Consider the following 144,179-nt stretch of genomic DNA (forward strand, 5'->3'; position numbering starts at 1 on the left):
TTCTTTTTGTTCTGTCTTTGTGTGTTTGTCTTTCATTCCACGCAGTCACCGCCAAAACCGTACTGTTTTAGCGTAGGCAACGAGTCACGCGTTTCGACTGCAACAACAAAACTATCCATGTCTTGAGGAAGACTGCAAAGAAGAATAATTGAGAGCAAATCATCCGACAATTGTATGTCTATTTAGTTGAGCTCTTCAATTACACAGGCCGACAAAATTTAACCAACATTCAGACCCAGAAACCAGACTATATATTTCCGAAGGTTTATGATGCACTGAATCCAAATCTGGCCTCAGAATTGTTCTATTAGTTTGAGTTTTCGCGATATCCTAACCTAAAAGTGCAAAAAACCCCATTTTTGCCCATATTTGAGGTTATGTAGCCTTGCAGATGTTTTCTTTCACCAAAATTAAAGGATGGCATCTTTAAATACAATCCTTCTTTTTTCAAATGGCGTTTTGTTTGCTCAAATATCATTTTTTTCGCAGAGATATCGCATTTTGAAATTTTCATGTTTCGAAATTTTCCTACACCTGAAAATCGATTAAGATAACATAGACATGATATATTCGATTACTAATTTTCTTGAATTGAGTCTTATTTTTCTTAAAATTTTGTCTCACACCATAAGTGTGCTGACTCACCACATCCCTACACTATCTAACCTTTGGGTACCGAGTCACACACAGCCCTAACCCCTAGAAACCACCCCTATCATACCGCGAGCAGGCTAACCCACATAACCGCAAGCAGGCTTTCCCACAAACTCCAAATTTACATACTATTAATCCATATATTTCAGGCCCTCAAACCCAAGAAAATTAGTAAGCGACTATATCATGTCTATGTTATCTTAATCGATTTTCAGGTGTAGGAAAATTTCGAAACATGAAAATTTCAAAATGCGATATCTCTGCGAAAAAAAATGATATTTGAGCAAACAAAACGCCATTTGAAAGAAGAAGGATTGTATTTAAAGATGCCATCCTTTAATTTTGGTGAAAGAAAACATCTGCAAGGCTACATAACCTCAAATATGGGCAAAAATGGGGTTTTTTGCACTTTTAGGTTAGGATATCTCGAAAACTCAAACTAATAAATTAATTTTAGTTATCAATCCGAATTTTGCATGGACAGAGAAGCAGATATTAGTTTAAATTATTTCGGATACTTTTCCTTGTAGACTAGTGTTATTTCACAAAAGTGAGTTGGCTTGAGAACTTTTCGTTTTTGTCGAATTTGAACCGCATCAAACTTTTAAAAAGCATCACTTTTTTCTCAGGACCATGAGTTTTATATAGTGTCTGTAGTATGTCCCAAGCGCCTTTTGCAGTCACACAGTTTTTTATATGCACCAGTTCGGACGGTTTAACACTGAGCAAGAGTGTGGCTAATGCTTTTTGGTCAGCCGCCTGCCACAGCACCTTTTTGCTCTCTTGATCCGGACACGATTCTGAAATTGCACTCCACTGGTCTAACGTTACGAGTAGACTTTTTAATTGAATTGCCCAAATGGCGTAATTTTTGCCGTTCAATTTTTCAATTTGACCAACGTTGACCGACATTTCGAATCACTTTTTTTTTATTTTTATTTAAAAATAAATTTATTTTTCTTTAAAACGAACACACGTGTGCGACGAAAGGCCCATAACCTTTGTTAGAACTCTCTGTGGAATAACGCAATGAAATATATAATCACGACCTTTTCGTACAAAGAACTTTATTGGAGTGCTTTGAGTCACAGTAAGCGTTAATACAAGAAGAAGAAGTAAAGAAGTTAAAAGCAAGGTTGATATTTTTTCGTACTTTTACAAACTATACATGGTTGAATTACAACTTGGCTCCAACAAAACTTTATTTAATTTTAACATTATGATAATTGATTTAATATTAACTTCTGCCTATTGAAAGTTTGGAGACGAATTTATGACTAAAAGTCGACTCTTACTAACTTATGAGTAAGATCAATTAAACTTTTAAATATAATGTGTTTTAACTGATTTCGAACCGACGATTTAACTTAGTCATAGTCAAGCTAAATGGTACGCCAATATCTTTACCTGTAGAAGTCTTATATTCATAAAAATGGATACGCTTGGCAGTCAAGTAGTCATATATCTAATCTAGATAAATAGCAACATCAAATCTTACGTTGCTCACTTTTTTAAAGTGCACCTTTCATCGGAGTGTAGGAGCAATTGAACAATTTGTTGGAGAATTTCGCATCGATGTGGGTTGTGGCGACATGCTTATCCTCCACATTAAGTTCCGCGCAAGTATTTGGAGGGGAAGTCTCTCTCCTACCACAAATCAATCACTGCATTTGCGCTTCTTTACATGTGGGTTGTAGCAGGCGTCGGAAGGTGCGATAATCTTCTTGTTTTCCCCTGTCTATCGCTCGCTGTGAATAGCATATGATGATATAAACCAGGTAGGCAGGTGCGTTCAAATCAAATTTATGTGGTTACCTTGTAGCCGCTGAGCGGGAAGAATACTGCGTTAGCTTCGTTACTCGCGTGAGTTATTAAGTCACGATATCACAGTAGACAGGTGAACAACAAGCATTCGCAGTCGAAGCCTATTTTAAGGTCAATAATTCGTGTATAATTACTCGTCGTTGATTTTGTTCACGTTACAATATTCCCCGGTACAAGTTTGCACGATAATCCGCGTTACTCGGTGAACAAGAGAACAGGTGCCCTGAGACTTCGAAAAACTATTATCCATGAAATATTTAGTAAGGAATTGCCTTGTCTGAAGTCCCACTTCGTTTCAAATGGCTCAGAAAGAACTTTGCGAGAATGTCAATCAGTCAATCAGTTTGTTGACGATAGGTTTCAGCCTTTTACAAAGTACACTTGATAGGGCTCTGTATGCGATACTGAGAAGGTTTATTACACGGTAGTTGACGCAGCTCGTGCGGTCACCTTTCTTGTGGATTGTACAGAGCACGCTGAGATGGCAGTCGCAACATCACCGTCATCAGAAATTTCACTACTCGAATCACTTATACATTCGTATGGTGTTCACGTCATCACCATTTAGTAGTTTTGAGAAGTGACTCATCCACATCATCAGCATGCTTTGGACGTCCGTTACAAAGTTTCCGTTTTCGTCTCTGCAGGAAGAGGCCCCGGGATTCGAACCATTCGTGAGGCTTATTATTATTTCGAAGAACTTTCTGGGCTCATGGCAGAAGGAGCCATTCATTTTGACCTTTTCGCACTCGCGATTTTCTGCTTCGTGCTTCTTGTGCTTGAAAAGCCGCTTCTCCTCCCTTCTCTTTTCTTTATACCGCTCCGTAACAACTGACTACAGGGTAACTCTGTATGCAACTTCTTTCGCTGCAGTAGCGTCACGACACTCATGGTCGTACCACTGGTTCCTTTGATGGTGCTGCTAGCTAAACACCTCTTCGTCGGCAGTCCGTATAGAGTGGCAGATGTTGTTCCACTACGCGCGTATGTCATAGGATTGAGGGGAGCTTTGTGAAAGCAGGATTGAGAGGCGAGTACCGAAGGTTTCGACTGTCCGTTTCGATTGCGGCTTTCGACGTCAGGCTCTCTCGGTACTGTGTTGAACACAAGGTCCTAGTCCATGTTAGTACCTCGGATAGTACGTACGTCCAGAATACTGGAAGCGTGCTTCCGTATATTAAAACGTGATCGATTTGGTTGCGCGTTCCTTTATCAGGGGGCATATGAGTGACCTTATGTATATCGAGATGCTTAAATCTGGAGCTACTAACTACCAGGTTTCTCGCTGCCGCGAAGTCGATCAGTCTCATTCCGTTGTCGGAGGATTGTTCGTGCAGACTGAATTTTCCTATCGTTAGGCTAAAATTGCTCTCTCTTCCCATCTTGGCATTGGAATTACGTAGCGCAATTTTTACACCGTGGCGGGGCATTGCTCATATTTTTGTTCGAGGAGTGCATAGAAGGCGTCCTTAACCGCGTCATCCTTTTCTTCCGTCAGAAGCAAACCCGGCACCCACCTTAGCACTAAAAGAAAATTTCGTTCGCGAGGCTAATGGCATCACTTTCTCCAGGCAGTACGGAAGCCAGATTCCAAGAATATATCCGAGGTAACGGTCAACATTTAGAGGAAGTAATTGAAAAAAAAAATAAAGTTGGCACTAGTCTTCTTGTAATAGCTATTGAAATAAATTTGGTCATTAGTAACTATTTTTTAAATTAGCTCCTAGTTCATAATTCTGCCACCGGACATCCTGTATAATAGGTCACTTAAAATATTCTGACCATTTTTTTGCTTCATTTCGACGATTTGAATGAAACTTGCGCCGTTTTTCTAGATAACGTTTGTTCCTCCTGCAGATAACGTTTGTTCCTCCTGCATTCCCATAAATCAACTATTGAGTTCCTATTTGTAAAATAATTTACTAGCTCAACTTGTACCTGACATCCGTACTCTTGGAATAAGTACTCATATGCCGACCCAACTCCATGACTTAATCTAGATTCTTCACAAATTGGCCTACCATAGTACGCTTAGTTTTTGACGTCCATATTACCAGAATGGAATCAATGGGATCACTGCTTAGCTGTTGCATTCGGTACTGTATTAGGTGCACAAACAAATTTGGTACCTGATCTGACTTTTCCTTTGGTCGTAGTATGAATGAATCGAACCTTCTCTTGTTTTACTCCACTTTGGAAAGGTGTAACACAAAGCTAGCTTCACAAAAAACAATACTGTCACATATATTGTTATGAGTGTAATGTCTTATTTAAATCGCCAAAGACATCGACGGGAACTTCTTACTTCGCCGAATGCAAGTTAATAGATCAGGTACTTTTCCATCACCGTGAGAGCGCTCATCAGGACAATATGTTTAAAGATGCTTTTAGACTTCTAGCTGCTTGATGGGGTGTTGCAATCACTAGAAACTACTTCAGAGTACCTGGTCTATTAAATATGGTTTTTAAAGCAGTAGGGAAAATCCATGCCTTATCTTAGAAAGAAGTAAACCTTTGTAAATAAGGACAATTCAATGCTTTAAATAACTTCCAATGCCTTATTTTGCCAACAATGATATTGCTGGCAATGCAGATTCGTCAATCCAGGAGAAAAATTATCAGAAGGAATTCAAGGAAAATACCGTTGCACTTAGTGAAACTACAATATCAACTACTCAAAACGCATCTATAAATCACGTACCACTTCGTTTGTTAATGAACCCACGTGGTAAGATTCGTGACATTACATCAGTTGGTGACGCATTTAATACTCAAACGGGTCTTTTGTCACCTGATAAATGTGCAGAGCTCATCACGGCGCTACAAACTCAAAAAGGCAAAGGTAAATGCATTTTAATATTTTCGTATATATATATTATCTAATGTTCCAAAAAAATTTTTAAATATTATAAGTAAGGTATCAGAGCTCAACATATTTGGAATTTATTGTTTACGATAGATAGATAGATGATTTTACATATTGCATAAAGAGAATGCCGTACTGAATTGTTTGGCAAACAAAGTCTAACTGTTTTTTGATTCCCGTGCATAGGTTCAGAAAAGGGAGAAGCTTTTTCATGGCATAAATACACTTAGCAATTTTTGGGTTTGCTTTCCATTCGCTTCGCCTTTATCCAGGATAAAAAGGCAAAGCTAATAGCACGGCTGTTAAGATTGATGATATTAATATCACCGGCATACGTCAACAATTGCACGCTTTTTTTTAACTAGTACCATTTTTATGGTACCAGATAAGTCAAACGATATGTAGTCGCTCTGCCTAGAAACTGGTTTGGAATCAAAAGGCTTGAATGGGCCGCTGTTTCGCTAACCGTCATTTTGCATAGCCGTATTAGATTTGCAGGCATATAAAATTCAGACATTATGCTATGATCAAATGTGATATTCGAATCCATTTCATGGTGCCGAAATTTTAAAATCGACAAAGAGATAGTGCCAGCAAGACGAGCATCGTAATCGAGAGTCTTGCTGTATTATCATTCTTTTGTCAATAGTTGAGCTGCAATCTGTCACATAATATGCTCGCTGAAGCCGTATTGATTATGTTCAGAAGACTAATTCTGCGATAGTTGGCTCAGATTTCAAGATAACTTTTTTATTAATGAGGCAGAGCACACCTAAATTTCTAAACACAGACATGTACATTCATCCGACCATATTTTGAACAGGGGCTTAAACATGAATATCTCATCCAGCAGCAAGTCGGATCCCGTGTTTTGTTGTTCTTTAGCTGCGATATCAACATTCGTACTTCGATATGATCAAATAACGAAACGAGATCCCCATCATACCCGTTTAGGGGATTGGTTTCTTCATTTTATATCTGAGTTCCACTGCTGTCACCATTCAGAAGATAAGCGTTTCTGAACGTTTATTCCCAAGTCGGTTTTAAAGGTCGTGGCCGATTCGATTTCACATTTTCTTTGGACTAAGATAAGTCTAAGCCGAAAACTTGCTGAATACTAATGTACTCAAGGTGAGACTTAACTGAAATGTTGATTCTTTAAGATTTGCTGTTTTCGTGTTCTTCTTAAACTTCATTCAATTTGTCCAATGCGCACATCAAATCATACAGCAAATTGTGTTTTCATGTATACCGATTCAGGCATTTCCAGTTCCAGTTCAATGAAACCAGATACCTAATTAGAATTAGAATGAGAGTTTGGCCACTATAAGATTAGCTCAATCGCCCAAACGTTCTCTTTGAACTTGCAAGTATATAAAGTTTGTAAGATAACGGTTGGTATAACTATATGGATGGACCATCTAACGTTTGAAACTTGAAATAGCTTTAAGTAAGAAACGAATAAGTTTTGTTCAATGTGAATGAGGTGATTTTCATGACATAGACATAAGCATAATTCCGCCAAATAACACAAATCATATTTTCTTATCCACAACCACAAGTAAACAAGATGCGCAACAATTTAAAATAGGACTAAAAAAGTAGTAAAGGGCATTTTTAAATATCTTGAAATGCATGACCTTATAGCTTGAAATGATTACACTTACTGAAAGAGTAAGATTAAGTGAATTTCATCACTTCGTTACAATTAAAACATGGGTACGACATTCTCTTTTTTAAGCAAATCATGGTTATTCTGTTAAAAAAACTTTTTCCATGGACAATGAACTCCATCGACGGTATCGCCGAATTAATAACCAAAAATTGTCCCCTTGCCTGTATTGTATTATACAATAGAGAAGATTTCTGATTTGAAAAAAAAAAAAAAAAAAAAATTTTTTGATTTTGCAATATATGTATAATATATGTACAATTTGATGCAAATAGAAACAATATCTATAAATATTTTGTTATCCGCTATCGACCAGCGAGGCAAAAAAAAAAAAAAATTATCGTAACAGCGTAATAAAACTATGAAAAACTTCATCGCTGTCACTATTTACGAGTCAATAATAAATGAATGCATACGGGTAAAATATATTAATCTTTTTCTCAAATGATTTTGGGTACTAGCTGTTGTCAAATTATATGGGTCCCAATGAGAACAAATTCCCTTCGCTACTTAACAATCATGCAGTATTTTCTTTATGCTGATAGAACTAATACCCTAGATCTCACAATACATCCCATGACAATTGCACAATATCAATGTTTTCTACCCTTTTCTAGCTTCCTAAAATAAGTTCTTTACCCCAATGCAATGATATTCATAATCACGCTTTATTTTTAATGCGTGTTCCCAAACTTTATAACCACGCTTGATATCGTATCTAACGAATCCTCTAATGCGACCGACTACTGGCAGTACTACCAACCTTATGAAATGTCGCGGTAAAGGAGTAGATTCATACATAGTACCAGTACTTGTGCATTCACAATGTAGAATTTTTGAAATATGGCTGTGCAATATAAAAACAAAAACAATAATATTGCACTTGAGAATCTAAATTTTCAAACGAAATTTTTCCTCGATTAATACTTTCCAATATATTTTTGTATCGGGGCATAGAACCCCTAGCCGATGTGCCCCTAGGCAGTTATCTACTATTGCTTATGGACAATTTGGCCCTGTCTGTTAGTGAGGTTATCGATACAGTCTTGTACTGATAACGCACATTGAAAAATTTAGGTTATCCAATTCCTACTATATAAATAATGACCCTCGTATAAATAAACTAAACGAATTTTGTAATTTCTAATGGGAGAACGGTTGTCCTTGTTATCTGAGAATTTTCCATCCGACTATACACATATTTTCGTTCAACAAAAAATAAAAACCATTAATATCTGTATTAAATCCAATTCTTTGTCTACTTATGTATGTCCGAGTATATATTTTTATTATGAGAGGACCTGACCTGAAAGGTCTATTGTGTTCTACTTATGTATATTTAAATAAATGCAACATATATACCTTAGAACCTTTAATAAAAACCATTTCCAATTTCTATATAAAAAACAACGTGTTTACATCATCATTCGTCAACGCTTCCTAACGCCGCTTCATGCTTCATGCGCCCGCTTAAATGCATATTTTTGTATTGTACTGTGCTGCACTACACTGAATCGAATGAAATTATCGTGGTAAACAAATGCATACAAACTATTGCACACCGTCAAAGGTGCTGAGCTTTTTGCCAAACGCCGCAGGAAATCTGAAAAATGGGTAGTTGATGCATCTAATACAAGAACTCAAAGTCCATCCGGTCTTCCAGATTATCATCAGCAACAAGTGAAGTCGCCAACTTCACCGAGTATTTTGCCTGCTTACTCCGATGCAGGCAAACATCGCGTACAATTGAATTTACACCAGGAGCAGGTGCTAGAAAAATACGTTAAACCTGGTCTTAAAGTGGTTAAAACACCTTGGGAAGCAGCACTTGAGACCGGCTCGGCTAGTTCGGCTTTTGTTGAAGATAAAAAGCAAACGTTACATCATATACTTTCGTCAGCAGTATCCTCCGAACCGGTGTCGCAATATCAGCATGTTAGCAGTACCGTTCCCGATTCAGCATCATATAATGACGGCTACACAACTGATTACAACACAGCACCGTCTCATGTTTGTATATATGTATTTATCAATTTTTTTAAAATTATGTACATATATTAATCACATACTAACATCTACATACGAGGTGTGTTCAAAAAGTATAGCGAATTTTGTGTTTTTTCAAAAATTATTTATTTATTAATTAATATCTATTTTGTCCCCTTCAAAGTAATTCCCATGAGATATTATGCACTTGTGCCAACGTTTTCTCCAATCCTCGAAGTACTTCAAAAAATAATTTTTTTATCTTGTTCAGCTCCTCCTTCGATGCAGTTTTTATTTCGGCAATCGTAGCGTAGTATCATCTTTTCATGGGCCTCTTCAGTTTCGGGAACAAGAAAACGTCACCGGGGGTCAGATCTGGGGAATATGGTGGTTGTGGCATCATTAGTGTGTTGTTTTTGGCCAATAAGTAGCGCACAAGCAACGATGTGTGAACAGGGGCGTTATCGTGATGCAAGAGCCAATTTTTGTTCTGCCACAAATCCGGGCGTTTCTGGCAGATTACTTCGCGGAAATTGCTCATAATTTGCAGGTAACATTCCTTATTGACCCTTTTACCCTGTGGCAAGAACTCATGATGCACAACGCCCCTGCAATCGAAGAAAACGATAAGCAAAACCTTTTCATTCGGTCTTGGTTCGTGCGGCAGCTTCCATTGAGACGATTGAGCTTTGGTTTCCACGTCATAACCATAAACCCACTATTCATCACCAGTTATGACGCTCTGGAGGAAATTTGGGTCGTCGCGGACAGAGTCCAACATCTCATTAGCAATGTTCATGCGATTTTGCTTTTGGCCGAAATTGAGCAGTTTTGGTGCGAATTTTGCGGCGACCCGTCTCATGCCCAAATCATTGACAAACATCGAATCGCACGAGCCAATCGATATGTCTAGGTCCTCAGCAACTTCTCTAACGGAGATTCGACCATTGGCCAATACCATTTTCTTCACTTCATACATTTTTTCGTCTGTTGTTGAAGTGCTCGGGCGTCCGTCACGCTTTTCGTCGTTCACATCTTCTCGGCCTTCTGAGAACATTTTGTACCACCGATAAACGTTGCTTTGGTCCAAAGTAGCTTCTCCGTATTACACAGTCAACATTCCGAATGCATCCGCGCACTTAATTTCGTTTTTCTAACAAAATTTGATACAGATTCTTTCATCCATCATTTTGAATTGGTAAAAATCGAAGACAAGCCGAGACACGTGCAAGCAAAGCAGCTGTCAACAATTAACTGAACATTCAAATTGGCCGAACTCGTCGGCATGAGTGAGAGACATGAGTACCAACATATCGCCACAAAAAAATCGAAATTCGAATATACGTAACCAGCGAAAATTCAAAATTCGCGATACTTTTTGAACATACCACGTATGTGCATTTCCAGAAAAATTATAATCGTTTGTTTTTACGCTTTGGTCAGTAATACATAGTAAGACCTGAGGCTAAGTTAGGTTAAATAGATAAACGTAGAAATACTATATACTCACATAGGCCTAGTATAAGCATGCTCATGGTGTTACCAGAAGACATATACAATCTTCAAAAATACAGAAAAAGTATTGGGTAATATGCCGCATCGATCAGTCCGCGGGAGTTAGCAGAACGCGATGAGTGAAGTTCAGACCCGTCGCCTGCCGATATCACCTGAACATCACCTTCACAGTAAAGTTTCTGCTAGAAATTGAGGCGTTCTCTAGATACATCGGTAACAGTAAGCAGTAGTGGAGTTTAAAAACTTTGCCCAGCTTTACCTATGTCAAATTTGAGTAGGACTTTAAAGGATATTCAATTCATCGCATGCCTTGTAATACCTACGTAATACTTGTCCAATTGTGTGTAATTTAGTTTTTTTGAATTTTAATAAATTTTAAATTAAGGAACTTGTACTTAAATATTTAAATGGTCGTGTATGCTAAATGTTAATAATAATTTCCCTCATTAATTTACTACTAAATAAGAAACGTTTTTATAATGATATTAAGTTATCAGCACTAATTATTACTTAGTTAGTTAGGTTGGTGGCTGTGACAAAAAAAAATATATAAAGTACTAATAATTAATCACCATCATATTGACATTACAGTCCGGTGTGGATCATTGCCTCCTCACTAATAATAAATATCTCACATTTTTCATTAACTCATATTTTCCTTAATTTTTTTAATTACTGTTCTTTTTAGAAACTGCCTCAAGCTCGCTTCCCAACATGTAAGACAAATTTCAGCAGTAATACTCAACGGGACTTAGCCTACAAGCCCAGCTTGCCGCAAGGTTGGAAATCGCCATGTGTCACATTACCTAAAGGTAACACAAGTAAAATATAAGTCTTTTAAAGGTTTTCTTCAACGGTAGTATTAAAATAAGTATGTAAAGGGTGATTTTTTAAGAGCTATAGGAAAGTTTTTCAAAGTAAAATTCAGAAAAGTGCATGAAATTTTAATATTTGAAGATTATTTCATGCAAATGTTGACCGCGACTGCGCTTCAAATGGTCCATCCGCTTAGTCCAATTTTGGCATACTCTTTCCAATGTTTCGGCCGGTATCTCACATATAAATGCTCTAATGTTGTCTTCCAATGCGTTAATTGAAGCAGGCTTGTCTGAATAGACATGAGCTTTAACATAACCCCACAAAAAATAATCTAAAGGCGTTATATCGCACGATCTGGGTGGCTAATTGACGGGTCCCGAACGTGAAATAAAATGTTCCCCGAACTCGCCTCTCAACAAGTCCATTGTTACGCGTGCTGTGTGGCATGTGACACCGTCTTGCTGAAACCACATGTCATGTACTATAAGTCAAGCTCTTGCATTTTGGTCAAAAAAAAGTTGGATATCATTTCACGGTAGCGCTCACCATTCACAGTTATGTTACGATTCGCAGCTTCTTTGAAGAAGTACGGTCCAATGATACCTCCAGCCCATAAACCGCACCAAACAGTGACCTTTTCTGGATACATTGGTAGCTCTTGCAATTCTTCTGGCTTATATTCACTCCAAAATCGACAATTCTGCTTATTTACGTACCCATTGATCCAAAAATGAGCTTCGTCGCTGAACACAATTTTTCGATAAAAAAGTTGATCTTCGGCCAACTTTCCAAGAGCCTATTCACCAAAAATTCTGCGTTGCGGTAGGTCGTTCGGCTTCAAGCTGTATTTTGAAAGACTTCACACCTAAATCCTTTCGCAAAATTTTCCACGTTGTTGAGTAACAGATTGCTGCGAACGGCGATGAATCGATAATTGATGGTGTTCATTAACACTGGCCTATACAGCTGCGATATTCTCTTCAGTTCGCACTCTACGTAAGCGTGTTGGTGGTTTGATGTCCAATAATGTAAATTTGGTTCTTAATTTAGTCACAATAGCTCTAATAAACGTTTCAGTGGGTCGTTTAAACTGACCATAAAATGGAAGAAGCGCGCGATAAACTTTCAACAGAACACGCATTTTTATAATAAAATTCAATGATTTGCAAGCGTTGTTCGTTTGTAAGACGATTCATGGTTAAATTATAGACCAAACTGAAGATGCTTGATAGTGAAACAAAACACGAAACATGCGTCAGCTGTTTAAACCAACTGTTTAAAAAGATAATAGGTAAAAAATCATCCGTTACTAATGGTAGATACCGCGAAAACTACGTGAACTACGACCACGATTGAATTCACCATACCATCGATAAACACTGGTTCTTGATGGAGCTTCATCGCCAAAAAATGAATTAAGTTCATCCATGCAATGTTGCTGAGTTAATCCACGTCGAAAATTGTAAAAAATAATCGCACGAAAATGTTCACGATTTAATTCCATTTTTGGACCGAGATGAATCTTTTAAGTTACTGTAAACAACACAAATAGCGCTGGTATTTCAAAACGTTCTGAGTACGTAAAAGCCAAAAAGTGTCAAACTTTGCGATACAGCTGTCAGTTGCCAGATTGCAACACCAAGGTTGCCAAATCCCGAAATATAAAAGGCACCCCTCGTACATGTATATAAAGCGGTGCATTTTTCGATTGCATCGGTCGCCTAAGATACGTTATTTATGTAAGGGGTACTCAAGGTACCCCTCAAGTCATATCATGAATTTTCACAGGTTCCGATATTTCAAGAAACAATGTATGAGAACGAAAAACAAGTTGAAGATAAACTCTCATTAATTTATGCGATTAAAGCTGATTGGGTCCCGATTTCTTTAAACTACCTTAAATCACTTATGACTATATTTACAAATGCATTTTTGAAGTAATTTTAAAGAGAGGGGGTTTTATATTTCACTAAGTAAAATACAGGGTCCGGCACTCGAAGTGCAACCAATTAGAAAAGCCATAAATTAGCTTTGCAAAATTACTTTTATTCAATTCAAAGTAAAAAATGATCATCTTTTCCCTTAACTATGGCCTTTAGACGGTCCAGAAACGAGTCGCAAGCTGCCCGAATGTGGCTTGCAGGTATTTTGGCCCACTCGCGGACAATGGCTTATTTCAGCGCCTCGAGACTGGTGAATCTTTTAGTTCGGACCTTGCTCTCCAAAATGGCCCAAAGAGAATAATCCATCGGATTCGCGTCTGGTGTATTTGTGAGCCATTGTGTGGATGTTATGAAGCTTGGAACGTTGTTCTTTAGCCATTCTTAGTTCACTCGAGCTTTGTGAGACGGTAACGAGTACTGTTGAACGTCCACGGTCTGCCACCGAAATGTTTGTCTGCCCACGGATTCAAAGCCACCTAGATAATACGTTCCTGACCACATTTCGCATTTACCTTGATGCCAGTCTCGATAAAAACGATTGGAGAGAGCCCATTTGCGTTTATAGCGGCCCAAACCATTACCTGTGGCGGGTGTTGCCTCTTGGTGGTCAATCGTCGATTCGAATTCTCTTATGAACGTCTCGAAAATGGTTTGAAAAATGGTCAGATAACACAATGTACGGAAATTAACCGCTTTCGGCCAAGCGAAGCAACTCTTTAACGCTCTCAAGTCTAACGTTGCTGCTTTGGTATGAGATCATGCGCCTTTTAGATCTTGTAAGGCTTGATTTTGAGATCATTTTTCAGTATGCGGCGGATGCTACGCTCAGATATTTTCAGTTCTTTCGCCATTTGATAGGCACTTCGTGGGGAATTTCGCTCAAGGCGCTTCTTCACTTCTTGAACCATTTCACGTGACGTTTCAGTCTTCTAATGACCACCTCCATGACGTTTCGCCATGCTACCAGTATCACTGTTATGAGTATTGGTGCGATAAACAAAAACTTTATTTAATTGAAGGCTTAAGCTCACGAACAATCGCTGGTTGTGATTTTCCAGCCAAATATAATGCAATCACACTATTACGTTTGAAATCCATTACTGATTGTCTTTTTTCGCGTTCACTCTCGACAAAATGCTTCCGCGCGCTTGTTAACAATACTCTGGACGGCCATTTAGCCAACTAACAGACAGCTGCGCGAGCAGTCTGAAGTTGGTAACACGTCGAGTGCCGGACCCTGTAAATAGCTGTTCCTTTTATCTTAACATTTTCCTCTGCGGCCATAACCAAGTGAATAAAAAAAATCACTCGTTTAAGCAAAGTAGGTTTCAATTTTCACCGAGAATCGAGAGAAGATTTTTAACAATCACATTTGTCAGAACATAACTAAATGGTTAGCAAGAACAAGTATATTTGATAAGTAGGATCCCATAAGGGGAACTGAATGGGGCACTACATTTTTATTTGTAGTTGGACTCAAAATCCCACGGCGGAAAAATTTTTGAAAACTACGAGGAGTCGGAATCAAATTATAGTTTTGGTTTTTGTTTTCGTGCCTGAAATGTCCCAATAGAACTAATAATTGGGATTTGTTTTGTTTTAATTCAAAAATGTTCTGTTTTGATTTATTATAAAGTTTTTTTAGGACATTGAGAGGATTTCATACAAGGGGGTAGTATAGACTTCGATTTCTAATTCATCTTTCATCATAAATTTCATTGAAATGGAATTTACCGATGGTTCGTTATCGATTACTATTACGGAACATCGAAGAAAAATATTATAGCTCTTAAGGGTCTCCTAACATCTAACATATTTTTACCTGCATTTATAGTTACTAAAGTGCTATGGATAAACGTTTTCTAATATACCCATTATCCTTTCATCGGTGTGGATGGATTTAGGTATCTGCTTGGTTGAACACGTTAATCGGTACCTCCGCGCAGGGTATTAGATTATGTCCTGAACTCTCGTCGCTATGTGTAGTGGATGTAAGCGAATTTATTTGAACGGGTATTCTTGATAGCGCATCTGCGACTACATTCGATTTTCCAGGCTTGTAAATAAGCTCGTAGATATGTTCTTCCACGATGGCTTTCCATCTTTTCATTTTACTGCTCGTATTTTTGTGGCTCAGGGCATATGTAAGAGGTTGGTGGTCAGTGACTATCTTTATTTTCTCAGAGCCATACAGATAACTGCGTAAATGATTAAGATACCAGATTATAGAAAGCATTTCTTTTTCGTTAACGGCATAATGCTCGTCTGCTTTGCTTAGAGTTCTTGTCCGGTGAAAGGACAGCTCCCATAGCAAAATCGGAGGCATTAGTGGTCAATTCGAAATCTTTCTCGAAGTTCTGGTAAGGAGGGACAATATCTTTTGATATTAATGAATTTTTAATATTATTAAATGCGTTTAAAGCTTCTTAATCGAATTTTATTTCGATCTTCCTATACTGATTTTTTGAAACATTCCCTGCTTCTCCACGAAGGAGTAGGGTTAAAGGCTTGGCTAATTTAGAGTAGTCCCTAATAAAACAACGGTAATGTCCTGACATACCTAGAAATGATCTTAGTTCCTTTACATTCTTTGGCATTGGAAATTTTGCTGCGGCTTCCACTTTCTTGGGATTGGTTTTTATACCATCGGGAGTAACGACGTATCAACTTCCTGTTTCGCAAACTCGCATTAATCAACCTGTATTTTCATATTAGCTCTTCTTTGGTTTTACTGAATATTATTACATCGTCGATATAAACGTAGCATCTAACTTCAATGTGCTGGCGAAGGATGTCATCTAATGCCCTTTGAAACGTAGAAAGTGCATTTTTAAGCCCGAAGGGCAGTCGGAGAAATTCCTATTTTCCGTTATTCACAGAAAATGCTATTTTCTCTATGTCAGATTCGCGACGGGGTATTTGATGGAACCCACTCTTAAGATCAATAAAAGTAAATATTGTAGTTTATTGTTTCCTAGGTTGGCAAGGGCCTCATTGATTTCGGGTATGGGGTATTTGTAAGGGCGTTAAGTTTCCGGTAATCAATAACCATTCGATATTTAATTTCGCCTGAAGCGTCAGCTTTTTTATTAACTATCCAGACCAGGTATTTGTAAGCAGATTAAGGTCTCCTTATTATTCCATTAGCGTCCATCTTCCACTCCATCTTTGACTTGGCGTTCAATCTCTTCTTTTAAGGCCATTGGTACGCTTTAGAGTAGACCGAGGTATCTGTCGTTGTTCTAATCTCCCCTTTGACGAGCGTAGTATAGGTCAGTTTTTCGTCTGGGTCCAAAAATAAATTTAGGCATTTTGCTATTATGCCATTGATTTTAAGTTTTTGTTCTTCAGAAAGATAGGGGATCCTTACAGTCTGTTAAAAAGATCTTCATTTCGGATTGGGTTCCTAATTCTAGTTGATTGAATATAATTTCTGTTGGGCCCAGTATCTATTAAAAAGTCTAGTACGTCTCCACTTATGGATATAAATTCGTAGTAAGGAAGTGAGTTAGTCTAAAATATGAATGGTATCGAGGTTGTAGCATTCCTGTCCATAATTTTTGGTTTCAATTTTTTGTCATTGAATTATTATCTGAATTTGGTAATTGGCTTGGCCGTTCCATAGTTATTGGGATTTTTATTTTTCCCGTATATGTTGTCAGGATCTTCATATGTTTGTTGCTCATTTGGATTTACTGATCCCGTATCGGTATAAAAGTTCATTTGCATCTTATTAGGTTGATGTATATGTTGATAGACTTTTTGATAAAACCTCAGGATGTCGTCGTTTCTTTGAGTCAAAGTTGTCATTTGGTACTCGAGGTACTATATACGTCAAATGACGTACTATATGACTCGAGAATAGTATCTAGACTGGCTTTCGCAATGTCCATAAATAAAGCTCAACGACAATCATTAGCTGTAGCAGGAGTCAATCTAACCAACTCATGTTTTACCCATGGCCAATTATATGTAGCCTGCTCCAGAGTTGGCGCACCGAAAAACCTTTTTATTTATACTCAAAATAATATAACAAAAAATGTTGTATATCCGATCGTTTTAAATAATACCTAAACTGACTTAAAAAAGTTAAAGTTGTTTTATTTACATTGCATACTTTTTGATAGAAATGTGGGGTGAAACCCACGGGTATGAGCTAGTATTATATAAACTTTGGTGTCCGACTTTTTGTTATTTTATATTATGTAAATATGTGTCATGCTAATATGCATTGTCTACTCATAAATTATACTCAATTTCGTAGAAATTTTCGCTTGTCAGCAATGGAGTGGGAACTAAGGTTGTGGTAAAAGTGCAAGTGAGATTTACGAATTGCTGAATGTTTGTTAGACGCACGATCAATCGTTTTTCCCAAACGTCTGAAGGGCAGACAGAAAAAGAGGGGATCGACCTCGTGCGGTTCGAGAAAGAATTCGCAGAAGTCCCATTATATTTATACAATACCTATATATCTATAATATTAAAATAAGTCGGGTTTTCCTTCCTGACGCTATTACTCCAGAACGCACGAACCGATTTCCACGGTTTTGCGTTCGTTGGAAAGGTCTCGTGCTCCGTGAGGTTTATTGCATGTACTCTGCTCAGTTAATTTCATGTGACATTTATTATGCGCACGTTCTTTCAAACGTTAACTTAAAACCGGTATTGTGTTCACTGTGAAATTGTGAAATTGAGGTTAAAGCTATTCATTTCCTAACAGTTCAATTGGATACCATCAAATCAATCACGCGTATTGTGCAAATTTTTATTCAACTTCAACAGCAGCAGTTGTGATTAAGGTGGTAAGTTGAACTGTGTAAAATATATGTATCGTGCGTTTGAGGTTAAATTCACCAGTCTGTCCATAGTCCAAAATGCCGAGAGGGGGAGACGTGCGAACATCGGCCGCCGCACAAGACGTGCAAGCTAGCAACAAGTGTATTCACAGCACTTAAGCGAAGAAAGACAAAATATAATAAGAGAAAATGCCCGATTGAGACAACGCGCGAGCACACGAAGATCATTGGCATCATACAATCGCTTGCCATTCCAATATGATCCCACTGCGAACTACAGTGATGATGACAATTTAGATATTATACCAATAACGACTGTATGCCAATATTGCAATGCGTTAAAGTTCAAAAGAGAAACGGCTGGATTGTGCTGCGCGAGTGGAAAAGTCAAACTGGATCCATTACTTACACCATCACAGCCACTGAAACCATTGTTCGATGGAACTGATTCCGATTCCAACCATTTTCTTTAACGCATCCTTGAATACAATAACTGCTTTCGCATGACTTCCTTTGGAGCTAATATCAATCGAGAAGGCGGCTTCATGCCGACTTGCAAGGTAAAAGATACAACACACACAACCAATCACTCACACCAATTTTTTACTTAGAGAAGTTCAACTAAATTACACTTCATTCTTGTAATCGAAATGAATTCGTTACTGTTGTGAAATGAAATAAAATTTTTCCTTTTCAAATATAAAACAAAATAATTGTTCTTCATCTTTTAATCTGTAAAGGAGTTACATCTCTTCATTTCTGCGAAAAAGGGGTTAAGACCGCGGCAAAGTGTACCAGGGGGATGTCTTAGAAGGCACGGAGAATCAGTTGATCAGAATTCTCTTCAATGGAGAGTGTCGGATCTTACAGCAAGATTCAGCTGCAGCCCATAAGGTAACCAAGCAATATATCTTATTCTTAGTTCATAGCCGCAGAAAATTAGCCATTGTATCCATTGTACTACATTGTGGTCAGTTTTGAGGAACATTGCCTGTCTAAGACCTCGCAGAAATTTGGAGAGTCCCAAACAATCTTTGGTTCGAGCAGCGACGTTAATATATGTATAGGGTCCGCCATATAACTTTACGGAATAAAAAATGCCATAAAAAAGAAACTACTCAATATTTTTCCAAACTGTTTGTTTTATTTTAAGGTACAATCCTTCCGGTTAATGATGGAATACAACTTCATTCAAATGGCTGCCTCGGCTACCATACCAAGGTCTTTACGCAAAATTCGTCTCAATGATGTCTCCGAAATGTCCAATTGTTTAGAACGACGGTGAACTGATGTTCCTGGTGATTCACGAACACTCTCGGCCACAGCAGCAATATTTTCGGGTGTACGCACGGTTTTTGGTCGGTCACGCGTTGGTTTGTCAATAAGCAACCCAGTTTCTCTTACTTTTTTCGCAAAGTAACGCACATACGCTTCATTCGGTGCTTTTCTTCTTCCCATTGCCGTACGTAATTTTCGTACACATTCTGCAACATTACCATGATTTTCTAAGTAATGTCGAAATATTTCCCAGCGTTCTTTGAGCGTATACACAACCATTTTCGTTCAGCGGAAGAATAAAACTAATTTTCTGTCAAATCAGATGACAGCTCAGTGTTACCATTCTTCAAATGATACCTAGTTCAAATCCGTAACGATAGATTGCGGGCCCTGTATATGGAAACCGTGCGTGCTGCAATAGCTGAATGACCTAATCGTTTCAAGGCTTGTGTAAAAGCAAATGGTGACTATTTCGTATGAAAATTAAAATTTGTTTAATACTTACTTGATTAAATAAAACTAACTTAATTAAAAATGTAATTATAGTCTCATATCCATAACGGATTTAACTTGTAACAGAACTTTTGGCAGGACTAAGTACAATATATAATATGTATATGAAATGTAAATAATCTCTCTCGTAAACTGTACAGCAACTTAATATCACTTTTTTCGATTCCTTGTTCATAACTAATTTGCATTCGATGGTACGAAAATTTGTAGAGAATATTTATTGTTTTGTAGCTATTGTGAATGATCCAAATTGGGAAATAAAAATTACTGTATGCGACCAGATTAATAGTGTTTTAAAGAAAATAATTAGACTATTGTATGTGGGCCGCCGGCCGCTAAACGCTAAGTGGCTGAGTATACAAATAAAATCAAGGCGCATCAGTAGAATAGCTCATTTATTTGCGATTTGTTGGTTTCAATGTCAAAGTGGCACAAATGGAGGAACCTGCAGTTTTAAGCCGACTAAAAACGGCAAATAGTTTTTTATGAAGAGTTTTTTCATGGTAGAAATACATTCCGAGGTTTGCCATTGCCTGCGACCACTGTTAAATAAAATTTCTTCTGTAAATTAGAGTTTCATGCACGTATATTCGAACCTGTGCACTTCCGAATGGTAGTCCCGCAAAAATCATTCGGTTACGGCGACCGTTCAACTGCTTGATATACAAATAAATCGAAACAAAATGGACAAACTCTAAGTAAATGTCAAATGCAATTTTTTCTTGTGCTCTTTTGCAAGTCGAATACAAAAGAATACAGCATATGCAAATATATATAAAAATATACATCCCATAGTTAGTTGTCACCTCTATACTTCCGGCATGGACTTCTATGGACTAAGCCACTGGTCTTATATGGTTCTGGATCTTCAGACCTCCTCGAATATTATCAAAAAAAAAAATAAGGTTAAACTGATTTTACAATTTTAATCAAACGATTAACGACATTTAACAAACGCAGCCGATGGCACATAGCTAACACAAGTTATTCTAAAATACTCGTTCTGTGCTATGGTTTCATAACCCCTTAATAGCAGGAAGAACACCCTCAGATAGTACATTTGACTTTTTCTAAATTCATTTTACCCCAAACATCAAGCGAATATTTAGTGGTAGGAATTATGCTAGAATTTTAAAACTTTTTATACAATCGTTTCAAGACCAATCATCCCTTTTCCGAAATTGCTTCTTGTTTATTCATCGGAATGTTAAAAATACTTTTTTTGGCAAGTCTGAGCTGAACCTTTTCAAAAAACATTGATCCCAATCGTTGGGCATTTTTTAAAATGAGACGTGCTTATAAATAATTATCAGATAAAACCGCAATCAAACACGTGTGTACGAGTAGTAGTTAGGACATAATTTGATTGAATGCAGTATACTTATATGTATACCTATACATACATATGTGGTGGCACCCACATTAATCAATTTATATAATATATTGATTTATATAATAAAAATAATAATAATAGTTTATACAATAGTTTTATATACCAAACTTTTCACTTAAAAGTTAATATTAAGTTCAGTTATATGCATTCAACTATGGTTTAAGCTATCCTTCATTCTACTTTATATTGTATTATTATTCTAACATTACTACGCTACTCCTACTAATTAAGCTATTTTAACAATGCACTTTAATATTGCGGAGATCCTGATAATCTTCTCAAACCTATGATATAAAAGCATGTTCTGAGATGTAACGGTTAAGTTGGATTTTAGTAGTCATGTCGTGCCGACGTGTTAAATAAAGCACCGCGAGTCCTACATATGCATACGTATTGTATTATAATTAATGTTTTTTAATTTAATAACTTATAAAGATACTTAAAATTTCGGTAGGTTTAAATGTCACTTTAAAAAAATAGTTAAATAATTATTTTTGTATTTTTTGATAAATCACCGCCTATCATTTTCTAGACGTTTGTGAAGAAAAATTAAAAGAGGAGATTAAATAATATCGATCTGTTACCATTTTATACCAAATTTACGGAAATAAATTCAAATTCAATTGCAGTTTTCAAAGCTTTGGTGGCATTGATACATATTATTGTAAAAAAAAGAAATATATATAAATATAAATAGCATTTATAAAATTTTTTTTTTTTTTGGGCCAACCTCTTACTTGACAAAAGTAATAAAAGTAAATATTTCCTCAATATTGCTGAGATTGCAGCTGGAATATCCGATTTAAAATAATAGACCGACTTACTCGTTTAGTATTATTGATCAATGGATTACAAAAAAAGAGAAAAAGTATAATAGAATATTGACACTTGAACAGAGATGCCATACTGACATGCATATTGTATAAGAGAAGTAGTGAAATCTTTCCAACACGCCCCCTCAATAAGCAGGTCAACTTAAGTGGAAAATCCAAGTCCATCCAAGCATCTCTCGCGACTAACTTTTGGGAGTGACTTCGTCATAACATCTGCAACCATATTTTGCGTTGATATGTGTTGTAGGTTCAAATGGCTAGCGGCGACTGTTTCATGAATGAAGTGATGCTTAATGTCGATGTGCTTCGTACGAGCATGAAAAACAGGGTCACCAGCCAAACATTGAGCTCCTTTATTATCAACAAAAATTGTTATGTCGATAAACTCTCGTAAACCAAGCTCAGTTAACAAACTTCGTAAATAGATTGCTTCTTTCGTTGCTTCTGCCAAGCTAATATACTCTGCTTCCGTCGATGATAGTGCAACCGTGCGCTGCTTTTGCGACTTCCAAGTAATCGCAGCGCCGCTAATCAAAAATACGTAGCCGGTATATGAACGACGGTCTACAGTACAACCTCCCAAATTAGCATCCGCGTAGCCTATCAGTGGATCATTCGTCTAATGAAACACTAGTCCCCTATGTGCCGAGCAAGATATCTCAGAACTCTCTTCGCAGCCAATCAATGGCACATAGATGGGTTAGTTACATACTGTGCTACACGCGATACAGTATAAGCTATGCCAGTTCTCGTTGCCACTGATAAATACATTACACTTCCAATTAATTCTCTATAATGAATTACTTCGGACACCTTTTTCCAATCTGGAAACTTAACACTCACTTCGGGTGGCGTCATTACAGGATTGCAGTCTTCCATACCATATTGCTTCAACAAATTCATTATATAACCTGTTTGTCGCAAAGCGATATATTCTTCAGATTGACCTATTTTAAGTCCCAAACAATATTTCGCTAGAACCAAATCTTTGATCTCAAATTCTTGCAAGAGCTGCTTCTTTACGTATTCAATGCATTTCAAACTTTTTGCTGAAATTAATAAATCGTCGACATACACCAATAACAAGCAAAACTCATCACAGATTATACCAGAAAACAAAGAGGGTTCACTTTTCAATGGCTCCAATCCCATTTCAGATAGCTTTGTTCGAAGTTTAATATACCATTGGCGACCAGATTGCTTTAGGCCATATAAAGCCTTATTAACACGTTCACGCCGGCGCTGTTATTCATGGTCTTCGCCCACAGACGGCAATGTTTACATCTTTTCGCTCAATCGGGAGCGATTGCAGGTCATAAAACGACATTTTTTCGTAAGGGTAGTCGTTTATGGCATCTCATCTCATAGGTACCGTCTAATAAAGTACCATTGGTGGTACGCGTTGCCAGATGACGCAATCTTGTGCGGGGCACCGGTGGTACACGCCGGCGTGAACGTGTTAAGCTTACACGCGTTACCAAAATTATGTAAATTTGTGATCATATTTCCATCACATATACTAATAGGACAATTATCGCTCCGTTTTGGCACAATACGCTTCAGTATCTCAGGTAACATGTCTGGAACCTTCATGAATACGTCTTTATCTAAAGGGCCGTTGAGATAAGCTATAACGACATCAAATTGCCAAATTTTGAAGTTAAAATCAATGGCCAATGCCAACATTAGTCGGACTGTCTCCAACCATGCAACAGGAGCAAACGTCTTATTGTAATTCACGCGGTACTTTTGACTATAACCCTTAGCTACACGTCGTGCTTTACGCCGCCCAATTTTTCCTTCGTTTCCATACTTGTTAGTAAGCACAAACCGACAGCCAATAATGTTTTTGTTGCCGTCGGTCTTCACGATCTTAAAGGTGTCATTTTTAAGAACACTAATAACTTCACTTTCAATAGCATCTTTCCATTCATCACGATCGGGACCTCTCAAAGCACTTCGAGTTTCAATTTCAGCTATTTCAGTAAATACGTCATCACTAAGTTCGTTAGCCTGAACATCTAGAGGATCGGAATCTTCTGATGTTTCTTCTGAATTTCGAGAGTGGAATAACTTTCGCTGACGCCCGCGGAGGAGTCGTGGTCTTCCAGGTGCCATATTTCCAACCTATTTAGTATCATTCACAGGGGCAACATCCTTCACAGGATCACCTTCAGTACTTGCTGAATTATCTCCCTGCAACTTCGGAGGAGAACATTCAACCACAATCCGCTCATCATTATCGATGTTTTCTTCTTTGTCAGACAACAACTCATCAACAAGCACCGTATGTGATTCATTCATCTCTCAAAATTTAACATCTCGAGCATAGACTATTTGATGAGTATTGGGGACCCATGTTCGATAACCCTTTCTGTCCCGTCGGTATCCTACAAATATACCTTCTATGGCTCTAGGAGCAGGTTTCTTTTACCTGGATCCTTATCGAGCACCATTACCTTTGATCCAAATACTTGCATATGATTGAGCAGGGGTTGGTCGCCATTTAACTTTTCGTAGGGTGTTTTCCAATCTACATATACTACTCGATGGGCACCTGTTACGAATGTATGCCGAGGTTGCTACAGCTGCCCCCCAAAATGATTTCCCTAAGTCAGATTGTGATAAAAGACACCTAGACATGTCCCACATTGTCCGATTCATCTTTCGGCGAACCGATTCTGCTCAGGAGTATTGGGAGTACTTAACCTTTTCAAAATACCGTTATCTGAAAGATTGTGATCAAAAATGTTATTACAGTATCACGACCATTGTCTGACCCTTTATTTTCGAGAAAAGAGGTGCAAACCCTATATTAACACATTGGATAAGCCAAATGCTAAATCAAAGGATTATCAAAGCCTCATTAGGCCAAACTGAACTTAATGTAACAACAGTAAAGGGATGTCCCCAAGGAGGAGTTCTTTCTCCACTGCTATGATCCCTACTAGTTGATGACTTGGTGCAGCACCTAAACAATAAGGGATTTATAACCATTGGCTATGCAGATGACATATCTGTTATAATAAAAGGCAACCGTGAAAGGACACTAACAGACTTAATGCAAAATGCCTTGAACGCAACATGGGAATGGTGTAAAAAGGAGGGGATGTCGATCAACCCTAACAAAACCACAATAATCCCCTTCACAAGAAAAAGAAAGCTAGAGTTTCCTGCATTGAAAATAAATGAAACCCAGATAGAACTAAAGGAAGAGGTCAAATATCTAGGTTTAACCTTAGATAAAAAACTCACTTGGGAATCACATATAAATAATATAACAAAAAAAGCCACGAAATCCTTGTGGACAACCAAGCAACTACTAGGGAGGTCCTGGGGCCTCAGCCCTAGTATGGCCCTCTGGATATACACCCAAATGGTTAGACCAATCATACTGTATGGGGCACTAGTATGGTGGAGCAAATCTATCCGACAAACAGCGATAACCAAACTGGGAAAAGTACAAAGGCTTGCTTGCCTATGCATCACAGGGGCTATGAGAACTACCCCAACAGCTGGCATGGAAGCACTCCTTAATCTCCCACCACTTCATATAGCAATCCAAGAGGAAGCAGCTACGCAAGCACGCATGCTACACATGAAAGAAAATTTCACATTAGGCAACCTCACCGGTCACCTAAGTATCCTAAATAAAATCAAAAACACCATAAGCATGGCTCAAGCCTCAGACCACATTGACCCAACCCTTTGTTTCATAAAAGGATACACAGTTACCTTTCCTGAGAGGATCGGGTGGAAAACAAACCCAAAATGGATGAATGATGATTCACAAAAATGGTACTCTGATGGATCGAAAATGGTGTAGGAGCAGAAGTAGTGGGGCCCAGAATCCACAAATCATTCACACTCACCAGGGACACCACCATCTTCCAAGCGGAATTAAACGCAATAATGGACGCAGCAAACATCATGCAACGTAGAAACCACAAGAGAGTAAAGGTTAGAATACTCTCGGACAGCCAATCAGTTCTAAAAGCTTTAGATAGCTATAACTACAACTCAAAACCCTCTTAGAATGCCACAAGGCAATCAATAACCTGGCATCCAAAAACAATGTCTCATTAATTTGGGTACCAGGACATGACGAAGCAATGAAAAGGCAGACTTTCAAGCCAAAAAAGGGGCAGATGTAAACTTCATCGGACCTAGTCCCATGTTTGGATTCAACAAAAACAACCTAAAACAAAAAATAAAATACTGGGTCAAAACTCTATTAAATTAGCATTGGAACAACGTAGAGGGTCTTAGACACTCCAAAAAGTTCCTAAGTTTCAACGCTAAAAGAGCTAACATGGCCCTCACGTTAAACAAAAAGAGTATTCGCACTCTCACAGGCGCCCTCACGGGTCATTTAACCTGCAACAAACACCTACATAAATTAGGCATAACTAACACCAGCACCTGCAGATTTTGCTGCGAAGATGAGGAGTCTATAGAACATCTCATCATCGAATGTCCGGGGTTAACGCATAGAAGGAAAAGGTTTTTAAACAAGTTCATGCTTACAGATGAAGACCTTCAATCACTCCCTCAGAAGGAGCTGGTACAATTCATTAGCATACTTAACAGTCTATAGACAGCATAGGATGCACAATAGATCAATATGGTCGCAGTGCTAAAGACCCATACCTTAACCCTTTACTACCATTAACCAAAACCATTCTGTCCTGTCTGCCTCTCGCTACAAATCACCTTTACGATCAGCGACTAAAATTGTTTTGCCATTATCGTTGTTATGCTCCATTCTTGACAAATGTTTCTCTATGCCCTTTGTCGGTGATCTTTGCAACAGATATCAAGTTTGTGCGCAAGTCCGGCACAAATAATGTACTGTTGAACTCAATGAGTTGTTTGCCACCATAACCAGCAACTGCCAGCTTAACTTTATCCTTGCCTTTGACTTCCGCACAAGCTTAACTAGCGAGATTCAGTTTTACCTTTGTTGATTTGTCAATCGACGAAAAATTTGAAATATCGCCACATAAATGCGCCGTGCATCCACTGTCAAGAACCCAATCATGTTTCGACCTGAAACTATGCCCACTTCTCCAAGTGTGCTCAGCAGCAGCATAACAAGCTGCATACGATTCGTTTACTTCTTGATGTTGTTGTTTTCCGCGATTCGCACTATCGCCTTTTTGTGCTTTACAAGCACTTGCCTTGTGCCCAAATGCACCACACTTAAAACATTTAAAGTTGTGCTTCGGAGTGAACTTCTTTTTACTCTTTGTAAATTTCTTATGAGCTGAGCATGTATACGCTCCCCAGCGGCCATTGCAATAACCGCACTTCCCGAAGCTTGTTTACGTGCCTCGCTCTCCTCAATTATCTTGATCTTCAATATATGAGCTTTAGGCAGTTCGTCTCTTGACTCAGTAGCACCAGAGAATGTTAATGCAATGAGAAGGTGCAAATGTTACTGTGAGCTTTTTTTAGTACAATTGAGATTTGAAAGATTTGAAGTAAGGGCAATTAGCACACCGAGTTTATAGACACCTCACTGACTTTTGCCCACACAAAAATTAGAAACACCACACATCTTTCACCTCAACACACAACACATTTCTCACCTCGACATTAAACCAACTAAATTTTTACTACAATATTTTCGTATTTTTGAAATAATAAACGAATACGTAAAATTTATTACATAATTTTTTTTTTTCAATTACATTAAAAAAAACGATTTAAAAAAAAAATATGTATAAAAAAAAGTTTGCGCCGGGAATTGAACTCGAGTCTAACATGTGGCGAGGAAAAATAGGCGGTGCGTTTATTTCTTCGACTGCTTATTTTTTTACCATTTTGTTACTTTTGAAATGATAAGCGGATACATAAAATTTATTACAAATATTTTTACGATTACATTAAAAAAAAAATTTTAAAACGAAAAAAAAAAAAAAAATTTCCACCGAGAATTGATGGCGAGTCACGTGGGGAGGATAAATACGCAGAGGGTTTATTTCTGCGCCTGCGTTGGGAACAAAAGGTTTTGTGCATGCGCGCGACGCGAACAAATTTTAATAAAGTTCTGAAAGTAATTCATGAAGTTTTTCATTACACACATATGTACATAAATGAACGTATACTTTATATGTATGTAAATAAATGATGGTATTTGATAATATACATAAGTACATAATATGTATGTACATGTCAATAGGAGGTATTTGCATTCAGAAAAAAAGAACGGTTTAAGATAAATCAACACTTATTTTATATTGTATGTCAATTTATAGTTTATGTATTCGACAGCATTTACATATATATGTATGTATGTACATTTGTATATGAAAAACAATAATGCACAAGCGCAAGAACATCATATCACATATGCAAGTATGCCCAAATAACCTTGACTTATGTATGTACACATGTCACAGCACATCACATTCTTACAATAAATCAAATACACATACGCACTAGTGAACGAGTTTCTTCCTAACAAGTGCAAAAACAATTCTGCTCTATGTATGTATATATACCCACTTTTTGTCCTAGCATATATACATACATATACGAGTATACCTACTTGCCTTCTAAACTTCCTACAAAATAATTGCATTCATATGTTACTACATCCATGCACGTTCATACATTCATGCATATATGCGCGAGCACAGCGCTCCCTTCTTGCTTCCGTGTACTTTTGTCTTTCACCAGTCGATATTCCTAATATTGTACTTACAAAAACACAATACTTTGATAGACGCAAAAGCAACAGCAAGCGCAACGCGATGGCCGCTTTGCCACCACACATTCTAAAATGTTCTAGAACACAACAAAAACACATACATACCTCACATGCGCATGTCGCCCAAAGCTAAAATCTAAGCCTAGCGACTACAAAAACAAAATACATTCATAGACGCAGTCGCAGCGGCCATGATTCTATCAGCGTCGGCGCTGAACAATTTAGAACAAAAACAAAAAGTTCATTCATAAGTTAGAGCTCATATTTCAATTTCATTCATAAAACGAGCCGCCCATATGCCAATTTTCGCGACCATTCGAAAATAGTCAATATTGGAATATTTCGCGTGGAATTATTTGCCAATATTTGATAAATCTTAAATTTTTGTCATGTCGAGTGGCCGCGGTTCCGTATGTATGTATGCACCCTTATATGTATGTAAATATGTCTTCTAACTGTGCGACAGTCGCGAGTTAATGCGACTTCCAGCGAATCACACATTGCTGTCCGCAAAGCCGCATATATGTACCTTATGATCAGAAAGTACCGGGAATGTTTAAATTAAACAAAACAGAGTTAAATTTAAGGCAAATTTATATTATCTCCTTCAAAATATGACCCGTCTGAAGCAACACACATGGGCCAACGTTTAACCCAGTCCTCCAAACAGCCCCGGTAGGCCGACATGGCCTTCAGCTCCTTCGTCGTATTCTCTTTGATCTCTTTGATCAGTGCGATGGCGCGTCATTATCACGCAAAACAGAGAACGTTAAATATAGAGAATTCTCACGGGCTACGAATAGTGTGAATTGTCAAAAATGAAGTCTAACCGCCGCCGGGGTGTGGTGAAACTTTTAACAGAGATGTTTTACAGCGATTTCTCCTTTAGCATATTGGCCCTGCACAGTTTTTGGCCTCTGTAAGAAACCAAATATTCACAATACGCCAAATCTTGGAAAAGACCCATGAAAGGAGAATCGACACACACCATCTTTTCGTCGACTTCAAAGCTGCATTCGACAGTACGGAAAGGAGTTACCTGTATGCCGCTATGTCTGAATTTGGTATCCCCGCAAAACTAATACGGCTATGTAAGATGACGTTGCTCAACACCAGCAGCGCCGTCAGAATTGGGAAGGACCTCTCCGAGCCGTTTGATACCAAACGAGGTTTCAGACAGGGTGACTCGCTGTCGTGTGACTTCTTTAACCTGATGTTGGAGAGCATCGTACGAGCCGCAGAACTTAATCGCTCAGGCACAATATTTTATAAGAGCGTACAATTGTTGGCGTATGCCGATGATATTGATATCATCGGCCTTAACAACCGCGCTGTTAGTTCTGCCTTCTCCAAACTGGATAAAGAGGCAAAGCGAATGGGTTTGGTGGTGAACGAGGACAAAACGAAGTACCTCCTGTCTTCAAACAAACAGTCGGCGCACTCGCGTATCGGCACTCACGTCACTGTAGACAGTTATAATTTCGAGGTTGTAAAAGACTTCGTTTATTTAGGAACCAGCATTAACACCGATAACAATGTCAGCCTTGAAATCCAACGTAGAATCTCTCTTGCCAACAAGTGCTACTTTGGACTAAGTAGGCAACTGAGCAGTAAAGTCCTCTCTCGACGAACAAAACTAACACTCTACAAGACTCTCATCATGCCCGTCCTAACGTATGGCGCAGAAGCGTGGACGATGACAACATCCGATGAAGCGACGCTTGGAGTGTTCGAGAGAAAGATTCTGCGTAAGATTTTTGGACCTTTGCACGTTGGCAACGGCGAATATCGCAGGCGATGGAACGATGAGCTGTATGAGCTTTACGGCGACATAGACATAGCGCAGCGAATAAAGATCCAGCGGCTTCGTTGGCTGGGTCATGTCGTCCGAATGGATACAAACGCTCCGGCTTTGAAAGTATTCGATGCGGTACCAGCTGGTGGTAGCAGAGGAAGAGGAAGGCCTCCTCTGCGTTGGAAAGATCAGGTGGAGAAGGACTTGGCTTCACTTGGTGTGTCCAACTGGCGCCGGTTAGCACGAGAAAGAAACGACTGGCGCGCTTTGTTAAGCTCGGCCAAAATCGCGTAAGCGGTTATCGCGCCAATTAAGAAGAAGAAGAAGGAAATCAAATTGACGAATAGCATTTTGCAAAGTATTTGCTTGTGCATTTTTATGTTCCCTTGATAAACGAAAATTTATTCAACTTGTATTTTCAGACAAAGGTGACGAAGAAAAAATGATTGAATATTTATTATATGCGCCAACATTTCAAATCAAAGTAACTTTAATATTATGATTTAATTAAAAAAAAAAAAAACATAAAACGACCTCTCACATTTTGGTATGTGCGTTTTAGTAAATTTAAAACTAAACAAATTTGATGAAAATTTTTACTAATTTTTTGAGTCGAAATTAATTCATAGCATACAAGTGTTTTGGTATATCGACATATGTATTTACATTTGAATATGCATTTATTTGTTCCTTTGCCAAACCAAATTTTTTTCAATTTACATTTTTTTACAGGGAATAATAATATACGTACATTTGTATGTATGCATTTTGTAGATAGTATGAAACTTTAAAATAAATAAAGGAAAACTTCAATGAAACGTATTTGCATATATGGGGCAACTAAGTTCAATTGCATCTTTATTAAATATAGTGTTGCACGCATATGTGTGCACTGAAGCAACATGACCTACCTCACGAGCATCGCTTTATATTTCATGTAAATAACGTAATGATCAAATTCCTGCCTCACAAATGCTAAAACAAATTTCTTTTGAATATTCATGTATATATTTGTATGTGCGTATGTACACTTGGTGCCCATATCCCTTCAAACAAATCAAAAAATTCTGTATACAAAACGCTTCATTACCAGGCACACAGGAAGATGGCATATGCAAATATAAATATGTGAATTGAATTCAAGCAAAACAATGTTTATTAATATACACATATGCATGTGCATACAACCGCACACACAGGGCACTCACTTTATTCCTCAAAATGCGTATGTCGTTCAAAGCTAAAATTCTATGCCTAGCGACTACAAGAACAAAATGCAGTCATAGACGCAGGCGTAGCGGCCATCATTCTAGTTGCCATAGCGCTGAATAGTCGCGGCGGCGCCGAACAGCTTCAACTATTGTACTGTGCAACAAAAACTCATCATCAAAAAATTCATTGATAAATTCGAGCTCATAGTTCTAAGAGCAAGTACTTTCCATAAAACGAGCCGCCCATATGCCAATTTTCTCGACAATTCGAAAATAGTCAATATTGGAATATTTCGCGTAGAATTATTTGCCAATATTTGATAAATCTTCAATTTTTGTCAAGTCGAGTGCCCGCGGCATCGTACATATGTATGCATCAATATATGTATGTAAATATGTCTTTCTAAATGCTCGACAGCCGCAGCTGCTGTGCGTCAAGTGCGCGCATGAGCATACAGTAAGTTGCAGAAGAAAACAAGCAGCTTAGAAAAAAGGTCTGATTCGAACATTTTAATGCTAAGAGAAAATTTGGAAACAATTATTTTATGTTAACTGATAGTAGGCAAATAGTTAATTAGTAGATTACTTTACGTATGTGGTTCTTGAATTGATAAAAAGTGCACAAAACCTATGCATATATCTGCAAAGTTAGAAACTTCCTCTGAAATCAGAGCATTTGAAGGTGCCTGTAAACATGTCAAGGTTACTGTACATACAATGCTGTGCCTATGAATGTGCGCTGCGCCTTTGAATGCGCGCTGGATTTCTTGAGAAGTTGTACCGTTTTATTTTGAGCTGTGGCTGGTGAGCATACATACACACAGCATATACATATGCGCAAATGTATATAAATTTACATTTGCATATGCCATCTTCCTGTGCGCCTGGTAATGAAGCGTTTTCTATAGAGGATTTTGATTCAGTTGAAGGGATTCAACAAAGTTTTACAGACACCAGACAGACAGACATAACATATGTATATAATTTTGGATGATTTGGAAAATTCAAATATATAGGTCATATCAAAAAGCTACCTAACATTCTATGCTTCTAATCACCAACAAATTCTTATCGACTGCTGCTAAATTTACAGAATTCAGCCCCTTACTGTTAACTTTGGTGAAAAATGTGGCTGTGGTGTATCTCGTGCGCAAAATGAGTACCCCTGAAAATTCCATACGTTCCTGTCATTGAGACTTCTCTATATTTAACGTTCTCTGCGCAAAATCCAAGAATTGTTTGCTCACATTTCCGGCCGTTTGCAATATACAGCATCTCTCAAAGGCTTCAAAACGGATAAATAATATTCTTTATTGACTGTCTGGCCCGATGGAAGGTACTCATGGTGCACTACGCCTTGGCAATCGAAGAAAACAGTCAACATCACCTTCCCGATTCTTTTTGCTCATAGGGTATACATATCCCATCTTTTCACTGACGGACAAGAAGACGGTCGCAGTTGTTATTTTTTATATGCATACATTTTGCGTTCGTTGAAGGTTTGTATATATTTGTAAACATATGCGTGTATGCGCGTTTGGCTTTCTGGATGCATCCATGGATATTAGAATATTTTCTCATCAATATGTGTATGTAAGTAGTTCAGATTTGACTGAAGAGATTAAATATAGGAATGCATATTCATATGATTGCCTTTATGGCTGTTTTACATATAAATTAATTCAAAAGAGGTATGAATAATTTTATATAGAAAATAAATTTCTAAATAACAGGTATTAGAAAAACCTGAATACACTATTTTAAATCAATTTTAATAAGAATACAAAATATTAAAATACAAAAAATTAAATAAAAATATCGAACAAAGAAAAGTGTGTACAAGAATTGAACCTGACTCAAAAATGAGACTATGTACCCCATACAGAACACGTCTTTCACGATTGCGCTAAACTACAATTACCAATGAGCTGCTCTAAATAACTCATTTATTCGATTCGCAGTTTTATATATACATATTTTGCGTTAGTTGAAAGTTTGCCCTACAAGACAGAGCTGAGCACTTTTGACAAAAATTCCAACACATTTCCAAGTATTTTATTAGTCTCTAATACATGCTCATTATCAGAGTAGCATATACAACATTTTTTAATGGGGAAATCAAATATTTCATTTGATATTGTTTTCCCCTGTTCGGTGTGACTTCTATCTCTCTTTTACCAATAGCAATTTTATATAAGTGAAAACTTATCTACTGTACTTTAAACGCCAAGGCATCAGAGTTGATTAATTGTAACGAAATAATGTGGCTGCTCTGAAAACAGTTCTAGTGTGAGATTTAGCTGCTTTTTTCATACTTGTTATAGCCGAGCGAGTAGATGCTTGGTTAAGACTTGAAAATTTGTGAGTTCGAATCTCAGTGGATGGAACACCGGATTGGAGTGGAAATTTTTTTTTTAATGATAACAAAAAAATATTGAAAATTCGTGAGTTCGAATCTTAATGAAAACACAATAGTATAAATTTTATAATTTCTAAATAAAACATTTTATGTAAACTCCTCAGTCTAATTACTTTTTAACGAATATGAGGAGCTTTTGTCATCAGTGTTGATTAATTTTAAGGAAATAATGTGGTGCTCTGAAAAGTTCTAGTGTGAAATTTAGCTGTAATTGTTGTATAGTTGTTATAGCCGAGCGAGTAGATGCTTGGTTAAGACTTCAAAATTTGTGAGTTCGAATCTCAGTGGATGAAACACCGAATTGGTGTGTACAAGTTTTTTAATGTAAACAAAAAAATATTCACAACTCGTGAGTTCGAATCTCAATGAAAAATATAAAATAATTTCTAAATAAAACAATTTAACGAAACTCATCAGCCTGATTACTTTTTAATGAGGAGTTATTGAGGAGTTTGTGCTGATTACTTTTTGATGACGAAAATGAGTAGTTTTAGAGCAGAGTAGATATATTTTTCAGTTATAAGAAATTGCTATTGGTAAAAGAGAGATAGAATATCACACCGACAAGGGGAAACTATCAGAACTTTCCCATGGCTAGAACAAAATTGTGTAGTTGGATGATGATAGCGATGATGATAATATGAGTGCTAATATGATTGTCAGCTGTCTTGTAGGGTGTATGCGTAATTATATGCATATGTATGTGTGTATGCGCGTTTGGCTTTCTGGACGGATATTAGAATGATATTTTCTCATCAATATAATTTGGATTTGATGAAATAGATTATAGACATATGTACAAATTTTCTGTTTTGATTGATTTATATAAAAATCAGGTCATATCCAGTATGAACTATTTTATACCGAAAAGAAATTTCCATTTATGAAATACAAAAAAAAACAGTATTTTAAAGAAATTTTAATTAAAATAAACTTAAAAATTTTACTAAACTTTCCTGGTTTGAATTGTAAAAAAAAATGTGCAAGAAAAAAAGTATGACTTCAGGACTTGAACCTGAATTAAATACGGGCCAAAAAACAAAACGAATAATTCCGCCAACTTTAGCTTCTCCACCAGAAATTAACTGCCGCGCGGCCTTCTTAATCGCAAATTTATTCGCTTCGCTGTGGGCATTAAATAAGTCGATTTCCTTAGTAGTGTGCCGAAAAATCTTATGAACTTCCTCAGTAGTTTGGTAAACGCAGAAAAAATCTGAATTCCTGCCCTAGCGTGGTAAGTAAATATAGAAACCCTCCACTCGCGTCACTCGCGTGGTAAATATCTGTAATTCCCCACTCGTGAGGAAAGTTGAATTTGAAATTACCTTATTATGAATCTACAAATTAGAACTCGAAAAAAGCTCATTTAACATTTGCTCCTTCTCATTGCATTAACATTCTCTGGTAGCACAACGAAAGTTTTCGTACGACGATGGCAAGCTATACAGTAGCGTAATTGGCAATAAATCACCATTTATCTGTACACTCGTGCTTTCCAACGTATCAACTACATCGAAAAACGTAGCAATATGCTATTTAACATTACCACCCTCATCTAATGTTTGTAGCATTAGCTGTTTCAAAAGAGTTGCTTTGCGCGCCAGCCCTTTTGAAGCATAAATTGACTCCAATTTGAGCCACACCTTCCGCGAAGTGTCGCAGCCAGGAACTTGCTTCAATTCTGATGATTGAATTGAAAGAATTAAATCTGCCTTAGCCTTTTTTTAATTTTTTAACCAAAAGTCTTTAGCAGCAGCATCACCCTCTGTTGGCATGGTACACGTACCATTGACGTAATCCCACAAGTCATTTTTAATAAGCAACGCCTCGCCTGCATACTCCAAGTGTCAAAGTTCTCCTTGGACAAAAGCTCAATTCTGGATGAGCTAGACACTGAATTCACAGCCATCTCAGATGCACTTAAAAGAATCGATCCACGCGTCTGTTGGATAATTTCTGAATCTTTTTTTGGAATCACCTCTTCGTCGGTTTTAATTATTACGCGCAATCAAAATTATTTCAGAAGGGTTTTTTTGGGTAACTGGGCTCATAACCTATTGAGATTGCAGCTGAAATATCCGATTTAAGACAAAAGCCCGACTTACTCGTTTAGTTTTATAACTTTTAATATGTACAGAGAACGTTAAATATAGAGAATTCTCACGAGCTACGAATAGTGTGAATTGTCAAAAATGAAGTGAAACCGCGAACACTATTTCACCTCGCTTAACTCGACAGCGGGGAAGTTCTTAACAGAGCTGATTACAGTGAATTATATACAAGTACATTGGCTCTGCTCAGTTTTTGGTTTCTGTATGAAATCAAATTGACGAATGCCGACGGCATTTTGCAAGGTATTTGCTTGTGTATTTTTATGTTCGCTTGATAAACGAAATTTATTCAATCTACATATATTTTCAAACAAATACAACCAAATGAAGATTTAAAATCAAAGTAACTTTAATGTTTGTTGCTTTAATTTTAAAAGAAGAATTTAAACAAAATACATTATAAAACGACCTCACATTTTGTTGTGTGCGTTTTAGTGTAAATTTGATGAAAATTTTTACTAATTTTTCGAGTCGAAATTAATTTTAGACAAGAGTTCAAAGAGCATATTGGTATATTGATGAATATATATGTATATCAATATATGTTTATATACATATATTTTGTTAGTTATATTTGTGCAAAAGTTCAATTGCATCTTCAATTCTTATAGTGTTACAAATGTATGTATGTGCACACGCACTGCAGCAACAATGACCTATCTCACGACGCATGCCTTTCATATTTATGTACATTTGAATATGCATTTTTTGTTCCTTTGCCAAACGAAATTTTTTTCAATTTACATACATATATTACAGGGAATAATTCATATATGTATGCATTTTATAGATAGTACAAAACTTTGAAATTTAAAATAAATAAAAGAAAACTTCAAAGAAACGTATTTTCATACATACATATATGGGACAACTAAGTTGTATTGCATCTTTAATAAATATAGTTGGTGTTGCACGCATATGTATGCGCTGAAGCAACATGACCTACCTCACGAGCATCGTCTTATCATATTTCATGCAATAATTAGGGAGTAAATATTCGAATGATCGAATTCCTGCAAATGCTAAAAGAACTTCTTCTGCATATGCATCGACATGTGCATGTGCGTATATGCACACTTGATGCCCTAACTATATATACATATATGTACGTTCAATTATCAAATCAAAAAATTCTGTATGCAAAATGCTTCATTACCAGGCACACAGGAAGATGGCATATGCAAATATAAATATGTGAATTGAATTCAAGCAAATCAATGCTTATTAATATACACATATGCATGTACATATGTACAACCACACACACAGGGCACTCACTTTATTCCTCAAAATGCGTATGTCGATCAAAGCTAAAATTCTATGCCTCGCGACTGCAGGAACAAAATGCAGTCTTGGGCGCAGGCGTAGCGGCCATCATTCTAGTTGACATAGCGCTGAACAGTCGCGGCAACGCCGAACAGTTTCAACTATTGTACTGTGCAACAAAAACTCATCATCAAAAAATTCATTGATAAATTCGAGCTCATATTTCTAAGAGCAAGTACTTTCATTCATAAAACGAGCCGCCCATATGCCAATTTTCTCGACAATTCGAAAATAGTCAATATTGGAATATTTCGCGTAGAATTATTTGCCAATATTTGATAAATCTTCAATTTTTGTCAAGTCGAGTGCCCGCGGCATCGTACATACATATGTATGCATCAATATATGTATGTAAATATGTCTCTCTAAATGCTCGATAGCCGCAGCTGCTGTGCGTCAAGTGCGCGCATGAGCATACAGTAAGTTGCAGAAGAAAACAAGCAGCTTAGAAAAAAGGTCTGATTCGAACATTTTAATACTAAGAGAAAATTTGGAAACAATTATTTTATGTTAACTGATAGTAGGCAAATAGTTAATTAGTAGATTACTTTACGTATGTGGTTCTTGAATTGATAAAAAGTGCACAAAACCTATGCATATATCTGCAAAGTTAGAAACTTACTCTGAAATCAGAGCATTTGAAGGTGCCTGTAAACATGTCAAGGTTACTGTACATACAATGCTGTGCCTATGAATGTGCGCTGCGCCTTTGAATGCGCGCTGGATTTCTTGAGAAGTTTTACCGTTTTATTTTGAGCTGTGGCTGGTGAGCATACATACACACAGCATATACATATGCGCAAATGTATATAAATTCACAAATTTACATTTGCATATGCCATCTTCCTGTGCCCCTGGTAATGAAGCGTTTTCTATTAAACTCCTGCATAAGCGAATTCGTATTTTTTTAACACATTGTGATTCGTTGTCATTGCCGAAGTGAGGTTTGAGTTAGTTTAGCCAGCGATCTGTATTCACTCAGCAACAAGTGTTAGCAAGAGTTGCTATGCAATGTAGCGCGCTCTTCTCTTTTAAATGTGAGCATTTAGTCTTATACTGAATTTCATTGCCTTTCGAGTTACGACAGAGGTAGCATCTGCAACAGAAGAGAATATCATAAACTTCGCGAATTATTCGATTGCACAGTTGCTATTGTTATGCCTTTGGCGTTTGCTTTTCAAACAAAAAGTATAACGACGCTACAATGGAAGAAGATGTAAGTATATACATATATTTTATTGATGAAAAAACAAATTTTGGTAAAATATTAGTATTAAGTATTTAAAATTATGTGTTATAGTTACCGTCTAATAGCCTCACATTATCAAGCAATGTGGAAAACAGTGAAGAAGTAAATTTTTCGGAAATAAAATTGAAAATTTTAAATAAAGAGTACGAAATATGCAATAAAAAAGGGCGTAGCACTGTTTGGCATATTTTTGGCAAGGTGAAGACTAGCACTGGTGACGAACTAAATAATATATATTAGTTGCGTGCAGAACCTGTTGGAACGTATATAAGTTCAATCAAAATAGCACTTCTAATTTAGTAAGACATAAGTGCTATAAAAATTTTAAAGACAGTGTTTCTGTATCGAAGATAGAAGTTAGTGCTGATTTGAAGCATGTCGGAATAAATATTTTAACAGAATGGGTAATTGCAAATTGCCGTCCCTTTCAAATAGTAAAGGATTCGGGTTTACTGAAATTCTCAGAGTTTCTTGTATCAATCGGCGCAAAATACGGACTCCACGTCAATGTTGAAGCCTTACTACCTCACCCAACAACAATATCAAGAAATGTATCTACTTTATATGACAAAACTCTGGCAAAAGTTAAAAATGACTTACAGTTTGTAACTGGAAATAAGATAGGTTTTGGCTTAACATCCGATATTTGGACAGATAACTATATTAGAACATCGTATGTTTCCCTGACTATACATTATACAAAGGATGGTGAACTTATAAATCGGCTATTAGGATTGTCCGCCTTTGAAGGACAAAGATGTACAGGTAAAGTTTATTTTAATAGTCAGTCGGTTATGTTATGATTTTGTCTTTAGGGGAAAATATCCAACGAAAGGTGTTGAACATTTTGAAATTTCATGACCTACTTATTGATAAATCCGTTTTTGTGACTGATAGAGGTAGCAATATGAAGAAGGCTTTTGAGCCTTTTAAAAGAATTTCATGCATAAACCATTTAATGAATAACGTGTTGGAACAAGCAATAACAAGTATTCCTGAGCTCAATGAGCTATGTGATGCAGCTACCAAGCTTGTTAAATTTTTTAAGAAATCTGGAGAGAATTCCGGTTTACAAACGACCTTAAAAAGCTTTTCATCCTCCAGGTGGAACTCAATATTTTATTTGCTGAGCTCAGTAAAAAAAAACTGGGCAGAAATTACTGATATTTTACAAGCCAAACAACAACTGTCTAAGTTGAATAGTATTAGCTTAAGCTATATAGAGGAAATATTAAAAGTATTAGAGATTTTCGAAGAAGCATCAAAGGAACTAGAAGGCGAAAAGTATCCAACGCTGCATTTGGTACTACCCCACATAAACAGACTAAAAAGTACTTGTTCAGTTCGTGAAAGTGACTTAGCTTTCATAAATCACTTTAAAGAAAAGTTAAATAATTTGTTGGACACCATTGTTTTTGAAAATCTTACAGTATATCACAAACTTGCCGTATTTCTGTTCCCGCCAACAAACAAGTTAATATTTTTCAACGAAAATGATAAGACTCTCATAAGAGATGAATGCAAGACTCTAATGTGTAGCTACTTTAACGATACGACCATCCAAGACCATCAAACTACACCTGAAAACCCGCCCACCACTCGGAAAACGCAGCTTTTCACAGCATTTTTACAACCAGCTGAAAGTTCTAATGAAGAAGATAATATAAATAATGAGATTATCAGATACGAATCAACTAGCGTCATATATTATGACGAATTCGACGTCCTTCAATGGTGGCGCTTACACCAAGTACAATTCCCTTTGCTTTTCAAAGTAGCCAATAGTCTGCTGGCGATTCCAGCCAGTAGTGCCGCTTCGGAAAGGCTTTTCTCAAAAGCAAGGAACTTAATATCAGAGAAGCGAAGTGCAATCGGTTCCAATTCATTTTCTGTGCATCAAATAATGTTTTTACATTATAATATGGATATGAATATATTAAATTAGTGTACGCTAATATTTTCTGTTATTTATTAAACTTATTCATGAATTAAATTTACTTTTGTTATATGAAATAAAAAACTTTTAGATACATATGTATGTACATAAAATTCCACCTCTTTCTAATACATACCTAATTACATTTATGTTCGTATACATATATTCTAAGTACTCAACAGTAAAATCAATTACATGTTTACATATTTTTAAACTAATTTACAAACGGTAATTTGTTGAAGTCGACCATATTGCCAATCGATTCATTTGCCACTCAAATCAATTGCTTTTCGAATTATGAACACAATGGACAATAATAATAAATGAAACATCTATCGTTATTGCAGTGTAGTGAGATCACTCTCTCTCTTCGTAAACATGCTCTTTAGTTCAGATGTTGAGTTAGCGTTATGTAGATCAAGTAGCAGAGTTTTATGCGAGTGACTTAGAACGCCAAATGAGTGAACCGTTGCAGGTGTTTATTTTCTATAGAGGATTTTGATTCAGTTGGAAGGGATTCAACAAAGTTTTACAGACACCAGACAGACAGGCATTACATATTTATATAATTTTGGATGATTTGGAAAAATTCAAATATATAGGTCATATGAAAAAGCTACCTAACATTCTTTGCTTCTAATCACCAACAAATTCTTATCGACTGCTGCTAAATTTACATAATTCAGCCCCTCACTGTTAATTTTTGTTGAAAAATGTGTCTATGGTGAAATTGTCTTCGTGAGACGAGTACCCCTCGAAATTCCATACGTTCCTGTCATTGAGACTTCTCTATACATTAACGTTCTCTGCAGATGCCATACTGACATGCATATTTTATTATAGAAGTAGTGAAATATTTCCAACAAATATTTTTTGTTTGATGAGACTAAGAATTGAAGACGAAATAAGGTTCAGAAGTTCAACTGTATGGTATACACAACAGAGAATGTTAAATATAGAGAAGTCTCAATGACTGGAAAGTATTCATTTTCGAGGGGTACTCGTCTCGCGAAGACAATTTCACCACAGCCACATTTTTCACCAAAAGTTAACAGTAAGGGGCTGAATTATGTAAATTTAGCAGCAGTCGATAACAATTTGTTGGTGATTAGAAGCAAAGAATGTTAGGTAGCTTTTTGATATGACCTATATATTTGAATTTTCCAAATCATCCAAAATTATATACATATGTTATGTCTGTCTGTCTGGTGTCTGTAAAACTTTGTTGAATCCCTTCAACTGAATCAAAATCCTCTATAGAAAACGCTTCATTACCAGGCGCACAGGAAGATGGCATATGCAAATGTAAATTTATATACATTTGCGCATATGTATATGCTGTGTGTATGTATGCTCACCAGCCACAGCTCAAAATAAAACGGTACAACTTCTCAAGAAATCCAGCGCGCATTCAAAGGCGCAGCGCACATTCATAGGCACAGCATTGTATGTACAGTAACCTTGACATGTTTACAGGCACCTTCAAATGCTCTGATTTCAGAGGAAGTTTCTAACTTTGCAGATATATGCATAGGTTTTGTGCACTTTTTATCAATTCAAGAACCACATACGTAAAGTAATCTACTAATTAACTATTTGTCTTCTATCAGTTAACATAAAATAATTGTTTCCAAATTTTCTCTTAGTATTAAAATGTTCGAATCAGACCTTTTTTTTAAGCTACTTGTTTTCTTCTGCAACTTACTGTATGCTCATGCGAGCACTTGACGCACAGCAGCTGCGGCTGTCGAGCATTTAGAAAGACATATTTACATACATATATTGATGCATACATATGTACGATGCCGCGGGCACTCGACTTGACAAAAATTGAAGATTTATCAAATATTGGCAAATAATTCTACGCGAAATATTCCAATATTGACTATTTTCGAATTGTCGAGAAAATTGACATGTTGGCGGCTCGTTTTATGAATGAAAGTACTTGCTCTTAGAAATATGAGCTCGAATTTATCAATGAATTTTTTGATGATGAGTTTTTGTTGTACAGTACAATAGTTGAAACTGTTCGGCGTCGCCGCGACTATTCAGCGCTATGGCAATTAGAATGATGGCCGCTACGCCTGTGTCTATGACTGCATTTTGTTCTTGTAGTCGCTGGGCATAGAATTTTAGCTTTGAACGACACACACATTTTGAGGAATAAAGTGAGTGCCCTGTGTGTGCGGTTGTATGCACAAGCAACTTAAATTTTCATTTATTAATTTTTGTTTTTAAAAAATATTGCGGAGCGAACTCCGTCTTTTTTATTCGAGCCTTTAACTAGAACTAAAGCTTATAATATTTTCTTAATTCTAAGCATACCCAAAAAGCATAGCCAAATTGACGATGTCACCTGCTTTGCCGCGTGATATTGTTCCTGGAATTTCGTTTTGAAATAGTTCGCACGGTAAATAAGCAAACATAGTAGCGTCAGCATAATTGCAATAAAAGCGGATGCGCGTGCAACGGGTCGCTTACAGCGTATGCAGCGTTAACTCCTCCCCACTTAAATTCGATTGTCCTCAATCGCCTTTAAAAATATGGCAGGTCGTTTACACTCATCGTGGATGCGCGAATCGAGGTCGGGGGTTCAATGTTGGTTAGAATTATTGGTGTTACCGGGAGGTTCTTTGATTCGGTGATTTTCGTTGCTTTATTTGTTAAATTTGATGAAAATTTGCATAGACGTATCAGGAGGGCTGTGATGGCTATTATGACAATAAATGCTGTCATCGAGACTTCACCTACTATGGTTCCAAATCGTAGTGTTTTGATTTCATTCGTGTTATTCATATGTAATTCCTTTAGGCTTTCAAGAGTCAAAATATTTTCCCATTTTTCCTCTATTGGTGTTATTTGTAATGTCGCTGGAATTACCTTTAGTGGGGGAGCTTCAATGTTCCGAAATACTTTGTCCTTAATAATTATTGTGGTATTGCTGAACTTTATCAAATATGTTCCGGTAAGTTGTCTTTCTTTATTTTCCTGGCGGATGGTTCCATTAAAATCTTGTAGGAAAATTAGTCCGGAGTGGATTTCCTCGATTTCTTGTATGTGTTGGCTGTTACTGTAGGTACATGTTGATGCTAAGCTTTTGATTATGTTTGGTATGCATGTATTATTACTTAAGTCTACTACTTGTTCTTTATTACAAATATTAATTTTATAATGCTTGATACATTGGTTTCTTAAACCGTACATTTTATTTTCTTGTCTTATAATTTCGTAAAAAGGTAATTTCATAATTTTTCCTGCTTTCTTTACAGGTTTCAATATATAATTATCAAAAGTAACATTTGTTGTTAATGGTATTTTCACCATATAGAGAATTATTGAATTCTTATAGATAACATTGACTTTAGCGTATTCCACCGCTTCTTCTGCTGATGCAAATGGCATCTTTTCTTGTGCTAACTTCTCGATAGCTAATTTAATTTCTAGTTTGTTTAATAAAATAGAATTAATTATTCCATTTTTCGCCCATTGCATGGCGTACTTAATATTTATAACTTCTTCTTTGATTAGTCGTATCTTATTTTGAAAATGTATAGCGATTTCACTACTTAGATAACTATCTTTTTTAATTACATTATTTATATCATTAAATCTTTTAGTTAATTCATTCATTCGTTCATTTAGTTCTTGATTTATTAAAATTTGCTTATTGTTATTAATATTTAATTCATTCATATTTTTACCTAATATTTCGAAGTCATCGTGGTCTGGGGTACCAGCGATGTACTTCCATGCTGTTCCAATTATATTAATTGATCTTTTAGATTTATTGGTATTAAGAGGCTTTAGACTTTGTAGGATTTCGTTTGTTTGGCTTAATTCTTGTGATAGGATGCGATAGAATAGATTCGTAATTGGGATATTTTTGTCAACGTACGTCTGCACTTGTTGTAGAAATTTTTCGTAGATGGTCAAGTCAATGATATGTTCTATTTTAAAGGTTCCGTCCGCTATTTTTGTCTGTCCACTGTTTATGGTTACCAAATGTGACGACGTGTAGTCCAGTATTTGTAAGTCTGCTGCGACTTCGCAAAAGAATAGAATTCTGAAAAATTCGAAGCAATTGGTTTCTTAATTTCTTTTTTTTTTAATTTATGTCATTCATGTTTTGATATGGCTTTTATGAATGGTTTTTCCAGATTGTGTTAAAACTGTGGTGTTTTTGTATTGGGCAACTTTTCTATATCTTGGGGTTAATTTATTGCCAAGTCTCTTGTTTATCCTGACATATATGGTTTCTCCTACAGCATATGCCTTGGGTGGTTCTTTATTTTTATTGTGGTAGTTCAGGTCTGCCTCTTGTTTGTCCTGTAATTTTTTTATCGTTTCCTGTCGGTCTTTTTCAAGTAAATTTGGATCACTACTAACCCTTCTGCCAAAGAATATTTCTACCGGTTTCTTTCCTGTTGTTGAGTGTACTGAAAAATTGTATTCTTTAACTGATTTTTCCAGGAGTTCATTAAATGTTCGGTGTGTCTTCTCTGTTTTGAGGCATCGTATAATTTCTTGGAGGGTAGAATGGAAGCGTTCAATTTGGCCATTTACACAGCTTGTGTACGGTGGTGTCCGGAAGATTTCAATGCCGAATTCATTTTCGATCATGAAATTTATGGAGGATGAATTGAACGATTTTTCATTGTCTATTATCAGTTTCTCGGGTACTATGGAGAAAAGAATATCCCTCAAGGGTTGTCTAATGTCCTCAGTTGCTCTGGATTTAACTATTTTCGCAATTGCATACTTAGAAAACTTGTCTATGGCAGTTAAAATTATTTTTTTGTCAGTTAGAAAAATGTCTATGTGGACTAATTGACCTGGATATTGTGGAATAGGGGTGGCCTGAATTTCCTGTTTCCTAGGGTGGCGGTCATATTTGTTTTCTATGCATACTGTGCACTTTTTTATAATGTTATTTATTTTTTTAGTCATGGAGGGGAAATAGTATTTTTCTATTACTTGGATTTTGTTTTCTCTACAGTTTCTATGTGCTCGTCTGTGTGTTCGGATTATAATATCTTCTTGCAATTGTTTATCTGTAATATCTTCTACTTGTTTTTGTGTAAATCTGACTTTGCAATTGTTGAAATATTGTGGGTAAATGTCTTGTATTAGTCCCATTGTTCGTTCGTCTGTCTTTATACCGTTAATTACTGATGGGTTCAGATAGCGTTTGAGAAGTTGTATTATTTTGTTTGAATCGTAATATGGTTCGGTGATTATGTGCCTGTGGAAAGTGGGGAAAACAATTTTAAATTGGTACGTCGAAATATTGTTTGTTGTAAGAAAGACTTGATTTTTAAATACGTTGATTGGTGCATCAACGCTGTGGATTAAGTTGTGGGAAGAGCTCTCATCACTGTGTTGCGTTACCGTTAAGGAACTTAATTGTTCCGTTTGCGGAATTCTCGATAGAGCATCTGCGACGACGTTAGCCTTTCCTGGCTTATAATGCAGTTCGAAATTATACTCTTCGAGAATCGCCTTCCACCGTTTCATCTTACTTTTATTATTTTTGTTGCTCAGAGCATAGGTGAGCGGTTGATGATCGGTGTAAATTTTTACCTTTGATCTACCGTATAAGAAATTTCTCAACGTGTTCAGAGACCAAATAATTGCCAGCATTTCCTTTTCGTTTGCGGCGTAGTTTTCCTCAGTTTTGCTTAACGTTCTGGATATAAACGTAATCGGTTTGTCATCTTGTGACAGTACCGCACCTATTGCGAAATTAGACGCATCAGTTGTTAGCGTGAATTCCTTTTCGAAATTCGGATAGGCTAATATCAAGTCCTCGGAGGTGAGGGCTGTTTTCAACTTATGAAATGCTTCGATTGCATCGGCGTTTAAGTTAATTTTAACTTTTGAGGATTGATTTTTGGACATTCGTCCTTCCTCCCCTCTTAAAAGGGATGTCAGGGGTTTAGCGAGCCTTGCATAATCACGTACAAAGCGACGGTAATACCCTGATAGACCTAAGAATGAGCGTAATTCTTTTAAAGTTTAAGGATACGGTATCCTTTTAATTGCATCAACCTTTGCCGGATTTGTTTTAACTCCTTCTGAAGAGATTATGAATCCTAAGAATCCGACGGATTTTTTGAAAAAATTACACTTATCAAGTTGCACTTTCATGTTCGCTTCTTGAAGCGTGTTGAAGATTGATTCTAGATGACGGATATGGTCGCTTTCAGTCTTGCTGAAAATGATTATATCGTCGATATAAACAAAACATATTTTGACTATATGATCGCGCAGTATATCATCAAGTGCCCTCTGAAAAATTGAAGGGGCATTTTTTAAGCCAAAAGGTAACCGAGTGAATTCGTATTTACCATTACTTATTGAAAAAGTTGTTTTTTCAATGTCTGATCCTTTAAGAGGGATCTGATGAAACCCACTCTTTAAGTCCAGCACGGAAAAGAACTGGTTTTCCCCAAGTTGCGTAAGGACATCGTTGATCTCTGGGATCGGGTATCTATCTGCGATAGTTTGCTCATTCAGCTTTCGGTAGTCAACAACAACTCTGTATTGCTTATTTCCTGCGGAATCGGGTTTTTTTGGCACAATCCATACGGGGGAATTGTACGGAGATCTAGACGGTCTTATTATACCATCTTTTAACATTTCTTGAATTTGAGTTTCTACTTCCGATTTTAGGGAAGTTGGGTAAGAATAATAGCGGGTATATACTGGTGTATCGGTCTTAGTTCGAATTTCGCCTATTACTTTGGTTGTATAAGTGAGTTTTGTATCTGGCTCTACGAAAAGATTTGGGCATTTATTTGCTAAATTTCTTAGCGAGTATTTCTGTTCTTGTGTCATATGGTCATCTTTAATGCTGATTGTGTTGACGGTTTTTGAAATTAATTGTTTCATTTTAATTTTAATGGTGTTTCCTATAGTTATGAGGCTGTTTCTCGTATGAATAACTGCATTTAGTGCTCTAAGGCTATCGTTGCCGAGTATACCATGGAACGATTTCAAAGTTGGGAGTATAAAAAATTTAAGGTTAATGTCCCTGAGATTAAAAAGATTGACGTATGTATGTTGGGTGACCTCTACGTCTCCTCCTATTGACTTTGCATAGAAAACTTGTTCGTTAGGCATTGCCTTTTTTACAAAGTTCGGTTGAATGTAATTTTTTGTAGAGCCGGTGTATATTAATAGTTTGAGAATGTCTCCACTCTCCGTCTTGCACTGAATGTACGGTAGTGAAGAGTGCGTCAGCCTAAAAAATGTATGTCACTAGTGTCCAAATAGTCTTTGTCGTCATTGTCGGTGTTATATTGGAAATCGTCGGAATTGTTTTGGAAATCTTCGGGATCGTTTTGGTCAATGTAGTATTGCTCAGGTGGAGTTACCTGTTCTTCGTTATAGGTTTCTGAATCTATGTGAAAGTTTCTTTGCATTTTTTGTGGCGGTAGTGGATTGCCAGTTGTGGGTCTTTTTCCCACAAACTCATTTGGTTTTGGTTTGTTCATATAGTTTATGTTATGCGTACGCATGGATGTATCAACATCCATAGGCTCTGGCCTCGGCTGTGGCTTGAGGAATGGTCGCGGCGGCGGATTGTTCATTTGTCTGAACTGCGGCAGGTTGTTCATTTGCCTGAACTGCGGCGGATTATAAAATATGTTGGGTCTGTATGGACCGGAAAGGTTTGCGCGAGGCTGTGGTAAATATGCCAATTCGGGGTAGAATTCTCTATTTTGTCGCGGCGGCGGCATATCAAACTTCCTTGGTGGAAGTGGAGGACGAGGATCATGCATCCTTCTACTTTGGTCGTTCATAGCATAATGAGACCGATAGTTCTGGTTTTCCAATTTCAGGCAGAGATGGAGTGCCTGAGGAAGGTCTGCCGGTTCTCTTATACCGAGCAGTCTCGGCAAATCGCCTTTTAAGCCTCGAATGAAAGTATCGAGAGCTTTGTCTCGGTACGTTCGAGTTAAGAGATGCATTGATTCTGGACCGGCGTCGATGCATCCAATTTTATTTAATATGAGCGACAGGTGAGAATATACCTGTTGGTAGAACTCTTGAATGGTGAGGTTACCCTGCACCAAAGAGGTCATCTGGTGCTCAAGGGTACCTAAATCGCGTTTGTCCGCGTAGTGAAGGGTGAGGCATTTTGAAATGGCCTTCCACTCCAAAGGGGTATTGTACGACTCGAGGGCAATGTCTGCATTACCCACGATCTTGTTTCGTACTACATTAAGTATGCCATAATATTTGGGGCTCGTAGATCTGAAGAACGCGATCTACGCTTTTCTTCCAGGAGTTAAACTCTCCTGGTTGCCCTGAGAATTCTCTAATGCATCGGACAACGTCCGGGATTATGTCTAGATCCGAGACATTATTCGAATGTCTTGGATCTATGGTAACGTCAGAGATGTCGGAAAAGTTAGAATTTGGATTCAGCGCGGCCTGTACGATGTTTCTTCCCTCTCGTTGAAAGATATTACTAACCACTCTGGTCACTACATCCGTCAACTGTGCCATATTTATTTCTGGGGTGTTAGGGATGTTAGGGACAGGAGGTGGTGTTGTATTTGTGTTTAAAACTGGGGGCCTGATTAAATTGTTAGGGTTAGACATTTTCCACTTTTACTAATTTTCACTTATTAATATTACTTTCCAATTATTAGTATTAATTTTTAATTATTAATATTTTATTAATATTCAATTTTCCTTCTAAATTTCTTTTGATAATATGAAATATTCTTTCCTTTCCTAAATTTTCTTTTGTATATATTTATTTAACTTTCTTAATATTCAAATCTTTTAGTGGATTTTAATATATTTGACTTTCTTTACTATACGACTCCCTTTTGGGTAGATTTAATATTTTATTTCAATTTCGGTCTTTTAGTTTCCTTGAATAAATTTAATAATATATATTTTTTTTTTTTATTTAATTCTCTTTAATTTTATTTTGATAAACTTAACTTTATTGCTTACAATATGCGTCGTATCATTTTCTCGGATCCAGTCGGCTAGTATTTGGATACTTCCTTTTTGCAGTCGCTGTTTTAGTTGCTACTGCTACTGGGGGGCCTCATTTACTGTTCCGTTTTCCTTGACCGGATTTTCGCGTTATTCCACGTTGGCACTTCAGCTTTTTGTATTTTATTCTAAGGTATCTGGCCACGATCACTAGTTAATCCAGTTAAACGTCACTGTTTAAAGTTTTTTTTCCTTTATTGTTTAGAAACTTTTCTTTAGCGCGTACTAACTTTCGATTGAACTTCGAACGAACGCGAACTTTTAAACCTGCCCCTGCTCGGGCGCCAGTTAAATTTTCATTTATTAATTTTTGTTTTTAAAAAATATTGCGGAGCGAACTCCGTCTTTTTTATTCGAGCCTTTAACTAGAACTAAAGCTTATAATATTTTCTTAATTCTAAGCATACCCAAAAAGCATAGCCAAATTGACGATGTCACCTGCTTTGCCGCGTGATATTGTTCCTGGAATTTCGTTTTGAAATAGTTCGCACGGTAAATAAGCAAACATAGTAGCGTCAGCATAATTGCAATAAAAGCGGATGCGCGTGCAACGGGTCGCTTACAGCGTATGCAGCGTTAACTTGCATATGTGTATATTAATAAGCATTGTTTTGCTTGAATTCAATTCACATATTTATATTTGCAAATGCCCTCTTATTGTGTGCCTGCCTGGTAATGAAGCGTTTTGTATACAGAATTTATTGAATTGTTTGAAGGGATAAGGGCACCAAGTGTACATACGCACATGCAAATATGTACATGAATATTCAACGAAATATGTTTTAGCATTTGTGAGGCAGGAATTTGATCATTAGGTTATTTACATGAAATATACGGCGATGCTCGTGAGGTAAGTCATGTTACTTAAGTACATATTATACAACACTATATTTAATAAAGATGCAATTGAACTTAGTTGTCCCATATATGCAAATACGTTTCTTTGACGCTTTCCTTTATTTATTTTAAAGTTTTATACTATCTAGAAAATGCATATGTACATACAAATGTATGTATATTATTATTCCCTGTAATAAAATGTAAATTGAAAAAAATTTGGTTTGCCAAAGGAACAAATAAATGCATATTCAAATGTAAACATATATGTCGATATACCAAACCACGTGTATGCTATGAATTAATTTCGACTCAAAAAATTAGTAAAAATTTTCATCAAATTTGTTTAGTTTTAAATTTACTAAAACGCACATACCAAAATGTGAGAGGTCGTTTTATAATGTATTTTTTTAAATTAAATCAAAATATTAAAGTTACTTTGATTTGAAATGTTGGCGCATATAATATGAATCATTTTTTCTTCATCACCTTTGTTTGAAAATACAAATTGAATAAATTTTCGTCTATCAAGGGAACATAAAAATGCACAAGGAAATACTTTGCAAAATGCCGTCGGCTATTCGTCAATTTGATTTCCTACAGAAGCCAAAAACTGTGCAGGGCCAATAGCTAAAGGAGAAATCGCTGTAAACAGCTCTGTTAAAAGTTTCACCATACCCCGGCGGTGGTTACACTTCATTTTTGACAATTCACGCTATTCGTAGCTCGTGAGAATTTTCTATATTTAACATTCTCTGTACACAATAATAATTTTATTTTATTCCTTCCAAAAAGTTATTACGACTTATATATATGACAATAAGTAATTTGTTTTACAAATATTTGGAAAGTTAAGTAAGACTGTAAGGCCGTTGCTCTTCATTATCATTTAGGAAAATTAAAATATTTACTATGATAAATGATAATTTAGATAAGTACATAAATATATTTATAATTATTACATTACAAAAGGTCAGTTGGTATTTTTCGCTTAAGTCTCTTCTTATTAAATTTTTCCTCAGCAGGAAGCTTCCTAATTGTCAGATTTGTGTGTGTCACAAGTCTGCTTATGTGCCTTCTCCTCGCAGTTTATATTGCTCCGTCAACTGTTTCGATATTTAAGTGCATTTGCCATTGTTTTAAGCATCTTTGAGAAGCTGTGCCCAAACTTCTATACCATACTTCCAAGTTGGGGCAACTGTCGTTTTGTCTATTAAGGTTTGTTTGTGTTTTCAGCGAAAGCTTTGGCTGAGGTCCTAGCAGCCAGAGTTACCGAATTTTTAATTTCATTTCTTTTTTTTATTTTATGGTCCTTCCAGTTTAGTTGAATGATTTTGTATCAGTATTCGTGTCAGAGTTTCCACTCTTTAATGGGTCTGTGGTTACCATTCTATTCGTGTAATTGACTTAAATTGTTTTCTTAATTCATTGTTTCATTAATTTTTATATTCCATTTTTTGAACCAATCTAGTGTTTTCCACCTGTTGGATTGTTGAATATTTTCGTCTAAATGCGAACCAATGTTTAGGTTCGGCTACGGCGACCGTCGTTCATTAAAAAAGCTATTGCAGTTTCAATATTGTTGGTAGGTTTTCAGGCTTGTTCCATTATTTCCATGAAAGCCTCGCAGTCTTAACGCAAGTTGGCCAGTAAATCGGTTCTCTTGTGCTTATAAATTCACAGTTTGATTCTCTCATGACGTTAAGTAGAGCTTTTTCTTTAGTATTGATCAGCTTCGGACCCCATGCCATGTTGTTTGCGTTGAAATAATAAGCCATGAGTGTCATTAGTTTGAATTGTTATTGCTTATAAATGGTCTATTTTGAATTCCTCCATTCCATTACACATCATATTTTGTCTCAATATAACAGCTGTACCTCCATGTGCTTTATTGTCAGGATGATTGGTAAAATAAATGTTGTAACCTGAAATTCTTACAAAGGATTTATTACTAAAATGTGCTTCCAGTATATGTCCGTTTGCATTCCATAAGGGTATTATCAAGTTGTTTTCTTTGATCTTTTATTTTGGTCACGAGAAGTGTTACGATGTCCATCATGCTCGACATTTGATTGATTAGCTGAATTTCTATTCTTGTGTATCATTTTTTTGAGGCATAGTATTTGTTTTATTTGTTGTCTGTGTTACAACTTGTGTATAAGTTCCTGAGATTTCTCTGGTGGGTTCTCTTGTGACGCTTTGTTGTCTTGGGCTTGTTTGTCGAGCGGGCATTTTCTTTTTCTGCAGTGCTGCGAAACCTTGCACTCTTAGGGATTCGTATTCCATCCAGCCTTTGTAATTTGTGGTGTGTTTCTCTTTACATAGGTCATATTTATTGTTATCGTCTTTTATAAGTTAACGACACAAAAATTTCTAGCGAAATAAATATTTTTCGCTGCGCATAGCATTTTCACACGCGCACCATAAGCCCAATATTTCGTTACCTGATAGTTCGCACTAATTTGCTGACGCTATGTCTGCACCTCAAGTTAACGGAAGGCTACTGGTCACGTTGCAGCGACATGTGCAATTATTTGTGTAGATTCTTTTTAAATATTTTTAAAGTTCACTTCAAAATTTAGTCATGAAGTACCACTCATTAAAAGCAGATGTATCCGCTTTTAAATAATAAAATTATAATAAAAAATGTATCTGCTTTTAAATTAAAATTATAACAAATAATAAATTTAACTAATAAAATTTTAATAAAAAAATAAACAAACTATAGTTTTATTTAAATTAAATATAGTTTTATTTAACTGGCGCCCAACGTAATAAGAAAAAAGGGGCTTTCGCGAACAGTGATTCGAATAAAATATCGTGTACGCGTATGTCTTATTGTGCCAGATCGGAAAACATTTTCCGCAGTATTAAAGGCTTCCCGAGTCATCGGTAAGGAAAAAAGAGGGAGAAGCGTTAACATCTACCGGTTAGAGTTAAAAAAATAATACTAAAAAACAGTGATAATGAATAAAACCAACGGAAAATCTGCAAACAACTTTGAGCGGCAGCAAACTTAAAATTTTCTACAACACAGTGCCAACAACTTCCAACAGCAGCAAACTTAAAATTTTCTACAACACACTGGACATCAGGAACAGTGCCCTCAACTGCAGAACAGGCACAAAAGTTAACAGCAATGACGTTTATGCTTTATTATTGTGAGTGTATCGAGTATTATTATTAGTTAAGATTGATAAACTTAAGAAAAGTGAGAGTAAAATTCTAGAAATACCCGGTAGGAAAATTTTCTTTTAAATTTGATAAATATTTTTTTTGCATCCGATTGAATTATAAAAAAGTTTTGGTTTTTTTAAACATCATGAATCCAAATACGTTGTCCAGTCATAAACAATAACCAGCCTCCCAACCCAAACCATAGTCCAAAGCACAAGCTTTAAGTCCAGAGATGGAAATTGCTATTAGTTAGGCGGTTCCCAGGCTCTGCATTTCACAATGTGCGTCTACAGTACCAACATTAATAAATCCAAGGGCAAACCTTTTTGTAGATCAGGGCATCGATGATACCCATAGAGCAAATCTACGTGATGTGGATAAGGTTCCAGATGTTGTCAGATGTCTTAGAGAGTGTGCAGGCGATCCCATAGAGTTTGCATCATGGAAAAAAAGTGTCAAGCGCATATTAACACTATACGACTGTCTCAAAGGAGCCCGCAAATACTTCGGAATCCTTAACCCTCTAGTGCATAGAAAAGATTTTTTATAAGAAAACTATGTTTTGTACTAATTAGAGGCCATAAAACACAAATATAATACTATTCTTATTTGTACGACCCGAATTCGCTCTGTGGCCCTGGAAATTAGCACCCCGCCTCTGGACGGTCTTATGTAGGTAGCTCAAAAAAAATACAATACCACTTAAACAAGTAAACAGAAAACGTTTATTTATAAAAATTTAAGTAATATATAAAATAGTATACAAATTGTTAAGTTTGGTTCAAAGTCTAAGAAGAACGAATATATGTACATATACATTTACTTAGAAATAACTTCCCACCATATTTTCAAAAATGTCCTTTATTCAGCTTGAAATTCCTTAAAACATGATTTTTTGACAGACATGCAAAGTGGTATGTTGCATTTTTCGCGATAAACTTGAGTCTCCGATTTACATGGCTTGTTACGACATTGACGTTTACTACTTTTATCGCAGAAATTTGGCCAATGATTGAGACAATCATACCTTATATTGGGTGGTGGTAGGTACAGTAACTAGCTTCCCTTTGGTACTTCTTTGGCTTGTTTTTCTGCAGTAGTGGGGCGACCTAATTTTTTCGTTTCCGATATGAGCAGGAGAGTTTCGGCGATTTCTTCCCGAAATCGTGGAGGCTCGACACGCTGATGTTTTTCACGATTGATGCGATGGTATAAAACGTAAGCATTCACTATTGCCAAGTCGATAACATGGTGAAATATACGAGACGGCCATTTACCAGTCTTCATGCGAATTTTGTAGCGACCAATTAGACTGTCCATCAAGTCCACTCCGCCCATGTGCCGGTTGTATTCTTTGACAATGTTTGGACAGCTCACATATTCATACTGTTTTCTATTGCGGTTATAGCGACGGGACAATGTGTTTCGGTCGCTCGGATTATTCGAGTTAAAAGGCTGCACACCTGCATACGTTGACGCTAAACGAACTGGTTTGCTGTCCTTCCAAACAACAGTAGAAATATCTACTCCAAATGCGGTGGCAACGAATTCCTCCGAATATCCACGAGGAGCTTTTTTCACCACTAGCTGTTCATCGGTAGATAGTTTACAGTTTTTCACACGGTTGGCTCGAAAAGTTCCAAGCGAATAAATTCCACGACTTCAAAGGTAAACCAATAGTCCAAGGACGTAAAGTAATTATCGAAATACACTATGTGGTTTGAAAAGTCTGGTATGTTTCTTGACAAACGGACAACAATATTTGAAGCGGCTCCCAAATCAGGCATTCCTTCTTCACGGACGTTATCGGCAGCGTCTGTAAACAATTCAAAACTATAAGAAAAACCTTTAGTGTCACAAATGGAGAATATTTTGAAACCCCATTTATGAGGCTTTTTCTGCATATACTGCTTGATATTTGTTTTAGACATTTTCGTGCCGCACATTTGTTCGTCGACGCTCAAACGCTGGGACATTGGCACAGAGGAAAATCGAACATTCATATGTTTGATAATAGGTCGAAAAAGGTACAAGATATCATAGTCAGCGTGGTCTCTAGATGGTCGTTTCGATCCATCAGCGAAATGTATGTAGCTCCGAATTTCTTCGAATCGCATGCCAGCATTTTTTATTGGTTGAAAAGAATGTCTGCCCCAATATGATCGCACATTCGGAAAACGATATATAGACATACAGTATGCCAATATATTTTCGTATTTCTTGCACTGTGCAGACGAAAGTTGAATTTATTTTCTTCTGACGAGCATAGAGATTGGTTTCGTCACAAATCAGTTCCAATAGCTCTGTATTAAAAAAGTATGCGAAGCAGTCATAGGGTGTTTTTAAGTGAAAAAACTCTTCAAGATTCGAGTTATGAAACGTCAACTCTTCAACAATTATTTGAAGATGATTTTTACGCCACAGTAAGTTTTGAAACTCTTTCATATTGTTTCGAAGATTAGCAACATCGCATTCAAAGTGCGCTGAAGAAGTTGGTATACCCCTTCCCGAAAATTCGTCTGTTCCTGTAATTTCAATTTCTCCTTGTGAAACCGGTACAGACATGCTTTTTAGATTTTCTTGTGGACCCGTTGGTACAGCAAGGGAAAGAGAAAGATCAGATACAGAAATGTTGTTTGCTGTTTCTTGTAGAAAGGAATCATTTTGATTGGGGACCACAAAATCTGGGTCATTCACGTCACTGTCACTATCGAAATCATCGCCTCCAATTTCCTCATCACTGTTTTCGCAAAAGTCCATAAAGTCGTTGAACTCCTCATCTGACATCTTCAACAAGTCGTATTTGCGTTTGCGTCCCCACCGCGACATTTTTCTAGTGATAAAAAATATAAATCAGCATAATATGTGACCTTGAAGTTCAAAATAACTGAACATTTTTTTTGAACGCACTGCATACGGCCTCCTGTAGACGGTTGCAGCGTGAAGCACACAGTGGCACACTGTACATAAAAAAAAACTTGGAGAGCACTTTCTCTCACTCTACACTTCTCAATCTACTTACCAAATATTTTTCTAACTCAATATTCCAATTGGGCACTTCTTAGGAAGTCTCAAAAAAACACCTTCTCAGAAAAATACTTTTTTCGGTTATTTGATCACTTCTTTTAAGGGGTTATACGCAGTTATGACTTTCAAAAAAATCGATTTTTTTTATTGCATTTTTGTAATATACATATATTCAAAAGTATACGCACGAAATTTGAAGTAGATCTAAGCAATACTTTCGGACTTGTACCTAAATATGTAGAGATGCCTCGGCACGTTTTAAGGTAGGTATTGAAACTTTAAACGTGTTTTTTTCAAAACGGCATTTTTCAAGTCGGTGTACACGATATCTCGAAAACGGCTTGTTTGATCGGTCAACCGTTTTAACTCAATCTTTAAAGATACATTTTCTAGTAATTAGTCGTTCCTTTTGTAAATCTGATACTTATTTTCCATTTTATAATCAATTTACGGCCAAATTTTAACGTAAAAATCGAAATCATTTCTTTTAAAAGCTGCCATTTTGTGAAAATTCACTATTTTGATTAGCCGAACGATTAATTACTAGATAATCTAATATATTAACAAAATTTGTTTGGTTTTTTGATTTCAGATAATCCAATCCTGAGTTACGATGTACACCGTAAATCGTCTTTTTTTAAAGGAGGTTCCAGAAATCGCCTGTATCGCGCTCTATAATCAACATTTTCATAAATAAAAAATTTTGTTACATTCTTGCAGGATGCTTTTATAACCGCCAAAAATTTTCAAATTAAAATATTCTGAAGTTTCTTCAGGATAAATCCTTGACAACCCGTCTTTTATTTGCTTCATAACTGCGTATAACACCTTAATTCCACTTGCAAAATTTTTGTAATATGTGCAAATGCAGCTTTCACAATCAAGGATAAACTGAAGAATATGAATCGTGTAAGCTGCATGACAAACAAAAAAGCACTTCGTGTTTTTAGTTTATTTTTTTTTTTGCTTTTAAGTGTTGCCCGCCTGTAGGCGGTTATATGCACTAGAGGGTTAACGTGGTGCGTAACAAGTTTGTAGGAACGCGGACAACGCGTTTGAGTCCTATAATACACCTCTAAATTGGGAAGCCATCTCGGCATGCTTAACAACTCGCTATGCCGATAAAAGGGATTTAGGAACATTAGAGTACTAGATGGCTACTCTTATCCAAGGAAGCAACATGGTGGTACAACAATTCTATCAAGTGGTCTATTCACACCTTACGCTTATCCTTAACAAAATAAGTGGTATGAATGCGGGTGCAGAAGCTATTCAGCTCCTGACAAAAACATATCGCGACAAGGCGTTAGACACGTTTGTCAGAGGACTGTGAGGAGATCTTCCTCGGCTATTGGGAGTTCGCGAACCAAGTGATCTTCCACAAGCGCTTCATCTATGCCACAAGATGGAAAATAAAAATTTTCGGACAAATCAAGCACATAGTTCTAATAAAATGGTACCACCACCTCCACCTAGGAGAAATTCGAATAACCCCCAACGACAATTTCACCCACAGTTAGCTTACTTTCCACAAGACTACAGAAAGCCTCAATTCCAATCAAATTATAGATCTGGGAACCAACAATTTCCCTTGCCACCACAAAGGCAATATAATTTTAACCCACCACAACAGCAATCGTTTAGGCAGCAATACAATACGCCAACCCAACAACAATATTCGGCTCCACCACCAAGACCTTTTCAGCCAAAGCCACCAATTCCCATGGACGAGGACAAATCCTTACAGACTAGAGCAATTAATTACACAAATAGACCACAGGATACGAGACAACCAATTAGAAGACAGGTTCCAATTTCAAATCAGTTTCATCAACCAACACCAAAACTACAAAGAATAAACCAAATTGATAGTCCAGAAATTGCTGAAGAACAGCAATATGTTAATGAACATTATTTTGAAGGGAATACTCAGGACCAGGAACAACAATCTCTTGAAGAGTATGTGCAAGAATACTCTAACGCAGATAAAGAAGGATATAAGGAAATGGCATTTTCTGACATCAATTTTTTAGATTAACGCATTCCTCTTTACCCTAATTTGAATGTAGGACAAAATTAAAATTTCTCATAGATACCGGTTCGAACAAGAACTATATTCAACCATCTTTAGTACTAAATCAATTGCCCAATGAAAGCATTTTTTATGCAGATTTAGTTGGTGGTAAAATCCCTATAACACACCACACAAAGCTTAACCTTCTCGGAACTAAAATCGATCTTAAATTTTACATTTTGCTTGAATTGAAATCTTTTCATGACATGCTCGGTAACGACAGTTTAAAATCATTAAACGGAGATATTTACACCGCAAACGATTAAATGTTGATAAAAACTCTGTTAAAATCAAAATTCTACAGCAAATTTCTCAATCTGTCAATACACTTGATATCCGAACCAGCCATTTATCACATTCACAGGAAGGAAAACTTCGCACATTATGTGAAAAGTACCCAAACTAATTCATGGAACCCGACGAAAAATTAACGTATACTTTTACAATAAAAGCGGGCATAAGGACAACAACTGACACTCCTATTTATTCAAGATATTACCCATACCCCATAGCAATGAAAGATGAGGTGGAAAAACAAATACAAGAGTTATCGAATCAAGGAAATATTAGACAATCAGAGTCACCGTATAATTCACCGGTATGGATAGTACCGAAGAAGCTTGACGCTTCAAATGAAAAAAAATTTCGCATGATCGTAGACTATAGAAAACTTAATTCGGTGACAATTCCGCATAGATATCCGTCTCTGGAAATAAATGAAGTCTTAGCACAAATGAAAAATCAAAAATTCTTCACGGTCTTAGACCTTAAAAGCGGATTCCACCAAATTCCACTTAACGAAAATGACATTCCAAAAACAGCATTTTCGGTAAACAATGGAAAATACGAGTTTACTCGACTGCCGTTCGGGTTAAAAAATGCTTTTTGAGGAGACGAGGAAAAACATTTGCGAAACATAGAAAAAATTTTCAGGATACTAGAAAATGCGAACATGAAAGTCCAAATTGATAAGTGTGAATTAAATTAAAACTAATCCCAAAAAAGTTGAAGTAATAAAAAATGTTCCTTGTCCTAAAACTTTGAAGGACTTAAGGTTATTCCTTGGAATGTCCGGCTTCTATAGACGTTTCATCAAGGATTATGCGAAACTCGCAAAACCGCGCATTGTTCTTTTGAGAGGGGAAGAGGGACGAATGTCCAAAAACCTGTCAAAAAAAATTCCGATTACATTTAACTCTGAAGCTACTGAACCATTTGATAAAATAAAAAACACACTCGCATCTACCGAAGTTGTGCTACAATATCCGGACTATAAAAAAGAATTCCATCTCACTACCGCCGCTTCCAATTACGCCATAGGTGCCGTTTTAGAACAGGGCAAAGCACCCATAATCTTTATATCAAGAACATTGAGCAAAGATGAAGAGCACTATGCTACTAACGAGAAAGAGATGCTCGCTATAGTATGGGCTCTCAAATCGTTAAGAAACTATCTTTACGGATCAGCTTCTATAAAAATTCACACTGACCACCAGCCATTAATATACGCTCTTAGTAACAAAAACACAAATAGCGAACTCAAGAGATGGAAGGCAATACTTGAGGAGCACAATTATGAAATGAAGTATAAACCAGGTAGTTCTAACGTAGTTGCAGACGCTCTATCAAGACAGACACAAGACATTCAGGTTAATTCCATGACCGCCACACGACACAGCGATAAAAGTTCTTCTCAAAATTTGATACCCTTTTTGATTTTTTTTAATGCAGACGCCCCAATAAATGCTTTTAGAAATTAAATAATCATTACGAATCTTATCATTTCGATATAATTTTTCCTACATATCATCGTCATACAGTAACAAAAAACGAGTATAACAACGACAACCTAGTAAGCATTTTAAAAAATCCTTAATCCTTCAGTCTCAAATGCCATAAAGAGAGAGGACAGCATTCTTGGAAAATTTCAAGAATTGTATCCCATTCATTTTTCCCAATATAAAGTAAAATATTGCCGTAAAATGACCACGGACCTAACTGACGAAACCGACCAAGAAAACGAAATCCTTAGAAAACACAATCGTGCCCATAGAAACGCACGAGAAAATAAAACCCAGTTATTAGAAAAATTTTACTTTCCACGGATGAGTGCGAAAATTAGCAGGATAGTAAAACAGTGCAAGATATGCAAATTAAACAAATACGAAAGGCATCCGGATAAAACTATACTAAAAGCTACACCAATTCCAATGTATCCAAATCATATTGTTCATATAGATATATATCACACGGACAAAAAAGTAATATTAACTGCAATAGACAAGTGTTCCAAATTTGCAATGGCACGAATAATAAAATCAAGATATTAAAGAACGATTAAGAGATATACTCATGGTCTTTGGCATCCCTGAAAAAGTTGTGATAGATAATAAGAAATCTCTAAATTCAGCCCCAATAACCCACATGCTACATAATCAATACAACATCGAAATATTTAGAGCTCCACCTTACATGAGCACAGTAAACAGACAGGTAGAGTGCTTTCACTTGACTTTATCAGAAATTATTCGCTGCGTTAAGGCAGAAAAAATTCATGATTCATTTGATGATTTGCTTAATAGATCTATCTTTAAATACAATTATTCCATTCATTCAACAATAAGAAGAAAACTTCTACAGGTTAGTTTTCTTTGGAAGGACAGTAACGACTGACCCTACACAATTAAAACAGGATAGGTTAGAAAACATAAAAACCTTAACAGACAAATAAGAGAAAGATTTAAAATATCATAATCAAAAAAGGAAAGAATTCAAAACATTTTTCGAAGGACAGATAATTTATTCAAGTATTAACAAAAGGCAAGGAAATAAACTTTCTCCTCGTTATAAGGAGGAAACTGTCAAGGAAGACCAGGGAGACACAAATTTAACTAAATCCGGAAAAATAATTTATAAAAGTCATATAAAGTATTAACTCCTTTCAGATATTTTATCATCCTCTGTTATGGAGAGGTTCAGATACTCGACTACACTAACACGCCAATAATGACAATAAAAACGGAGACGGTAAAATTACAAACATCGACCTTTAAACTAATTCACGTAATAAACCTAAACAGTACGAGCCAATACTTAATGAAATAAGAAGCACCTTGACAGAAGACGTAACAAAAAGTGATGAAAGTTACTCCTACCTAATGCACGAAATTCAAATTATTGAAAGCGTATTACGTAGATTAAAACCTGCGAGAAATAAAAGGGCAATAAATGAACTCGGTACGGTGTGGAAATGGGTTGCTGGGACACCGGATCATGATGATTTCCAAATTATTTCAGATAAAATTAATGATGTTTTAAGAAACAATAATCAAAAGGTAGTTATAAATAGATTAGTGCAAGAAAGACTAAATGAGTTGATAAAAAGAACTAGCTTAACACTTTATCGACCGGGGAGTTTTGCTATGAATATGTGACCTGTTACCGGGAGCATTTTTATAAAATGGTGAAAAAACATTGATCTTTTCTTGAAATTCTTGTGTATTTTGAAATAATTTAGATATTGAAATAAAACTTCAAGGATTTTTTATCTAGATCAAATGGTCGTCCTGGGTTACCTTCAAATAGCAGATTATTTTGGGGTGGGTCATCATCATTCAGTCCGACTGGGACTCAACATCGTGTTCCTCTTCAGAATCGCTATAAACAACACGTAAAACACGCGGACGACGCCTTGTAGAAAAATTATTATCAGAGCCACTCTCGCTTGCACTATCACCAGTGTCACTATGGTCATAACCGTCAGGAATATCTGACAAAACATCTGCACAATTTTCTTCTTCTAAAAATATATTTTCGTAATCGTTTTCCATTGTTATCAGGATTTAAATTCAACGGATGAAGCAGACAGTCAAATAGTATAATAATAATTTTGTTTTTCTTATAGCTATAATTTTATTTTTCTTGTGTGACAGCTACACACAAGTAAGCGTATTTTATTGCAGTTCACGCAACGGTTTATCATGAACTGAGCTAAATGGCTTTAATTTTTACAAAATACGAAATTATGTGAAGATAACGGTATTAAATGCGACGCTCCCTTAGACATCGTATTTGAAGTTTTTAGCTAGTTTTAGTCAAATTTACACGATTACATATCGCAATATGATTATTTCATATACGAGTTAACATCGAATTAATGGGTCATTCGCCGTATAGTCCTGACTTGGCACCGAATGACTTCTTTTTATTCCCGTACGTAAAAAACAAACTGAGAGGTCAACGTTTTTCGACACCTGAAGAAGCGGTTGCGGCATTCACAATGCATGTTTCGGAGGTACCTCATTCAGAGTGGCAAAAGTGCTTCGACAATTGGTTCAAACGCATGCAAAAGTGTATAGATCTTCATGGAGAATATTTTGAAAAACAATAAAGTGATTTTCGATGATTAAAATAAATTTGTGTTTGTTCTATAATCCCGAAATATAAAAGGCACCCCTCGTATGACGCCAATTGGTCGATAACGTTAGTTTTGGCTAGGACGCCAATTGGCATGCCCGGTCGTTAAAGTGTTAATGACAAATGTTAAATCAAATGATCAAATTCGAAATGACTTATCGGAGTCGTTAGAGAGAAAACTCAATATATTAAAAGAAGAAATAATAAACGTAGATTATGCAATTCAATGGTCAAAAGCAGGTATTATCAATATATTTATTCTATTAGACCCTTTATTCAAGCGGAAATAAACGCTATTCATGAAGCCTTAAAATGGTTAAAGATAAACAGAATATCATCAACGGATATCTGCATTCTATCAGACAGCCAAGCTGCCCTACGAGCCCTGGATGCATTCCAAACAACATCAAGGAGTGTCTTACGTTGTCGCCAATCTCTAAATGAGATGGCCAAACAATATCGTATAATCTTATGCTGGGTTCCAGGCCACAGAGATATACCAGGGAACTGTAGGGCAGACCAACTTGCAAGAGAAGGTACCTGTATGCCAGACATAAGTAATTTTATGGAGATACCTCTCGCAACTTGTAAGCTTCTCATTAAGGACGCACTAATCAATTCTGCTAATCAGAGATGGATTAGCGCTAACACCTGCGATATTACTAGGCAAACGTGGCCAAGGCTAAATTTACGTCTGCCCAAGAGTATTATAAAACTGAGTAGACTTCAAATCAGGACCTTAGTAGGGGCCCTCACAGGACCTTGTCTCATAGGAAATGATGCAAGGAGATTAGGCATATACACGCATGATTTCTGTCGTAGCTGCAGAAATGAGGAGGAATTGGAAACAATTCAACAACCTTTTTGCACATGCCCCATTCATTTGAGCGATTGATATATTTTTATACATCTTATTATGAAGAAAACCAAAATATAAAAAATGAAACTGAGAATCATTTTATAATAAAAATAACAAGAATAAATAAAATTAAAAGCACTGTTGCAATTCATTTGTATAAAAATATATACTATAGAATATATTAATTTATCATTAGGTATTAAATCTTGGAATACAAAAGTTATAGAAAAAATATTTAAAATAAAATATCACAATTCAATTGTGTTTATAACTGTTCAGAGATCAGATTCTTAATCATCTAGTAGCCAATTGTTTCGACTCAATTATTTTATCTGCTGTGGAAGCTTTAAGTGAAGCCCTCTTGTGACTTATAACAATTCCAGCTTTGCTGAAAATGCGTTCGCTTTCCTCTGAGGTTGCCGGAATGCATAAAAACTTTTTGCAGCAAGCCTTCACAGCGTCATTTCCATTCATTTCTACAAACAAACATAGTTATATTATTTATCTAAAATAGTATCATAAACAAAAAATTACCTTCCAGTAATAAAGAGGGTTAGAATCTTCATCCAAATTTGGACTTTCGTAAAAGGTCCGAAGGCTTAATATGGCGTCAACTCGTTCAGTCCTCGGTTTTTTGGCAATGTTCCTTTTCAAAAATCCAAACAATTGCTGATTTGGCGCTGCAGTTTCAGTTGGTGTTGGTGGCTCGGATTTGTAGAGAGCAAGATTTTTGTTGTGCTCGGTTAATTCAGTTTCCAACGCTTTTACGGATTCTGAAACGTTGTTAGAAAAAAGGAAGCCCTCCTTTTTGAATCGAGGATCAAGCAACGTGGATAATCTGGTTACAGTGCGTTTTTAATATCCCAACAGTCTGCGTTTACTGCTATCAATTAATTATATTTGTTGATGACGAAACTTTTTCAGTAGCGGTGTCTAAAGGTTCAAGCAATTCTACGATGCCCACTAAAATAGCAACTTCTTCCGCAGTCAGAGGTGCAGGTGCTTTTGGTATGCTTAATAGAACTTTGTAAATTGCGTCTTTGGTGAGGATTATTCGTTTAATCATAGCAAGTGCGCTGTTCCATCTAGTGGGTACCTCTTGCTTTAAGCTATAAACTTTTCCTGGCTGCTGCGCATTTCTAAGCTTTGCATATAGTATATATAGTATATAGTTTGAACTTCAACACCAGCGAATGTATCGCATCCATCTTAAGAGCTTCTTGTACTATTAAGTTTAGTGTATGTGCGAAGCAAGGCAGATTTCTTTTCTGAATATTCTCGCACATTTTAGTCATTGTTTTATCGTTGTCGGTTACAATTGCGTTGACCTTGTGAGAAATTTGCCAACTATCTAAAACCAAGCGCACTGTTTCGCCAATATTTTGTGCTGAACGGTTTGTTTCGTTTAGCAAAATATAGTCCTCATCGATAAAATGACATGTGACGGTGATAAATGATTTACTTGCTCGTGAAGTCCACAGATCAGTCGTAATAGCAAGATGGTCAACTTTATCCAAAGTGGTAGACAACTTAGCTTTCATTTCAATAAGCAAATTTTCCATCTGCACATGTTTCAATGTCTTTCTAGAAGGTAGGGCATAGCGGGGATCCAATACTTTCAATAATTTACGGAAACTGGTCTCTTCAACAAGGGTGAACGGTTGAATGCTACAGGCAACGAACTCGGAAATCGCATTGTCAATTACTATTTTACGATCAGAACTCTTATCGTATTTTCTTTCTATAAAAGGCAAAATACTGCCAGAAGACTTATGTAGATCATTTAGGTCTGATAATTTTATATCCGGATGCAATCGCAGAAGATGATCTCTGAGGTTTGACGTATTCCCGCAAGTTTTATAAACCCTACCACAGGCTTTGCACTTAGCATTTGAACAATTCATTTTGATAAAAAATTTCCACACTTCCGTTTCTCCAAACGTACTTGTTTTGTTGCTGCTCTCCTCGTTAGAGCCGTTTGCACATGCAGCGCTCGCATTGTTGTTTTTTATATATACATATGTACATACACATACACAACAATTAATTTGCATTTTCTAATGGTAGAAATTGTAAGTTATAATTACCCTTTGTTTTGTTCCCAACGAACTTATCCATCATTGCGATCTTCCGAGCACCAACACCAATTAAAATTCAACTAATGAATTAAAGAATATTAGTAAAATTATTTCATTGTTTCTTATTTTACTTACTCCAAGTCAGTCACGCGCAAAATATATAGAGATGGAAAATTTCATCGATAGTATCGATAGTGCTCCGATGTTTTCCCAGCACTACCGCCAGGCTGGTTGGTTGGTTAAAGTGGTGATTCTTTCAGAATGCAACTAGCGCTTCCGCACCATTTTGTTGGCACATCCTCATTACCAACTTGTTTAACTGTTATTTACAGAATAACTATATCCAGTCTGTGCGGTTTAAGAACCTTATTAGGTTGTTGACCTCTAAGCCAGACAGTGGTTCGAGATTCTCGAACAACGGTTGGCCCAGGGTTAACATTCTGTCCTTCCATAGGGCAGGGCATTCACAGAGGAAATGGAAAGTTGTCTCATTTTTCTCCGGGTGTTTACAACTATGACAGTATGTATTGTTAGGGATACCCATTTTAGCTGCTTGTTCTCCACTATATTTTTCAGAGTAGCCTAGAAATAGCTAATAGGGGGGAAGAACCAACATATGTTGGACCAACCTCGAAGAGTGTACTTGATTTAACACTCTACACAAGCAAGCATGTTATGGTACAGGAATGGGAAGTGTTGAGTAGGCCCTCATTCTCAGATCACAGATACATAAGCTTTCAGGTTATATTCCGCTCAAAAAACAAACTTATATCCTTTAGAAATCCTAAGAATACGAACTGGGATATACTATCAAAAACACCAATGATACCCTGGAAATACAGGTCACACGTAGCACTTGAGAAAGGGGTTGAATTTGTTGGAACTACTCTTGTCAAAGCCTTCAAAAGATCCTGCCCCCCAACACGTAATAGACGCAAGGTGAAGCCTCCTTGGTGGAACAAGGAATTAGGAGCACAAAGGCGTAGGGTACATGAACTCTATAGGTTAGCCAAAAATGCTGACAATAAGTTCTGCTGGAAGGAGTACAAGGATCTACTAAAAGTACACAGGAAAGAGATACGCAAAGCCAAGAGAGAATCTTAGAAAGACTTCAGTAGCAGTATGGAAGACACTAACGAAGTGGCTAGACTTAGGCAACTGTTATCCAAGAATCCGTCTATGCCAAGAACAATACGAAAAATTAACGGGGAGTGGGCTGACTGCAGTGAGGACTCTCTTGAAGACCTAGTCAGCACACATTTTCCAGGGTGTGCGGACACTACAGATCTCGAGCCTAGAAGAGATGTTATGCAGGACATCCCAACGAACGTAATTACGACCAGCAAGATAGAATGAACTATACAGAGTTTCGACCCATATAAATCGCTAGGACTGGATGGAATCTTCCCAGCCATGCTCCAGGAGGTAAGCCATCTTGTGGTACTATGGTTAAAAACGGTATTCAAGGGATGCTTGAGGTTCGGCTATCTTCCTGTATTGTGGAGAGAGGCGAGAGTTGTCTTTATTCCAAAAGCTGGAAAAAGCAACCCTCTCTACTCGAAGGAATACGGGCCCATTAGTCTGACCTCATTTCTACTGAAAACGTTAGAGAAGATTCTAGACACATACATTAGAGATACAATTGCGCCGGACGTATTATAAAAGGCTCAGCACGCTTACACTAAAGGCAGAGCTACTGAAACTGCACTTCACTCACTTGTACAAAACATAGAAAAGGCGTTAGAATATAAGGAGTATGCTCTAGGAGTATTTTTAGTTATATAAGGGACCTTTAACAACGTAAGGAAAGATGCTATTTTAAATAGCATAGAGTCACTTAATGTGCAACCCGCGATTCATCTATGGATAGGGCAGCTATTAGCTAACACGAAGATAAGAGCGGAATGGAACGATACGAGCGTCACCAAATATGCATGCAGAGGCACTCCACAAGGTGGGGTACTATCGCCGCTATTATGGTTACTTGTAGCAAACGAACTGCTCAAGAAATTTGACGGAGGAGCACCAAAACTAGTGGCATATGCAGATGACATAGCTATAGTAGTTACGGGAAAGTACCTGCACAACATCGGTAATGTGATGAATTAGACACTTGACACGGTACACCATCGGACATCTCGAGCAGGGCTGGGGATAAACGCCGAAAAAACGGACATGGTACTTTTTACCAGGAAGTACAAGGTCCCGACGTGGAACCTCCCGAAGCTAGGCAACAACGAACTACTTCTCAAAGATCATGCAAGGTACGTCGGAGTAATACTACACTATCACCTGCAGAACCTTCGGTCACAGCTCAATAGGAAAGTGGAGCTCAGGTTGCACAGACTACATCACTCCGTACTTTAATTGGGAGAGAAGGTTTCGCACTACAATTGAAGAGGAGGGATGGCACAAGGCATGAAGCCTGGCCATAGAACTTTTCACATCTATACAGACGGCTCTAAAACTTTATACGGAGTGGGAGCGGGTATTTACTGCTCAAAACTAGGGATAAGGCAGCCTATCAAGCTGCCAGACCACAGCAGTATTTTCCACGCGAAAGTTTTTGCTGTGGGGAAAGCCGCAGAGCTAGCCTACGCTAGAACAAGAAAGAACTCAACAATTAATATACACGTGGACAGTCAAGCAGCAATAAAAGCGAAAATCTCATATTGTATTAAGTTCAAAATTGTTCGACGGAGCAGGGAGGCCATAGAAAGGCTAGCCGCAAACAATAGGCTGCATATCTATTGGGTACCTGGTAACAAAGGCATTATGGGGAACGAAATAGTTGTGAGATAGCAAAAAGTGCTTTTAGACTACCATTTGAAAAAGAGAACGACATACCAAAACCGCTAAACACAATACACAATGAAATGGACAACTACATGAAAAGGCGAGTGGAAGCTAGGTGGACTAATCTGACCACATGCAAAACAGCAAAAGTCATGGTTAGAACTAACGACAAAAAACTGACCCAATTCGTACTTAAGCTCTCGCGAAATGACTGCAGAACTATCATAGGTATGCTAACAGGTCATTGGCTGCACATGCGTACAATATAGGGATTGCTAACAGGGTAAAATGCTGAAAATTCAGAGAGGATGTTGAGAAAACTTTAGAACACCTTCTGTGCGTTTGTCCGGCATTATTAAAAACGCGTTTAAAATGCCTGGGAGCCCCATTGTTTGAGGGTCTGGAGGACGTCTCAAAAGCGGACCTCCCAGCTCTGCTTAGATTCACCAAAAGCGCTGCCATCCTACATGATGTCTACTTTCGGTATTCATAGAGTTCGATCTCCATCTGGTATCGCTAGGGACCAAAAGGTCTATGCGTGGCTTACTGCCAACCAAGCTAACCTAACCTAGCCTAATGCCGACGATTACTTCTGGTTGTAGGTGAGCCATAACGTCTTGCTAACTTTGCATTTCGTCAGGTCTTTCCCCCTTCAATCCGCCATTCGGAGGTATTTTTGGGGAATTGTACTTGACTGCACCTAGTGGTGTAAATACCGATTCTGCAAGAGCGTTATTCATAGCAGATTCCCGCCTTGCCAGTCCGATAGCAAAAGAATAGCGATATTGCCCTTAAAAGAGAAATCTGTAATTAGTAGGCTACAGGCTTCCCCAATTGCCAGTATTTTCGCCTGGAAGACACTGCTGGTATTAGGGAGACGCACAGATTTCTGAATTTGAAGTCTATGGGAATATATATCAGCTCCAACACCGCAGCCCATTTTACTGCCATCCATATAGACTGTAGTGTCGAAATTGTTTAGACAGAACAACTTATTGCATTCTTCCTTAGATTGAAAGAGAGTGGCAAATTCCCATTGAATGTTGCCGTCGGGACGATGTAGTTAGTTTCGAGATTAACTGAGTTTGTCGCAATAATAGAATAGCATGACCATACGTTTTTTCTCTCCAGCGACCCGCTTTATTTAACCTAAAAGCACTCATGGTTGCCGTCTTCTTATATGTAGGTCTATTGGAATAATGTATGTCAGTGCATTCAGAGACTCTTTAGGACATGATCTGATTGCACCGATCGTTATGCACAGGCTGATCTTTGTATTCTGCCGAGTAATTTGGTATTGTACTCTCTCACTAGAGCTTTCCACCAAACTACCGAGCCATACGAAAAAATAGGTCGTATAACCGTCTTATACAGCAATAATGTATGCTTAGGTTGGAGACCCCATCTTCTTCCAAGCATACGTTTACAGGCATATAAAGCAGTTTCTGCCTTCCTTACCCGTTCTTCAACATTTAATTTCCAGCTTAGTTTGGAGTCCAAAATTACCCCTAAATACTTTGCGCTGGGTGATAGTGAGAGAGTTTGTACGTTGATAATTGGTAGGTTAAAAGTTGGTACCTTGTATCTGGTGGTGAAAAGCATAAGTTCTGTTTCACGGGGGTTTAATCCTAGGCCACATCCTGTGGCCAAAGTGTTAAACTCGCCTAACGCCCTTTGGATGATCTCACTGATCGCATTAGGGTACAGTCCTGACGCCATTAACACCACATCATCGTCGTACGTCACTGCTTTTACCCCAACTTTATTAAGTTTTGTTAAGACTTTCCTAATAACGCATAACCAGAGAAGTGGAGACAATACTTCCTCCTGTGGAGTGCCCCTGTGGAGTGCCCCTGTGGACCTTCTTAGTTATGCTGATATTACCCATATTAGCTTTGATTATACTAGTTTCTAGCATAGAGGTGACCAAATTACTGATGCAATTGTCCACCTCTAAGTCTTTTAACGCCCGTTGAATGGCATCTGTACTAACATTGCTAAAGGCGCCTTCTATATCCAAGAATGCCGCCATGGTATAATGTTTGTTCTCTAGAGAGCCCTCTATCTGCCCGGATATCCGAGAATATATTTATAGTCGTTTTTGTTACGGCATGCAGCCACTTCCTTTATAGCTAAAACCTCTGCCTGATAGACGCTGCAGTATTCTGGTAGTCGAACCGATAGTTCCAGTCCTAATTCCTTCCAAATACTCCATACCCAATCTTACCGTCTAACTTGGAACCATCTGTACAACAATTTATTTCCCCCCTTCTCCATAGCCTTCGAGTCTGTCACTCCCTTCTTGACGGTATACTCGTCTTAAAAAGCATTTCGAAGGTGAGTCTAGGACTAGAGTAGTCTATTTCTTGTTTGTAACTATTCAGGGAGTTCAAAATAGAAGCGGGGCCAAGCCACCGGTCTTTCCATAGCGCCATACTTTTGAGTCTGAGCAACGTGTTTCCCTACCAAATTTAGTACAGGTAAACTGACTAGCACTTCCTGCGCTTTCTTTGGGATAGTCCTTAAAGCGCCTGAGATGCATAAAGACGCTGTACATGCAAGTTAAGATTGGCCTAACTACAGAAGGCCGCCGTAGCCGAATGGCTTGGTGTGTGACTACCATTCGGAATTCACAAAATTGAGAAAAACATTTTTCTTATAGCGACCCCCTTTCCGCAGGCAAAGGCAAATCTCCGAGCGTATTTTTGCCATGAAAAAGCTCCTCATAAAAATATTTGCCGTTCTGAATAGGTCCCTCCATTTGTGGAACAACAACAAGACGCACTCCACAAATAGGAGGAGGAGCTCAGCCAAATACCCAAAAAGGGTGTACGCGCCAGTTATATATATATATAACTACGGAAGTATAGAACCAATGTGTAACACGAGGTGTTAGTCTCCATTTATTACCGTTACTTCTAATGTCGAAGAAATAAATAGAACCGTAGATAAATAAAAATAAAATTAAACTGGATTCCTGATGCATATTTTTATTGAATCTGGAATTAATATTGTAGGTGGAAGTTATGTCGCTTATAACTTGGTGAATGTATCATATTTTACTTTTGCGACTATGTGTAAAATGGAACAAATCTGACGTCAGTGACGTTTCTGTTTGTATCCTGTTTAAGGTTATTTTGGTTTTATTTTAAACACATGGATTTATTTACTGAATCCTTTATAAATATATTCATTTGGATATCTGTTGACGCAACCACGGATGCAGAGCAACGACTTGTCAATTTCAATTTTGGAGTACTGGAAAGTAACTAAGAAGATCAGCGTCATAAAGATTTCATATTATAGTCACCACAGTAGCTATAATGGATTCACATCGTCGAGTCATACTTGGTGTTAATTTCTGCGCAAGTTTTGGAGCTAATCGGCTGCAAATCAGCCGAGTTTTCCTTAATAACTGTTTGGGGGTCCATATTTGTTTACCTCTGAGTTCTTGGTTAACTATTGCTCAAAACTTTTCAATAGGTTGGCATCAGGCGTCTGTGAAGGACGTTTTATTTCAATTCCATTTTGGTGTTTCCACTCTACACACCTTCGGCTTTGATGTCTGAGACCATTGCCTTCTTGTGAAATACAAGGTTGGTTAGTTCTTCCAAACATCTTCGCAGCTGAATGTAATAATGTTTTTTTTTTTAATTTTATTCATCAGAACTACACTCAAGTAGGCGGTAAACACAAATAAACGGCCAAATTCTTTTTCGTAGAAGCGGCCCCAAACTGAACTTTAACTGGTTGCTTAACAGTTCAGTAGAACACCAAGACCGACGTATGCAATTACTCAACGAAAAGGAAGATTCACCCGTGAATATTACGTTTGTCCAATTCCCTTCTGAGTTTGCCTAATTTGCAGATATTTTTTCTATATGTGATAACGAAAGCAGCGGTTTTTGCAATGTGGGCTCTCATCATGCCCGTCCTATCGTATTGCGCAGAAGCCTGGACGATAACAACATCCGATGAGGCGTCCCTTCGAGTGTTTGAGAAAAAAGATTCTGCGGAATATTTTTGGACCTTTGCACGTTAGAGGCGGCGAATATCGTAGGCTATGGTGAGCTGAATGACTTTTACGACGACATAGACATAGTGCAGCGAATAAAGATCCAACAGTTGGCTTCGTCATGTCGTCCGAAATGATATAAACGCTCTGGCTCTGAAATATTCGGAAAAATCAGGTAGATAAGGTCTTGATTCACTTGGTGTTTCCAAACGACGCCAGTTAGGAAGGGAAAAAAGCGATTGAGGCGCTCTTTATACTCAGCCAAAATCACGGAAGCGGTTATCGCGCCAACCAAGAAGAAGAAGAGAAGAAGTTTCAACCTAAAACTCAATTGTTTTAACTACAGTGAAGACTAATTAGTTTGCCTTGCTAACAGATAACTCCAGAGTCAAAAAATAGGTAAAAGCTTAAACAAAAACCGAAAAAAATTAATATATCTGACCTCTGTGACTTCCCCAATTTACCTTCAATTAAACGAAACACAAGTGACCGCAAACATATTGTATTACCATCGAGTCGGCGGACCAAAACAAACTCATCTTACAACTTCCATACTTTGCTATACACAAGGCCATATGTGCGGTAAATACTGAAATTATCACAGTGAGTGAGCTTCGCGATGGTAAGATCTTATTACTACTTGTTGCAAGTAGTGAAGAATAAGAAAATTACTGAACGGCTCAATGCCTTAAAACAACTCCCTGGTATTTGAAATATTGAAGCAAATACTGTGAAACCCACATACCCTCGCAGTATATACATTTCAAAGAAAAAATGACAAAAAAAATACCAGTCTAACGGTTAGACGCGATAGAAGTGAAACCTTCCGTAAAACAAACTGAGAGAGAATAAGACGAAAGCAGCATTACGAGCGGGATAATTATAGGTTCATTATAATATTGCTATAAAGTTCATATTTTGTTTTCTTCATTTTATTATTATTCATCCTCAATGCTTTCAATTTCAACAAATGATACGAGTGGCTTATGATAGCTAAAATATGATACAAATGCTTTGGTTTCGATGTTGTCAGCATATCTTTGAAATACCGCGTCAATTGTTGTTTTTGATCGTGTTGTCCATTCAGTGCGATTGTTACACATTTTTAAATTGAATGTTGTATTGACAAAGTCAATTAAAGGAACTGCTGTGTCCAATGCAAAATTAACGTTAAAATCGCCACTTAAAATCATTGGAACTTTATCGTAATCTTTTCTAAGTATCCGCGATACTTCTGGTGTATACTTTATTAAATTTTCGTGAATGAATTCCGTGTTGCTATTTATTGATTGATTCGGTGAAATATAAATTGCCACAATTAAAACTGTTTTTCAACAGACAGTGATTCTAGTTGCTGTGCATTCAGATCTATCTGTGGAGTTACAATACGAGCACCGTCATTTTGATTGTGGTATATTGCAACACCGTCTGCAATTGCGGTAAATATTTAAAAATGAGAATATTTACGAATATAAAAATACGGACGGAATACAGCACACGCGGTTGCTATTATGAGCGTCGTAACGCGTATATTACACAGACGTACTAACATACACACAAACATTCGTAGGACGCTTGGTCTAAGCAAGTATTAGGTAGTGTAGTATAGGTATACATAATGCCTTCTCGCTCACCGTGGCTCCGTAATACGCAGGCGCGCACACATACGTACTAGCATACATACAAACATACATACGTATGACGCTTGAACTAAACCCCAAAACAAGTATTTAATAGGCAATGTAGTATACATACTACAATACTCACTATACTAGCGTGGCTCAGCAGTACGCAGCCACACACATATACGTATATCAACATATAACGCTTCGTAGTGTCGCTTTTTCGTTTCATCGAGTCTCAAATCACTCCCAACGATTCTAAAGAAGTTTTTACTTCAAAAACTAAATTACCTAAACTGGAGTCGTGTTGCTAACTAAAAGGTTTTCCAATAACAGGTGTTATTTTGAATAGCCCGCTACTACACGCGTGACTAATCTCAAACTAAATACATAATTTTTTCCGTATTCTTTAACATTGCATTACGGAAAATTTACGACTCAACAACAATTACAAATTGGTACAATTGTATTAGGAAAATCGAGGCTCTGTAAAAAGTGTTCATCGCGGGCTCAGGCCAACTTATGGTGTTCAAGGATGACGCCCATTTTTCAATAAGCCAAATTGCCGTATTTGACAAAAACCGTTTTGTGGGCCTATACATATATGGTATTATATATATATATTGTATATAATTGTGGCGTCTGCCTGATAGCCGCTGCAGTAGTCTGGCAATCGAACCGATAGTTCCAGTCCTAATGCCTTCGATAATACTCCATACCCAATCTTACCGTCTAACTTCGAACCATCTGTCCAAAAATTTAATTTCCCCCTTCTCCATGGCCTTGGTGTCTGTCACTCCCTTCTTGACGGTATACTCGTCTTGAAAAGCCTTTCGAAGGTGAGTCTAGGAATAGAGTAGTCTATTTCTTGTTTGTAACTATTCAGGGAGTGCAAAATAGAAGCGGGGCCAAACCACCGGTCTTTCCATAGCGCCATACTTTTGAGTCTGAGCAACGTGTTTCCCTACCAAATTTAGTACAGGTAAACTGACTAGCACTTCCAGCGCTTTCTTTGGGATAGTCCTTGAAGCGCCAGAGATGCATAAAAACGCTGTACATGCAAGTTAAGATTGGCCTAACTACAGAAGGCCGCCGTAGCCGAATGGGTTGGTGTGTGTCTACCATTCGGAATTCACAAAGAGAATACAGGTTCGAATCTCGGTGAAACACCAAAATTGAGAAAAACATTTTTCTAATAGCGACCGCCCCTCCGCAGGCAAAGGCAAATCTCCGAGTGTATTTTTGCCATGAAAAAGCTCCTCATAAAAATATTTGCCGTTCTGAATAGGTCCCTCCATTTGTGGAACAACAACAAGACGCACTCCACAAATAGGAGGAGGAGCTCAGCCAAATACCCAAAAAGGGTGTACGCGCCAGTTATATATATATATAACTACGGAAGTATAGAACCAATGTGTAACACGAGGTGTTAGTCTCCATTTATTACCGTTACTTCTAATGTCGAAGAAATAAATAGAACCGTAGATAAATAAAAATAAAATTAAACTGGATTCCTGATGCATATTTTTATTGAATCTGGAATTAATATTGTAGGTGGAAGTTATGTCGCTTATAACTTGGTGAATGTATCATATTTTACTTTTGCGACTATGTGTAAAATGGAACAAATCTGACGTCAGTGACGTTTCTGTTTGTATCCTGTTTAAGGTTCTTTTGGTTTTATTTTAAACACATGGATTTATTTACTGAATCCTTTATAAATATATTCATTTGGATATCTGTTGACGCAACCACGGATGCAGAGCAACGACTTGTCAATTTCAATTTTGGAGTACTGGAAAGTAACTAAGAAGATCAGCGTCATAAAGATTTCATATTATAGTCACCACAGTAGCTATAATGGATTCACATCGTCGAGTCATACTTGGTGTTAATTTCTGCGCAAGTTTTGGAGCTAATCGGCTGCAAATCAGCCGAGTTTTCCTTAATAACTGTTTGGGGGTCCATATTTGTTTACCTCTGAGTTCTTGGTTAACTATTGCTCAAAACTTTTCAATAGGTTGGCATCAGGCGTCTGTGAAGGACGTTTTATTTCAATTGCATTTTGGTGTTTCCACTCTACACACCTTCGGCTTTGATGTCTGAGACCATTGCCTTCTTGTGAAATACAAGGTTGGTTAGTTCTTCCAAACATCTTCGCAGCTGACTGTAATAATGTTTTATTTGAATTTTATTCATCAGAACTACACTCAAGTAGGCGGTAAACACAAATAAACGGCCAAATTCTTTTTCGTAGAAGCGGCCCCAAACTGAACTTTAACTGGTTGCTTAACAGTTCAGTAGAACACCAAGACCGACGTATGCAATTACTCAACGAAAAGGAAGATTCACCCGTGAATATTACGTTTGTCCAATTCCCTTCTGAGTTTGCCTAATTTGCAGATATTTTTTCTATATGTGATAACGAAAGCAGCGGTTTTTGCAATGTGGGCTCTCATCATGCCCGTCCTATCGTATTGCGCAGAAGCCTGGACGATAACAACATCCGATGAGGCGTCCCTTCGAGTGTTTGAGAAAAAAGATTCTGCGGAATATTTTTGGACCTTTGCACGTTAGAGGCGGCGAATATCGTAGGCTATGGTGAGCTGAATGACTTTTACGACGACATAGACATAGTGCAGCGAATAAAGATCCAACAGTTGGCTTCGTCATGTCGTCCGAAATGATATAAACGCTCTGGCTCTGAAATATTCGGAAAAATCAGGTAGATAAGGTCTTGATTCACTTGGTGTTTCCAAACGACGCCAGTTAGGAAGGGAAAAAAGCGATTGAGGCGCTCTTTATACTCAGCCAAAATCACGGAAGCGGTTATCGCGCCAACCAAGAAGAAGAAGAGAAGAAGTTTCAACCTAAAACTCAATTGTTTTAACTACAGTGAAGACTAATTAGTTTGCCTTGCTAACAGATAACTTCAGAGTCAAAAAATAGGTAAAAGCTTAAACAAAAACCGAAAAAAATTAATATATCTGACCTCTGTGACTTCCCCAATTTACCTTCAATTAAACGAAACACAAGTGACCGCAAACATATTGTATTACCATCGAGTCGGCGGACCAAAACAAACTCATCTTACAACTTCCATACTTTGCTATACACAAGGCCATATGTGCGGTAAATACTGAAATTATCACAGTGAGTGAGCTTCGCGATGGTAAGATCTTATTACTACTTGTTGCAAGTAGTGAAGAATAAGAAAATTACTGAACGGCTCAATGCCTTAAAACAACTCCCTGGGATTTGAAATATTGAAGCAAATACTGTGAAACCCACATACCCTCGCAGTATATACATTTCAAAGAAAAAATGACAAAAAAAATACCAGTCTAACGGTTAGACGCGATAGAAGTGAAACCTTCCGTAAAACAAACTGAGAGAGAATAAGACGAAAGCAGCATTACGAGCGGGATAATTATAGGTTCATTATAATATTGCTATAAAGTTCATATTTTGTTTTCTTCATTTTATTATTATTCATCCTCAATGCTTTCAATTTCAACAAATGATACGAGTGGCTTATGATAGCTAAAATATGATACAAATGCTTTGGTTTCGATGTTGTCAGCATATCTTTGAAATACCGCGTCAATTGTTGTTTTTGATCGTGTTGTCCATTCAGTGCGATTGTTACACATTTTTAAATTGAATGTTGTATTGACAAAGTCAATTAAAGGAACTGCTGTGTCCAATGCAAAATTAACGTTAAAATCGCCACTTAAAATCATTGGAACTTTATCGTAATCTTTTCTAAGTATCCGCGATACTTCTGGTGTATACTTTATTAAATTTTCGTGAATGAATTCCGTGTTGCTATTTATTGATTGATTCGGTGAAATATAAATTGCCACAATTAAAACTGTTTTTCCATTGCTCAATCTGGTTTCGCATGCACATATTTCTTCCACTTTAGAGAGCTCAACAGACAGTGATTCTAGTTGCTGTGCATTCAGATCTATCTGTGGAGTTACAATACGAGCACCGTCATTTTGATTGTGGTATATTGCAACACCGTCTGCAATTGCGGTAAATATTTAAAAATGAGAATATTTACGAATATAAAAATACGGACGGAATACAGCACACGCGGTTGCTATTATGAGCGTCGTAACGCGTATATTACACAGACGTACTAACATACACACAAACATTCGTAGGACGCTTGGTCTAAGCAAGTATTAGGTAGTGTAGTATAGGTATACATAATGCCTTCTCGCTCACCGTGGCTCCGTAATACGCAGGCGCGCACACATACGTACTAGCATACATACAAACATACATACGTATGACGCTTGAACTAAACCCCAAAACAAGTATTTAATAGGCAATGTAGTATACATACTACAATACTCACTATACTAGCGTGGCTCAGCAGTACGCAGCCACACACATATACGTATATCAACATATAACGCTTCGTAGTGTCGCTTTTTCGTTTCATCGAGTCTCAAATCACTCCCAACGATTCTAAAGAAGTTTTTACTTCAAAAACTAAATTACCTAAACTGGAGTCGTGTTGCTAACTAAAAGGTTTTCCAATAACAGGTGTTATTTTGAATAGCCCGCTACTACACGCGTGACTAATCTCAAACTAAATACATAATTTTTTCCGTATTCTTTAACATTGCATTACGGAAAATTTACGACTCAACAACAATTACAAATTGGTACAATTGTATTAGGAAAATCGAGGCTCTGTAAAAAGTGTTCATCGCGGGCTCAGGCCAACTTATGGTGTTCAAGGATGACGCCCATTTTTCAATAAGCCAAATTGCCGTATTTGACAAAAACCGTTTTGTGGGCCTATACATATATGGTATTATATATATATATTGTATATAATTGTGGCGTCTGCCTGATAGCCGCTGCAGTAGTCTGGCAATCGAACCGATAGTTCCAGTCCTAATGCCTTCGATAATACTCCATACCCAATCTTACCGTCTAACTTCGAACCATCTGTCCAAAAATTTAATTTCCCCCTTCTCCATGGCCTTGGTGTCTGTCACTCCCTTCTTGACGGTATACTCGTCTTGAAAAGCCTTTCGAAGGTGAGTCTAGGAATAGAGTAGTCTATTTCTTGTTTGTAACTATTCAGGGAGTGCAAAATAGAAGCGGGGCCAAACCACCGGTCTTTCCATAGCGCCATACTTTTGAGTCTGAGCAACGTGTTTCCCTACCAAATTTAGTACAGGTAAACTGACTAGCACTTCCAGCGCTTTCTTTGGGATAGTCCTTGAAGCGCCAGAGATGCATAAAAACGCTGTACATGCAAGTTAAGATTGGCCTAACTACAGAAGGCCGCCGTAGCCGAATGGGTTGGTGTGTGTCTACCATTCGGAATTCACAAAGAGAATACAGGTTCGAATCTCGGTGAAACACCAAAATTGAGAAAAACATTTTTCTAATAGCGACCGCCCCTCCGCAGGCAAAGGCAAATCTCCGAGTGTATTTTTGCCATGAAAAAGCTCCTCATAAAAATATTTGCCGTTCTGAGTAGGTCCCTCCATTTGTGGAACAACAACAAGACGCACACCACAAATAGGAGGAGGAGCTCAGCCAAATACCCAAAAAGGGTATACGCGCCAGTTATTTATATATATATAACTACAGAAGTATAGAACTAAAGTGTAACACGAGGTGTTAGTCTCCATTTATTACCGACCGCTTTTTTTCAAGATGGCTTTCTTTACTCTTTCCTCAATATTAGGTTTCCACGTGAGTTTCCTGCCTAATATGAGTCCTAGATACTTGACATTCTCTTTCAAAGGAGTCCCCACACCCTTAAAAACTATCGTGGAGCCTGTTTCTTTGTAAAGGGAATTATTTCAGTTTTTGTGGGGCTTATACCGAGTCCCCTGCTCTCAGCCCAGCTTCTAAGTGCGGCCATGTTTGAGCGCGGAATATCCATAAAGGCGCCTTCTATATCTACGAAAGCAACCCATGCAAACTCTTTGTCTAGCAAACCGACGAGTGAGTGTAAGACAGTTTCTGTAGACTTCCCTTTAGTATAGGTATAGAAATTTTAGACTACCTAGAAATTATCCCTAAAGAAAGAAGACTGAAGACGGTCATTTAACTTCATTGTTTCGTGATATAATGCGTCCTGGGAGCTTCGTTCGCAATAGGACCATGATTTCATGACCTGTGTAGCAAGTGTCACTGTTTTTTTCAGTACACCATGCGGCAGTTTTGCTTGTTAACGTTGGTTTGGTCTAAAATAATTTTTCGAGCTCCAGATGCCTTATTAAAACCGCCAAACTGCGATAATTGGAAAACTTAGGATAAAACTAAAACGTTTTCTATCGAAAAACATCCAATACCTTTTTAACGGCTTTAAATCATTTGATCTTGGTAGCAACTTCACATCGCCGCTGCTCGATATTCAGAAAAAACTTTCACTATTTCTATAGTGGATTTTCACAAATTCTAGGCATTGTGCGTTTCTTGTAATTGGTTATGACTAAAGCAAAATATTTACTCATGCCATAAAAAAGTGCCTCTAAATTTAATAAACGATCTTAATGGGACATTCAATACATAGATTTTTACATTTCAATAATTACAAATGCATATATATATAGCACTTGGTATTGAGTCGCTAAAGAAACGTCTTTCCTCTATGAGGTCCAAAAGTCAAAAGGGCGGAACCAAATTTTATTTTTATTAGGTTGAGCGAATACAATGAAAAGTGAATGTCAAAAACTAGTGCATGGTTGCATCTGCGTATGTATGAGAAATGTAAGAGCTTGTGGTGCTGCCACAGTACTCCCCTTCTAGAGAGACGGTACGGCGATGAATGCTGGCTTTAAGCGGTCGACCGAGATATTCACGGCTTCATGATTGACATCGACGACAAAATACTTCGAGTAGCGATGTAATACTTTGAACGGTCCTTTGTATGGAGCTGGTAATGATGGTTTTACTGATAGATCTCGTACAAACACCTGCTCGCATTTGCTAAGGTCTGAATGTACGAAAGACTTCTGCCTGTTGTGCCAAGTAGTATCGACAGCACATAATTCGCGCATGACTCGGCGCAGCTGCGTTACGGTCTCTATTTCGGGTTGGTTGGTTTGCTATTATCCACGAAGAACTCATAAGGCAAACGTAAAGTGGTCCCGTAAACGAGTTCGGCGGGGGAGGCATCTATATCGGGCTTGAAAGAGCTGCGAAGTCCCAGTAGGATTAATGGAAGAGAAGACGTCCATTGGTTTACATTGTGGCACAAAATAGCTGTCTTAAACGTTCGGTGCCATCGTTCAATTATGTCATTCGTCTGCGGATGGTAGGCTGTTGTTCGTAAGTGCGTAACGTCTAGAATCTGCAGCAGTTGTCGAAATAAGTTGCTCTCAAACTGTCGACCGAGGTCCGACGTTATGTCCACAGGAACACCAAAACGCGATACCCAGCCACTTATTAATGCTTTTGCTACAGATGCCTTATTTGGATGAAATGGAGTTGGAGTATAAGGCCTTGATAGCTGCTTTTACTGTCTGCAAAATAGCTACTCTTGCACTAATTTCTTAGTAGTAATTTAGTGAATCGCATGCTTCTCTGATGGCTAATAGTTCTGCCTGGAAGACGCTCTCTTAGGCAGGAAGTCGAATTGCTGAGATAGGTTGAGAGGTCTCCGAATGGAAGCCAACTCCCATACCACAGTTCATCTTAGCACCATCCGTGTATATTTCGACATCAAATCTACCAATCACTTTCCCTACCTTCCATTCGGCTCTCGGTGGAAAACGTACCATAAAGTCTTTCTTGAAATTGAGGTCGGGTATTGTGATTGTCTGATTTGTTTTTGAGCAGTGAGGGTCCCTGTAGGAGCATCTTGCTGTGACCGTACAATCTTGTTGTCCAGCTTCCTATATCTCTGAGTCTCATAGCGCTGCATGTGGCGATTGTTATTATGTATAAGCCTAATGGTAACAGATGTGTTAGCAGATGTGTTAAGTGCTTCAGCAGAACTGATACTAAGCGCTCCTGTAGTTAAGACACCTGCTGATCTTTGTTTCTTGTTTAGCTTGGTTTGGTTGTATTTCTTTTCCATAGCAGGCCACCAGACTACAGGGTAGCCAATATTCGACGGACGCATCAGGCAACCCTGTACCTTTTGACAAAGACGTTAGATCGGTTAATGACCGCGTTGGAAGCGTCAGTTCAAGCAGATATTTACCATCAGTCTCTGCTGTGATGTCTGGAATTGCGAAAGCATCCGGCCATCGTGTGAATCGATCGAGTACGGTGAGACAATAACGGTTACCATCGGAAAGCAGGAAAGGTCCCACTATGTCGATATGCAGGTGCGAAAACCGTTGGCCGGGGCAAGCGCGGCGTTGAAACGATGATGAGTTGTGGCGGATTACTTTGTTTCGTTGGCAATGCATCCATTGCTTGGCAAACTGGCGGCTAACTTTCTGTATTCCGGGCCAGACAAAACGTTCAGTCATCAGTTTGGTTGTTACTCGTGTACCGTTCTGTTACGAACGGACGTATTCGACCAGTCGAGGTATCGCAATATATTTTCTTGGTACTGAAAGGGTGAACAAAACTGGTTAGTTGAAGTGAGTGTCTAACTTTACCTTCTAAGTACGATTTCAGCTCGTCGTTGTTAGCTTGATCATCTGCGAGGTCATCAAAATTTATTGGATCTGCAGCTATGGCTTGAATTCGTGACAGTAGATCAGCTGCTATATTTTTTCCCCCTGATATGTGCCGAATATCTATGGTGATTTGGGCAATGAAGTCTAGTTGGCGTGCTTGCCGATCGGATGCTTTTTCTGGTCGCTGTTTAAAGGTGTAAATGAGCGGCTTGTGATCCGTATACACATGGCAATTTCTTCCTTCGAGCAGAAACCGGAAGTGGCGAATAGCGAGAAACATCGCTGTCAACTCTCTATCATACGTACTATATCGCTGTTCGGATTTCGTAAAAAACCGCTGGAAAAATCCTAAAGGTTGAGGGACTCCATTTACGATCTGATGTAGTGCGGCACCTGCAGCATAGTCGGATGCGTCGACCCATAATGAAAGCGGAGCGTCTGGGCTTGGATGCGCCAAGAGTGCACAGTTCGCGAGATCTTCCTTGCATGCCTCAAAATGTCTGACGTTGTCATCCGTCCATGTTAGCGGTGTTTTATCATTGCGCCTATTTCCTGAACACATTCTGAAAAGCGGAGCTTGGTGCAAGAGTGGGTTTGGTAACAGCGGTCTGTAGAAATTAGTCATAGCTAGGAAACGTTTGAGCTCCTTTGCAACAGTGGGGAGTTTGTACAATCGAATCGTTTCGACGCGGCTGGGTAGTGGCTTAATTCCATCTTTTGTTATAACATGACCTAAGAACTGCAGCTCTGATACCCCAAACACTGATTTTGATACATGAACGGTTAACTTATGTTGACGTAGTCGTTGAAAAACAGTATGCAGGTGTGTGCGATGCTCTTCTGGTGAGCTTGACGCGACGCATATATCATCCAAGTAGACGAAAACATTATTTACACCTCGAAAAACTTCGTTGATGACTCTCTGAAAGGTTTGCGCTGCATTGCGCAACCCAAAAGTCATGTGTGTAAACTCGTACAACACAAAGGGGGTCGTTATCGCCGTTTTGCATATGTCCTCGGGATCGATTGGGATCTGGTGGAAGGCCCTCTGCAGATCGATTTTTGAAAAAATTTTCTTGCCGGACAGAATATGACTAAAATCGTGAAGAAATGGCGAAGGATATATGTCGGGATCGGTAACAGCGTTAAGTGCGCGATAATCGCCGCATGGTCTCCACGATCCATCCGCCTTGCGCACCATATGTAACGGACTTGCCCAGTTACTGCTGGACGGCCGACATATGCCAAGTTTCATTAGAAGTTCAAATTCGGCGCGCGCTGCGCTGAGCTTTTCAGCCGAGAGCCGTCTAGGCCGAGCGAAAACAGGCTGACCGGTCGTGATAATACGGTGAACCACTGTAGACTTCGTTGTATAGCCTGGAGGCGGTGGTCGAGTACTGTCATTAAATTGTCGCAACAAGTTTGAAAAATCAGAAGCAAAAGTTATGGTTGATATGATTGATGCTTCAATACGTGCCACTGTGCAAACTGACTTAATTGCTGTTTTGCGTTCGAGCAAACATCTTCCGTTGAGGTTAGGAAGGAGATCATAGTGTGGTAAAAAATCAGTTCCGATAATAGCCTGTGATACATCTGCAATCACAAAGCTCCATACAAAATCCCTGCGCAAATTTAGGTTAAGGCGAGGCATGACTGCCCCAAAAACTTGTATTGGTGAACTGTTTGCGGCAAATAAATAAGAAAAGTTATTTTAGTTGATGTGTCGAATATTCGTAAGCGACAGAGAGCGTTTGGCGATCTCTGAAATGCCGTTGGCGGAGCACCCCTATTGTTTGTTGTTTTGCGATGATTGTTGAGTGAATTTACACGGTTGGCGACATTTCTTAGCTTCTGTCCCGAATTTGGCATGATACCAGCACAGGTCAGCTGCATTTGTGTTATAAGGTCGCGCCGGTGTTCTTGATCTGGAGCGCGCTTGGGACTTCTCGGTGTTCATTACGTTCTCGAAGCGTTGTTTGAGTTCAGCTATTTCGGCTCTCAGGTCGTTGTCTGTAGTATGAATTGGTGCGACTACTTCGTGTAACCGCCCCTCACGCAACTGCATTGATTCTGATATGGAATCAGCGATTTTTAATTTGTCTAGGATAGGTACGTTCGTTGCGATGATGGCTGATTGTGCATATGGGGGTAAACGGTTGACCCACAAATCATGTAAAATACTTTCACTTAATGTGGATCCAGCAGCGCGCTTCATTTCGTTGAACAGGTCGCTCGGCCGGCGGTCACCTAATGGCATATCGCGTAATACGCGTTGCAGGCGGCGTTGTTGACTCTCGGTAAAATTTTCCGTCAATTTTGTCTGGATGTATTTGTATCGCCCTGTAGCGGGAGCAGCATCAATGATGGAACGCAATTCCATAAGCTTGGCCTGTGGTATGCTGGCGGCAACTATGTTGAACTTTGCCGCGTCAGTTGTGACACCCGATGCCTCGAACCAAAAGTTGAGGGAGTAAAAATAAGCCTCGATATTATCCCCTGACATCGATGGCAGCGGGATTAGTGGAAATGTTGTAGAACTTTTATTGAACTCCTCATGGTGTGTGCCACCAGATACTGCCAAGATATCGTTAAGCGCCATTTCACTTACCGTGTGGGGTCACCATTTATAGCACTTGGTATTGAGTCGCTAAGGAAACGTCTTTCCTCTATGAGGTCCAAACGTCAAAAGGGCGGAACCAAATTTTATTTTTATTAGGTTGAGCGAATACAATGAAAAGTGAATGTCAAAAACTAGCGCATGGTTGCATCTGCGCATGTATGAGAAATGTAAGAGCATGAGAAATGTAAGAGCTTGTGGTGCTGCCAAATATATATACATATACAATATATATATGTATATACTCGGATACGAATGCATGCCCCTGTTAAACTTGTCAATAAAAGCAACTAATATATATAATAATTTTCAACTTTTTTGTATTGTTAATAGAGTTATATCTGCCGAAAGCAATTTCATTGGAAAGCTATGCTCCGCCACCCGTGGTTAACATCAAAGAACCCGAAACTCACAATTCGAGCTGGAAACCTACATTAACATCATCGCCACGCAGCTTCCCCTTAAGCAAACCCACTATCGGTGGTTTCCTTAGTTCCGGTTTTACTCCGCTAGCTAAGCACCAATATTTTAAACCTGACAGCTACAGCATGGGCCAACAAGAGATAAATCCAAACGTGCCTCAAATAAGCTATAATCCATCGCCACTACCCTACGAAAAGATTGCTAAATTTGAGAATACTTCCGAGGAGCAGGCCCAAGACAATGACTACATCCCGCAAAATCGTCGATTGCCTATACAGAACCATTGCGTCAAAGCATTAAATGCATCCCCCGTTCTGTTTGGTGAAATTGCAGGTACTGTTGGGCGATCTTCATCACCTTACCCGTACAACACTGCTAAAAGCGAAATATATGATCGAGCGACCACAACCTTTTATTCAAAACGTCATAACATCAATGAGTTATTGCACGGCCAAAACTATAACAATACAGCACGTGGTTGGCGGTCGAGAGGAAATTGTGACTATCCATTGGCAAGCGACGGCACCCACGCTGAGTTGAATGGTGCAAATTATAGAGGATATCGGCAAAAACCTCGGGCATCTGCGGACAATTTACCTTATACCGATTTTTAGTAAACGATTTATAAAATCGGGAAATGATAAACAAGACAAGTACCTATTCAACAGCTAACCAACAATTATCTTAAAAATATTATACATTCATGTTAATATGCAATATAATCAGGTAATCCTTAACATCTATATTGAAGTTCACTCAAATTTCGATCTATCATTATTCACGCATCCATAAATAAGGTAAACATCCGTATACTTATACGTACATACACCTTCATCCATTCATATTTATTAACCTTCACTGAATCAAAATGAATTTTGTTCTAGTTTTTCTGTTGTGTAAGCTTATATTATATTATTCCTGCTAAAGTTGACTATGAAAGGAATGACACATTTTCATAAATTTTATTAAGATTGGTTACTTCTAATGTCGAAGAAATAAATAGAACCGTAGATAAATAAAAATAAAATTAAACCGGATTCCTGATGCATATTTTTATTGAACTTGGAATTAATATTGTAAGTAGAAGTTATGTCGCTTATAACTCATATTTATTAACCTTCACTGAACCAAAATGAATTTTGTTCTTGTTTTTCTGTTGTGTAAGCTTAAATTATATTATTCCTGCTAAAGTTGACTACGAAAGGAATGACACATTTTCATAAATTTTGTTAAGATTGGTTACTTCTACAATAAGTCGAAGAAATAAATAGAACCGTAGATAAATAAAAATAAAATTAAACCGGAATCCTGACGCATATTTTTATTGAACCTGGAATTAATATTGTAGGTAGAAGTAATGTCGCTTATAACTTGGTGAATGTATCATATTTTACTTTGTGACTATGTGTAAAATAGAACAAATCTGACGTCAGTGACGTTTCTGTTTGTGTCCTGTTTAAGGTTCTTTTGGTTTTATTTTAGACATGGATTTATTTACTGAATCCTTTAAAAATATATTCATTTGGGTATCTGTTGACTCAACCACGGATGCAGAGCAACGACTTGTTGTTAATTTCAATTTTGGAGTACTGGAAAGTAATTAAGAAGATCATTGTCATAAGGATTTCATATTATAGTCACCACAGTAGCTATAATGGATTCACATCGTCGAGTCATACTTGGTGTTAATTTCTGCGCAAGTTTTGGAGCTAATCGGCTGCAAATCAGCCGAGTTTTCCTTGATAACTGTTTGGGGGTCCATATTTGTTTACCTCTGAGTTCTTGGTTAACTATTGTTCAAAACTTTTCAATAGGTTGGCATCAGGCGTCTGTGAAGGACATTTTATTTCAATTGCATTTTGGTGTTTCCACTTTACACACCTTCGGCTTTGATGTCTGAGATCATTGCCTTCTTGTGAAATACAAGGTTGGGTAGTTCTTCCAAACATCTTCGCAGCTGAATGTAATAATGTTTTTTTTTTTAATTTTATTCATCAGAACTACACTCAAGTAGGCGGTAAACACAAATAAACGGCCAAATTCTTTTCCGTAGAAGCGGCCCCAAACTGAACTTTAACTGGTTGCTTAACAGTTCAGCAGAACACCAAGCCCGACGTATGCAATTACTCACCGAAAGGGAAGATTCACCCGTGAATATTACGTTTGTACAATTCCCTTCTGACTTTGCCTAATTTGAAGATATTTTTTCTATATGTGATGACGAAAGCAGCAATTTTTGCAATGTGGGCTCTCATCATGCCCGTCCTATCGTATTGCGCAGAAGCCTGGACGATAACAACATCCGATGAGGCGTCCCTTCGAGTGTTTGAGAAAAAAGATTCTGCGGAATATTTTTGGACCTTTGCACGTTAGAGGCGGCGAATATCGTAGGCTATGGTGAGCTGAATGACTTTTACGACGACATAGACATAGTGCAGCGAATAAAGATCCAACAGTTGGCTTCGTCATGTCGTCCGAAATGATATAAACGCTCTGGCTCTGAAATATTCGGAAAAATCAGGTAGATAAGGTCTTGATTCACTTGGTGTTTCCAAACGACGCCAGTTAGGAAGGGGAAAAAGCGATTGGGGCGCTCTGTTATACTCAGCCAAAATCGCGTAAGCGGTTATCGCGCCAACCAAGAAGAAGAAGAGAAGAAGTTTCAACCTAAAACTCAATTGTTTTAACTACAGTGAAGACTAATTAGTTTGCCTTGCTAACAGATAACTCCAGAGTCAAAAAATAGGTAAAAGCTTAAACAAAAACCGAAAAAAATTAACATATCTGACCTCTGTGACTTCCCCAATTTACCTTCAATTAAACGAAACACAAGTGACCGCAAACATATTGTATTACCATCGAGTCGGCGGACCAAAACAAACTCATCTTACAACTTCCATACTTTGCTATACACAAGGCCATATGTGCGGTAAATACTGAAATTATCACAGTGAGTGGGCTTCGCGATGGTAAGATCTTATTACTACTTGTTGCAAGTAGTGAAGAATAAGAAAATTACTGAACGGCTCAATGCCTTAAAATAACTCCCTGGGATTTAAAATATTGAAGCAAATACTATGAAACCCACATACCCTCGCAGTATATACATTTCAAAGAATGACAAATGACAAAAAAATACCAGTCTAACGGTTAGACGCGATAGAAGTGAAACCTTCCGTAAAACAAACTGAGAGAGAATAAGACGAAAGCAGCATTAGGAACGGGATAATTATAGGTTCATTATAATATTGCTATAAAGTTCATATTTTGTTTTCTTCATTTTATTATTATTCATCCTCAATGCTTTCAATTTCAACAAATGATACGAGTGGCTTATGATAGCTAAAATATGATACAAATGCTTTGGTTTCGATGTTGTCAGCATATCTTTGAAATACCGCGTCAATTGTTGTTTTTGATCGTGTTGTCCATTCAGTGCGATTGTTACACATTTTTAAATTGAATGTTGTATTGACAAAGTCAATTAAAGGAACTGCTGTGTCCAATGCAAAATTAACGTTAAAATCGCCACTTAAAATCATTGGAACTTTATCGTAATCTTTTCTAAGTATCCGCGATACTTCTGGTGTATACTTTATTAAATTTTCGTGAATGAATTCCGTGTTGCTATTTATTGATTGATTCGGTGAAATATAAATTGCCACAATTAAAACTGTTTTCCCATTGCTCAATCTGGTTTCGCATGCACATATTTCTTCCACTTTAGAGAGCTCAACAGACAGTGATTCTAGTTGCTGTGCATTCAGATCTATCTGTGGAGTTACAATACGAGCACCGTCATTTTGATTGTGGTATATTGCAACACCGTCTGCAATTGCGGTAAATATTTAAAAATGAGAATATTTACGAATATAAAAATACGGACGGAATACAGCACACGCGGTTGCTATTATGAGCGTCGTAACGCGTATATTACACAGACGTACTAACATACACACAAACATTCGTAGGACGCTTGGTCTAAGCAAGTATTAGGTAGTGTAGTATAGGTATACATAATGCCTTCTCGCTCACCGTGGCTCCGTAATACGCAGGCGCGCACACATACGTACTAGCATACATACAAACATACATACGTATGACGCTTGAACTAAACCCCAAAACAAGTATTTAATAGGCAATGTAGTATACATACTACAATACTCACTATACTAGCGTGGCTCAGCAGTACGCAGCCACACACATATACGTATATCAACATATAACGCTTCGTAGTGTCGCTTTTTCGTTTCATCGAGTCTCAAATCACTCCCAACGATTCTAAAGAAGTTTTTACTTCAAAAACTAAATTACCTAAACTGGAGTCGTGTTGCTAACTAAAAGGTTTTCCAATAACAGGTGTTATTTTGAATAGCCCGCTACTACACGCGTGACTAATCTCAAACTAAATACATAATTTTTTCCGTATTCTTTAACATTGCATTACGGAAAATTTACGACTCAACAACAATTACAAATTGGTACAATTGTATTAGGAAAATCGAGGCTCTGTAAAAAGTGTTCATCGCGGGCTCAGGCCAACTTATGGTGTTCAAGGATGACGCCCATTTTTCAATAAGCCAAATTGCCGTATTTGACAAAAACCGTTTTGTGGGCCTATACATATATGGTATTATATATATATATTGTATATAATTGTGGCGTCTGCCTGATAGACGCTGCAGTAGTCTGGCAATCGAACCGATAGTTCCAGTCCTAATGCCTTCGATAATACTCCATACCCAATCTTACCGTCTAACTTCGAACCATCTGTCCAAAAATTTAATTTCCCCCTTCTCCATGGCCTTGGTGTCTGTCACTCCCTTCTTGACGGTATACTCGTCTTGAAAAGCCTTTCGAAGGTGAGTCTAGGAATAGAGTAGTATATTTCTTGTTTGTAACTATTCAGGGAGTGCAAAATAGAAGCGGGGCCAAACCACCGGTCTTTCCATAGCGCCATACTTTTGAGTCTGAGCAACGTGTTTCCCTACCAAATTTAGTACAGGTAAACTGACTAGCACTTCCAGCGCTTTCTTTGGGATAGTCCTTGAAGCGCCAGAGATGCATAAAAACGCTGTACATGCAAGTTAAGATTGGCCTAACTACAGAAGGCCGCCGTAGCCGAATGGGTTGGTGTGTGTCTACCATTCGGAATTCACAAAGAGAATACAGGTTCGAATCTCGGTGAAACACCAAAATTGAGAAAAACATTTTTCTAATAGCGACCGCCCCTCCGCAGGCAAAGGAAAATCTCCGAGTGTATTTTTGCCATGAAAAAGCTCCTCATAAAAATATTTGCCGTTCTGAGTAGGTCCCTCCATTTGTGGAACAACAACAAGACGCACACCACAAATAGGAGGAGGAGCTCAGCCAAATACCCAAAAAGGGTATACGCGCCAGTTATTTATATATATATAACTACAGAAGTATAGAACTAAAGTGTAACACGAGGTGTTAGTCTCCATTTATTACAGACCGCTTTTTTTCAAGATGGCTTTCTTTACTCTTTCCTCAATATTAGGTTTCCACGTGAGTTTCCTGCCTAATATGAGTCCTAGATACTTGACATTCTCTTTCAAAGGAGTCCCCACACCCTTAAAAACTATCGTGGAGCCTGTTTCTTTGTAAAGGGAATTATTTCAGTTTTTGTGGGGCTTATACCGAGTCCCCTGCTCTCAGCCCAGCTTCTAAGTGCGGCCATGTTTGAGCGCGGAATATCCATAAAGGCGCCTTCTATATCTACGAAAGCAACCCATGCAAACTCTTTGTCTAGCAAACCGACGAGTGAGTGTAAGACAGTTTCTGTAGACTTCCCTTTAGTATAGGTATAGAAATTTTAGACTACCTAGAAATTATCCCTAAAGAAAGAAGACTGAAGACGGTCATTTAACTTCATTGTTTCGTGATATAATGCGTCCTGGGAGCTTCGTTCGCAATAGGACCATGATTTCATGACCTGTGTAGCAAGTGTCACTGTTTTTTTCAGTACACCATGCGGCAGTTTTGCTTGTTAACGTTGGTTTGGTCTAAAATAATTTTTCGAGCTCCAGATGCCTTATTAAAACCGCCAAACTGCGATAATTGGAAAACTTAGGATAAAACTAAAACGTTTTCTATCGAAAAACATCCAATACCTTTTTAACGGCTTTAAATCATTTGATCTTGGTAGCAACTTCACATCGCCGCTGCTCGATATTCAGAAAAAACTTTCACTATTTCTATAGTGGATTTTCACAAATTCTAGGCATTGTGCGTTTCTTGTAATTGGTTATGACTAAAGCAAAATATTTACTCATGCCATAAAAAAGTGCCTCTAAATTTAATAAACGATCTTAATGGGACATTCAATACATAGATTTTTACATTTCAATAATTACAAATGCATATATATATAGCACTTGGTATTGAGTCGCTAAAGAAACGTCTTTCCTCTATGAGGTCCAAAAGTCAAAAGGGCGGAACCAAATTTTATTTTTATTAGGTTGAGCGAATACAATGAAAAGTGAATGTCAAAAACTAGTGCATGGTTGCATCTGCGTATGTATGAGAAATGTAAGAGCTTGTGGTGCTGCCACAGTACTCCCCTTCTAGAGAGACGGTACGGCGATGAATGCTGGCTTTAAGCGGTCGACCGAGATATTCACGGCTTCATGATTGACATCGACGACAAAATACTTCGAGTAGCGATGTAATACTTTGAACGGTCCTTTGTATGGAGCTGGTAATGATGGTTTTACTGATAGATCTCGTACAAACACCTGCTCGCATTTGCTAAGGTCTGAATGTACGAAAGACTTCTGCCTGTTGTGCCAAGTAGTATCGACAGCACGTAATTCGCGCATGACTCGGCGCAGCTGCGTTACGGTCTCTATTTCGGGTTGGTTGGTTTGCTATTATCCACGAAGAACTCATAAGGCAAACGTAAAGTGGTCCCGTAAACGAGTTCGGCGGGGGAGGCATCTATATCGGGCTTGAAAGAGCTGCGAAGTCCCAGTAGGATTAATGGAAGAGAAGACGTCCATTCGTTTACATTGTGGCACAAAATAGCTGTCTTAAACGTTCGGTGCCATCGTTCAATTATGTCATTCGTCTGCGGATGGTAGGCTGTTGTTCGTAAGTGCGTAACGTCTAGAATCTGCAGCAGTTGTCGAAATAAGTTGCTCTCAAACTGTCGACCGAGGTCCGACGTTATGTCCACAGGAACACCAAAACGCGATACCCAGCCACTTATTAATGCTTTTGCTACAGATGCCTTATTTGGATGAAATGGAGTTGGAGTATAAGGCCTTGATAGCTGCTTTTACTGTCTGCAAAATAGCTACTCTTGCACTAATTTCTTAGTAGTAATTTAGTGAATCGCATGCTTCTCTGATGGCTAATAGTTCTGCCTGGAAGACGCTCTCTTAGGCAGGAAGTCGAATTGCTGAGATAGGTTGAGAGGTCTCCGAATGGAAGCCAACTCCCATACCACAGTTCATCTTAGCACCATCCGTGTATATTTCGACATCAAATCTACCAATCACTTTCCCTACCTTCCATTCGGCTCTCGGTGGAAAACGTACCATAAAGTCTTTCTTGAAATTGAGGTCGGGTATTGTGATTGTCTGATTTGTTTTTGAGCAGTGAGGGTCCCTGTAGGAGCATCTTGCTGTGACCGTACAATCTTGTTGTCCAGCTTCCTATATCTCTGAGTCTCATAGCGCTGCATGTGGCGATTGTTATTATGTATAAGCCTAATGGTAACAGATGTGTTAGCAGATGTGTTAAGTGCTTCAGCAGAACTGATACTAAGCGCTCCTGTAGTTAAGACACCTGCTGATCTTTGTTTCTTGTTTAGCTTGGTTTGGTTGTATTTCTTTTCCATAGCAGGCCACCAGACTACAGGGTAGCCAATATTCGACGGACGCATCAGGCAACCCTGTACCTTTTGACAAAGACGTTAGATCGGTTAATGACCGCGTTGGAAGCGTCAGTTAAAGCAGATATTTACCATCAGTCTCTGCTGTGATGTCTGGAATTGCGAAAGCATCCGGCCATCGTGTGAATCGATCGAGTACGGTGAGACAATAACGGTTACCATCGGAAAGCAGGAAAGGTCCCACTATGTCGATATGCAGGTGCGAAAACCGTTGGCCGGGGCAAGCGCGGCGTTGAAACGATGATGAGTTGTGGTGGATTACTTTGTTTCGTTGGCAATGCATCCATTGCTTGGCAAACTGGCGGCTAACTTTCTGTATTCCGGGCCAGACAAAACGTTCAGTCATCAGTTTGGTTGTTACTCGTGTACCGTTCTGTTACGAACGGACGTATTCGACCAGTCGAGGTATCGCAATATATTTTCTTGGTACTGAAAGGGTGAACAAAACTGGTTAGTTGAAGTGAGTGTCTAACTTTACCTTCTAAGTACGATTTCAGCTCGTCGTTGTTAGCTTGATCATCTGCGAGGTCATCAAAATTTATTGGATCTGCAGCTATGGCTTGAATTCGTGACAGTAGATCAGCTGCTATATTTTTTCCCCCTGATATGTGCCGAATATCTATGGTGATTTGGGCAATGAAGTCTAGTTGGCGTGCTTGCCGATCGGATGCTTTTTCTGGTCGCTGTTTAAAGGTGTAAATGAGCGGCTTGTGATCCGTATACACATGGCAATTTCTTCCTTCGAGCAGAAACCGGAAGTGGCGAATAGCGAGAAACATCGCTGTCAACTCTCTATCATACGTACTATATCGCTGTTCGGATTTCGTAAAAAACCGCTGGAAAAATCCTAAAGGTTGAGGGACTCCATTTACGATCTGATGTAGTGCGGCACCTGCAGCATAGTCAGATGCGTCGACCCATAATGAAAGCGGAGCGTCTGGGCTTGGATGCGCCAAGAGTGCACAGTTCGCGAGATCTTCCTTGCATGCCTCAAAATGTCTGACGTTGTCATCCGTCCATGTTAGCGGTGTTTTATCATTGCGCCTATTTCCTGAACACATTCTGAAAAGCGGAGCTTGGTGCAAGAGTGGGTTTGGTAACAGCGGTCTGTAGAAATTAGTCATAGCTAGGAAACGTTTGAGCTCCTTTGCAACAGTGGGGAGTTTGTACGATCGAATCGTTTCGACGCGGCTGGGTAGTGGCTTAATTCCATCTTTTGTTATAACATGACCTAAGAACTGCAGCTCTGATACCCCAAACACTGATTTTGATACATGAACGGTTAACTTATGTTGACGTAGTCGTTGAAAAACAGTATGCAGGTGTGTGCGATGCTCTTCTGGTGAGCTTGACGCGACGCTTATATCATCCAAGTAGACGAAAACATTATTTACACCTCGAAAAACTTCGTTGATGACTCTCTGAAAGGTTTGCGCTGCATTGCGCAACCCAAAAGTCATGTGTGTAAACTCGTACAACACAAAGGGGGTCGTTATCGCCGTTTTGCATATGTCCTCGGGATCGATTGGGATCTGGTGGAAGGCCCTCTGCAGATCGATTTTTGAAAAAATTTTCTTGCCGGACAGAATATGACTAAAATCGTGAAGAAATGGCGAAGGATATATGTCGGGAACGGTAACAGCGTTAAGTGCGCGATAATCGCCGCATGGTCTCCACGATCCATCCGCCTTGCGCACCATATGTAACGGACTTGCCCAGTTACTGCTGGACGGCCGACATATGCCAAGTTTCATTAGAAGTTCAAATTCGGCGCGCGCTGCGCTGAGCTTTTCAGCCGAGAGCCGTCTAGGCCGAGCGAAAACAGGCTGACCGGTCGTGATAATACGGTGAACCACTGTAGACTTCGTTGTATAGCCTGGAGGCGGTGGTCGAGTACTGTCATTAAATTGTCGCAACAAGTTTGAAAAATCAGAAGCAAAAGTTATGGTTGATATGATTGATGCTTCAATACGTGCCACTGTGCAAACTGACTTAATTGCTGTTTTGCGTTCGAGCAAACATCTTCCGTTGAGGTTAGGAAGGAGATCATAGTGTGGTAAAAAATCAGCTCCGATAATAGCCTGTGATACATCTGCAATTACAAAGCTCCATACAAAATCCCTGCGCAAATTTAGGTTAAGGCGAGGCATGACTGCCCCAAAAACTTGTATTGGTGAACTGTTTGCGGCAAATAAATAAGAAAAGTTATTTTAGTTGATGTGTCGAATATTCGTAAGCGACAGAGAGCGTTTGGCGATCTCTGAAATGCCGTTGGCGGAGCACCCCTATTGTTTGTTGTTTTGCGATGATTGTTGAGTGAATTTACACGGTTGGCGACATTTCTTAGCTTCTGTCCCGAATTTGGCATGATACCAGCACAGGTGAGCTGCATTTGTGTTATAAGGTCGCGCCGGTGTTCTTGATCTGGAGCGCGCTTGGGACATCTCGGTGTTCATTACGTTCTCGAAGCGTTGTTTGAGTTCAGCTATTTCGGCTCTCAGGTCGTTGTCTGTAGTATGAATTGGTGCGACTACTTCGTGTAACCGCCCCTCACGCAACTGCATTGATTCTGATATGGAATCAGCGATTTTTAATTTGTCTAGGATAGGTACGTTCGTTGCGATGATGGCTGATTGTGCATATGGGGGTAAACGGTTGACCCACAAATCATGTAAAATACTTTCACTTAATGTGGATCCAGCAGCGCGCTTCATTTCGTTGAACAGGTCGCTCGGCCGGCGGTCACCTAATGGCATATCGCGTAATACGCGTTGCAGGCGGCGTTGTTGACTCTCGGTAAAATTGTCCGTCAATTTTGTCTGGATGTATTTGTATCGCCCTGTAGCGGGAGCAGCATCAATGATGGAACGCAATTCCATAAGCTTGGCCTGTGGTATGCTAGCGGCAACTATGTTGAACTTTGCCGCGTCAGTTGTGACACCCGATGCCTCGAACCAAAAGTTGAGGGAGTAAAAATAAGCCTCGATATTATCCCCTGACATCGATGGCAGCGGGATTAGTGGAAATGTTGTAGAACTTTTATTGAACTCCTCATGGTGTGTGCCACCAGATACTGCCAAGATATCGTTAAGCGCCATTTCACTTACCGTGTGGGGTCACCATTTATAGCACTTGGTATTGAGTCGCTAAGGAAACGTCTTTCCTCTATGAGGTCCAAACGTCAAAAGGGCGGAACCAAATTTTATTTTTATTAGGTTGAGCGAATACAATGAAAAGTGAATGTCAAAAACTAGCGCATGGTTGCATCTGCGCATGTATGAGAAATGTAAGAGCATGAGAAATGTAAGAGCTTGTGGTGCTGCCAAATATATATACATATACAATATATATATGTATATACTCGGATACGAATGCATGCCCCTGTTAAACTTGTCAATAAAAGCAACTAATATATATAATAATTTTCAACTTTTTTGTATTGTTAATAGAGTTATATCTGCCGAAAGCAATTTCATTGGAAAGCTATGCTCCGCCACCCGTGGTTAACATCAAAGAACCCGAAACTCACAATTCGAGCTGGAAACCTACATTAACATCATCGCCACGCAGCTTCCCCTTAAGCAAACCCACTATCGGTGGTTTCCTTAGTTCCGGTTTTACTCCGCTAGCTAAGCACCAATATTTTAAACCTGACAGCTACAGCATGGGCCAACAAGAGATAAATCCAAACGTGCCTCAAATAAGCTATAATCCATCGCCACTACCCTACGAAAAGATTGCTAAATTTGAGAATACTTCCGAGGAGCAGGCCCAAGACAATGACTACATCCCGCAAAATCGTCGATTGCCTATACAGAACCATTGCGTCAAAGCATTAAATGCATCCCCCGTTCTGTTTGGTGAAATTACAGGTACTGTTGGGCGATCTTCATCACCTTACCCGTACAACACTGCTAAAAGCGAAATATATGATCGAGCGACCACAACCTTTTATTCAAAACGTCATAACATCAATGAGTTATTGCACGTCCAAAACTATAACAATACAGCACGTGGTTGGCGGTCGAGAGGAAATTGTGACTATCCATTGGCAAGCGACGGCACCCACGCTGAGTTGAATGGTGCAAATTATAGAGGATATCGGCAAAAACCTCGGGCATCTGCGGACAATTTACCTTATACCGATTTTTAGTAAACGATTTATAAAATCGGGAAATGATAAACAAGACAAGTACCTATTCAACAGCTAACCAACAATTATCTCAAAAATATTATACATTCATGTTAATATGCAATATAATCAGGTAATCCTTAACATCTATATTGAAGTTCACTCAAATTTCGATCTATCATTATTCACGCATCCATAAATAAGGTAAACATCCGTATACTTATACGTACATACACCTTCATCCATTCATATTTATTAACCTTCACTGAACCAAAATGAATTTTGTTCTAGTTTTTCTGTTGTGTAAGCTTATATTATATTATTCTTGCTAAAGTTGACTATGAAAGGAATGACACATTTTCATAAATTTTATTAAGATTGGTTACTTCTAATGTCGAAGAAATAAATAGAACCGTAGATAAATAAAAATAAAATTAAACCGGATTCCTGATGCATATTTTTATTGAACTTGGAATTAATATTGTAAGTAGAAGTTATGTCGCTTATAACTCATATTTATTAACCTTCACTGAACCAAAATGAATTTTGTTCTTGTTTTTCTGTTGTGTAAGCTTAAATTATATTATTCCTGCTAAAGTTGACTACGAAAGGAATGACACATTTTCATAAATTTTGTTAAGATTGGTTACTTCTACAATAAGTCGAAGAAATAAATAGAACCGTAGATAAATAAAAATAAAATTAAACCGGAATCCTGACGCATATTTTTATTGAACCTGGAATTAATATTGTAGGTAGAAGTAATGTCGCTTATAACTTGGTGAATGTATCATATTTTACTTTGTGACTATGTGTAAAATAGAACAAATCTGACGTCAGTGACGTTTCTGTTTGTGTCCTGTTTAAGGTTCTTTTGGTTTTATTTTAGACATGGATTTATTTACTGAATCCTTTAAAAATATATTCATTTGGGTATCTGTTGACTCAACCACGGATGCAGAGCAACGACTTGTTGTTAATTTCAATTTTGGAGTACTGGAAAGTAATTAAGAAGATCATTGTCATAAGGATTTCATATTATAGTCACCACAGTAGCTATAATGGATTCACATCGTCGAGTCATACTTGGTGTTAATTTCTGCGCAAGTTTTGGAGCTAATCGGCTGCAAATCAGCCGAGTTTTCCTTGATAACTGTTTGGGGGTCCATATTTGTTTACCTCTGAGTTCTTGGTTAACTATTGTTCAAAACTTTTCAATAGGTTGGCATCAGGCGTCTGTGAAGGACATTTTATTTCAATTGCATTTTGGTGTTTCCACTTTACACACCTTCGGCTTTGATGTCTGAGATCATTGCCTTCTTGTGAAATACAAGGTTGGGTAGTTCTTCCAAACATCTTCGCAGCTGAATGTAATAATGTTTTTTTTTTTAATTTTATTCATCAGAACTACACTCAAGTAGGCGGTAAACACAAATAAACGGCCAAATTCTTTTCCGTAGAAGCGGCCCCAAACTGAACTTTAACTGGTTGCTTAACAGTTCAGCAGAACACCAAGCCCGACGTATGCAATTACTCACCGAAAGGGAAGATTCACCCGTGAATATTACGTTTGTACAATTCCCTTCTGACTTTGCCTAATTTGAAGATATTTTTTCTATATGTGATGACGAAAGCAGCAATTTTTGCAATGTGGGCTCTCATCATGCCCGTCCTATCGTATTGCGCAGAAGCCTGGACGATAACAACATCCGATGAGGCGTCCCTTCGAGTGTTTGAGAAAAAAGATTCTGCGGAATATTTTTGGACCTTTGCACGTTAGAGGCGGCGAATATCGTAGGCTATGGTGAGCTGAATGACTTTTACGACGACATAGACATAGTGCAGCGAATAAAGATCCAACAGTTGGCTTCGTCATGTCGTCCGAAATGATATAAACGCTCTGGCTCTGAAATATTCGGAAAAATCAGGTAGATAAGGTCTTGATTCACTTGGTGTTTCCAAACGACGCCAGTTAGGAAGGGGAAAAAGCGATTGGGGCGCTCTGTTATACTCAGCCAAAATCGCGTAAGCGGTTATCGCGCCAACCAAGAAGAAGAAGAGAAGAAGTTTCAACCTAAAACTCAATTGTTTTAACTACAGTGAAGACTAATTAGTTTGCCTTGCTAACAGATAACTCCAGAGTCAAAAAATAGGTAAAAGCTTAAACAAAAACCGAAAAAAATTAACATATCTGACCTCTGTGACTTCCCCAATTTACCTTCAATTAAACGAAACACAAGTGACCGCAAACATATTGTATTACCATCGAGTCGGCGGACCAAAACAAACTCATCTTACAACTTCCATACTTTGCTATACACAAGGCCATATGTGCGGTAAATACTGAAATTATCACAGTGAGTGAGCTTCGCGATGGTAAGATCTTATTACTACTTGTTGCAAGTAGTGAAGAATAAGAAAATTACTGAACGGCTCAATGCCTTAAAATAACTCCCTGGGATTTAAAATATTGAAGCAAATACTATGAAACCCACATACCCTCGCAGTATATACATTTCAAAGAATGACAAATGACAAAAAAATACCAGTCTAACGGTTAGAGGCGATAGAAGTGAAACCTTCCGTAAAACAAACTGAGAGAGAATAAGACGAAAGCAGCATTAGGAACGGGATAATTATAGGTTCATTATAATATTGCTATAAAGTTCATATTTTGTTTTCTTCATTTTATTATTATTCATCCTCAATGCTTTCAATTTCAACAAATGATACGAGTGGCTTATGATAGCTAAAATATGATACAAATGCTTTGGTTTCGATGTTGTCAGCATATCTTTGAAATACCGCGTCAATTGTTGTTTTTGATCGTGTTGTCCATTCAGTGCGATTGTTACACATTTTTAAATTGAATGTTGTATTGACAAAGTCAATTAAAGGAACTGCTGTGTCCAATGCAAAATTAACGTTAAAATCGCCACTTAAAATCATTGGAACTTTATCGTAATCTTTTCTAAGTATCCGCGATACTTCTGGTGTATACTTTATTAAATTTTCGTGAATGAATTCCGTGTTGCTATTTATTGATTGATTCGGTGAAATATAAATTGCCACAATTAAAACTGTTTTCCCATTGCTCAATCTGGTTTCGCATGCACATATTTCTTCCACTTTAGAGAGCTCAACAGACAGTGATTCTAGTTGCTGTGCATTCAGATCTATCTGTGGAGTTACAATACGAGCACCGTCATTTTGATTGTGGTATATTGCAACACCGTCTGCAATTGCGGTAAATATTTAAAAATGAAAATATTTACGAATATAAAAATACGGACGGAATACAGCACACGCGGTTGCTATTATGAGCGTCGTAACGCGTATATTACACAGACGTACTAACATACACACAAACATTCGTAGGACGCTTGGTCTAAGCAAGTATTAGGTAGTGTAGTATAGGTATACATAATGCCTTCTCGCTCACCGTGGCTCCGTAATACGCAGGCGCGCACACATACGTACTAGCATACATACAAACATACATACGTATGACGCTTGAACTAAACCCCAAAACAAGTATTTAATAGGCAATGTAGTATACATACTACAATACTCACTATACTAGCGTGGCTCAGCAGTACGCAGCCACACACATATACGTATATCAACATATAACGCTTCGTAGTGTCGCTTTTTCGTTTCATCGAGTCTCAAATCACTCCCAACGATTCTAAAGAAGTTTTTACTTCAAAAACTAAATTACCTAAACTGGAGTCGTGTTGCTAACTAAAAGGTTTTCCAATAACAGGTGTTATTTTGAATAGCCCGCTACTACACGCATGACTAATCTCAAACTAAATATATAATTTTTTCCGTATTCTTTAACATTGCATTACGGAAAATTTACGACTCAACAACAATTACAAATTGGTACAATTGTATTAGGAAAATCGAGGCTCTGTAAAAAGTGTTCATCGCGGGCTCAGGCCAACTTATGGTGTTCAAGGATGACGCCCATTTTTCAATAAGCCAAATTGCCGTATTTGACAAAAACCGTTTTGTGGGCCTATACATATATGGTATTATATATATATATTGTATATAATTGTGGCGTCTGCCTGATAGACGCTGCAGTAGTCTGGCAATCGAACCGATAGTTCCAGTCCTAATGCCTTCGATAATACTCCATACCCAATCTTACCGTCTAACTTCGAACCATCTGTCCAAAAATTTAATTTCCCCCTTCTCCATGGCCTTGGTGTCTGTCACTCCCTTCTTGACGGTATACTCGTCTTGAAAAGCCTTTCGAAGGTGAGTCTAGGAATAGAGTAGTATATTTCTTGTTTGTAACTATTCAGGGAGTGCAAAATAGAAGCGGGGCCAAACCACCGGTCTTTCCATAGCGCCATACTTTTGAGTCTGAGCAACGTGTTTCCCTACCAAATTTAGTACAGGTAAACTGACTAGCACTTCCAGCGCTTTCTTTGGGATAGTCCTTGAAGCGCCAGAGATGCATAAAAACGCTGTACATGCAAGTTAAGATTGGCCTAACTACAGAAGGCCGCCGTAGCCGAATGGGTTGGTGTGTGTCTACCATTCGGAATTCACAAAGAGAATACAGGTTCGAATCTCGGTGAAACACCAAAATTGAGAAAAACATTTTTCTAATAGCGACCGCCCCTCCGCAGGCAAAGGAAAATCTCCGAGTGTATTTTTGCCATGAAAAAGCTCCTCATAAAAATATTTGCCGTTCTGAGTAGGTCCCTCCATTTGTGGAACAACAACAAGACGCACACCACAAATAGGAGGAGGAGCTCAGCCAAATACCCAAAAAGGGTATACGCGCCAGTTATTTATATATATATAACTACAGAAGTATAGAACTAAAGTGTAACACGAGGTGTTAGTCTCCATTTATTACAGACCGCTTTTTTTCAAGATGGCTTTCTTTACTCTTTCCTCAATATTAGGTTTCCACGTGAGTTTCCTGCCTAATATGAGTCCTAGATACTTGACATTCTCTTTCAAAGGAGTCCCCACACCCTTAAAAACTATCGTGGAGCCTGTTTCTTTGTAAAGGGAATTATTTCAGTTTTTGTGGGGCTTATACCGAGTCCCCTGCTCTCAGCCCAGCTTCTAAGTGCGGCCATGTTTGAGCGCGGAATATCCATAAAGGCGCCTTCTATATCTACGAAAGCAACCCATGCAAACTCTTTGTCTAGCAAACCGACGAGTGAGTGTAAGACAGTTTCTGTAGACTTCCCTTTAGTATAGGTATAGAAATTTTAGACTACCTAGAAATTATCCCTAAAGAAAGAAGACTGAAGACGGTCATTTAACTTCATTGTTTCGTGATATAATGCGTCCTGGGAGCTTCGTTCGCAATAGGACCATGATTTCATGACCTGTGTAGCAAGTGTCACTGTTTTTTTCAGTACACCATGCGGCAGTTTTGCTTGTTAACGTTGGTTTGGTCTAAAATAATTTTTCGAGCTCCAGATGCCTTATTAAAACCGCCAAACTGCGATAATTGGAAAACTTAGGATAAAACTAAAACGTTTTCTATCGAAAAACATCCAATACCTTTTTAACGGCTTTAAATCATTTGATCTTGGTAGCAACTTCACATCGCCGCTGCTCGATATTCAGAAAAAACTTTCACTATTTCTATAGTGGATTTTCACAAATTCTAGGCATTGTGCGTTTCTTGTAATTGGTTATGACTAAAGCAAAATATTTACTCATGCCATAAAAAAGTGCCTCTAAATTTAATAAACGATCTTAATGGGACATTCAATACATAGATTTTTACATTTCAATAATTACAAATGCATATATATATAGCACTTGGTATTGAGTCGCTAAAGAAACGTCTTTCCTCTATGAGGTCCAAAAGTCAAAAGGGCGGAACCAAATTTTATTTTTATTAGGTTGAGCGAATACAATGAAAAGTGAATGTCAAAAACTAGTGCATGGTTGCATCTGCGTATGTATGAGAAATGTAAGAGCTTGTGGTGCTGCCACAGTACTCCCCTTCTAGAGAGACGGTACGGCGATGAATGCTGGCTTTAAGCGGTCGACCGAGATATTCACGGCTTCATGATTGACATCGACGACAAAATACTTCGAGTAGCGATGTAATACTTTGAACGGTCCTTTGTATGGAGCTGGTAATGATGGTTTTACTGATAGATCTCGTACAAACACCTGCTCGCATTTGCTAAGGTCTGAATGTACGAAAGACTTCTGCCTGTTGTGCCAAGTAGTATCGACAGCACGTAATTCGCGCATGACTCGGCGCAGCTGCGTTACGGTCTCTATTTCGGGTTGGTTGGTTTGCTATTATCCACGAAGAACTCATAAGGCAAACGTAAAGTGGTCCCGTAAACGAGTTCGGCGGGGGAGGCATCTATATCGGGCTTGAAAGAGCTGCGAAGTCCCAGTAGGATTAATGGAAGAGAAGACGTCCATTCGTTTACATTGTGGCACAAAATAGCTGTCTTAAACGTTCGGTGCCATCGTTCAATTATGTCATTCGTCTGCGGATGGTAGGCTGTTGTTCGTAAGTGCGTAACGTCTAGAATCTGCAGCAGTTGTCGAAATAAGTTGCTCTCAAACTGTCGACCGAGGTCCGACGTTATGTCCACAGGAACACCAAAACGCGATACCCAGCCACTTATTAATGCTTTTGCTACAGATGCCTTATTTGGATGAAATGGAGTTGGAGTATAAGGCCTTGATAGCTGCTTTTACTGTCTGCAAAATAGCTACTCTTGCACTAATTTCTTAGTAGTAATTTAGTGAATCGCATGCTTCTCTGATGGCTAATAGTTCTGCCTGGAAGACGCTCTCTTAGGCAGGAAGTCGAATTGCTGAGATAGGTTGAGAGGTCTCCGAATGGAAGCCAACTCCCATACCACAGTTCATCTTAGCACCATCCGTGTATATTTCGACATCAAATCTACCAATCACTTTCCCTACCTTCCATTCGGCTCTCGGTGGAAAACGTACCATAAAGTCTTTCTTGAAATTGAGGTCGGGTATTGTGATTGTCTGATTTGTTTTTGAGCAGTGAGGGTCCCTGTAGGAGCATCTTGCTGTGACCGTACAATCTTGTTGTCCAGCTTCCTATATCTCTGAGTCTCATAGCGCTGCATGTGGCGATTGTTATTATGTATAAGCCTAATGGTAACAGATGTGTTAGCAGATGTGTTAAGTGCTTCAGCAGAACTGATACTAAGCGCTCCTGTAGTTAAGACACCTGCTGATCTTTGTTTCTTGTTTAGCTTGGTTTGGTTGTATTTCTTTTCCATAGCAGGCCACCAGACTACAGGGTAGCCAATATTCGACGGACGCATCAGGCAACCCTGTACCTTTTGACAAAGACGTTAGATCGGTTAATGACCGCGTTGGAAGCGTCAGTTAAAGCAGATATTTACCATCAGTCTCTGCTGTGATGTCTGGAATTGCGAAAGCATCCGGCCATCGTGTGAATCGATCGAGTACGGTGAGACAATAACGGTTACCATCGGAAAGCAGGAAAGGTCCCACTATGTCGATATGCAGGTGCGAAAACCGTTGGCCGGGGCAAGCGCGGCGTTGAAACGATGATGAGTTGTGGTGGATTACTTTGTTTCGTTGGCAATGCATCCATTGCTTGGCAAACTGGCGGCTAACTTTCTGTATTCCGGGCCAGACAAAACGTTCAGTCATCAGTTTGGTTGTTACTCGTGTACCGTTCTGTTACGAACGGACGTATTCGACCAGTCGAGGTATCGCAATATATTTTCTTGGTACTGAAAGGGTGAACAAAACTGGTTAGTTGAAGTGAGTGTCTAACTTTACCTTCTAAGTACGATTTCAGCTCGTCGTTGTTAGCTTGATCATCTGCGAGGTCATCAAAATTTATTGGATCTGCAGCTATGGCTTGAATTCGTGACAGTAGATCAGCTGCTATATTTTTTCCCCCTGATATGTGCCGAATATCTATGGTGATTTGGGCAATGAAGTCTAGTTGGCGTGCTTGCCGATCGGATGCTTTTTCTGGTCGCTGTTTAAAGGTGTAAATGAGCGGCTTGTGATCCGTATACACATGGCAATTTCTTCCTTCGAGCAGAAACCGGAAGTGGCGAATAGCGAGAAACATCGCTGTCAACTCTCTATCATACGTACTATATCGCTGTTCGGATTTCGTAAAAAACCGCTGGAAAAATCCTAAAGGTTGAGGGACTCCATTTACGATCTGATGTAGTGCGGCACCTGCAGCATAGTCAGATGCGTCGACCCATAATGAAAGCGGAGCGTCTGGGCTTGGATGCGCCAAGAGTGCACAGTTCGCGAGATCTTCCTTGCATGCCTCAAAATGTCTGACGTTGTCATCCGTCCATGTTAGCGGTGTTTTATCATTGCGCCTATTTCCTGAACACATTCTGAAAAGCGGAGCTTGGTGCAAGAGTGGGTTTGGTAACAGCGGTCTGTAGAAATTAGTCATAGCTAGGAAACGTTTGAGCTCCTTTGCAACAGTGGGGAGTTTGTACGATCGAATCGTTTCGACGCGGCTGGGTAGTGGCTTAATTCCATCTTTTGTTATAACATGACCTAAGAACTGCAGCTCTGATACCCCAAACACTGATTTTGATACATGAACGGTTAACTTATGTTGACGTAGTCGTTGAAAAACAGTATGCAGGTGTGTGCGATGCTCTTCTGGTGAGCTTGACGCGACGCATATATCATCCAAGTAGACGAAAACATTATTTACACCTCGAAAAACTTCGTTGATGACTCTCTGAAAGGTTTGCGCTGCATTGCGCAACCCAAAAGTCATGTGTGTAAACTCGTACAACACAAAGGGGGTCGTTATCGCCGTTTTGCATATGTCCTCGGGATCGATTGGGATCTGGTGGAAGGCCCTCTGCAGATCGATTTTTGAAAAAATTTTCTTGCCGGACAGAATATGACTAAAATCGTGAAGAAATGGCGAAGGATATATGTCGGGAACGGTAACAGCGTTAAGTGCGCGATAATCGCCGCATGGTCTCCACGATCCATCCGCCTTGCGCACCATATGTAACGGACTTGCCCAGTTACTGCTGGACGGCCGACATATGCCAAGTTTCATTAGAAGTTCAAATTCGGCGCGCGCTGCGCTGAGCTTTTCAGCCGAGAGCCGTCTAGGCCGAGCGAAAACAGGCTGACCGGTCGTGATAATACGGTGAACCACTGTAGACTTCGTTGTATAGCCTGGAGGCGGTGGTCGAGTACTGTCATTAAATTGTCGCAACAAGTTTGAAAAATCAGAAGCAAAAGTTATGGTTGATATGATTGATGCTTCAATACGTGCCACTGTGCAAACTGACTTAATTGCTGTTTTGCGTTCGAGCAAACATCTTCCGTTGAGGTTAGGAAGGAGATCATAGTGTGGTAAAAAATCAGCTCCGATAATAGCCTGTGATACATCTGCAATTACAAAGCTCCATACAAAATCCCTGCGCAAATTTAGGTTAAGGCGAGGCATGACTGCCCCAAAAACTTGTATTGGTGAACTGTTTGCGGCAAATAAATAAGAAAAGTTATTTTAGTTGATGTGTCGAATATTCGTAAGCGACAGAGAGCGTTTGGCGATCTCTGAAATGCCGTTGGCGGAGCACCCCTATTGTTTGTTGTTTTGCGATGATTGTTGAGTGAATTTACACGGTTGGCGACATTTCTTAGCTTCTGTTCCGAATTTGGCATGATACCAGCACAGGTCAGCTGCATTTGTGTTATAAGGTCGCGCCGGTGTTCTTGATCTGGAGCGCGCTTGGGACATCTCGGTGTTCATTACGTTCTCGAAGCGTTGTTTGAGTTCAGCTATTTCGGCTCTCAGGTCGTTGTCTGTAGTATGAATTGGTGCGACTACTTCGTGTAACCGCCCCTCACGCAACTGCATTGATTCTGATATGGAATCAGCGATTTTTAATTTGTCTAGGATAGGTACGTTCGTTGCGATGATGGCTGATTGTGCATATGGGGGTAAACGGTTGACCCACAAATCATGTAAAATACTTTCACTTAATGTGGATCCAGCAGCGCGCTTCATTTCGTTGAACAGGTCGCTCGGCCGGCGGTCACCTAATGGCATATCGCGTAATACGCGTTGCAGGCGGCGTTGTTGACTCTCGGTAAAATTGTCCGTCAATTTTGTCTGGATGTATTTGTATCGCCCTGTAGCGGGAGCAGCATCAATGATGGAACGCAATTCCATAAGCTTGGCCTGTGGTATGCTAGCGGCAACTATGTTGAACTTTGCCGCGTCAGTTGTGACACCCGATGCCTCGAACCAAAAGTTGAGGGAGTAAAAATAAGCCTCGATATTATCCCCTGACATCGATGGCAGCGGGATTAGTGGAAATGTTGTAGAACTTTTATTGAACTCCTCATGGTGTGTGCCACCAGATACTGCCAAGATATCGTTAAGCGCCATTTCACTTACCGTGTGGGGTCACCATTTATAGCACTTGGTATTGAGTCGCTAAGGAAACGTCTTTCCTCTATGAGGTCCAAACGTCAAAAGGGCGGAACCAAATTTTATTTTTATTAGGTTGAGCGAATACAATGAAAAGTGAATGTCAAAAACTAGCGCATGGTTGCATCTGCGCATGTATGAGAAATGTAAGAGCATGAGAAATGTAAGAGCTTGTGGTGCTGCCAAATATATATACATATACAATATATATATGTATATACTCGGATACGAATGCATGCCCCTGTTAAACTTGTCAATAAAAGCAACTAATATATATAATAATTTTCAACTTTTTTGTATTGTTAATAGAGTTATATCTGCCGAAAGCAATTTCATTGGAAAGCTATGCTCCGCCACCCGTGGTTAACATCAAAGAACCCGAAACTCACAATTCGAGCTGGAAACCTACATTAACATCATCGCCACGCAGCTTCCCCTTAAGCAAACCCACTATCGGTGGTTTCCTTAGTTCCGGTTTTACTCCGCTAGCTAAGCACCAATATTTTAAACCTGACAGCTACAGCATGGGCCAACAAGAGATAAATCCAAACGTGCCTCAAATAAGCTATAATCCATCGCCACTACCCTACGAAAAGATTGCTAAATTTGAGAATACTTCCGAGGAGCAGGCCCAAGACAATGACTACATCCCGCAAAATCGTCGATTGCCTATACAGAACCATTGCGTCAAAGCATTAAATGCATCCCCCGTTCTGTTTGGTGAAATTACAGGTACTGTTGGGCGATCTTCATCACCTTACCCGTACAACACTGCTAAAAGCGAAATATATGATCGAGCGACCACAACCTTTTATTCAAAACGTCATAACATCAATGAGTTATTGCACGTCCAAAACTATAACAATACAGCACGTGGTTGGCGGTCGAGAGGAAATTGTGACTATCCATTGGCAAGCGACGGCACCCACGCTGAGTTGAATGGTGCAAATTATAGAGGATATCGGCAAAAACCTCGGGCATCTGCGGACAATTTACCTTATACCGATTTTTAGTAAACGATTTATAAAATCGGGAAATGATAAACAAGACAAGTACCTATTCAACAGCTAACCAACAATTATCTCAAAAATATTATACATTCATGTTAATATGCAATATAATCAGGTAATCCTTAACATCTATATTGAAGTTCACTCAAATTTCGATCTATCATTATTCACGCATCCATAAATAAGGTAAACATCCGTATACTTATACGTACATACACCTTCATCCATTCATATTTATTAACCTTCACTGAACCAAAATGAATTTTGTTCTAGTTTTTCTGTTGTGTAAGCTTATATTATATTATTCTTGCTAAAGTTGACTATGAAAGGAATGACACATTTTCATAAATTTTATTAAGATTGGTTACTTCTAATGTCGAAGAAATAAATAGAACCGTAGATAAATAAAAATAAAATTAAACCGGATTCCTGATGCATATTTTTATTGAACTTGGAATTAATATTGTAAGTAGAAGTTATGTCGCTTATAACTCATATTTATTAACCTTCACTGAACCAAAATGAATTTTGTTCTTGTTTTTCTGTTGTGTAAGCTTAAATTATATTATTCCTGCTAAAGTTGACTACGAAAGGAATGACACATTTTCATAAATTTTGTTAAGATTGGTTACTTCTACAATAAGTCGAAGAAATAAATAGAACCGTAGATAAATAAAAATAAAATTAAACCGGAATCCTGACGCATATTTTTATTGAACCTGGAATTAATATTGTAAGTAGAAGTTATGTCGCTTATAACTCATATTTATTAACCTTCACTGAACCAAAATGAATTTTGTTCTTGTTTTTCTGTTGTGTAAGCTTAAATTATATTATTCCTGCTAAAGTTGACTACGAAAGGAATGACACATTTTCATAAATTTTGTTAAGATTGGTTACTTCTACAATAAGTCGAAGAAATAAATAGAACCGTAGATAAATAAAAATAAAATTAAACCGGAATCCTGACGCATATTTTTATTGAACCTGGAATTAATATTGTAGGTAGAAGTAATGTCGCTTATAACTTGGTGAATGTATCATATTTTACTTTGTGACTATGTGTAAAATAGAACAAATCTGACGTCAGTGACGTTTCTGTTTGTGTCCTGTTTAAGGTTCTTTTGGTTTTATTTTAGACATGGATTTATTTACTGAATCCTTTAAAAATATATTCATTTGGGTATCTGTTGACTCAACCACGGATGCAGAGCAACGACTTGTTGTTAATTTCAATTTTGGAGTACTGGAAAGTAATTAAGAAGATCATTGTCATAAGGATTTCATATTATAGTCACCACAGTAGCTATAATGGATTCACATCGTCGAGTCATACTTGGTGTTAATTTCTGCGCAAGTTTTGGAGCTAATCGGCTGCAAATCAGCCGAGTTTTCCTTGATAACTGTTTGGGGGTCCATATTTGTTTACCTCTGAGTTCTTGGTTAACTATTGCTCAAAACTTTTCAATAGGTTGGCATCAGGCGTCTGTGAAGGACATTTTATTTCAATTGCATTTTGGTGTTTCCACTTTACACACCTTCGGCTTTGATGTCTGAGATCATTGCCTTCTTGTGAAATACAAGGTTGGGTAGTTCTTCCAAACATCTTCGCAGCTGAATGTAATAATGTTTTTTTTTTTAATTTTATTCATCAGAACTACACTCAAGTAGGCGGTAAACACAAATAAACGGCCAAATTCTTTTCCGTAGAAGCGGCCCCAAACTGAACTTTAACTGGTTGCTTAACAGTTCAGCAGAACACCAAGCCCGACGTATGCAATTACTCACCGAAAGGGAAGATTCACCCGTGAATATTACGTTTGTACAATTCCCTTCTGACTTTGCCTAATTTGAAGATATTTTTTCTATATGTGATGACGAAAGCAGCAATTTTTGCAATGTGGGCTCTCATCATGCCCGTCCTATCGTATTGCGCAGAAGCCTGGACGATAACAACATCCGATGAGGCGTCCCTTCGAGTGTTTGAGAAAAAAGATTCTGCGGAATATTTTTGGACCTTTGCACGTTAGAGGCGGCGAATATCGTAGGCTATGGTGAGCTGAATGACTTTTACGACGACATAGACATAGTGCAGCGAATAAAGATCCAACAGTTGGCTTCGTCATGTCGTCCGAAATGATATAAACGCTCTGGCTCTGAAATATTCGGAAAAATCAGGTAGATAAGGTCTTGATTCACTTGGTGTTTCCAAACGACGCCAGTTAGGAAGGGGAAAAAGCGATTGGGGCGCTCTGTTATACTCAGCCAAAATCGCGTAAGCGGTTATCGCGCCAACCAAGAAGAAGAAGAGAAGAAGTTTCAACCTAAAACTCAATTGTTTTAACTACAGTGAAGACTAATTAGTTTGCCTTGCTAACAGATAACTCCAGAGTCAAAAAATAGGTAAAAGCTTAAACAAAAACCGAAAAAAATTAATATATCTGACCTCTGTGACTTCCCCAATTTACCTTCAATTAAACGAAACACAAGTGACCGCAAACATATTGTATTACCATCGAGTCGGCGGACCAAAACAAACTCATCTTACAACTTCCATACTTTGCTATACACAAGGCCATATGTGCGGTAAATACTGAAATTATCACAGTGAGTGAGCTTCGCGATGGTAAGATCTTATTACTACTTGTTGCAAGTAGTGAAGAATAAGAAAATTACTGAACGGCTCAATGCCTTAAAACAACTCCCTGGGATTTGAAATATTGAAGCAAATACTGAGAAACCCACATACCCTCGCAGTATATACATTTCAAAGAATGACAAATGACAAAAAATACCAGTCTAACGGTTAGAGGCGATAGAAGTGAAACCTTCCGTAAAACAAACTGAGAGAGAATAAGACGAAAGCAGCATTAGGAACGGGATAATTATAGGTTCATTATAATATTGCTATAAAGTTCATATTTTGTTTTCTTCATTTTATTATTATTCATCCTCATTGTTTTCAATTTCAACAAATGATACGAGTGGCTTATGATAGCTAAAATATGATACATTTGCTTTGGTTTCGATGTTGTCAACATATCTTTGAAATACCGCGTCAATTGTTGTTTTTGATCGTGTTGTCGATTCAGTGCGATTGTTACACATTTTTATATACGTATATCAACATATAACGCTTCGTAGTGTCGCTTTTTCGTTTCATCGAGTCTCAAATCACTCCCAACTATTCTAAAGAAGTTTTTACTTCAAAAACTAAATTACCTAAACTGGAGTCGTGTTGCTAACTAAAAGGTTTTCCAATAACAGGTGTTATTTTGAATAGCCCGCTACTACACGCGTGACTAATCTCAAACTAAATACATAATTTTTTCCGTATTCTTTAACATTGCATTACGGAAAATTTACGACTCAACAACGACTACAAATTGTACAATTGTATTACGAAAATCGAGGTGGTGTTCAAGGATGAAGCCCATTTTTCAATAAGCCAAATTGCCGTATTTGACAAAAACCGTTTTGTGGGCCTATACATATATGGTACTATATATATATATATAATTATGGCGTCTGCCTGATAGACGCTGCAGTAGTCTGGCAATCGAACCGATAGTTCCAGTCCTAATGCCTTCGATAATACTCCATACCCAATCTTACCATCTAACTTCGAACCATCTGTCCAAAAATTTAATTTCCCCCTTCTCCATGGCCTTGGTGTCTGTCACTCCCTTCTTGACGGTATACTCGTCTTGAAAAGCCTTTCGAAGGTGAGTCTAGGAATAGAGTAGTCTATTTCTTGTTTGTAACTATTCAGGGAGTGCAAAATAGAAGCGGGGCCAAACCACCGGTCTTTCCATAGCGCCATACTTTTGAGTCTGAGCAACGTGTTTCCCTACCAAATTTAGTACAGGTAAACTGACTAGCACTTCCAGCGCTTTCTTTGGGATAGTCCTTGAAGCGCCAGAGATGCATAAAAACGCTGTACATGCAAGTTAAGATTGGCCTAACTACAGAAGGCCGCCGTAGCCGAATGGGTTGGTGTGTGTCTACCATTCGGAATTCACAAAGAGAATACAGGTTCGAATCTCGGTGAAACACCAAAATTGAGAAAAACATTTTTCTAATAGCGACCGCCCCTCCGCAGGCAAAGGCAAATCTCCGAGTGTATTTTTGCCATGAAAAAGCTCCTCATAAAAATATTTGCCGTTCTGAGTAGGTCCCTCCATTTGTGGAACAACAACAAGACGCACACCACAAATAGGAGGAGGAGCTCAGCCAAATACCCAAAAAGGGTGTACGCGCCAGTTATATATATATATATATAACTACAGAAGTATAGAACCAATGTGTAACACGAGGTGTTAGTCTCCATTTATTACAGACCGCTTTTTTTCAAGATGGCTTTCTTTACTCTTTCCTCAATATTAGGTTTCCACGTGAGTTTCCTGCCTAATATGAGTCCTAGATACTTGACATTCTCTTTCAAAGGAATCCCCACACCCTTAAAAATTATCGTGGAGCCTGTTTCTTTGTAAAGGGAATTATTTCAGTTTTTGTGGGGCTTATACCGAGTCCCCTGCTCTCAGCCCAGCTTCTAAGTGCGGCCATATTTGAGCGCGGAATATCCATAAAGGCGCCTTCTATATCTACGAAAGCAACCAATGCAAACTCTTTGTCTAGCAAACTTTTTTCCACCAACCCGACGAGTGAGTGTAAGACAGTTTCTGTAGACTTCCCTTTAGTATAGGTATAGAAATTTTAGACTACCTAGAAATTTTCCATAAAGAAAGAAGACTGAAGAAGGTCATTTAACTTCACTGTTTCGTGATATAATGCGTCCTGGGAGCTTCGTTCGCAATAGAACCATGATTTCATGACCTGTGTAGCAAGTGTCACTGTTTTTTTCAGTGCACCAGCGGCAGTTTTGCTTGTTAACGTTGGTTTGGTCTAAAATAATTTTTCGAGCTCCAGATGCCTTATTAAAACCGCCAAACTGCGATAATTGGAAAACTTAGGATAAAACTAAAACGTTTTCTATCGAAAAACATCCAATACCTTTTTAACGGCTTTAAATCATTTGATCTTGGTAGCAACTTCACATCGCCGCTGCTCGATATTCAGAAAAAACTTTCACTATTTCTATAGTGGATTTTCACAAATTCTAGGCATTGTGCGTTTCTTGTAATTGGTTATGACTAAAGCATAATATTTACTCATACCATAAAAAAGTGCCTCTAAATTTAATAAACGATCTTAATGGGACATTCAATACATAGATTTTTACATTTCAATAATTACAAATGCATATATATATAATATATATATATATATATATGTATATACTCGAATACGAATGCATGCCCCTGTTAAACTTGTCAATAAAAGCAACTAATATATACAATATATTTTCAACTTTTTTGTATTGTTAATCTATATATATAAAAATGAATGCCATTTTTCGTTGAGACTTTATAACTCAAGAACGGGCTCACCTATCCAAACCAAATTTTTAGGTTTTGTTTGGACTATTCAGTAGATGCTTTGCGTTTTGAAATTTTAAGAATCGAATCCCAGGGTCTCGAGAAATAGGCCAAAACGTGAACCCGGGTAACCCTAGGATGTGTTTGTACAATATGGGTAGGATATGGAAGCTGTTGATGATTTCTATAGTATAGAATATTTTTCATACCGTTCCGTGACTAGGGTCTCGAGATATAATCCAAAACGTGGACCCGGGTAACCCTAGGATGTGTTTGTACAATATGGGTAGCAAATGGGAGCTGCTGAAGATTCTATAGTATAGAGTATTTTTGATGCCGCTCCGTGACTAGGGTCTCGAGATATCGGCCAAAATGTGGACCCCGATAACTTAAGGATGTATTCGTACAATATGGGTAGCAAATGGGAGCTGTTGATGATTGCTATAGTATAGAGTATTTTTAATGCCTCTCCGTAACTAGGGTCTCGAGATATAATCCAAAACGTGGACCCGGGTAACCCTAGGATGTGTTTGTACAATATGGGTAGCAAATGGGAGCTGCTGAAGATTCTATAGTATAGAGTATTTTTAATGCCTCTCCGTAACTAGGGTCTCGAGATATAGACCAAAACGTGGACCTGGATAATCCTAGGATGTGTTTGAACCACATGAGTATCCATGGTAAGTTGTTGATAAATGCTAATGAAAAGAGGACTTTTCTTTTCGCTGGGTAACTAAGGACTCCAGATATAGACCAATTGGGAACTCGCCTTCAGGTTAAGAGATTGCATTCTTATGTACTACAACCAGTTAAAATGGTATATTCAATCACATAACAATATATTCTTTTTACCTGAAGGCGAGTTCCCAATTGCAAAATCAGAAACAGAGAATCGGCCGTTGGAATGTATCAAACAACTTTTTTTATTGTACTTACCTTTCTACTTCCACTCATTTCGATGTAAGAATAAGCACAAAGTATTTTTATTTGAGAATGGCACATTTTGTTCGTGCTTACATTTTGTGTGAAGAGATATGTGAACGTAGACAAACATGTTAATCAGCATGTTAAAAACAAATCAAAACAAACCTCATTACTTATTTCCTTCATTTCAATTTATCATCAAGCTGGTTCGTTATTGCCATACCCCGACGCTGACTATCAATTTTTGCAAATTTATTTTATTGGTGATGAAAATCGTGAATTGGATCAACGTTGTGCAATTGCTTTGAATACAAGGCGAGAAATTATTTGTGAGCTATTGTACAAAGGTTTTTCCATCAACATAACGCATTAGTTCAATTGTTCAAAATTGCTCTCGATCGTATGCCATCTGATAATCACAAAATCGAAATAAGGGCTGATAGAACACCTTTTGGAGAGCATGAAAGGCGATTCAATGCACCGACAATTGATTAGGTTGCAATTGTAATTCGTGGTGATCAGTTTCAATCGCGTGATATTATACTTCATCGTAGAAATGAGCAATTGCAACGTGTTTCGGAACTTCATCGTAGTTACGACGCATTACAATACCCAATATTGCATTGGAAAGGTGACGATGGCTACCATATCAATATACCAATGATTGATCTACGAACAGGTAAATAATATTTTCAGTGTGTTGACATTTCATCATTTGTAGAAATTTCTTAAGTCACATGTTCCACTTATTTTCATGTTTACATGTACAGAAAAAAGTTAGTGCCATGAATTTTTATTCTTATCGATTGATGGTTCGTCCACAAGAACAAAATTATATCTTGAGATGTCGTAAACTATATCAACAGTACATCGTTGATATGTATGCCAAAATAGAAACAGAACGTCTTAATTTTATTCGTTTCAACCAAGCAAAATTAAGATCTGAACAATATGTATATTCATTTGCAAGATGCGATAGCGAATGATGCTAATATTAATGACATCGGACTTTTAACTATATTGCCATCTTCGTATATTGGTAGCCCACGGAATTGAACGAATATGCACAAGACGCAATGTGTTATGTACGAAAATACGGTCGACCGGATCTGTTCATTAAATTTACATGTAATCCGCAGTGGGATGACATCAAAAGCAATTTATTTGCAGGACAGTCGACAACCGATCGTCATGACATTACTGCGCGTGTTTTTCGGCAAAAATGTAAAGCACTTATGGATTTAATTGTGAAATTATATGTATTTGGGGAGGTGCGTTGCCATATGTACTCCATCGAATGGCAGAAAAGGGGATTGCCGCACACACATATACTAATTTGGCTGGTACATAAAATAACTCCGGATCAAATCGATAGCCTTATATCAGCTGAAATTCCTAACCACACTGCTGATCCTGAGTTATTTCAAGTTGTCGTTAAAAACATGATACATGGACCGTGCGGTGAACTAAATGTGAATTCACCATGTATGATTGATGAAAAGTGTTCGAAACGATACCCAAGGCAATTTACTTCAGACACAATAACGGGCAATGACGGATATCCGTTGTATCGACGTAGATCACCTAATGATAATGACAAAATGGCAATCATTAGAATGCATAACCAGGAAGTTGAAGTTGATAATCGTTGGGTGATTCCGTATTGTCCATTATTATCGAAAATATTCAAAGCTCATATAAATGTGGAATATTGTAATTCTGTCAAATCCATTAAGTATATTTGCAAGTATGTAAATAAAGGGAGCGATATGGCTATTTTGGTGTTGCTGGTGATAATAGAAATGATGAAATTACTCAGTATCAAATGGGTCCCTATATTAGTAGCAATGAAGCTGTCTGGAGGATTATGTCGTTTCCAATGCACGAAAGACATCCTGCGGTTGTTCACTTGGCTGTGCATCTTGAGAATGGCCAACGTGTTTATTTTAATGTAGCAAATTTGTTGGAAAGAGCAGCGCAACCCCCAGCAACTACGTTAACAGGTTTTTTCAAATTATGCGAAACTGATACATTTGCGATAACTTTGTTATATTCTGAAGTGCCTCAGTAGTACACATGGAATGTGTCTTCGAAAAAATTTCAAAGACGTAAACAAGGAACAGCAGTTCATGGACATCCTGGAATTTTCCAAACAGATGCAATTGGCAGAATATATACAGTATATCCAAACAATGTTGAGTGTTTTTATTTGAGATTGTTATTAGTTAACGTGAATGGCCCAAAATCATTTCAAGAATTGAGAACAGTCAACGGTCATTTGTGTGAAACATACCGTGAAGCATGCCAACTTTTGCATTTGTTGGAGGATGATGCACATTGGGATTCAACACTTCATGATGCATCTATTTCGGCTCATCCTCAACAAATACGAATGCTGTTTGCCGTTATATTATCAACATGTATGCCATCAAATCCACTTGAATTATGAAACAAATATAAACATAATATTGCAGAAGATATCCTGATTTGTTGATAACTTTGGAAATGTACAACGAAGCTTTGATAATAATTGAAGATATGTGTCTACGGATTGCAAATAAAACATTAGTACAATTGGGTATGACCGCACCAAATCGTGACATGCATAATCTGTTTGATCGTGAATTGCAACGTGAGCAGGAATTCAATTCTAATGATTTGCGTTTATTTGTACAATCGAATATAACCAAAATGAATATTCAGCAAAAACATGTATATGACACAATCATGCAAGCTATTTCCAATAATGCAGGTGGGTTATATTTCTTGGATGCACCTGGTGGCACAGGCAAAACGTTCGTTATATCACTGATTTTAGCCACTATTCGATCGGAACAGAAAGTTGCATTGGCACTTGCATCTTCGGGAATTGCTGCTACATTATTAGAAGGTGGTCGGACAGCGCACTCTGCATTAAAATTGACATTGAATGTACAGGTGATTGAAACTCCAACTTGCAATATTTCACGAAATTCTGCTATGGCAAAAGTTCTGCGATTAACGTCAATTATTTTATGGGATAAGTGTACAAAGGCGAATAAAAAATTACTAGAAGCATTTAATCGAACAATGCAAGATTTACGTGGTAACCAACAGCTTTTTGGTGGTGCTTTGATATTACTGTCAGGGGATTTTCGGCAAACATTGCCTGTCATTCCTCGGTCAACTCCTGCTGATGAAATAAATGCCTGTTTGAAGTCATCAGCTCTTTGGAGATATGTACAAAAATTGCCACTGAACATTAATATGCGTATTCACCTACAAAATGATCCAGCTGCCCATGAGTTTTCAAAACAATTGTTACAAATTGGTGATGGCAAAATACAAATCGACAGAACCAACGGATTGATTACTGTACCGAACAATTTTTGTACAATTACGAAATCGATAGATGAATTGATTGAATGTGTTTTCCAAATATTCTTCAGAATTACAGAAATCATGATTGGTTGAGAGAACGCGCCATTTTAGCACCGAAGAACATTCATATCAATGCCATTAATTTTCAAATTCAAGCAAAACTACCAGGTGTAGTCACGACATATAAATCAATTGACAGTGCTATGAATCAATGAGGCAATGAATTATCCAACTGAATTTTTAAAATCATTAGAATCGGCTGGTATGCCACCGCATTGCTTGAATCTGAAAGTGGGTTCTTTGATTATATTATTGCGAAATATTAATCCACCAAAACTGTGTAATGGCACCAGATTGGCAGTGAAAAATGTATTGTCAAATTTGATTGAAGCTACGATCTTAACTGGTAAATCAAAAGGAGAAGTTTGTTTAATACCGCGTATCCCTATGATTCCAACTGATATGTCATTTGAATTCAAACGATTACAATATCCTGTGCGTTTATCATTTGCGATGTCCATCAACAAAGCTCAAGGGCAAACACTTAACGTTTGTGGTGTGAATTTGGAGGAATCATGTTTTTCACATGGCCAACTTTATGTTGCCTGTTCCAGAGTCGGTACCCCCAGGCGTTTGTTTATTCATGCTCAAAATGGAAAAAAACCAAAAATATTGTTTATTCAAATGTTTTGGATTAAGTTTCAAAATAGCTAGCAAATAATTAAATATATTTTTTTTTTTATAAATGAGTTTGATTTAATATTTCACTTTATACGTAGCGAAGCACGTACCGGGCCGGTAGTCTATATATGTATATAAAAATGAATGCCATTTTTCGTTGAGACTTTATAACTCAAGAACGGGCTCACCTATCCAAACCAAATTTTTAGGCTTTGTTTGGACTATTCAGTAGATGGTTTGTGTTTTGAAATTTTAAGAATCGGATCCCAGGGTCTCGAGAAATAGGCCAAAACGTGAACCCGGGTAACCCTAGGATGTGTTTGTACAATATGGGTAGGATATGGAAGCTGTTGATGATTTCTATAGTATAGAGTATTTTTCATACCGTTCCGTGACTAGGGTCTCGAGATATAATCCAAAACGTGGACCTGGATAATCCTAGGATGTGTTTGAACCACATGAGTATCCATCGTAAGTTGTTGATAAATGCTAATGAAAAGAGGACTTTTCTTTTCGCTGGGTAACTAAGGACTCCAGATATAGACCAATTGGGAACTCGCCTTCAGGTTAAGAGATTGCATTCTTATGTACTACAACCAGTTAAAATGGTATATTCAATCACATAACAATATATTCTTTTTACCTGAAGGCGAGTTCCCAATTGCAAAATCAGAAACAGAGAATCGGCCGTTGGAATGTATCAAACAACTTTTTTTATTGTACTTACCTTTCTACTTCCACTCATTTCGATGTAAGAATAAGCACAAAGTATTTTTATTTGAGAATGGCACATTTTGTTCGTGCTTACATTTTGCAGAGAACGTTAATGTATAGAGAAGTCTCAATGACAGGAACGTATGGAATTTCGAGGGGTACTCGTCTCGCGAAGACAATTTCACCATAGACACATTTTTCAACAAAAATTAACAGTGAGGGGCTGAATTATGTAAATTTAGCAGCAGTCGATAAGAATTTGTTGGTGATTAGAAGCAAAGAATGTTAGGTAGCTTTTTAATATGACCTATATATTTGAATTTTTCCAAATCATCCAAAATTAATATATAAATATGTAATGTCTGTCTGTCTGGTGTCTGTAAAACTTTGTTGAATCCCTTCCAACTGAATCAAAATCCTCTATAGAAAACGCTTCATTACTAGGCGCACAGGAAGATGGCATATGCAAATGTAAATTTGTGAATTTATATACATTTGCGCATATGTATATGCTGTGTGTATGTGTGCTCACCAGCCACAGCTCAAAATAAAACGGTAAAACTTCGCAAGAAATCCAGCGCGCATTCAAAGGCGCAGCGCACATTCATAGGCACAGCATTGTACATATACACATATTTACGTACATATATTGATGCATACATATGTACGAAGCCGCGGGCACTCGACTTGACAAAAATTGAAGATTTATCAAATATTGGCAAATAATTCTACGCGAAATATTCCAATATTGACTATTTTCGAATTGTCGAGAAAATTGGCATATGGGCGGCTCGTTTTATGAATGAAAGTACAGGTAACCCTCCTACAACGCGATTAATTGGTTCCTGAAAAACTCCGCGTTGTAGGAAAATCGCGTTGTAGGAAACTTTTTTTTCCTCCATTTTTCCTTTTCTTAAACAATATCACGCAAGTAACATTTTAAGGTTTTCTCAGCCGAATTAATTATATTAGACCTTTCATCGAATAAAAAAAATTTATTTTTTCAAAGATATTTTTCTATTTGTCTATTTCAATATAATAACATAAATTAATTCATTTTATTAACCAGCAAAAAGCAATTCATTTATTTAAATAACATAAAACTAAGGAAAATAAAATCTGGGAAAAATAGACACGGATTTTCAAATCTACATATTTCAGAGGATTTTAAATCTCAACCTTCTACAAATCCGGTTCCTCGTCCTCGCTTATTATAATTTGCTTCAAACGTTTTGCTCTTGGTCGTCCTATTTCAAAATCCGAGCTTGACCCACTATTACATTGATCCGGTTCAGCTATTATTGCTGGTCTTAAAAAATCTTTTATTGATGTCTGCTTTGTCCTACTTCGTAAATCTTTATAGATTTCCTGGTAGGCAGATAAATCATGTTCAAGATTTCTTTTGAACATTTCTGCTCTACTATTTAGAGGATCGTTTTCCAAAACATACTCTTCCAACTCCTTCGCCAGATTTAAAAGTTTCTCCACACTTTCTAGCGAAAAGTTTTTGATTTCGGTGTCACAGAGGTCGTCAGAGCTTTCTTCAATCTACTTCATTTAATTCGTCGTCCACAACTAATTCTCGAATATCAGCCACATTTATTTCGTCAAATCCATCGCCTTTTATTACGTTTGCCAGTCTCACTACGTTTTCATATTCATCCTCAAGAGATTAACAACAGTTTCCTGTACTACAACCTCTGGCAAAAGTGCTTTTCAGCAAGCTCTCAGTGTTGATTGACGAATGTCTTTGAGTGATTTGCCGACGATTTCACAGCAATCTAAAATTGAGAACTGTTTCCAGACTTCTTTGACCGTTATATTCAATGATTCTATCTTCTCTAATATTAATTCAAATGATTTGCGTATGTAGTATGCTTTAAAGGTTGATATTATTCCTTGATCTAAAGGTTGTAATATTGATGTAGTATTGGGCGGTAAAAACTCAACTTGAATATTTGGATGACTTAAATCAGTTGCATGAGCTGGTGCATTATCTAAAAGTAGCAAAACTTTGAATGCCAAGTTCTTTTTTTTAGATAGTTTTCTACGTCGGGAACAAAGCAATGATAGAACCAATCATTAAATAGTTTGGCAGTCATCCATGCTTTTTTGTTCGCTCTCCAATACACTGGAATATTGTTTCTATTGTTTCCTTTCATGCAACGTGGATTTAATGACTTGTTAATAAACATTGGTTTTGTTATAAAATCACCAGATGCATTACTGCAAAGTAACAATGTTATTCGGTCCTTAGAAACCTTAAAGCCAGGAGCTCCTCTTTCGTTCCTCGAAATAAAAGTTCTTGATGGCATTTTTTTCCACCACAAACCTGTCTCAACAGCGTTAAATATTTGATCTGGCAAATAACCATGTTCTTCAATAATTTTTATGAACTGTTCAGGATATTTATTCGCCGCATCAGCATCTGCGGATGCTGTTTCACCCTGAATTTTCAAATTGTGTAGAGCATGAACTTTTCAAACCAACCTTTGCTAGCCACGAATTGGTGGTTATCTTCGTCGGTTGTTGATTGTCCTGTTTCCTTTAAATAATTGAATATTTTTAATGCTTTCTGTTTAATTATATTCCCATCCAAAGGCAACCGCTTTTGCGTCATATCTTCTATCCATACCGTTAGCGATTGTTCCATTTTTTCTATTATCTTCGTCCTTGGCCGAGAAGTGATTTTTGCGAGGACCGATGATCCGGATGATACCGAATTTCTAATTTTATCTTCGTTTTTTTTTATGGTTCTTATCGTGGACTCGTTTAATTTAAAATGTCTAGCAACATGAGCTATTCTCTCTTGATTTTGAATCCGATTCAAAATTTGAATTTTGGTTTCAATCGTGATAAACTTTCGTTTTAATGATGCGTTTTCCTTTGCATTAATTAATTTAAGTTATAAAAAAAGTTTAACAGAAACTCACCGATTATAAAATCTATTTATCTTGATTTTTACAAAATTATTATTATACGAAAAATGGTTTTACAAACGTTTTAAAATTTGTTTCAACTCCTCTTCACGACTTACTGTGAATGACTAAACCAAATCAAATTTCCAAAAACATTCTCAAGAGCACTGTTGCCAATTTAGCTCTTTCAGAGCTAGATCTAGCTCTTTTTTTTGCTCGTTAGCTCTCAAATATTTTTTTTAGCTCTTAGCTCTTTGTTTAGCTCTTTTTTTTAAATTTTCTAGCTCTTTTTAGCTCTTTTTTTGAGGTGTTTTAGCTCTCGTTACTCAGAGGGAGTTGGCAACAGTGCTCAAGAGTTAATTTTCGGGGAAACCCCTTGTTTTATCTAAAAACGTGTGTGTAAATGTTTGAAAAAAATTGCGGTTTGCAAAATTCCATAGTGCATACAAACATTCAAACACTTTTAGTATGTACATATGTATAATACAAACATATTATTATTTCTTTATGAGACTACGAATAATAGATATACACATATACACAAGTAATTTTTGATAATTGTGTGTTTATAGAATACAGTTAATAGAATATGTATTTAAAAAATGCTTAAAAATCGCGTTGTAGGAGTCGCGTTATAAGAAACATTCCGCAATTCGCAAACCGCGTTGTAGCGAAATCGCGCTATAGAAGTACCGCGTTATAGGAGGGTTACCTGTACTTGCTCTTAGAACTATGAGCTCGAATTTATCAATGAATTTTTTGATGATGAGTTTTTGTTGCACAGTACAATAGTTGAAACTGTTCGGCGCCGCCGCGAATGGCAACTAGAATGATGGCCGCTACGCCTGCGTCTATGACTGCATTTTGTTCTTGTAGTCGCTAGGCATAGAATTTTAGCTTTGAACGACATACGCATTTTGACGAATAAAGTGAGTGCCCTGTGTGTGCGGTTGTATGTACATGGATATGTGTATATTAATAAGAATTGTTTTGCTTGAATTCAATTCACATATTTATATTTGCATATGCCATCTTCCTGTGTGCCTGGTAATGAAAATGTAATGAAGCGTTTTGTATACAGAATTTTTTGATTTGATAATTGAACGTACATAGTTAGGGCATCAAGTGTGCATATACGCACATGCACATGTCGATGCATATGCAGAAGAAGTTGTTTTAGCATTTGCAGGAATTCGATCATTCGAATATTTACTCCCTAATTATTGCATGAAATATGATAAGACGATGCTCGTGAGGTAGGCCATGTTGCTTCAGTGCATACATATGCGTGCAACACTAACTATATTTATTAAAGATGCAATAGAACTTAGTTGTCCCATATATGTATGTATGAAAATACGTTCCTTTGAAGTTTTCTTTTATTTATTTTAAATTTTCAAAGTTTTGTACTATCTATAAAATGCATACATATATGAATTATTCCCTGTAATATACATATGTAAATTGAAAAAAATTTCGTTTGGCAAAGGAACAAAAAATGCATATTCAAATGCACATAAATATGATAAGGCAATGCGTCGTGAGATAGGTCATTGTTGCTGCAGTGGGTGTGCAGATACATTTGTAACACTATAAGAATTGAAGATGCAATTGAACTTTTGCACAAATATAACTAACAAAATATATGTATATATACATATATTGATATATGTACATATACATATATTCATCAATATACCAATATGCTCTTTGAATTCTTGTCTAAAATTAATTTCGACTCGAAAAATTAGTGAAAATTTTCATCAAATTTACTAAAACGCACACAACAAAAGGTCGTTTTATAATGTATTTTGTTTAAATTCTTCTTATAAAATTAAAGCAACAAACATTAAAGTTACTTTGATTTTAAATCTTTATTTGGTTGTATTTGTTTGAAAATATATGTAGATTGAATAAATTTCGTTTATCAAGCGAACATAAAAATACACAAGCAAATGCCTTGCAAAATGCCGTCGGCATTCGTCAATTTGATTTCATACAGAAACAAAAAACTGAGCAGAGCCAATGTACTTGTACATAATTCACTGTAATCAGCTCTGTTAAGAACTTCCCCGCTGTCGAGTTAAGCGAGGTGAAATAGTGTTCGCGGTTTCACTTCATTTTTGACAACTCACACTATTCGTAGCTCGTGAGAATTCTCTATATTTAACGTTCTCTGGGTTGTATTTGTTTGAAAATATATGTAGAATGAATAAATTTCGTTTATCAAGCGAACATAAAAATACACAAGCAAATGCCTTGCAAAATGCAGTCGGCATTCGTCAATTTGATTTCATACAGAAACCAAAAACTGAGCAGAGCCAATGTACTTGTACATAATTCACTGTAATCAGCTCTGTTAAGAACTTCCCAGCTGTCGAGTTAAGCGAGGTGAAATAGTGTTCGCGGTTTCACTTCATTTTTGACAACTCACACTATTCGTAGCTCGTGAGAATTCTCTATATTTAATGTTCTCTGCATTTTGTGTGAAGAGATATGTGAACGTAGACAAACATGTTAATCAGCATGTTAAAAACAAATCAAAACAAACCTCATTACTTATTTCCTTCATTTCAATTTATCATCAAGCTGGTTCGTTATTGCCATACCCCGACGCTGATTATCAATTTTTGCAAATTTATTTTATTGGTGATGAAAATCATGAATTGGATCAACGTTGTGCAATTGCTTTGAATACAAGGCGAGAAATTATTTGTGAGCTATTGTACAAAGGTTTTTCCATCAACATAACGCATTAGTTCAATTGTTCAAAATTGCTCTCGATCGTATGCCATCTGATAATCACAAAATCGAAATAAGGGCTGATAGAACACCTTTTGGAGAGCATGAAAGGCGATTCAATGCACCGACAATTGATTAGGTTGCAATTGTAATTCGTGGTGATCAGTTTCAATCGCGTGATATTATACTTCATCGTAGAAATGAGCAATTGCAACGTGTTTCGGAACTTCATCGTAGTTACGACGCATTACAATACCCAATATTGCATTGGAAAGGTGACGATGGCTACCATATCAATATACCAATGATTGATCTACGAACAGGTAAATAATATTTTCAGTGTGTTGACATTTCATCATTTGTAGAAATTTCTTAAGTCACATGTTCCACTTATTTTGATGTTTACATGTACAGAAAAAAGTTAGTGCCATGAATTTTTATTCTTATCGATTGATGGTTCGTCCACAAGAACAAAATTATATCTTGAGATGTCGTAAACTATATCAACAGTACATCGTTGATATGTATGCCAAAATAGAAACAGAACGTCTTAATTTTATTCGTTTCAACCAAGCAAAATTAAGATCTGAACAATATATTCATTTGCAAGATGCGATAGCGAATGATGCTAATATTAATGACATCGGTCTTTTAACTATATTGCCATCTTCGTATATTGGTAGCCCACGGAATTGAACGAATATGCACAAGACGCAATGTGTTATGTACGAAAATACGGTCGACCGGATCTGTTCATTAAATTTACATGTAATCCGCAGTGGGATGACATCAAAAGCAATTTATTTGCAGGACAGTCGACAACCGATCGTCATGACATTACTGCGCGTGTTTTTCGGCAAAAATGTAAAGCACTTATGGATTTAATTGTGAAATTATATGTATTTGGGGAGGTGCGTTGCCATATGTACTCCATCGAATGGCAGAAAAGGGGATTGCCGCACGCACATATACTAATTTGGCTGGTACATAAAATAACTCCGGATCAAATCGATAGCCTTATATCAGCTGAAATTCCTAACCACACTGCTGATCCTGAGTTATTTCAAGTTGTCGTTAAAAACATGATACATGGACCGTGCGGTGAACTAAATGTGAATTCACCATGTATGATTGATGAAAAGTGTTCGAAACGATACCCAAGGCAATTTACTTCAGACACAATAACGGGCAATGACGGATATCCGTTGTATCGACGTAGATCACCTAATGATAATGACAAAATGGCAATCATTAGAATGCATAACCAGGAAGTTGAAGTTGATAATCGTTGGGTGGTTCCGTATTGTCCATTATTATCGAAAATATTCAAAGCTCATATAAATGTGGAATATTGTAATTCTGTCAAATCCATTAAGTATATTTGCAAGTATGTAAATAAAGGGAGCGATATGGCTATTTTGGTGTTGCTGGTGATAATAGAAGTGATGAAATTACTCAGTATCAAATGGGTCCCTATATTAGTAGCAATGAAGCTGTCTGGAGGATTATGTCGTTTCCAATGCACGAAAGACATCCTGCGGTTGTTCACTTGGCTGTGCATCTTGAGAATGGCCAACGTGTTTATTTTAATGTAGCAAATTTGTTGGAAAGAGCAGCGCAACCCCCAGCAACTACGTTAACAGGTTTTTTCAAATTATGCGAAACTGATACATTTGCGATAACTTTGTTATATTCTGAAGTGCCTCAGTAGTACACATGGAATGTGTCTTCGAAAAAATTTCAAAGACGTAAACAAGGAACAGCAGTTCATGGACATCCTGGAATTTTCCAAACAGATGCAATTGGCAGAATATATACAGTATATCCAAACAATGTTGAGTGTTTTTATTTGAGATTGTTATTAGTTAACGTGAATGGCCCAAAATCATTTCAAGAATTGAGAACAGTCAACGGTCATTTGTGTGAAACATACCGTGAAGCATGCCAACTTTTGCATTTGTTGGAGGATGATGCACATTGGGATTCAACACTTCATGATGCATCTATTTCGGCTCATCCTCAACAAATACGAATGCTGTTTGCCGTTATATTATCAACATGTATGCCATCAAATCCACTTGAATTATGAAACAAATATAAACATAATATTGCAGAAGATATCCTGATTTGTTGATAACTTTGGAAATGTACAACGAAGCTTTGATAATAATTGAAGATATGTGTCTACGGATTGCAAATAAAACATTAGTACAATTGGGTATGACCGCACCAAATCGTGACATGCATAATCTGTTTGATCGTGAATTGCAACGTGAGCAGGAATTCAATTCTAATGATTTGCATTTATTTGTACAATCGAATATAACCAAAATGAATATTCAGCAAAAACATGTATATGACACAATCATGCAAGCTATTTCCAATAATGCAGGTGGGTTATATTTCTTGGATGCACCTGGTGGCACAGGCAAAACGTTCGTTATATCACTGATTTTAGCCACTATTCGATCGGAACAGAAAGTTGCATTGGCACTTGCATCTTCGGGAATTGCTGCTACATTATTAGAAGGTGGTCGGACAGCGCACTCTGCATTAAAATTGACATTGAATGTACAGGTGATTGAAACTCCAACTTGCAATATTTCACGAAATTCTGCTATGGCAAAAGTTCTGCGATTAACGTCAATTATTTTATGGGATAAGTGTACAAAGGCGAATAAAAAATTACTAGAAGCATTTAATCGAACAATGCAAGATTTACGTGGTAACCAACAGCTTTTTGGTGGTGCTTTGATATTACTGTCAGGGGATTTTCGACAAACATTGCCTGTCATTCCTCGGTCAACTCCTGCTGATGAAATAAATGCCTGTTTGAAGTCATCAGCTCTTTGGAGATATGTACAAAAATTGCCACTGAACATTAATATGCGTATTCACCTACAAAATGATCCAGCTGCCCATGAGTTTTCAAAACAATTGTTACAAATTGGTGATGGCAAAATACAAATCGACAGAACCAACGGATTGATTACTGTACCGAACAATTTTTGTACAATTACGAAATCGATAGATGAATTGATTGAATGTGTTTTCCAAATATTCTTCAGAATTACAGAAATCATGATTGGTTGAGAGAACGCGCCATTTTAGCACCGAAGAACATTCATATCAATGCCATTAATTTTCAAATTCAAGCAAAACTACCAGGTGTAGTCACGACATATAAATCAATTGACAGTGCTATGAATCAATGAGGCAATGAATTATCCAACTGAATTTTTAAATTCATTAGAATCGGCTGGTATACCACCGCATTGCTTGAATCTGAAAGTGGGTTCTTTGATTATATTATTGCGAAATATTAATCCACCAAAACTGTGTAATGGCACCAGATTGGCAGTGAAAAATGTATTGTCAAATTTGATTGAAGCTACGATCTTAACTGGTAAATCAAAAGGAGAAGTTTGTTTAATACCGCGTATCCCTATGATTCCAACTGATATGTCATTTGAATTCAAACGATTACAATATCCTGTGCGTTTATCATTTGCGATGTCCATCAACAAAGCTCAAGGGCAAACACTTAACGTTTGTGGTGTGAATTTGGAGGAATCATGTTTTTCACATGGCCAACTTTATGTTGCCTGTTCCAGAGTCGGTACCCCCAGGCGTTTGTTTATTCATGCTCAAAATGGAAAAACCAAAAATATTGTTTATTCAAATGTTTTGGATTAAGTTTTAAAATAGCTAGCAAATAATTAAATATATTTTTTTTTTTATAAATGAGTTTGATTTAATATTTCACTTTATACGTAGCGAAGCACGTACCGGGCCGCGAGTAACTCATATTTATTAACCTTCACTGAACCAAAATGAATTTTTTTCTTGTTTTTCTGTTGTGTAAGCTTAAATTATATTATTCCTGCTAAAGTTGACTACGAAAGGAATGACACATTTTCATAAATTTTGTTAAGATTGGTTACTTCTAAGTCGAAGAAATAAATAGAACCGTAGATAAATAAAAATAAAATTAAACGGGAATCCTGATGCATATTTTTATTGAACCTGGAGTTAATATTGTAGGTAGAAGTTATGTCGCTTATAACTTGGTGAATGTATCATATTTTACTTTTGTGACTATGTGTAAAATAGAACAAATCTGACGTCAGTGACGTTTCTGTTTGTATCCTGTTTAAGGTTCTTTTGGTTTTATTTTAGACATGGATTTATTTACTGAATCCTTTAAAAATATATTCATTTGGGTATCTGTTGACGCAACCACGGATGCAGAGCAACGACTTGTTGTTAATTTCAATTTTGGAGTACTGGAAAGTAATTAAGAAGATCATTGTCATAAGCATTTCATATTATAGTCACCACAGTAGCTATAATGGATTCACATCGTCGAGTCATACTTGGTGTTAATTTCTGCGCAAGTTTTGGAGCTAATCGGCTGCAAATCAGCCGAGTTTTCCTTGATAACTGTTTGGGGGTCCATATTTGTTTACCTCTGAGTTCTTGGTTAACTATTGCTCAAAACTTTTCAATAGGTTGGCATCAGGCGTCTGTGAAAGACGTTTTATTTCAATTGCATTTTGGTGTTTCCACTTTACACACCTTCGGCTTTGATGTCTGAGACCATTGCCTTCTTGTGAAATCCAAGGTTGGGTAGTTCTTCCAAACATCTTCGCAGCTGAATGTAATAATGTTTTTTTTTTTAATTTTATTCATCAGAACTACACTCAAGTAGGCGGTAAACACAAATAAACGGCCAAATTCTTTTTCGTAGAAGCGGCCCCAAACTGAACTTTAACTGGTTGCTTAACAGTTCAGCAGAACACCAAGACCGACGTATGCAATTACTCACCGAAAAGGAAGATTCAGCCGTGAATATTACGTTTGTCCAATTCCCTTCTGGCTTTGCCTTATTTGCAGATATTTTTTCTATATGTGATGACGAAAGCAGCGGTTTTTGCAATGTGGGGTCTCATCATGCCCGTCCTATCGTATTGCGCAGAAGCCTGGACGATAACAACATCCGATGAGGCGTCCCTTCGAGTGTTTGAGAAAAAAGATTCTGCGGAATATTTTTGGACCTTTGCACGTTAGAGGCGGCGAATATCGTAGGCTATGGTGAGCTGAATGACTTTTACGACGACATAGATATAGTGCAGCGAATAAAGATCCAACAGTTGGCTTCGTCATGTCGTCCGAAATGATATAAACGCTCTGGCTCTGAAATATTCGGAAAAATCAGGTAGATAAGGTCTTGATTCACTTGGTGTTTCCAACCGACGCCAGTTAGGAAGGGAAAAAAGCGATTGAGGCGCTCTGTTATACTCAGCCAAAATCGCATAAGCGGTTATCGCGCCAACCAGGAAGAAGAAGAGAATAGTTTCAACCTAAAACTCAATTGTTTTAACTACAGTGAAGACTAATTAGTTTGCCTTGCTAACAGATAACTCCAGAGTAAAAAAATAGGTAAAAGCTTAAACAAAAACCGAAAAAAATTAATATATCTGACCTCTGTGACTTCCCCAATTTACCTTCAATTAAACGAAACACAAGTGACCGCAAACATATTGTATTACCATCGAGTCGGCGGACCAAAACAAACTCATCTTACAACTTCCATACTTTGCTATACACAAGGCCATATGTGCTGTAAATACTGAAATTATCACAGTGAGTGAGCTTCGCGATGGTATGATCTTATTACTACTTGTTGCAAGTAGTGAAGAATAAGAAAATTACTGAACGGCTCAATGCCTTAAAACAACTCCCTGGGATTTGAAATATTGAAGCGAATACTATGAAACCCACATACCCTCGCAGTATATACATTTCAAAGAAAAAATGACAAAAAAATACCAGTCTAACGGTTAGACGCGATAGAAGTGAAACCTTCCGTAAAACAAACTGAGAGAGAATAAGACGAAAGCAGCATTAGGAGCGGGATAATTATAGGTTCATTATAATATTGCTATAAAGTTCATATTTTGTTTTCTTCATTTTATTATTATTCATCCTCAATGTTTTCAATTTCAACAAATGATACGAGTGGCTTATGATAGCTAAAATATGATACAAATGCTTTGGTTCGATGTTGTCAACATATCTTTGAAATACCGCGTCAATTGTTGTTTTTGATCGTGTTGTCGATTCAGTGCGATTGTTACACATTTTTAAATTGAATGTTGTATTGACAAAGTCAATTAAAGGAACCGCTGTGTCCAATGCAAAATTAACGTTAAAATCGCCACTTAAAATCATTGGAACTTTATCGTAATCTTTTCTAAGTATCCGCGATACTTCTGGTGTATACTTTATTAAATTTTCGTGAATGAATTCCGTGATGCTATTTATTGATTGATTCGGTGAAATATAAATTGCCACAATTAAAACTGTTTTTCCATTGCTCAATCTGGTCTCGCAGGCACATATTTCTTCCACTTTAGAGAGCTGAACAGACAGTGATTCTAGTTGCTGTGCATTCAGATCTCTCTGTGGAGTTACAATACGAGCACCGTCATTTTGATTGTGGTATATTGCAAAAGCGCCTGCAATTGCGGTAAATATTTAAAACTGAAAATATTTACGAATATAAAAATACGGACGCAATGCAGCACACGCGGTTGCTATTATGAGCGTCGTAACGCGTATATTATACAGACGTACTAACATACACACAAACATTCGTAGGACGCTTGGTCTAAGCAAGTATTAGGTGGTGTAGTATAGGTATACATAATGCCTTCTCGCTCACCGTGGCTCCGTAATACGCAGGCGCGCACACATACGTACTAGCATACATACAAACATACATACGTATGACGCTTGAACTAAACCCCAAAACAAGTATTTAATAGGCAGTGTAGTATACAAGTTAAGTTTCCTTGCGCGGAAAACCTTAATTAAAACAAAAACACGGTAATTTACTAGGTGCGGTGCGTGCGCCTTTATTAACTGTCCGAATTAAACTCAAATTCTTTACAAAATTTACTTAACTCTACACCTACGAATAACTTAATTCTACCGGAAGACGTTGCTCAAGCCAGACGCTACGTAAGCATTATTTATTTTCCCAAGTTTGAATTAGTAAGAATTTTATTGCAAAAAGAATTGACAACGTGATTGTGAAACAGTAAACGCTTCCGCTTAAGGGTTTGCGCTACCGCTGAGTGAGTTTGCTGCGTAAGCATTATTTATTTTCCCAAGTTTGAATTAGTAAGAATTTTATTGCAAAAAGAATTGACAACGATATTGCGAAACAGTAAACGCTTCCGCTTAAGGGTTTGCGCTACTGCTGAGTGAGTTAATTGTAAAAAGGTGATTGTACGATTGTACGGTAGGCAAAATATATTGTGTGTTAACTCTTCCCCCTTAAAAACGATTGTCCTCAATCGTTAAAAGTACGGAAGATCGTTGATTTTGACTTGTGAGTTTCGACTTAATGGAGGCTTTACTGAGGGTCGCGGTAGTTCTAGACTCGGAATAGTTGTTTGAAAAAAATATTAACTTCCCTCTTTTTTTTAAAGGAAAACCTCAGAAAAATTAGGCAAATTGTTATGATAGCAAATAAGGAAATATTTATGTATTTATTAAACGTAGAGTCCGACTTAAGTAATTTAATTTTCTCCGTTTTATCAACGTGTAATTGACTTAGCATCTCCAATGAAAGTATTTTCACGAATTCTTTTTCTATAGGCGTTGGTTGGACTATCGGTGGAGCAACCTCCATAGGGGGTGTTTCCCAATTTCTGTACAATTGGTTATTTATCTTTACAGTTGAATTCGAAAATTTTAGTAGGGATGTGCCATTAAGCGTGTTATTATTGACCGTGCCGTTAAAGTCGTTTAAAAGTATTATGCCAGTTGAAATTTTGTCTATTGTTGAAATATGGTACCCATCAGAAATTGAACATGATGAGCTTAAACCATTAAGGAGCGCGGGGATGCAAAGTTCATTGGAAATGTCAGTCAATTGACTTTTCTTACATAATTTAATTCTATTAATTTGATTACAATTCTCAAGTAATCCAAATATTTTTTTCTCGTTTCTTAAAATTTCATCCTATTTCAATTTAATTATTTTATTTCCCTTCTTTACGGGTTTCAAAATAATATTAACATAATTCTCCCTGCTTGTGAGCGGGATTTTAACAACATACAGTAGAGTAGTGCCGTTATACAAAATATCAATGTCGGCAAAGCTAAGGGCTTCTTCTGTTGAAGTAAATAAAATGTTTTCTTCTCTAAGCTTGCTAAGAGTTACATCGATTTCTTTTTTATCAGTAGGCTTGAATTTATTACATTGTTTTTTGCCCACTGTATTGCGTTTTTAACGTCTTTCAGTTCATCTTTAACTAATCTAATTTTTGTTTGTAAATGTAATGCAATTTCATCTATAAGTCTATTATCTTTTCTAATAGCGTTACTTAACATATTCGTTATTGTTGTCAAATTGTTTATTCTGTCGCTAAATGCTTGATTTATCAAAACTGTCCCGTCTTGTAGTTTTGCTTGTCCATTGTTAATTGTGACCAGGTACGATAGAGTATAGTTTGTTATTTGCAGTTCGTTTGCCAATATGCTGGTGATGAAGAGTGATCTATAAAAGATTAATGGATATTTAGCTTCTGATATTGCTCTTGTGAACAATTTTTCCTGTTTCTGTGAGGACAGTTGTTGACTTGTCCTCTTTCACAATTTCTTTTTTAAATTTCGGGGTAAGCTTCGTTCCTAAACGTTTATTTATTCTAACATATATGATATCTCCCTGGTTATATTTTCGAGATGGTTGGTGATTTTTATTGTGGTTATCTACGTCTAATAAGTCTAAAGGCTTCTTTCTTGTTGTGCTATGAATTGTAAAGTTGTATTCATATAACGCTCTTTCTAAGAGTTCAGAAAATATTTTGTAAGTGCTTTCAGCTTTGAGACAGCGCATGATCTCTGTAAGAGTGGAATGGAACCGTTCCACCTGGCCATTCACAGAGCTCGTATATGGCGGCGATGTGAATATTTTTATACCTAATTGATCTTTTAACATGAAATTGATTGCTGCGGAATTAAAGGATTTTTCATTATCGAATATTACCATTTCCGGTACTCCGAATAGGAAGAGGATTTCTCGAAGGGGTTCTTTAATGTCTTCTATGGCTCTAGAGTTTATAATTCGTCCTTGGGCGTATTTCGAGAACTTATCGATTGCCGTTAATACCAGTTTGTTTTCAGTTCTATAGATATCTATGTGAAGTATTTGACCCGGAAAGGTAGGTATGGGGGTTTTCTCAGTTCTGGTCTTATTGGTTGCCGGTCGTACTTGTTAAGTTTGCAGATTGAGCATTGTTTTACGATTCTATTAATTTTATTATTCATGCTGGGAAAATAATACTTTTCCAGAATTTGTACTTTGTTTTCCTTAGCGTTGCGATGTGCTCTTGTGCGTGTTTCTATATTATAAAATTTCTCTCCTGCTCCTTTTCATTTTTAATATCTTCTACTAATAATTGTGTAAACCTAACTTTATACTTTGGGAAATTATCTGGGAAAATCTCTTAAATCTTTCCAATCAGGGACTCTGGAGCTTTGAAGCCGTTTATCACCGACGGATTTAAATATTTTTTAAAAGTGAAACGAGTTTCTTGGAGGTGAACTCATTTTCTGTAATAGTATGCCGGTGAATTGTAGGGAAAACGATTTGGAATTCATATGCCGATGTTGGATCTATGTTTAGAATTATTTGGTTCTTGAAGGCGTTCAATGGGGTTTCGACGCTGCAGATAAGGTTTTGTCCTGAACTGCTGTCACTTTTAGTCATTTCTGACATAGTATGGTTTCCCGAATCTAATGGAATTCTTGACAGGGCGTCAGCCACAACATTACTTTTTCCTGGCTTGTAATGAAGCTCATAGTTATACTCCTCGAGTAAACCCTTCCAGCGCTTCATTTTGCTGTTATTGTTCTTATGGCTGAGCGCATAAGTAAGCGGTTGATGGTCTGTATAGATCTTTACTTTGGCGGAGCCATACAAGTAATATCGAAGAGAGTTTAGGGCCTAGATGATGGCGAGCATCTCCTTCCCATTTGCCGCGTAATGCTCCTCTGCTTTACTCAATGTCCGAGAAATAAAGGTTATGGGCTTATCCTTTTGGGAAAGGACAGCTCCAAGCGCGAAATCCGATGCGTCCGTGGTGAGTTCGAATTCTTTGTCGTAGTCAGGGTATGATAATAAAATGTCTTTTGAGACTAGGGAGTTTTTTATTTTGCTGCGCTATCGAGGTTTATCGCAATTTTAGAGGATTGACGTTTTGACACATGGCCTTCTTCGCCTCTTAGCATTGTTGTTAAAGGTTTGGCCAATTTAGCGTAGTCTCTTATGAACCGACGATAGTAGCCGGAAAGGCCAAGGAACGATCTTAAGTTTTTCAAAGTTTTTGGTACAGGAAAATTAACTATCGCCTCGACTTTCTTTGGATTAGTTTTTATGCCGGTTTGTGATATTACAAACCCCAAAAATTCCACTTCTTTTTTGAAGAAATGGCACTTGTCGAGTTGTACCTTCAGATTGGCGTTTTCCAAAGTTTTGAAAATACTTTCGATGTGACGTACATGCTCTTCTTCTGACTTACTGTAAATGATGATGTCGTCCAAATAGACGTAACATATCTTTCCAATAAAATCATGAAGGATGTCGTCTAACGCACGCTGGAATACCGCGGGTGCGTTCTTCAAGCCAAATGGAAGACGGGTAAACTCGTATTTTCCATTGTTTATGGAAAATGCGGTTTTCTCTACGTCCGAGGCTCTAAGTGGAATTTGATGGAATCCACTTTTGAGATCGAGCACTGAGAATACCTTGCTATTGCCTAGCTGAGACAGGACGTCTGCTATCTCTGGGATAGGATATCTGTCTGGTATTGTCAGTGAATTTAGCTTTCTATAGTCGATCACCATTCTATACTGCTTATTCCCCTGTGAATCTGGTTTCTTATTCACAATCCAAATTGGGGAATTATACGGCGATCGTGATGGTCGTATTATTCCATCACTTAGAAGTTTACTGATTTGTTTTTCTACCTCACTTTTAAGCGAAGCTGGATATAGGTAAAATTTACTATAAACAGGAGTGTCCGTAGTAGTTCGTATTTCTCCAGTGACTTTTGTCGTGTAAGTTAGTTTTTCGTCGGGTTCCGAAAAGAGATTCGGAAATTGCTTTACTAAAGTGTCTAAAGTTTCCATTTGGTAATCAGTCAAGTGCTCGTCTTGTAGTCCGATAGAGTTTATACTTTGGCTACTAAGTTGCTTAAGTTGAATTTTGATTTTGTCGCGGATAACCATGAGGTTTTTGTCAGTAAAAATGACTGCATTCAGGACTCTCAAGCTGTCGTTTCCCAGTATTGCATGGAAAGATTTTAGGGTAGGCATGACGTAAAATTTGAGCTTGTCGTCTAAATTGAATAAGTTAACATAAGTATGCGATTGAATTTTTATGTCTCCTGCAACTGATTTTGCGAAGAATGGGGTGTCGTTAGGTATTTCTTTTTTTACTAACCTCGGTTGGACATAGTTTTTACTGGAGCTTGTGTCCACCAAAAATTTTAACACTTCTCCGCTCTTTGTTCTACATTCGAAGTATGGTAGCGAAGAGCTGGTTATCCTAAAAAATGTACGTCGCTTAATACCAATTCTTCGTCCCTGTTTTCCGATTCTTTGGAATCGACGTATTCTGTCAATGTCTGGTCGTAATCGTCATTTCCTTCGTAAGTGTCTTCGCTGCCTGGGTCAATGTGAAATACGCGTTGGGTTTTGTTAGGCTGGATATTCCTTTGAGAGGATGGTTGGGGTGGTCTTTTTCCCAGGAATTGATTTGCCTGAGGTCTGTTCGCGTAATTTTTTTGTTGGGAGCGAATGCTTCGGTCGATATCCATCGGCTCTGGCGGTGGTAGTGGTTTGGGTGCTATAGGTCTAGGTGGGGGTTGTCTTGGCTGGTTGCTATTTGTTGGTACTGGCTCGTAATTAAAAAATCTTGGGTTATTTTGGAATCTAGGTACGTGAGCTAATTGGGGGTAAAAAGTCTGTCTTTGTCTTTGATTTGGTGGTGAATAGTAAGACTGCTTCCTTAGGGTAAGTCGTTTTGATTTTGAGCATAATGAGTTCGAAATTTCTGATTCTCTAGTTTGAGACACAAATGTAGAGCTTGCGGAATGTCCGCAGGCTCTCTCATACCTAGCAATCTCGGTAAATCAAGGGCCTTTCCTCGATAAGTCTCGGTAAGTAAGCTTAAGGCTTCTTTTCCTGTGTTCAGACTACCTAATTTGTTGAGGATAAGGGATAAATGAGAGTACACTGCCTGATAGAATTGTTGTACTGGAGAGTTGCCTTGAACGAGTCCTGTCATCTGATATTCCAATGTTGACACATCTCTCTTATCTGCGTAATGCAGTGTAAGGCATTTGGCGATGGCTGTCCAGTCCAACGGCGTATTGTAGGACTCTAACGCGATATCAGCGTTTCCTACGATTTTGTTCCTAATTATGTTTAGGATTCCATAGTACTTTGCTGTTCCGCGTAAGGGCTCATAAATTCTGAGTATTCTTTCCACGCTCTTCCTCCAAGAGTTAAACTCCCCTGGTCTGCCTGAAAATTCCCTTAAGCATTTAACAACGTCGGGAATTCTGTCGAGGTCGCCTAAACTATCTAGATGTTGTGTTTCTATTGTTTGGTCTACCATGTTAACGAAATTCGCGTTGGGATTGAGTGCGGCCTGCACAATTGTTGGTGCTTGACTGCTAAGGACTTCTAAGGTTATCTGTGAAACAAGTTCTCTTAGATCTGAAAAATTTATTTGCCTTTGGGTTGGAGGGTTGTTGGAGTCGGATGGGTCCTGAGGATTTGGATTGGCTGTGTTATTTGTGCTTAGCCTAGCTGGTCGTACCAGATTGCTTGGGTTTGACATTTTTCGAGTAATAAATTCCCGTGAAGCTTTATTTCAGCTTTAGTTTTGACAATAAATGTTTTTTCCTTTTTAATAATAAATTAAAGTCTGCGATTCTTACTTTCGCCCTTTCTTCGTTTTAAAATTTACAAAATTTGCTTTTCAATATTCACCAATTTATTTTTCGGTTAAATTTCTGTATCACTACATATTATAAAACAAAGTCGCTTTTTCTGTCCCTATGTCCCCTTATACGCTTAAATCTTTAAAACTACGCAACGGATTTTGATGCGGTTTTTTTTTAAGATAGATTGATTGAAGAGGAAGGTTTATATCTATATAATGTGAAGAAATATATAAAGGGGGCGTGGCAATCGGTCAAAATGTGGCAAAAAAACATAATTTTTTTGTTTTCACGGCCATAAATCATAAACGAATCAACCAATTAAAATGAAACTTTGTTGAAGTTTAACTTTGAAATATTTACTTTCGTTCTGCATCAAAAAAGATAATTGATTTATTTGTTATTTAACCAAAATTGTTTAAACAAAAGCAGCTCTTTTTCCAAAAAAAGCTGTTTGTGTGTGTGTTCGCTGTCAACCGAATGAACCAACAGGCGTTAAGCGATAATCTCACCACACCTCATTAATGTTGAACTACATCGTATGGTGACGTATGTATGTATGTATTTACGAATCGCTCGCATTATTTCATTTCGGACGTATGTACATATGTATCTATGTATGTACTGAATTCCATGTAATTATATGTACATACAATTTTACAGCGAAATAAAACGCTATTTTCAGGTTCTATATTAGTAAATCGCACATAATTAAAATACAGTTTTTGAATAGTTTTTATTGATTCGGAGCGCGTTTAGTTTGCTATCAATTCCATACAATAACATTTTTTGTCATTTACTTTTTACGACAACTAATAGCTTATTTTCGAAGCGATTTCAACAAATGGGTACAGCATTAATCCTTATCCAATTAAATACCTTAAATACATTGTTGTTTTCATATAGATCTATGTATATGGCTCTTTACAGAATATAATTAAAAACAATATTTTTCAAGATATTACAACAGTAATTAGTAATTGAGATCTATCGGAAAAATTGCGTTAGCTGTTGCGTCATCCGGCATTGCCGCTACTCTTTTGGAAAGAGTCTTTTGGAAAGAGGCCGAACCACACACTCTACAATGAAGCACCCGCTGAAAATCGCCACCGATGATGATAACAGCGTCTGTAGTATTTCTAGACAGAGCAATACAGGAAAATTGATGCGTGACTGCTCATTAATAGTCTGGGACGAAGCTACCATGTCAAACAAGACGTCTGTGGAAGCACTGGATAGGACAATGCGCGATTTGCGCAACAAAAATGCACCTATGGGTGGATGTACAATTCTGTTCTCAGGAGATTTCCGTCAAATCCTACCAGTTGTGACTCGAGGAACACGTGCTGACGAAATAAATGCTTCGCTAAAAAGATCCCACCTTTAGTCGTATGTCAATAAATTAGAGCTTAAAACCAATATGAGGATTTCGTCATCTTCACGTGAGAACAGGCTATTTCCAGAGATGCTGCTAAAAGTTGGCAATGGAGAATTAACACAGAGTGAGGGAAGGATTAACCTAGAAAACCTTTGTGTTTTGATAGACAACATCCAAGAGTTAGTCAACAATGTCTATCCAGACATTGATAACATAAGTTATAAGACAATATCTTGGTTTAAAGAAAGAGCTATTCTGTCACCAACTAACGAACAAGTAGATAAAGTAAATAACTTGATTATTTCAAAGATTGATGCGCCGACGAAAATATGTATACTACTCGGTCGATACTGTTCTCGATTTGGAAGAAGCTGTTCAATTTCCTACAGAATTTCTAAATTCTTTGAAACCGTCTGGACTCCCTCCTCACAAAATGGAGCTGAAAATAGGTTGTCCTGTTATTTTATTAAGAAACCTAAGTCCACCTAAACTTTGCAATGGCACGCGTTTGCTGGTAAAATCACTGAAAACTTTCATAATAGAGTGCACAATACTCACAGGATGTGGTACCGGAGAAGATGTATTGATTCCCCGAATCCCTCTGATACCATCGGATCTACCATTCCAATTTAAACGCTTACAATTTCCGGTAAAGACATCTTTTGCAATGACCATTAATAAATCTCAGGGTCAAACCTTCAACGTTGCAGGCTTAGATTTGAGTGTTGACTGTTTTTCACATGGCCAACTGTATGTCGCTCTTTCAAGAGTAACCTCTAGAGAAAACATGTTTGTATTGTCTAATGACAAGAAGGCTATGAACGTTGTATATAAAGACATTCTGTAATATAGTAATTGTTGTAAAAATAAAATAAATACATATGTAAAAATGCAAAAAGTTAATATGCAAAAATGTAGGGTATGAATTTAGATATCCCAAAGATAGCAGGAAATCTTCATGCTATAAAGAAAGGAGAATTGTTTTACTCCAAATTTAACGCGTGCGGGCCACGGGCAATAATGAATAAGCCAAAACTACTGGAACGATTTTAATCATTTTTTCAGTGAGTGACATAGGGTATATATTTTATAAACGTGCGAAGCTGGGCGGGTTGCTAGTTTATAATAAATTTCTTTGAAGCTTTGTTTCGGCTTTTTGTTTCTATTTCAATTATTTAAAAAAAAAATTCTAAACAATATCAATATGTCTTATCTCCTAATTTTATCCTTTCTTTCGTTTCAGGATTTATAAAATTTTTCTTTTAATATTCAATGATTTGTTTTTCCACAATATTTCTTTATTTAATTCGTTATGACTTACGTTAGAATTTCGGCTATAAATTTCATAATGCTGCCTTAGATGATGCACTCAGTTGGTTGTTTCTGGTAATGCCGCTACGTTGAATTTTATATTCCGTTGGTTGCTTTTGATAATTTGATAATAATGCTGCATTAGATGATGCACTCAGTTGGTTGTTTCTGGTAATGCCGCTACGTTGATTTTTATATTCCGTTGGTTGCTTTTGATAATAATGCTGCATTAGATGATGCACTCAGTTGGTTGTTTCTGGTAATGCCGCTACGTTGATTTTATTATTCCGTTGGTTGCTTTTGTTCAAAGTATATTTTGTTTAGCTTTTTCAATGGCGTCGCGCCTTGACTTTGATTCGCCTAAATCTTTTTTTTCGGTTGGTTGTTAGAGTAATTCTAGCTTTCCCCTCGCACGCGCTGGACACACTAGTACCGTTTTCTTTATTACAAATGTTTGTTCGCCGGTAATTTACTAGGTGCGGTGCGTGCGCCTTTATTAACTGTCCGAATTAAACTCAAATTCTTTACAAAATTTACTTAACTCTACACCTACGAATAACTTAATTCTACCGGAAGACGTTGCTCAAGCCAGACGCTACGTAAGCATTATTTATTTTCCCAAGTTTGAATTAGGAAAGAATTTTATTGCGAAAAGAATTGACAACGATATTGTGAAACAGTAAACGCTTCCGCTTAAGGGTTTGCGCTACCGCTGAGTGAGTTTGCTGCGTAAGCATTATTTATTTTCCCAAGTTAGAATTAGTAAGAATTTTATTGCAAAAAGAATTGACAACGATATTGCGAAACAGTAAACGCTTCCGCTTAAGGGTTTGGGCTACTGCTGAGTGAGTTAATTGTAAAAAGGTGATTGTACGATTGTACGGTAGGCAAAATATATTGTGTGTTAACCTACATACTACAATACTCACTATACTAGCGTGGCTCAGCAGTACGCAGCCACACACATATACGTATATTATATCAACATATAACGCTTCGTAGTGTCGCTTTTTCGTTTCATCGAGTCTCAAATCACTCTTAACGATTCTAAAGAAGTTTTTACTTCAAAAACTAAATTACCTAAACTGGAGTCGTGTTGCTAACTAAAAGGTATTCCAATAACAGGTGTTATTTTGAATAGCCCGCTACTACACGCGTGACTAATCTCAAACTAAATACATAATTTTTTCCGTATTCTTTAACATTGCATTACGGAAAATTTACGACTCAACAACGATTACAAATTGTACAATTGTATTACGAAAATCGAGGTGGTGTTCAAGGATGAAGCCCATTTTTCAATAAGCCAAATTGCCGTATTTGACAAAAACCGTTTTGTGCGCCTATACATATATGGTACTATATATATATATATAATTATGGCGTCTGCCTGATAGACGCTGCAGTAGTCTGGCAATCGAACCGATAGTTCCAGTCCTAATGCCTTCGATAATACTCCATACCCAATCTTACCGTCTAACTTCGAACCATCTGTCCAAAAATTTAATTTCCCCCTTCTTCATGGCCTTGGTGTCTGTCACTCCCTTCTTGGCGGTATACTCGTCTTGAAAAGCCTTTCGAAGGTGAGTCTTGGAATAGAGTAGTCTATTTCTTGTTTGTAACTATTCAGTGAGTGCAAAATAGAAGCGGGGCCAAACCACCGGTCTTTCCATAGCGCCATACTTTTGAGTCTGAGCCACGTGTTTCCCTACCAAATTTAGTACAGGTAAAC

General features: G+C 37.7%; 3 protein-coding genes and 1 long non-coding RNA gene across 6 annotated transcripts; 2 read left to right on the forward strand and 2 right to left on the reverse strand.

The window, feature by feature from the left end:
• The first annotated feature begins 4,414 nt into the window (after window positions 1-4,414).
• On the forward strand, window positions 4,415-87,468 carry LOC128869493 (uncharacterized). 2 transcript variants are annotated; one of them, XM_054112062.1, is made up of 4 exons: window positions 4,415-5,320; window positions 8,587-9,038; window positions 11,206-11,329; window positions 86,342-87,468. In XM_054112062.1, the coding sequence occupies exons 1-4, from the start codon at window positions 5,032-5,034 to the stop codon at window positions 87,043-87,045; spliced, it is 1,569 nt and encodes a 522-aa protein (XP_053968037.1). In that variant the 5' UTR covers window positions 4,415-5,031; the 3' UTR covers window positions 87,046-87,468. The 2 variants fall into 2 exon arrangements, with proteins under 2 accessions (XP_053968037.1, XP_053968038.1); XM_054112063.1 differs by having other exon boundaries at window positions 4,423-5,320; window positions 8,587-9,026.
• Window positions 11,352-21,278, forward strand: LOC128869494 (uncharacterized). Of its 2 annotated transcripts, none has more exons than XR_008455317.1 (3): window positions 11,352-18,635; window positions 18,816-18,969; window positions 19,229-21,278. It is a non-coding gene; the product is annotated as an uncharacterized LOC128869494 (long non-coding RNA). The 2 variants fall into 2 exon arrangements; XR_008455318.1 differs by having other exon boundaries at window positions 11,352-18,081; window positions 18,148-18,635; window positions 18,816-21,278.
• A 9,166-nt stretch (window positions 87,469-96,634) lies between the features above and the next one.
• On the reverse strand, window positions 96,635-97,447 carry LOC128870240 (uncharacterized). The gene has a single exon (XM_054112841.1). It carries the CDS (start codon window positions 97,445-97,447, stop codon window positions 96,635-96,637), a length of 813 nt encoding a protein of 270 aa, XP_053968816.1.
• A 10,644-nt stretch (window positions 97,448-108,091) lies between these two features.
• Window positions 108,092-108,904, reverse strand: LOC128870241 (uncharacterized). Its single transcript, XM_054112842.1, has one exon. It carries the CDS (start codon window positions 108,902-108,904, stop codon window positions 108,092-108,094), a length of 813 nt encoding a protein of 270 aa, XP_053968817.1.
• Window positions 108,905-144,179: the final 35,275 nt, after the last annotated feature.

Source organism: Anastrepha ludens, chromosome X, assembly GCF_028408465.1.
Source record: "Anastrepha ludens isolate Willacy chromosome X, idAnaLude1.1, whole genome shotgun sequence".
Lineage (NCBI taxonomy): Eukaryota > Metazoa > Arthropoda > Insecta > Diptera > Tephritidae > Anastrepha > Anastrepha ludens.

Excerpts from the sequence above, each read along its gene's own strand:
- LOC128869493 (XM_054112062.1), top strand. The coding sequence starts at position 5,032 with ATGCCTTATTTTGCCAACAATGATATTGCTGGCAATGCAGATTCGTCA. Across the intron at positions 5,321-8,586 it reads ACAAACTCAAAAAGGCAAAG|GTGCTGAGCTTTTTGCCAAA; the intron begins GTAAATGCATTT and ends ACACCGTCAAAG. Across the intron at positions 9,039-11,205 it reads CGTCTCATGTTTGTATATAT|AAACTGCCTCAAGCTCGCTT; the intron begins GTATTTATCAAT and ends TGTTCTTTTTAG.
- LOC128870240 (XM_054112841.1), bottom strand. The coding sequence starts at position 97,447 with ATGGCGCTTAACGATATCTTGGCAGTATCTGGTGGCACACACCATGAG.
- LOC128870241 (XM_054112842.1), bottom strand. The coding sequence starts at position 108,904 with ATGGCGCTTAACGATATCTTGGCAGTATCTGGTGGCACACACCATGAG.